The sequence below is a fragment of the Borostomias antarcticus genome (assembly GCF_949987555.1).
Source record: "Borostomias antarcticus genome assembly, contig: scaffold_159, whole genome shotgun sequence".
Classification (NCBI taxonomy): domain Eukaryota; kingdom Metazoa; phylum Chordata; class Actinopteri; order Stomiiformes; family Stomiidae; genus Borostomias; species Borostomias antarcticus.
In genome coordinates, this window is record NW_028176352.1 from 91,587 (window position 1) to 235,765 (window position 144,179).

Consider the following 144,179-nt stretch of genomic DNA (forward strand, 5'->3'; position numbering starts at 1 on the left):
ACAACGTTGTTAAATTACGTCATCCAGCCAAGAATACGAGAGCGTATGCCAGTGTAGAAAGAGAGGCTGATGCCGTGATAAAAGAAGCTTTCTAGGAAGCGCTCAGGCTAGATACGGAGCAGGAACTGCAGTTAGTCATTGTTATTGATGGGCACCATCATCAGCGGAAACTGAATACCGTGATTATGAAAAAGAAGGTAGTTAAGGCAACCATTCATCATGGACTATATCCATGTACTTGAATATCTGTAGAAAGCCGGTCCCTGCTTACACGACAATGGGTATGAGGCTATTCGAAGCTTGGTGGCAGAACGGTTCCTGAAGATACTCAGGGGATAGTCTGACAAGGTGGACAGTGGAATCCAGCAAAGTGCAAACAAGATAGGTCTGACAAAACGAGAGGCCATTGATAAGTGTGCAGACTATCTTCAAAAAAACCGTCCCAAGCTCTGCTACGACAAGGTGCTGGATGCTGGCTATCCGATTGCCAGTGGAGTCATTGAGGGAGCTTGCCGCCATTGGATCAATGATCGTATGGATCTAGCTTGGGCAAAGTGGAGTTTTCAAGTGGCATATGCTGTGTCGAAGATACGCTCACTGGATTCAAGTGGAGATTGGCAGGTGTATTAGAACTCACATAAGGAATGCTCTTGCCTTCGTAATCATGTAGAACTAATGACTAATGAATGTAGCTTCGCATCAAAAGAACCACCCACGTAGGATAACAGCCGTCCTCTGCTGTGGCATGTGCAGATGGATGATTCCTACTGGGGTGATGAGAACATGTAGGCAAACTGGGAAGAGGTTCTGGAAACAAAGACCTATTTATTGCCGGCGTGCAAACCAGCGAGGAAAGCCAACCATTGTATATTCGTTTCAGCATGGTCACCAGTTTCCTAGAAAAGTAGCTGGACCTATGCTCGCAAAAGCATCTAGGTGATCATACTTGCTGTGTTGTCAGTGATGGCCTCGGTGTATTCACATGAATAGCCGACGCCGGACAACAACATACAGCAATGGTGACAGGTGGTGGTTACGAATCGATGGCCTATGAGTTGTTTACGTTGGTCAATACCATGATCTGGAACTTCAAAGATTCTATGCAAGGCAGTTACCACAATATTAACCAGAAGCATCTGCCAAGATATAACTTGCTGGATATTGTTATCGATTTAACCGGCGCTTTAATTTGACAGCAATGGTATCAAGGCTGAGTTACATTGCTGCGCAACTTGGCACATTACAGTAAGGCTTCTCAAGCTAACTGAGCTACGATGGTAATAATGAAAGACCATGTCACGACCGAGGTCCATACTCCCACACCTGAATCAATGGTTCCTGAAAACACACGAGCAGGTTAACCAGCAAAAACATGAAATGGCTAATGATGTTGAGGATAATCGCAAGTTAGTTAGCCAGACTGCCCAACAAGCTGTTCGACCAAAACCTAGGCCTCGTAAGCATAACCTGAAATTTGAACTGTCTGACCGTTAGTTTGCCTAGTTCATACTGGAGCTCATCGAAGTAGTCAACTGGTAGCAGAAGAAAACCAATCTGGATCAATAGGCAAACGATATTCGCCTTATGCGCTAGCAGGGAGGACACACTCTGAATGGGATTGCTGCGCTTTTTCAATTTGCTAACACCCCTATGTTCAATACAGCAGCACCGGTCGTGCGTTTTCTTGGTCAATAGTCATCCGGTCACCCACCAAGTTCCTAGAGAAATGATCTGACTTCACCACTAAATATTGCTTACAGCAACGTGTTCAGGCAGGAAACTATCATGTAAACTTATCTCAAAACCACCGCACAACTGGTCAGTATGGTTCTGGACAATACGACTCACTCATGGACTTCAGCTGGATGGACTAATCAGACTGCGGCCGTTGTTAATATGGCACAGGCTAGCAGAACAGGTACAGCGGTTGTTTTTCCCGACCTGAGTCGTGAAGAGCATGTAGTGCTGATCAATATGGTGTTTGAAGAACTACATGTGACATTTCCCTGACAGTACCTAAAGTACAACGCGCAGATTCTTGCTGGGAAAATCACTAACATAAACGACTGATCAGCGATGAAGAGTAGAAAGGTACTGACCACTGCCAGCAAAGGTGAGCTTCTCCCGGCAATCGGTCGCCTAATAAAATGCTTTCAGCCTGACATGAATTATTTTGGTCTGCTAGGTACTTAACAGGCATGGCAGGAAGCCTGCGATCATCCCCTCGTGATTGATCAGCATCAATGGAGTCATGATACTGTTTTACTGGCTGGTGTTGGTTGTGATGCCATTCGAACAGCATCTGGTAATTTTTAAGTTTAGCTGGTGAAGAAAACATTTACCGACGCCTATCAGCATCTGGGGGATGACACCATTCGCGGTGCGGCTAGACATGGTGAAGCCATTGCAGCTATGACGGATATGCGTCGATAGTCCGCTGAAAAGAAAGCAAAACGCTATGGTCAGTTTCTGATTTTGCAGGAGATGGACAAGCATTGAATTCCCCAGCACATGAGAGGAGCCGATGTACTGGCTCGTATGAAGGCCGGATTATAAACCTCTGTTAGCAAACCGAAACGGTTAACCGGTTATACATGATGCTCAGCATACTAGGCATTGTCTTTATCTGTATGGGAAGAGAGTAATGAATTTTGGAACCTTTAATGAATGGCTTGCGATCCGAATGGTGGATTGAGATTGATGACGTGCTTCGTTCCTGCTGTTGGTTTTTTGTGCAGGAGCCGTGAAGACTAACCAGAAGGACCTTTTAATGTGTTTAGCGATATCAATTATAGACATTGACCTAGTAGAAGGTATATGGCTTAACCATGGATCTTACAAAATGGTAACCACATGCAGGCAGCAATGGCACAGGCAAGACTGAAACCACAAAACGTCAGCTTTGATACCTGTATTGGAGGTATCCCCTATTTGACTGAAGCAGACATTACTGCCAGTGTTAAGCTATGTCCTTATTACCTAGGCCTTTATTAAGTCCTCCAGTGAGTACAAGTCATTATGGTGCGTCTCTTTTGATACTACAATGCAGCCGCTAAAACATCATGGTTTTCGATATATCAGGTAACAAAAAATAGACAGTGTTATGTCGATATAACGTCGTAAAACCAATAACTACATGACACCGACTATTGTGGCCGCGTCTTACGCCAATACTATCGATGATTCATTATTCTCACCAGCTCGTGATGATGTGTACGCTATCATTCAGCACCTTGGATCAGCTCTCCAATAAGAGCATGGTACCATAAGATAGCTATATTCAGGCTGAAGGCAATGGATGTGGTTCTTTTGATACGACAATGCAGCCGCTAAAACATCATAGTTTTTGATATATCAGGTAACGAAAAATAGACGGTGTTATGGTGATATAACGTTGTCAAACCAATAACTACATACCACCAACTATTGTTACCGCATCTTACGCCAATACCATCGATGATTCATTATGCTCTCCAGCTCGTGATGATGTGTACGCTATCATCCAGCACCTTGAATACACTCTCCAATAAAAGCATGGCGCCATAGAGAGCTATATCCAGACTGAAGGCAGCGAAGTGTTGCGCCTTCTCATCCAAGGGTATCTGGATAAGCAGGCTAACGATGAGCCGCAGCAATCGTCGGTAAGCAGATAAATCACGTGAGAAAAAATACCTCCAGACAACTGACCAGTTTGTTTGGTTCTGCCGTAGTCAGGCGTCACAGTTACCGCCAGCGGAAGCAATCCAGCGTGTTTCCTCTGGATGCTCAGTTAACCATCAACACTTACCAGTACTCTGATGGCATGAGGAAAACAATTATCAGCGATGTGATGGATCGCTCTTATGATCAAACGATTAAACGACATCATGAGAGTTGCCAAGGTATGGTTGGACAACGACAAGCGATACACCTAGTAGCTGATACGGCTCAAAACTTTGAGGCTTTTTACGAACAGCGCAAGGTTGTTATTAAGCAACCAGAATACTTGCAGATCCTCAGTTTTGACGGTAAGGGCCTAGTGATGCGCAGGAATGGTTGAGGGAACCAACACGTAAGAACGCGCAAAAGAGTAAGCAGAAGCTGCAAACTAGGCTTAGTCTGGGAGAGAAGAAAGATCGCAACAGAATGGCACAGGTAGCCACCGTTTATACGGTAAAACTCAATCCTCGAGCAGCAGAATCGGTCATGGATATGGATATGGATATGGATATGGATATGGATATGGATATGGATATGGATATGGATATAGATCGGAAGAGCTACAAAGTTGTAAAATGACGTTCGCCAGCCATGAATAAGAGAGTGTTGGCTTGTGTAGAGTTAGAGGCGGAAGCTGTGATAGAAGGAGCTTGCGAGAAAACTCTCAGGAGATCAGGAGCAGAAACGCTAGGTGGTCATTGTTATTGATGGGCACTCGCATCAAAGGAAACTGAGTACCTTGATTATGAAAAAGAAGGTAGTTAAAGAAACCATCATCATGGATTTTATCCATGTACTTGAATATCTGTGTGAAACCGGTCACTGCTTACACGGCAATGGTGATGAGGCTATTGAAAACTGGGTGGCATAACGGTCCCTGAAGATACTCATGGGAGAGTCTGCCAAAGTGGCCATGGGAATCAGGCAGAGTGCGAGCAAGAGATATCTGACAAAACGTAAGGCTATTGATAAGTGTGCAGAATATCTTCAAAAAAATCGTCCTAGGCTCTGCTATGACAAGGTGCTGGATGCTAGCTATCTGATTGCCAGTGGAGTCATTGAGGGAGCTTGCCGGCATTTGATCAATGACCGTATGGATCTAACCGTGGCAAAGTATAGTTTGCAAGTGGCATAGGCTGTGTTAAAGCTACGCTCACTGGATTTAAGTGGAGATTGCAGGAGTATTGGCACTTCCATAAGGAATGCTCTAGCCTTCGTAGTCATGGAGAACTAATGAATGTGGCGTGTGTAGCAAGGGAACCACACCAAATTGCTGCGCTGGCTGTAACTGCGACGCCTGACTACGATAGAATCAAACAAGCTGGTCAGTTGTCTGTAGGTATTTTTTCTGACGTGATTGCTCTGCTCACCGTCGCTACCAGTTGCCGACTATTGCTGTGGCTCATCATTGGCCTGCTTACTCAGATACTCTTGGAGGAGAAGGAGCAACACTTTGCAGTCTGGATATAGTTATCTATGGTGCCATGCTCTTGTTGGAGAGTTGGTTCAAGGTGCTAAATAATAGCATCCAAATTATCACTAGCTGGTGAGAATAATGAATAATAGATGGTATTGGCGTAGGAGGCGTTCACGAGAGACGGTGTTATGTAATTATTGGTTTGACGACATTATATCACCATCAAACCGTCTCTTTTTTGTTACCGGATATATCGAAAACCATGATGTTTTAGCGGCTGCCTTGTCGTATCAAAAGAGCCACACCAAATGCATTAGAAACAGCCACGGTAGCTCTTGACTTGGTCTCACTCTGGCAGTATTACGGAATACTAAACCGGCACGGTAACACTCACCGGCTAGCATGGTGAAATCACTTGAAAAATACGGGGTAACTTCCACCTTATGGTTTCGGCCATGATACATGGTGGACTGAAAAAAATAACCCAAACAGTTGATAAGCCTATCAGCATAGGCACTGAGGTTCTCCACATGCGGTTATCATTATTAAGTCTCAAGACAGCTCTGCTTCTCCACGCGCTGCTTAACGGCATAACGCTATTAGCCATTTCAGCATCAACCATGGCTGAAACGATTAAGTTACACCACGCCATTAGCCTTTATGGTCAGCCAAAATATACCGAGGACTTCCCGTTTTTCAATTACGTAAACCCAAAGGCTCCAAAAGGGGGCGAATTGAAACAAGCCGTTATCGGCCATTTCGACAGTCTAACTCCTTATATAGATCGCGGTACGGCAGCAGCCGGCAGCCACCTGATGTACGATACTTTGCTGGCCAGATCTTGGGATGAACCACTCACAAAGTATGGGCTGATTGCTGAGATGATAGAGCTGGACCAGAAAAATGAGTGGGTGGCCTTTTACATCAACCCCATGGCCAAATTCCATGATGGCCAGCCAGTTACAGCACAGGACGTTAAGTTTAGTTTTGATTTGCTTCGGGAAAAAGGCTCAACGTTCTACAAGCACTTTTATCAAGACATTGACAAGGTTGAGGTTACCAGTAACAACAGGGCCATCTTCACTTTTAGACATAGCAATAATAAGGAACTTCCCCTGATACTTGGTCAAATGCCTATCCTTCCCAAACATTACTGGGAAAAAAGGGATTTCTCTTCACCTGGTACGGAAATACCCGTAACTAGCGGCCCATACAAACCGGTTCGTGTTGAGCCGGGACGTTCGATTACCTTTGTGCGCGTTAACAATTACTGGGCGAAAGACTTGCCAGTAAATGTTGGCAGGCACAACTTTGACCGTATTCATTATGAATATTATCGAAATAACAATGTTCTGCTAGAAGCATTACAAAAAGGTGAATATGATCTTAAAACAGTGAGCGATCCACGCGTATGGCATGACCAGCTGAGAAATAAATCACTGGAAAAATATCAACTGATACGATCCTCGCTGACCAACCATAATCCACAGACTTTAACGATCACCTATAACTCTCGAAGACCGCTTCTTTCTGATCCAAACGTTAGGGAAGCATTGGGTTACGCCATAGAGTTCGAATGGATTAATCAACATTTATTCCACGGTATGTATACAAGAGCGGACAGTGTGTTTGCGGGGACTGAGCTGGGAGCCCACGGAAAACCTTCTGAACAGGAAACAGAGCTGCTCTCAGCTTGGCAATCAGAAATTCCACAAGAAGCTCTTAATCAGGTATGGGTGCCTCCAGGTAGTGAAGCAGGAATTACCAGACGTGAGCGCAAAAGGAGAGCTCTGTCACTGTTGAAACAAAGTGGATGGAGAATCAAAAAGAACCAATTGGTCAATGGTGATGGAAAACCGCTTGAACTTGAGATTTTATTATCTTCTCCGGAAGATGAGCGTATCTTTATTCCGGTACAAAAGACACTGCAGAGTATGGGTGGCAGACTCAATATACGGACCGTAGATGTAGCCCAATACGTTGAAAGGGTAAGAAGTCATGACTTCGATATAGTAATGTACTCGTTTCCCCATACCCCTTCACCCGGTACAGAGCAAGCAAGCCTCTGGGGCTCAAGTACTGTGGACCAACACGGCTCAAGAAATATTGCTGGCATAAAACTTCAATCCATCGACACACTGACAGAAAAAATACCACAAGCAAATTCCCGCGAAGAGCTACTAACACTGATCAAGTCAATTGATCGAATTATTCTATGGAATCACTATGTCCTTCCATTATGGTATCAACCAGACTGGTTGGTCATTCATAAAAAGCAATTGAAATACCCTGAGAACCCAGCCCCCTATGCGCTGGATTTGAGTACTTGGTGGTATCAATCTGAAAAATAAATGGGCGTGGCTCTTTTGATACGACAATGCAGCCGTTAAAACATAATGGTTTTCGATATATACGGTAACGAAAAAGAGACGGTTGGATGGTGATCTAACGTCGTCAAACCAATCACTCCATAACACAGTCTCTTTTTCGCACCTGATATATCGAAAACCATATGTTTTAACGGCTGCATTGTCGTATTACAAGAGCTACACCATATGTAGTTATTGGTTTGACAACGTTATATCACCATAAAACCGTCTCTTTTTCGTTACCGTATATATCGAAAACCATTATGTTTTAGCAGCTGCATTGTCGTATCAAAAAAACCACACCAAAATCCAGAACTTCCCAATGATGACAGAGTCAATAGTGTACGTTAGCTCAGCATAAGTATGCTTAATCTGCCGGTATCGACGTGTAAGTTTGGTGGTATTCTCTATTCCCCATAGTTTGTTCATATGGTCATATTAGCTAAACCCATTTAACATAATGTGCTGTTCTACTTTTCTGGGAAGTAATAAAACCGAACATCGAGTGTCGTATAAATATTGTAATGTAATCACCTCTTTGCCATGTAGGTGGTAGATGGCTCAAGTTCAGTACCGACTACCAAATTCGTTGTATACGAGATGTTCGACTTTTTGAGAGGCCATGAAAGTTTAAAATCCTTGACCTCCAAATTGTTACAGCGCAAATAGTGTACGTAGCTAAACATAATTATGCTTACTCTGGAGGCTATCGACGTGACTCAAAAAACTACGGCTAAAAAAGTTAAGGAACATCGACTCCAACAGCTATCCAGCCAATGACAAGTAACTATTAAGCCATCCCTTGGGACATGGGCATAAAGGTTATCGATCTGTTATGCCTGATTAACGGCTGTGAACCATTTTGCATCAAGTGCTTTTAGCATCTTACCTTTGTCGTCTTGTGTATCAACCAGCCACCCAGATGGGCAGTCGATGGATCGATAACAGCGAATCACCGTACGATGGTGGCTTTTCTGGACCGGGTAGAAGTGGGTGGTGACCAGATCTCCGGATTCAAATGGTTTTTTCATAGCTGACTACTGATATTTACCTGAATTCGTAATCGACTTCACATTTTAATGTATTGCCTGAATCTAACATTTCTTAGAATGTAATAGTTACAAATGAAACCGCTTACAGAAAGCAGTTTCATAAAGAATGGGACATTCTATAACATTTTCAGGGAACTCTTCATTTTTAGACTATCCAGCCTGTTTGCGCTGAGCAGTTTGGCTATGGTGACATCAGTTTTGCATTAGCCTACGATTGCCCACCTATCAGTTAATGGGAGTCGACTGACAGATATAACGGCAGTGATCGTGTTCAGCATAATAGCAAAGCCTATCAGGCTAACTGGTGGACATAGGGAAATAATTCAGAACAGCCTTCATCGGCCTATCAGGAGTTGACTTTACTTGGTAGCTGTACTGGTACTGGTACTGAACCTCCTCATGAAGAAAATCAGGCACCAAAAATGAGTCTCACAGCGCCAGTAGATGGTTCAACTGATAATGGATGGTGGTACTGTTGTAGTACGGGCTTATGCTTCTGATAAAGATGCCGGTATCAGTACAGTTGAGTTTTACATTAATAATGCCCTAGTTAAGTAGCAATACTGTTGCACCTTACTCTATGAGCTGGAATTCCGCTATTGGTTCTCATACTGTTGCTGCAAAAGAGTATGACGATCAGGGATCGACTACTGACTCTTCAACTTCTGTTATTGAAGTCAGTCCTGTCGAGGAAAACTTGTTGCCTCAAATCACTCGGGAATGGTTCCCTTGCTACGACGCCGCATTCATTAGTTATAAATTATTACGAAGGAGAGAGCATGTCTTATGAAAATTCCAATACGCCTGCCAATCTCCACTGAAATCCAGTGAGTGTAGCTTCAACACAGCCTCTGCTCCTTGCATACTACACTTTGCCTCGGTTAGATCCATACGGTCATTTATCAAATGCAGGCAAGCTCCCTCAATGACTTCACTGACAATCGGATAGCTAGCACCTTGTGGCAGCAGAGCTTGGGACGATTTTTTTGAAGATAGTCTGTACACTTATCTATGACCTCACGTTTTGTCAGACCTATCTTATTCGCACTTTGCCTGATTCCCATGGCCATCTTGTCAGACTATCCCATGAATATCTTCATGAACCGTTCTGTCACCCATCTTTCAATAGCCTTATTGCCATTGTCGTGTAAGCAGTGATCTGCTTTATACAGATATCCAAGTACATGGATAAAGTCTATGATGATGGTTGCCTTAACTCCCTTCTTTTTCATAACTTGGTAATCAGTTTGCGCTGATGAAGGTGTTCATCAATAACAATGACCAACTGCCGTTTCTGCTCTGGATCTAGCCTGAGCGCTTCCTCAAAAGCTTCTTTTATCACGGCTTCCGCCTCTATTTCTACACTGGCCAACACTATCTTATTCCTATCTGAAGTCGTAATTTACCGTGAGTTAGACGCTCAGAAAGCTATTTGGTGCGGTTCTTTGGATACGACAATGCAGCCGCTATAACATCATGGTTTTCGATATATCCGGTACGAAAAAGAGAAGGTGTTATGGAATTATCGGTGTGAAGACGTTATATCACCATAAAACCGTCTATTTTTCGTTACCTGATATATCGGAAACCCTTATGTTTGGGCGGCTGCATTGTCGTATCCAAAGAGCCACACCAAAAGGCGTTAGAATATTTTGGTGAATCAAGCAGGTACAGGGCATGTTGCCACTAGTTTCCTTTGTTTTATGTAAATACTGCAACAAGCAGGCAGGGACTGGATAATAACAGAAAGAGGAAACAGGCTTGTTGTATTTGAACGATCAAATATCTGTTCCCTCTAGTAGCATAGCTCTCAGGATAGCAGCTGGCGGAAGGTGAAGCCGAGTTACTGACTTCACACAGGGAAGGTACAATTAGAAATTGCTGGTTACATTCACAAACAATGTTACCTGCTGCCCAGGGTGAATGTATTTGCCATTCATATCGGTATTCCAATCACGGATTTGATCGATATTGACATTAAACTTGGATGCTATTTTAGCCAGAGAGTCACCGAAGCGAACTTTGTAGTTCACTTTTCGGACAACGGCATTGTTGGTACTCAGTTTCTTCCAGACAGCCAGCTTCTGGTCGATTCGCAGTGTGTCTCTTGGCGACATATTGTTCCAGCGGGCAAGCTCATTAACGCCAACATCGTATTTTTGTGCAATGGCCCAGAAACTGTCGCCTGACTGCACCAGATACTCTACCTTATTACGACCATTCACCGCGCGATTCTGCTGTGTTGCAAGACGCTGGCTGGAACTTAGTGTATAAGATTCAGAGGCTTGTGCTGGCACTGGTATCATCAGTCCCTGACCAACACGGATGATAGTACTGTCTAACTTGTTAACATCGATTATGACATTCACGCTGGTACGGTACTCCATTGCAATGGTACCAATAGTATCACCAGCTTTGACCATGTAACGATGCCAAGTTAACCGTTCTTCCGGAGGCATGGTTGCCAGCTGCGCACGAAAGTGTTCAGCATATGTTACTGGAACCACCAGCTGGTGAGGACCTTCAGGTGGTGTTAACCATCGATTAAGCCCAGGATTGAGTCGATAGAGTTCCTCAAGATCAACACCAGACAATTTTGATGCTTTTGCCATGTCCAACTGACCACTGATCTGTACATTGGCGAAATATGGTTTGTTTGGGATATGGTGGATCTTGACTCCGTGCTTCTCCGGGTTTCTGACCACTTTCCCAAGGGCGATCAACTTGGATACATAGGCAGTGGTTTCACTGGGAAGGTCCAGAGCCCAGAAGCGTGTGGATTTACCCAGCTTTTTGTTCTTTCGTATGGCTCTCTGAACCCGACCTGGTCCGGAGTTAAAGGCGGCCAGTGCCAGCTCCCAGTCTCCAAACATATTGTACAGGCTCTGCATGTAATCTAATGCCGCGAGTGTTGAATGAACAACATCCCGGCGGCCGTCATACCACCAATTCTGGTCGAGACCGTAATGCTCGCCGGTTTCCGGCATAAACTGCCAGAGACCAGAAGCCCCAGCATGGGAATAGGCAAAAGGATCAAAGCTGCTTTCAACAATAGGCATCAGTGCCAGTTCCAATGGAACATTTCTGGCCTCTGCTTCTTTAACAATGAAATAGAGGTATGGCTCTGACCGTTTGAAAATCTGGCTGAAGTATGACTTGTGTCGTTTGTACCTCTCCAGTTCTGTTTGAATCTGCCTGTTGTTCTGGTTGAGATCCATGGCAAAGCCTGATTGAATCCGAACCCAGAGATTATCAACCACTACGGCCGCTTTAACAGGAGCCACCTTCACCGGTTTTCTGGCTTCAACCTTTTCTACAGCTGGCTTTGACGCTTTTTTCTCTGAAGAGATGGTTGACGAAGTGGATGATGTGCTAACCAATTGACAACCCGTCAGAAATAGGGAAAAGGCCAGCGTTGGCAGTGCGCGTTTTGGAGTGATATGGCCAAGTTGAAAATTCTGCTGGCCTTTGGAGTAGGTGATTTTGGTCATATATCTGTTTCTGAGAGTTATCAGCTCACTATTTTACCACTATAAAAAATTATCCTTCCATGCTCGGATGACCATTAGAATCTCAGCTGGTTCGGCATGTGCTGGTGCTCCTCTTTCACAGGCAGCCTTAATAACATCAGGCTGATTTGATCTTAAAAATGGGTTTGTTGCCAGTTCCTTCTGAAGTGTGGAAGGTACTGTTGCCTTGTTGGCAGACCGTAGTTCAGTTACTTCTTCCACATGCTCCTTCAGGGCCTGATTTTCAGGCTCGACAGCCTGAGCAAATTTCAGGTTGGCCTGAGTGTACTCATGGCCACAGTATACGCGGGTATCGCCAGGAAGTATTGCCAGACGAGACAGGCTGGCATACATTTGCTCTGCAGTCCCTTCAAACAGCCGTCCACAGCCACCTACGAAGAGTGTGTCCCCACAGAAAAGTGCAGGATGGCCACCTTCACCAGTTTCCGTAAAGTACACAATATGGTCAAGCGTGTGCCCCGGTGTTGCAGTAATGTTGAACAGGTTTCCATTAAAATCGATGGTGTCACCATCCTGCAGTGTATCGGTTATGCCATAAATATTCGGATTATCGGGCCCATATACTGGAATAGTTTTGCTTGCGGTGAGTGCTCTGATCCCCCCGGTATGGTCGAAATGGTGATGGGTGATTAAGATGCCGGAAAGGTTTAGCTGAAGCTTGACCAGTACTTGGTGAACAGATGTTGCATCACCGGGATCAACGACGTAAACATTCCGGCTATCAGGTGAATGGAACATCCAGATATAGTTGTCATCAAATGCAGGTATCTGGGATATGATCAGCATTACCTTAACATCCTTACTTTCATCCCTGTGACCATCATTGCATAGGGAAAGTCATTGAATGAGTCACATACTATAAGAATGTCTGTACCATGTGTAGTTATTGTTAACTCGTCATTGATGACATTGATGACATTGATGACATTGATGACATTGATGACATTGATGACATTGATGACATTGATGACATTGATGACATTGATGACATTGATGGCATTGATTACATTGATGACATTGATGGCATTGATTACATTGATGTATTTTTTCAGTGTAAACTGGAAGGCAGTGAGGTTAACATGCAGAAACATGGTTATGAAAAGTAGCCTGTTTTACCACTGTTAATGAGAGAAGATTGCTTGAATACTGCAATCACTCTGCTGGCCATGATAGACATTAGGTTTGAAAAAAAACTCTGGCTTCTTCTTATTGGTACAATAATTTGCATGATTCGATGTTTTGGGAAAAGAACCAAAAGCAGTCTCTCTGATCGTATTGGGGACTTGAGGCATTGGCTGGAGACCGACTCCGGGAAAATTCTGGTGCGTTATGAGCAGAGTCTTCTGGAGAAAGAACTCAGCACGATATTTGGCTTCCATGCAGGGCAATTTTCTGCATCCTGGCACGCTGATCTTATGTCCAGTAGTCCGGTTCGTCGGCAGTTTATATTGAGTTCAAGTCACCTAGCTGATTGTCCAAGACCTCAAATTATTGCAGACCCCATCTATTGGCCAGTGTCTCCAGGTAGCCTTGATCTAGTTTTGTTGCAACATACGCTGGAAATTGCGGATAGTCCTCATAGCCTGTTGAGCGAAGTAGCCAATACAATCATACCGGATGGGAAACTGGTCATTATTGGTTTTAATCCCTACAGCCTAAGCAATATGACTAGATGGTGTGTACCCAGGCAGCGCAGTTTGTTGAGGGATGCTCATTTTATATCACCATCAAGGCTCAGAGATTGGCTGGCGCTGTTGAATTTCAATGTTGAAAAAGTAGTTTATGGCGGTTATGTGCATCCTCTGAAAAAGTTTTTCCCGGGACTGCATGGGGACTTGATTGAAGAGCGTCTTGAGCAATGTCAGTTACCGTTTGGTGGTTTTTATATGATGATTGCAACTCGTAAAACGCCAAGGTTAACACCGGTTAGAAAGGTCTGGTCAGATGTGAGAAGACGGTTTGTTGGTCAACCACTACACGGTCCAGTGCGAGTAGACACAGGTTCTGTTGATATTAAAGGCTGGAATTCTTCTTGAATCAGAAAGTTGAAATTTTTACCGATGGTGCCTGCAAGGGAAATCCAGGTCCTGGTGGATGGGGAGTTTTGCTACGTTATGGCAACGTTGAGAAAGAGCTCTACGGTGGTGAGCCAGAAACCACAAATAACCGCATGGAACTGATGGCTGCCATTGAAGGCCTGCAGGCATTAAAACGTTCGTGTACCGTTATCCTTGCCACAGACTCCCAGTATGTACGTAAGGGGATTACGGAATGGCTTGCAGGCTGGAAAAGTAAAAACTGGAAAACAGCATCAAGACAGCCAGTGAAGAATCAGGATCTCTGGCAATTGCTTGATGAACAGAGTCAACGACATGAAATAGACTGGCGCTGGATTAAAGGCCATGCAGGGCACCGTGAAAATGAAATTGCAGATCAGCTGGCCAGTAAAGGTGCGGAATCATTCCGGAAGTGAGCCCTTGTTTTTTATTGAGCGCTGAAATTTGAGATTATTGAACCAATGCGACAGATCATTCTGGATACAGAAACCACAGGAATAGACCCTAAGCAGGGGCACAGGATTATTGAAATAGGTTGTGTGGAAATGATTGATCGTAAGCTGACGAGAAATCATTACCATGTCTATATCAACCCGCAACGGATTGTTGAACAGGAAGCTATTGAAGTTCACGGTATTACCAATGAATTTCTGGCAGATAAGCCGGTATTCAGAGTAATTGCGGATGAATTTCTTGAATTTATTCGTGGCGCAGAGTTGGTCATTCATAATGCCATGTTTGATTCCGGCTTTATTAATCATGAATTTTCGTTACTTCGCCGTGGTTTTCCCAATGTCGAAGACTGCTGTGGCGTGGTGGATACCATGGCACTTGCCAGAAAAAAACACCAAGGACAGAAGAACAACCTAGATGCTTTATGCAAACGCTACTTTATCGATAACTCCTCCCGAACACTGCACGGGGCGCTGTTAGACGCCGAGATTCTGGCGGAAGTGTACCTTGCCATGACTGGTGGACAAACGGCACTACTACTGGGTAGCAGTGACAATGGTGCTAGTGATTCGGGAGATGGCGGTAGTGCTATTCGACGACTGGCCGCTGGCAGGCCGGCACTTCTGGTTATAACTGCCAGTGACGTTGAGTTGAAAAACCATCAAACCAAGCTGGAACAGATCCAGAAACAGTCTGGGAACTGCCTCTGGCTTTCCAAAGAATAGTCTGTTGGCGTATTTTCATCCCGTGATATTTCGCCAAACAGTTATGAGTGGAAAGTGTAGCTTTCCCATGAACCTGAGATGCCATATGGCCTGAACTAGCAGTACTTAAACAGTAAAAAGTAATTTGGGGTGGTTCCCTTGCTACGACGTCACATTCATTAGTCTCCATGATTACGAAGGCGAGAGCATTCCGTATGGAAATCCCAATACGCCTGCCAATCTCCACTTGAATCAAGTGAGCGTAGCTTCAAAACAACCTCTGCCCCTTGCAAACTCAATTTTGCCGCAGTTAGATCCATACGGTCATTGATCAAATGGTGGTAAGCTCCATCTATGACTAAACTGGCAATCGGATAGCCAACATTCAGCACCTTGTAATAGCAGAGGCTGGAGTGGTTTTTTTAAGATAGTCTGCACACGTACCAATGGCCGCACGTTTTGTCAGACCTCTCTTGCTCACACTTTTCAGGATCCCTATGGCCACCTTGTCAGACTCTCCCATTAGTATCTTCAGGGACCGTTATGCCACCCAGCTTTCAATAGCCTCATTCCTCGTGTAGTGTAAGCAGTGTCCGGCTTTCCACAGATATTCACGTACATGGGTACAGTCCATGATGATGGTTGCCTTAACTCCCTTCTTTTCCATAACCTACGGTAACCAGTTTCCGCTGATGATGGTGCCCGTCAATAACAATGACCAACTGCCGTTTCTGCTCCTGATCTCACCTGAGCACTTCATCTAAGCTTCTTCTAGCACAGCTTCCGTCTCTCTTTCTACAATGGCCACACTCTCTTATTCTTGGCTGGAGGACGTAATTTAACAACGTGGGCGCTCTTCAGATCAAGATCCATGACCGATTCTGCCGTTCGAGAATTTGGTTTTACCGTATAAACGTAGGCTACCTGTGCCATTCGTTTGCGATCTTTCTTCTCTCCCGGACTAAGCTTGGTTTGCAGCTTCTGCTGACTCTTTTGCGCGTTCTTTATGGTTACTTCCATCAACCCTTACGGGCGCATTACCGTCAAAACTTAGGATCTGCATGGCTTCTGTTTGCTCAATCCCAACCTTGAGCTATTCGTAAAAAGCCTCAAAGTCTTGGGCCGTATCCGCTACCAGTGGTATAGCCTGTCGGTTTCCAACCATACTTTGGCAACTCTCACGATGTGGTGTCATCGTGCTATCATAAGAGCGATCCATCACATCGCTGACAATTTTGTCCCTCATGCCATCATAGTACTTGTCAGTATTGAGGTTTAACTGAGCATCCAGTGAAAACATGCTTGATTGCTTCCGCTGGCTGTAACTGCGACGCCTGACTACGACAGAACCAAACAAGCTGGTCAGTTGTCGGGAGGTATTTTTCCTAACGTGATTTCTCTGCTCACCGTCGCTACTAGTTACCGACGATTGCTGCCCTCATCATTAACTTGCTTATCCAGATACCCTTGGAGGAGAAGGTGCAAAACTTAGTTGTCTTCAATCTGGATATAGCTCTCTATGGTGCCATACTCTTGTTGAATAGTGGATTCAAGGTGCTGAATGATAGGGTCTAAATGATAAAGAGCTGGTGAGAAGAATGAATAATCGAGGGTATTGGCGTAGGATGCGTTCACAAGAGAAGGTGTTATGTAATTATGGGTTTGACAACGTTATAATACTATAAAACCGTCTCTTTTTCGTTACCTGATATATCGAAAACCCTGATGTTTTAGCGGCTGCATTGTCGTATCAAAAGAACCACACACTTCTCAGTTTTAACGGTAAGGGCTTAGTGATGCGCTAGGAATGGTTGAGGGAAGAAACTAGGAAGAACGCGCAAAAGAGTCAACAGAAGCTGCAAACAAGACTCAGCCAGTAGAGAAGAAAGATCGCAAACAAATGGCACAGGTAGCCACGTTTATACGGTAAAACCAAATCATCGAACGACATAATCGGTCATGGATATGGATCGTAAGAGCGACAACGTTGTTATATTCCGTCCTCTAGCTAGGAATAAGAGAGTGTGGTCAGTGTAGAAAGAGAGGCGGAAGCTGTGATAGAAGAAGCTTCCGAGGAAGAGCTCAGGCTAGATCAGGAGCAGAAACGGCAGTTGATCATTGTTATTGATGGGCACTTGCATCAGCAGAACCTGATTACCGAGATTATGGAAAAGAAGGGAGTTAAGGCAACCATCATCATGGACTTTATCCATATACTTGAATATCTGTGGAAAGTCGGTCACTGCTTACACAACAAGTGGTAATGGGAGGTGGGTAGAGGCTATTGAAAGCTGGGTGGCAGAACGGTCCCTGAAGATACCCAAAGGAAGTCCTCTAAGGTGGACATGAGAATCCGGCAAAGTGCGAGCAATAGAGATCTGACAAAACATTAGGACATTGATAAGTATGCAGACTATCTTCAAAAACACCGGCCCAAGCTCTGCTATGACAAGGCGCTGGATGCTGGCTACCCTATTGCCAGTGGAGTCATTGAGGTAGCTTGCCGCCATTTTATCAATGACCATATGGATCTCTAACCTAAGCAAAATCAATTTTGCAATGGGCAGAGATTGTTTTGAAGCTACGCTCACTGGATTCAAGTGGATATTTGCAGGTGTATGGGAACTTCCATAAGGAATGCTCTCGCCTTCGTAATATGGAGAACTAATGAATGTGGTGTCGTAGCAAGGTAACCACACCCAATGGGTTTGAATGTCCTCTGTGTAGTTGCCTAGAGTATTGCACCATAAAAACCCGTGAGCTCTACCAGTGCAACCGCTGCTGCTGCCAAACATCATTGACCAGTGACACCATTCTGGAAGCTGGCAAACTGGCCTTTACCACTTGGTTTATAGGCATATTGTTAATGGCTCAGACCAATACTGGCATATCTGCCATGGCGCTTTTGAGACAGCTGGGAATCTCCTATAATACTGCTTGGCGTTTGAAGCACAAACTTATGCAGGTAATAAAAGAACGGGATGATAGCTGTCCCCTGTAAGGACATGTGCATATGGATTATGCCTACTGGGATGGTAAAAACATGGAAGAGGTTCTGAAAACAAACACCACTTTGTTGCCGCCGTGCAAACCAACGTGGAAAACCACTAGCTGTATATGCGTTTCAGCATGGTCACCAGTTTCCGGAAAAAGAGGCTGGAACTCTGGGAGCAAAAGCATCTCGGTGATCATACTTGCTATGTTGTCAGTGATAGCATAGGTGCATTCACAGGAATAGCCGACACAGGATCTTCACATACAGCAGTGGTGACGGTGGTGGTCAAGAATCGATGGTTAATGAGTTATTAACGTGAGTCAACACCATGATCGGGGATGTCAAAAATTCTCTGAAAGGCAGTTACCACAATATTAACTAGAAGCATCTGCCAAGATACCCTGCCTATATTGTTATCGATTCAACCGGGCTTTGATTTAAAAGCAATGGTATCAAGGTTTGGTTATATGGCTGCACAAACTTGCCGATGTCAGCAAGGCTCCTAAATATGGCGAAGCACAGCGATAATTAGAAACTTTTTTGTAGAAATTTTAGTTTATAAATTATACAGCAACTAAAATGAACGATTGGATAATATCATCTAAAAATATCCATTAGCTTTCTAACTATCGTAAATTCTTGGGCAGGTCATGGGATTTTCTCAATGAAACCAACCACCAAAGCAAAGTTCTTCTTCCTCCAGAACAAGATCCGAGCTTTTATATCCCGCATGAAAACCCATCATCAGTGAACGGAGAAATGGCCAGCTCTGGCTGAAACAGTGATGGCGTTTGCCCAGTGTAAGGCCAGTTTCTTCAAAGACCTCTAGGTGAACGTCATCCTCAGCACTTTCCCCAAACCCAACAAAGCCAGCCACCAGCGTGTGCATGGTTGGTTGGTTGCCTATAATAACGATGGTTACTCACCAGTCGCATCACATCACCTCTTGTCATCAGAACAATGGCACACTGTCTTTTACCACCCATATCAGGAATATACCAGCTAGTAAAAAAACTTAAACTTTGCATGATTATCCATTGTCTTTACTTCAAGGCAACAACATATCGCTATTGATTATTGATTATTGATTATTGATTATTGATTATTGATTATTGATTATTGATTATTGATTATTGATTATTGATTATTGATTATTGATTATTGATTATTGATTATTGATTATTGATTATTGATTATTGATTATTGATTATTGATTATTGATTATTGATTATTGATTATTGATTATTGATTATTGATTATTGATTATTGATTATTGATTATTGATTATTGATTATTGATTATTGATTATTGATTATTGATTATTGATTATTGATTATTGATTATTGATTATTGATTATTGATTATTGATTATTGATTATTGATTATTGATTATTGATTATTGATTATTGATTATTGATCGTTACCTCATTTATTCCCTGAAAACAGAATAATACCCATCTGATTGTATGGTTCTGACATGGCTTTTCTTCTGATTTGGAACGAATCGACTTTCTCTTTTCATCGCACGTCTTATTCTTTGCTGTAAAGTAGCATGGACCATCAAACAGAGTGTCATTACCATCAGCAGCGCTTAAATGAGTTCAGGCTTTTTGATGTAAAAGGCCGACACTTGGAAATCACAGCTCTTAAGAAATAGAAATCCTCTTTCAACATGTTGCTTTGCTGCGACTTATAGGTAGACAACAATTCATCTGCATTCAGATCGTCATGATTTAGGTCATTCGTACCTAGGATAAAGCAACCAAGTGAAGCCTGTCATCCTAGTATTTCGCATGCTATGAAGCGGCTGCTTGTACATGGGATTCCATATGGTCAGGCTCACTATCCGTCGATGGAAGGACTGTTTCCCCATAGCATGGCTTGCTGATAACATCTGGCTCTGAGCTTTGACAGTCTTCACATTGCTTTTGCTAGAGAGAAAATTCCTTCAAAGCATCATACAGTCAGCTAAATGCCTGTGTCTGAGGTTCTTTTGATACGACAATGTAGCCACTACAACATACGGTTTTAGATATATCAGGTAACGAAAAAGAGATGGTTTATGGTGATATAACGTTGTCAACCCAATAACCCAATAACTCAATAACTCAATAACTCAATAACTCAATAACTCAATAACTCAATAACTCAATAACTCAATAACTCAATAACTCAATAACTCAATAACTCAATAACTCAATAACTCAATAACTCAATAACTCAATAACTCAATAACTCAATAACTCAATAACTCAATAACTCAATAACTCAATAACTCAATAACTCAATAACTCAATAACTCAATAACACCGTCTCTTGTGAACTCATCCTACGCTAATACCATCGATTATTCATTCTTCTCACCAGCTTGTGATCATTTTGGCGCAATCATTCAGTACCTTAATCCACTTTCTAACAAGAGCATGGCACATAGAGAGCTATATCCAGACTAAAGGCAACGAAGTGTTGCGCCTTCTCCTCCAAGGGTATCTGGATAAGCAGGCCCACTATGAGCCGCAGAAATCGTCGGTAACTGGTAGCACGGTAAGCAGAGCAATCACGTCAGGAAAAATACCTTCCTACAACCTACCAGTTACCAGTTACCAGTTACCAGTTACCAGTTACCAGTTACCAGTTACCAGTTACCAGTTACCAGTTACCAGTTACCAGTTACCAGTTACCAGCTTGGTTGGTTCTGTCGTAGTCAGGCGGTGCAGTTACAGCCAGCGGAAACAATCCAGCGTGGTTCCTCTGGATGCTCATTTAAACCTCAATACTGACAAGTACTCTGGTAGCATGAGGCAAAAAATTGTCAGCGATGTGATGGATTGCTCTGATGATCAAACGATTAAACTAATCGTTAGAGTTGTCACTGTATGGTTGGAAAACTAAAGGCTTTGCAACTGGTAGCTGATACGGCTCAAGACTTTGATGATTTTTACGAACAGCTCAAGGTTGGTATTGCACAAACAGAAGACCTGCAGATCCTCAGTTTTGACGGTAAGGGACTAGTGATGCGCCTTGTATTGTTAAGGGAAGAAACCAAGAAAAACACGCAAAAGAGTCAGCAGCAGCTGCAAACTGGCTCAGTCCGGTAGAGAAGGAAGATCGCAAACGAATGGCACAAGTACCCACCAATATACGGTAAAATCCAATCATCGAACGGCAGAATCGGTCATGGATATAGATCGAAAGAGCGACAACGTTGTTAAATTCCGTCCTATCTCGAGGAATAAGAAAGTGTTGCCCAGTGGAGAAAGAGAGGTGTAAGCCGTGATAAAAATGGCTTTCGAGGAAGCGCTCAGGCGAAATATGGAGCAGAAACGGCTTGGTCATTGTTATTGAATGGCTCCCTCATAAGTGGAAACTGATTACCGGTATTATGAAAAAGAAGGGAGTTAAGGCAACCATCGTCATGGGCTTTAGCCATGTATTTGAATATCTGTGGAAAGCAGGTCACTGCTTACACGGCAAGGTAGATGAGGATATTTAAAGCTGAGTGGCAGAACGGTTCCCATGAAAATACTCAAGGGAGAGTCTGACAAGGTGGTTTGGTAAGCCGGCAAAGTGCGATCAAGATAAGTCTGACAAAACGGGAGGCCATTGATAAGTGTGCAGACTATCTTCAAAACAACAGTCCTAGGCGCGGCTATGACAAGGTGCTGAATGATGGCTATTAGATTTCTAGTTAAGCCATTGATGGAGCTGGCCGCCATTTGATCAATAACCGTATGGATCTAACCGTGGCAAGGTGGAGTTTGCAAGTGGTATAGGCTGTGTTGAAGCTACACTAACTGGATTTAAGTGAAAATTGGCAGGCGTATTGGAACTTCCATAAGGTATGCTCTCGCCTCCATAATCGTGGAGAACTAATGCATGGATGTCATAGCAAGGGAACCACACCCATCGTTTTTGACTTGTCCTAGTCGTTTTTTATTGGTTCAAGTGGCTGATCACAAGGTGGATAGATGGGCAGCAAACAGGTATAAGGCCTCTTGTGGCTAATACCTTTCGCAAGCCATAGTTGACGATGCCATGGCTAATTTTGGTTTTGTATTCAGCGCATTTGAGACTAAGGCTTGAGAATTCAGAGAGACATTACTCATTAATACTGATACAAAAAATTCTTCTAGTTGCCTATGCCTCCTAACTTATCTGGACAGGCAGTTTTAATATTACGGAGCTTCTAAATAATGTGTATTGGCAATTGGCAGAGCAATTATCATATTCTGTTATCGCTCGGTCAATTCAACTATTAATAGTTATCACCACCTTGCTGAGCATTGCTCACGTCTTTGGATACAGTCTTTCTACACTTCTGGCTTTTGGTGGTGTCGGTGGCATTGTGCTTGGTTTTGCGGCCCAAAGTTGGCTTGCTAATTTTTTTGGTGGGTTAATGCTGATGTTGGATAGCCAGTTTACTGAAGGTGACTGAATTCGTTCACCAGATCACGCTATTGAATGGCATATTGAAGAAGTATGGTGGAGGTTGATAAAGATTCTGACTTTTGACTGTAGGACAATATAGGTTCCTAACTTAATTTTTACTGATATTGTCGTTGAAAATGATACTCGTATGTATAATCGTAGAATGGTTGAAAATTTTTATCTCCGATATAAAGATATTGATAAAATATCTGTAATTCTCAGTTCTATAGATGAGCTTATTCAACTGATTTCTGATGTTTATAATATGTAACCTAGCTATGCGGTGTTCATCCGTTATGAAGAATCTGCTTTGTTATGTCAGGTCATGGCTTATATCACGAGAACAGACCTAGTGGCTTTCTCAAAGTTCAGGAGTCTATTCTTCTATTAACAGCACAGGCTGTCAGTATAGCTGGTGCATCATTTGCCTATCCAGAGCAAGTATTTTTCAGATGGGCCGATAGCAAACTAGCTATAGTCAATATAAAGCAGATTGATAAGAATACTGATGGATATATTGATTGTTGAGGATGCGCGTGATCAGAGAATGATGCTGACTGTTGTTTTGAAAAAACATGGGCACCGAATCTTTGAAGCATCTGATGGATATGAAGCAATCAGACTACTGGAAAGCCATCCAAATATCCGGATTGTTATCAGCGACTGGATGATGCCAAATATGGATGGTGTTGAATTGTGTGAAGCCATACGTAAAAGTCATATTGGTTGTTATGTCTATTTCATGCTGCTCACCGGGAAATCAGATCGTGAGGATATGCTTGAAGGGATCAATCGTGGAGCAGATGACTTTATTAATAAGCCGGTTGATTTTGATGAGCTTAATGCGCGCCTGAATGCAGGTATTCGCATTATTGAACTGAAAGCCGCTCTGGAAAATAAAATAGATACTATCGAGAAGGATCTCGAATCAGCTGCAGAGACTCAGGCCAGCCTCCTTTCAGAACCAGCAAAAATTCAGTATGTAGACTTTAACTGGTATTTCAAACCAAGCCGTTTTCTCGGTGGAGATATGTTTGGTTACCAAGCTCTGGATGATGAAATTCTGAGTTTCTATCAATTAGATGTAGCCGGTCATGGGATTCCCTCAGCATTATTTTCTTTTTCGCTGAATAATATATTCAGAGAGGATGGTAGCGGTTCAGTTGTAAAGGAGTCATTTAATGAGCCTCCATTCTATAAGGTGCGTCCCCCTGATGAGGTATTGGTAAGCCTGAATGAACAATTTCAGGCTAAGCCTGAGGCAATGCACTACTTCACCATAGCCTATGGGATTATAAACAGCCGCACTGGCTCTGTGACCATTTCTCAGGCAGGTCACCCGTCACCCCTGTGGCTAAAAAGTGGTTCAAAAATAGTAGCTAAGGTTTCCTGTGGAGGAGTTCCGATTGGCATGATGCCAGGAATGACTTATGATAATGTCACTATCCAGCTTCAGCCAGGTGACAGGCTTTTTCTTTATTCAGATGGTATCACAGAGTGTGAAAACGATTCTGGTGAAATGTTTGGAGAGGATCGTCTTGAGTATTTATTGGAGAATACTTTTGATAGCTCTCTGCAAACCATGATCAACCGAGTTGAGCAGGAGATAATAAGCTGGACTGGAGCAGATGTTTTTGAGGACGATGTAACTTATTTGGTTCTGGAGTGGCAGCCATAGGGCTATGTGGCGGCAAACTATGTAACTAACAACTTATTCAACAACAGGATAATGACGCAAGGAGAGCGACATGCCATTTGAATCAAAAACTGAAGTTGGGTATACCATTATAGTTATCGATGAAACTAGGCTTGATGCATCTATTTCTGAATCTTTCATGGTCTACCTGTTCGACCAGATTGATAGTGGAACAGATAATCTGATCATTGACTTATCTCTGGTTCGATTTATGGATAGTAGTGGTTTAGGAACGCTGGTAGCCGCGCTGAAAAAAATGGGTGGCCAAGGTTCTCTCAAGTTAGCTGGAGCGCAGCCAGCGGTCATGGATCTGTTTAATCTTACTTCAATGGATAAGCTGTTTAGCATTCACCAGACTGTGACAGAGGCCACTGGGAGAAAGTAATCATGACAGCTGAACAAAGCCAGACAGTCAGGTTGGAAATTGACAGTGCGCTGGTAAATACGACATTGGTTGCGATGGCTGTTCGAGGCCTTTGTGTAATGACTACGTTGTCACCGGTTGAGGTAAACCGTGTTGAATTATGTGTTGTTGAAATCGTGAATAATGCTATTGAGCATGCTTATGATAGTGAGAAGGGGCACAAGGTTGAAGTTGATGTAAGGCTTATGAAATCTTCCTTTTCCATTACTATCAGTGACTGGGGAAAGCCAATGGATGAAAGTAAACTGGGCGCCAAAGATTTTCCAGTAGATTACGATGCCGGAGCTACATGGTCATGCAGTGGCAGAGGACTACCAATTGTTCGAAGCTTGATGGATAAAGTTGAATATCAAAGTGATGGGAATAAAAACAGTTTTATCATGAGTAGGCAGATCAGAAGCTAACTGGCTAGTTTCCATTATCTGCTTTCACCAGAAATGGTAATGCCGGTTTCAACCATGGTATTTGGTCGCTCATACGGTGTCAGCTTAAGTAGTACGCCAATAACCGGGCTGTCAATGTATTGAGTTTCCTTCGTATTTTTAATCCTTCTTCTTTGCTCTATCTGGAAGTTCTCTGTTATCTGCAGAGGGACAGATCCTCCATGCAATCTGATCAAATTGTCATAGCCCCTATCGTAAGCAAGAACATCAGATGAGCTAAACACATCACTGTGTGATTGACCATATATGTCGTAGTACAGTGACTCATGGCTCAATTTATTCAGCCAGAGGTCAATATCTACATGAAGGAAGCGTTCTTCACTGACGCTAACAGTGCCATCAAGCACAAAGGTATCCTGCCCATCGACTGCTGCCATGATTTGCACAGGACGTTGGTATGACTCTGTGCTAACAAGCATTCGCCAAGCCTTTTGGGCAATAACCTGATAGCTCTGGTTTTTGTTTAAGGCAGCTACCTGCTTGTTTAGCATCATTTCACTAACAGGAAGTGCAATATATGCATCACGCAAGATGTCATGATGGCTTGATGAATGGTCAGCTTCCTTTAAAATGTTAAAAATAGGATTACCATCATCTCTGCCACCAGTATTGTCTTGAAGTCTAATGGCATTGCTTGGTGCCTTATAGCTTGCAACTGCTGGCCATGCTTCACCACTGTCATTGTTAATGTAGCGAAAGACCACAAGGTCAACCTGATACCACTGCTCATCTGACGGTTGAACATTCTGTTTTGCTGAAGCGGATAATGTGAAGTGAAAAAATAAAGTTACAGACAGTACAATAAGCTGAGCTTTTCTCATAAAAAGATCCTGAAGTGTATCAATACATTAAACAGACATGGGAGTATACTGGCATTTTACATCTGGTTTCGTTTTAACGGCACTATCACCGCCTTTGGAGTTACTGCTTTGTTGGCTGCACTGGAGCGCTAGCTAGGCCCAGTAACTTAGTTTTTCTAACCTCCAAGTCCCAGAGGACACTTAGGCTTCGCTCCCGTGCCACCGTACAGCAACTCTAAATCCACTGAGTCTATAAACAAGTGCTGTCAGAACGCGGCTCAGTATTTCTGACCACCTGCAAGTGTTAGCCGGACAGCTCCGTGAGAAGAGCCTCTGTAGCCGTAAATCGTTGCTCTGGTGTTTCCATTGTGCCAATGTACTTTAAGATAATGCTTCCTTCCAGTCTGAACTGTTTTGGCTTTGTCTGGATCAGCTTGATAATCACCATAGGATCAACACTCGGCTGCTCTTCAAACTCTATGCGGGCCTCTTTACTACCAGCATCAAGCTTTTTGATACCCAGCTTTTGAGCCTGTAGTTTCAGTTTCATTTGCCGGAACAGGTTCTTTGCAGGATCAGGCAGCAGTCCGAATCTATCAATCAGTTCGACCTGAAGTGTTTTAAGATCATCGTCATTAGCAGCGGCTGCAATCCGCTTGTACAAGATAAGTCGGTTGTGGACGTCATGAATATAGTCTTCAGGTAACAGGGCAGGAAGTCGTAGGTTTACTTCTGTACCGTGATTCAGCGGTTGATCAAGGTTCGTAGTTTCACCATTGCGAATGGCTGAAACGGCTCGTTCAAGCATCTCGGTGTAAAGCGTAAAGCCTACACTCTGAATCTGCCCACTTTGCCATTCACCAAGTAGCTCACCAGCACCTCGTATTTCCAAATCATTGGAAGCCAGCATGAAACCATCCCCAAGTGTTTGGGCATCCGTAATGGCCTCAAGCCTCTTTACCGCATCAGCAGTCATAGCTTTGGGAGAAGGGGTCAGCAAGTAGGCATAAGCCTGATGATGAGAGCGACCTACCCGACCACGAAGCTGATGTAATTGTGCCAGACCAAATTTATCAGCGCGATGAATAATGATAGTGTTGGCATTGGGAATGTCGATGCCGGTTTCAATAATGGTGGTGCAGACCAGAACATTATAACGTTTGTGATAAAAGTCCAACATCACCTGTTCCAGCTGGCGCTCTCGCATCTGGCCATGTCCAGTGATTACCCGAGCTTCTGGAATCAGCTCCTGCAGTTCACTGGCAACCTTCTCAATGGTTTCAACTTGGTTATGCAGATAGTAAACCTGTCCTCCACGCAGGAGCTCCCTGAGAATTGCTTCCTTGACCAATGGCTGGTCATATTCGCGAACAAAGGTGTTAACGGAAAGGCGTCTTGCAGGAGGTGTTGCGATAATGGAAAGATCTCTAATACCAGACATCGCCATGTTCAACGTTCTTGGGATAGGGGTTGCTGTCATGGTTAGTATGTCCACTTCCGATCTAAGGGACTTGAACTTTTCTTTGTGCCGGACACCAAACCGGTGTTCTTCATCAATAATTAGCAGTCCAAGGTCTTTAAAGTTGAGATCACCTTGAAGCATTTTATGGGTGCCAATGATGATATCCAGCTTTCCTATAGGCAGGAGTTCTTTAATTTGATCAATGGCCTTTTGAGATTTAAAGCGGGAAATGACTTCAATTTTCACTGGCCAGTCAGCAAACCTGTCTCGAAAACTTTCATAGTGTTGCTGTGCCAACAGTGTCGTTGGTACCAGAATAGCAACTTGCTTACCACTTTGAACCGCGAGGAAGGCTGCGCGCATAGCTACTTCTGTTTTACCAAAGCCAACATCGCCACAGACCAGTCGATCCATTGGTTTGGGAGCGCACATATCGCGAATAACGGCTGCGATCGTCTGTTGCTGGTCAGGCGTTTCCTCAAAAGGAAAGGTAGCGGCAAAAGCCAGATAATGCTGCTCCGGTTTCTCAAACGGGAAACCTTTTCTGGCTTCACGACGGGCATAAATGTCGAGCAGTTCTACTGCAACATCCCTAGCCTTTTCAGCTGCTTTGCGTCGAACTTTACTCCACTTCTCACTGCCCAGACGATGCAGTGGGGCAAACTCATCATCAGCTCCGGTGTAGCGGGAAATAAGATGGAGCGAGGCAACCGGGACATACAGTCTGGCTTCGTTGGCGTATTCCAGCGAAAGAAACTCAGTGGTCTGGCCATCTACGGCCAGTGTGTCAAGGCCTAAGTAACGGCCAACCCCATGGTCAATATGAACCACAGGCGCACCAATACTAAGTTCTGTCAGATTGCGGATAACCAAGTTGGCACTTTGCTCTTCATCGTCCTTGCGACGTCTAGTTTGTTGTACCAGTTTACCAAGCAGGAGTGCTTCGGGAATGATCACTAGACGATCTGTAGGAAGATAAAGACCGTCTTCCAATAGCCCGATGCTGATGGCCAGCGTTGGCTTTTCAGCCATCTTTTCGGTTACAAAAGTTGACCAGTTTTCACACAGTTCCGGGAAAATATCATTTTTAGCAAATAGTTCCAGAAGGACTTCTCGCCGACCAGGATTCTCTGCCACCAGCAAGACATTGTTGACATCATCAATAAATGACCTGAGGTGGCTCAAAGGCTGTTCAAGCTTGGCATTGACGGTGAGTTCCGGTAGGTCTGCTCTGCTCAGGTTAAATCGTCCGACCTTGGATGGAACCGGTTGCTCAAACAGTGTCACTCTTGGGAAATCATTGAGTCTACTGTATAGCTCCTCAGGTGGCATTAACACTTGCGATGGCGGTAGAATGGGCCTGAGATAGTCGACCCTCCGGTTTTCATAGCGAGCCTTTACATCAGTATAGAAATGATCCAATGCTGAATTCATCTTGTCATAGACCAGTACACGGGTGTTTTCTGGCAGATAGTCAAAAAGGGTGGCTGTTTCCTTGAAAAAGAGAGGAAGGTAATACTCAATTCCGGGGCTAACAATTCCCTCTCCCATATCTTGGTAGATAGGACAATCCCGGTGGTTAACGTCGAAGGTTTCTCTAAAGTTGCTGCGGAATAGCTCCTGTCCATGTTTGTTCATTGGAAACTCATGGCCTGGCAATAGCTGTATTTTCGGAACCGTTGTGACTGAACACTGTGTTTTTGGATCAAATGTTCTTAATGACTCGATTTCATCATCAAACAGGTCAATTCGATAGGGGATATCAGCCCCCATAGGGAATATGTCTACAATAGAGCCACGGATGGCAAATTCACCGTGCTCCATAACTGAATCAACACAATGATAACCGGCTTGCTCAAACTGGATACGGCTATCATCAATGATAAACTTGGTTCTGGGGTGTAACGAGAGGCAACTGCCTAATAGGAAGCTCTGTGGGCAGAGGCGGTTCAGTAAAGTACTAACCGAGACAATCAGAACCATTTTTATCGATGAATTGCCCGATGTGGGTAGCTGGTAAAGCGTGGACAGTCTTCGAGAAATAATATCCTGATGAGGGGAAAACGTATCATAAGGGAGAATTTCCCAGTCAGGCATTTGTTGAACCTTTACTGACTCATCACCAGCAAGAAAAAACGCAAGCTCTTCTTCAAGACGGTTTGCCGAGGCACTGTCTGGAGTGATGATCATAAGAGGGTTATTGTCAGCTTGTGCTGCACTGGCAATAACAAATGCTGGGCCTGCTTGCGAGAGATTTCCCCACTCCAGTTTATCGCCTGGGTGGTTAGGCAGAGGGATGGTGTGTTGAAGCATGAATATCCTGAACGTCCTCCTGAGTACCACAAAGACAATGAGATAACCTGTTAATGTCGCGCTTGATGCTGAGATTTATGGCAACAATGGTTACAGGAAGAGAATTGTAGCGTTTGTAGCCCATTTGTCACAGCATTAGTCTCTTTCAATATTAAATTAGCCTGAAGGTAAGCCTTATGGGCAACATTAAATGAGCCTGTCATTCCTGATCTTTCGTCTATGACTACTGGATGAAAATCATAAGCCCGTGGTTCACTTGCTACGACGCTCATTCATTAGTTCTCCATGATTGCGAACGCAGAGCGCTTCTTATGGAAGTTCCAATGCGTCTGCCAATTTCTACTTGAATCCAGTGAGAGTAGCTTCAACACAACCTCAGCCCCTTGCAAACTACACTTTGCCTAGGCTAGATCCATACGGTCATTGATTAAATAGCGGCAAGCTCTATCAATGACTCACTAGCAATCGGATAGTCAGCATCCAGCGTCTTGTTATAGCAAAGCATGGGACGGTTTTTTAAAGATAGTCTGCGCACTTATAAATGGCCTCCAGTTTTGTCAGGCCTCTCTTGCGCGCACTTTTCCAGATGCCCTTGGCCACCTTGTCAGACTCTCCCCTGAGTATCTTCATGGACCGTTCTACCACCCAGCTTTCAATAGCCTCATACCACTTGTCGTGTAAGCAGTAACTGGCTTGCCACGGATATTCAAGTACACTAATAAAGTCCATGGTGAAGGTTGCCTTAACTACCTTCTTTTTCATAATCACGGTAATCAGTTTCCGCTGATGATAGTGTCCATCAATAACAATGACCAACTGCCGTTCTGTTCCTGATCTCGCCTGAGCGCTTCCTCGAAAGCTTCTTCTATCACTGTTGACGCTTCTCTTACTACACTGGCCCACACTCTCCTATTCTTGGCGGGAGGACGGAATTTAACAACGTTGTCACTCTTCCGATCCATATCCATGACCGAGTCTGCAGTTAGATGATTGGGTTTACCGTATCAACGGCAGCTACCTATGCAATTCGTTTGCGATCTTTCTTCTCTCTCGGACTTAGCCGGGTTTGCAGCTTTTGCTGACTCTTTTGCACGTTCTACCTAGTGGCTTCCCTCAACCATGCCTAGCGCATCTAGGCCATTACCGTCAAAACTGAGTATCTGCAGGTCTTCTGTTGGCTCAATCACAGCCTTGAGCTGTTCGTAAAAAACCTCAAAGTCTTGAGCCGTACCAGATACCGGTGCATAACCTGTCGTTTTCCAACCATACTTGGCAACATCTCACGATGTCGTTTAATCGTTCTATCATAAGAGCGATCCATCACATTTCTGACAATTTTTCTCTCATGCCATCATAGTACTTGTCAGTATTGAGGTTTAACTGAGCATCCAGCTGGAACACTCTTGATTGCCTCAGCTGTCTGCAACTTCTACGCCTGACTACGACAAAACCAACCAAGCTGGTCAGTTGTCGTGGGGTATTTTTCCTGCCGTTATTTCTCTTCTCCACGTTGCTACTCGTTACCGACGATTGCTGCGGCTCATCATTGTCCTGTTTATCAAGATACCCTTGGAGGGTAAGGCGCAACACTTCGTTGCCTTCAGTCAGGATATAGCTCTCTATGGTGCCATGCTCTTGTTGGATAGTGGATTCAAGGTGCTAAATTATCACGAGCTGGAAAGAAGAATACATAAGCGAGAGTATTGGCGTAGGATGCGTTCATAATAGACGGCTTATGTAGTTGTTTTTCTGACGATGTTATAACATCATACAACCGTCCAGTTTTCGTTACCGGATATATCGAAAACCATGATATTTTAGCGGCTGCATTATCGTATCAAAGGACCACCCCCATTGCACTTACACGTTTAATCCTCGTGGTTAATCATTCTCCACGAACGGAGAGGTTGGCTGCCACACTAATATAGGGCAAGTGCTATACGCATTGGTTTGACTGGCTAAGTAGCCAGATACCTTGGTACAATGGGCCGCTATCTTGTTGATCGGAATAGGGTTGTGATTGCATATCCTGAGATAGATCCAGTTGCCTTTAGTTTTGGTCCACTCAGTGTTTACTGGTATGGCCTGATGTACTTGTCAGGTTTTGCTCTGGCTCTCTGGCTTGGTGCTGTTCGTGCACGACAGTCTGGTGGCTTATGGCGCTCCGAGCAGGTCAGTGATTTTGTGTTCTACGGTGCAGTTGGAGTGATTCTGGGGGGGCGGCTAGGCTACGTGCTCTTTTATCATTTTGACTATTTTGTCAGAGACCCTCTCTGGTTATTTAAAGTCTGGAATGGCGGAATGTCATTCCATGGCGGGCTTCTTGGTGTTCTTGTGGCCATGTGGCTCTATGGTCGATCGCAAGACAAAAACTTCTTTCAAGTGACCGATTTTGTTGCACCTATTGTACCATTGGGTCTTGGGCTTGGAAGAGTTGGCAATTTTATCGGTGGGGAGCTATGGGGGAGAGCTACCGATGTTTCTTGGGCAATGGTTTTTCCTACTGACTCTGCTCAATTGGCCAGACACCCGTCACAGCTATACCAGTTTTTCTTGGAAGGGCTGGTTCTGTTTTGTATCATTTGGTGGTTCTCATCAAAGTCAAGGCCAAGAATGTCGATTTCAGGCCTGTTTTTGTTGATCTATGGAATGGCAAGATTCTCGGTGGAATTCGTACGTGAGCCAGATTCCCAACTTGGATTTATTGCTTTTGACTGGCTTACCATGGGGCAACTGTTATCTTTGCCTATGATTGTTATTGGTATACTGTTTATGGTTTATGGATATCGTTATTACACATTGGTCAATGGTATGAATAGTGATGACGCCTCTTGGCTGAAGAAGGCCGGTATGAATAACCGTGGATTGAAACAACGATGAAAGAATATTTGGACCTGCTACGCCATGTCAAAGATCCTGTCACCCTTAAAGCGGATGGGTGTGGTTTCCTTGCTACGACGCACATTCATTGGTTCTCCATGATTACGAAGGCAAGAGCATTCCTTATGGCAGTTCCCATGCGCCTGCCACTCTCCACTTGAATCCAGTGAAAGTAGCCTCAACACAGCCTCTGCCCCCTGCAAACTCCACTTTGCCACGGTTATAGATCCATACAGTCATTGATCAAATGACGGCGGCAAGCTCTCTCAATGCTCCACTGGCAATCTGATAGTCAGCATACAGCGCCTTGCCATAGCGGAGCCGTGTGGCGGTTTTTTTGAAGATGTCTGCACACCTAGCCATAGCCTCCAATTTTGCCAGATCTCTCTTGCTCGCACTTTACTGGATTCCCATGACCACCTTTCCAAACTCTCCCTGAGTATCTTCAGGGACCGTTTTGCCACCAAACTTTCAATAGCCACATCCCCTTGTCGTGTAAGCAGTGACCGGCTTTTCACAGATATTCAGGTACATGGATAAAGTCCATGATGATGGTTGTCTCAACTCCCTTCTTTGTCATAATCTTGGTAATCAGTTTCCGCTGATGATGGTAGCCACCAATAACAATGAGCCTCTGCCGTTTCTGCTCCGAATCTAGCCTGAGCGCTTCCTTGAAAGCTTCTCCTATCATGGCTTCCTCCTCTCTTTCCACACTGGCCCACACTCTCTTATTCTTGGCCGGAGGCCGGAATTTAACAACGTTGTCGCTCTTACACTCTATATAGCATGACCGATTCAGCCATTCGAGGATTGGGGTTTATCGTATAAACGGTGGCCACCTGTGCCATTAGTTTGCCATCTTTCTTCTCTCCCGGACTGAGCCTAGTTTACAGCTTCTGCTGACTCTTTTGCACGTTCTTCCTAATTGCTTCCCTCAACCATTCCGGGCGTATCACCAAGCCATTACCGTCAAAACTTAGGATCTGCAGGTCTTCTGTTTGCTCAATCCAAACCTTGAGCTGTTCGTAAAAAGCCGCAAAGTCTGGAGCCATATCTGCTGCCAATTGCATAGCTTGTTGTTTACCAACTATGCTTTGGCAACTCTCACGATGTCGTTTAATCGTTCGATCATAAGAGCGATCCATCACATCACTGACAATTTTTTCCTCATGCCATCAGAGTACTGGTCAGTATTGAAGTTAAACTGAGCATCCAGCGAAAACACGCTTGATTGCTTCCGCTGGTTGTAACTGCAACGCCTGACTACGACAGAACCAAACAAGCTAGTCAGTTGTCTGGTGGTGTGGTTCTCTTGATACGACAATGCAGCCTCTAAAACATCATAGTGTGCGATATAGCAGGTAACGAAAAAGAGACGATTTTATAATGATATAACGTCGTCAAACCAGTAACTACATCTATTGTGAACGCATCCTACGCAATATCATCGGTTGTTCATTATTCTCACCAACTCGTGATCATTTGGACACTATCATTCGGTACTTGAAATCAGCTATCAAACAAGAGAATGGCACCATATAGGGCTATATCAGGACGGAAGGCAACGAAGTGTTGCACCTTCTCCTCCAAGGGTATCTGGATAAACAGGCCAATGAGGAGCCGCAGCAATCGTCGGTAACGAGTAGCGACAGTGAGCATAGGAATTACGCCATAGAAAATACCTACAGACAACTGGCGAGGTTCTTTTGATACGAGAATGCAGCCGCTAAAACATCATTGTGTTCGATATATCCGTTAACGAAAAAGAGACGGTTTTATGGTGATATAACGTCGTCAAACCAATAATTCCATAATACCGTCCCTTGTGAACGCATCCTGCGCCAATACCATAGATTATTCATTCTCCTCACCAGCTTGTGATCATTTTGATGCTATCGTTCAGCACCTTGAACCAACTCTCAACAAGAGCATGCCACCATAGATCGCTATATACATATTGAAGGCAACGAAGTATTGCCCCTTCTCCTCCAATGGTATCTGGATAAGCAGGCCAATGATGAGCCGCAGCAATCGTTGGTAACGGGTAGTGACGGTGAGCAGAGAAATCGCGTAAGAAAAAATACCTCCAGACAACTGACCAGCTTGTTTGGTTCAGTAATAGTCAGGCGTCTCAGTACAGCCAGCGTAAGCAATCCACGTGTTTCCGTTGAATGCTTAGTTAAACCTCAATACTGACCAGTACTCTGATGGCATGAGGGAAAAAATTGTCAGGGATGTGATGTATAGCCATTATGTTTCAACGACATTGAGAGAGTTGCCTGTATGGTTGGAAAACGACAGACTACGCAACTGGTAGCGGATACGGCTCAAGACTTTTAGGCTTTTTACGAACAGCGCAAGGTTGTGATTGAGCAAACATAAGACCTGCAAATCATAAGTTTTGACGGTAAATGCTTGGTGATGCGCCCGGAAGGATTGAGGTAAGCAACACGGTAGAACGAGCAAAAGAGTCAGCAGAAACTGCAAACCAGACTAAGTCTGGGAGAGGAAAAAGATCGCAAACGAAATGGAACAGGTAGCCACCGTTTATACGTATATGGTAAAACCCAATCCTCGAATGCAGAATCGGTCATGGATATGGACCGGAAGATCGACAACGTTGTTAAATTACGTCCTCCTGCCAAGAATAAGAGAGTGTGGGCCAGTGTGGAAAGAGAGGAGGAAGCCATGATAGGAGAAGCTTTCAAGGAAGCGCTCAGGCTAGATTCGGAGCAGAAACGGCAGAGGCTCATTGTTATTGGTGGCTACCATCAGCAGCGGAAACTAATTGCCTAGATTATGAAAAATAAGGGAGTTAAGACAACCATCATCATAGACTTTACCAATGTGCTTGAATATCTGTGGAAAGCCGGTACTGCTTACCAAATAAGTGTGATGAGGCTATTGAAAGATGGGTGACAGAACGATCCCTGAAAATACTCATGGGAGACTCTAGCAAGGTGCTAGGAGAATACAGCAAAGTGCTAGCAAGAGGGTCTGACAAAATGGGAGGCCATTGATAAGTGTGCCTACTATCTTCAAAAAAACGTCAGCCATGCTATGATAAGGAGCTGTATGCTGGCTATCCGATTGCCAGTGGAGTCATTGAGGGAGCTTACTGCCATTTGATCAATGACCGTACGGGTCTAACACAAGTAAATTGGAGTTTTCAAGTGGCAGAGGCTGTGTTTAAGCTACGTACGCTACTGATTCAAGTGGAGATTGGCAGGGCACTGTAACCTCTTATAAGGGATGCTCTCTCCTACGTAATCATGGAGAACTAATGAATGAGGCGTCGTGGCAAGGGAACTGCACCAAAATACTTTATGGTAGGAAATAATTCTGATAATATGGGGGTATTAAAAATGCTGTACGAGGGTCTGACATACAGCATCATTATGCGTAAACACCGGTGATCCCAGTGCAGGGTTGGAGTTATTCTAGGCTCCTAGAATTCGGTCGTGTTGGCTTAAGCCATGGAGAATCATGGGAATGTTAGACCTCCTGAAAAGTAGCATGCGGCTAACATAGCGTTCATAAACTGGTGTTTATCATGATAGCAGACCGTTTTCAGGACTGGAAAGAACTTGAAACATTGGCTGAGTCAATGATCCCCATAATTGGCCAGTTATATCGGAATCACAATGTTGTCACGTCAGTTTTTGGACGTACAGTTGTTAGCCGCTCAGTTATTAATATCCTCAAAGCGCATAAAGTTGTTTGCCATATCGATGGCAATGGCCTTTCTGTTCGTGAGACTTTCCCAGTTCTGGAAATTCTGATCGACTTGGATCTGGGACCGTCTCGTGTTGATATTGGTAAGCTGGCTGTTGGTTACCGAAGCGAAGGTACAGGCCAGTCACTTAAAGAGTACGTTACTCAGAAAATGACATCGGTGACCAACCGCCACAAACAGAAACTAGGCCTTGGTCAGGATGTCGTGCTTTACGGCTTTGGGCGCATTGGTCGTCTGATAGCCAGGATCTTGGTTGAACGTGCTGGTAGTGGCTCAGGTTTAAATCTTAGGGCTGTTGTTGTTAGACCAAGTGGTGCAGAAAATGACCTACAAAAACGTGCCAACCTGCTTCGTCGTGACTCTGTCCATGGCTCATTCCATGGCACGATTTCCGTGGATGAAGAGAATGAAGTTATTTACGCCAATGGCGTTGCTATACAGGTTATTTACTCCAATTCCACGGATTCTATCGATTACACGCAGTACAGTATTAAAAATGCTGTTGTTGTCGACAATACCGGTAAGTGGCGTGATAAAGAGGGCTTGGGTCTTCACTTGCAATCAAATGGAGTATCCAGAGTCCTGTTAACAGCACCTGGGAAAGGGGATATCAAGAATATTGTTTATGGCGTTAACCATAAAGATATTAAGAAGGAAGATCTAATTCTATCAGCAGCCTCCTGTACTACCAATGCAATCACCCCAATTCTTAAGGCAATTAATGATGAGTTTGGTGTGGAATATGGTCATGTTGAGACTGTCCACTCTTACACCAATGATCAGAACCTGATTGATAATTACCACAAAGGTGAGCGTCGTGGACGCAGTGCCGCCCTGAATATGGTTATTACCGAGACTGGGGCTGCCCAAGCGGTTGCCAAGGCTCTGCCTGAGCTTGAAGGCAAGTTAACAGGGAATGCAATTAGGGTTCCTACCCCAAATGTTTCTCTGGCAATCCTTAATATTTCTCTGGCAAAGGCTACAACGGTTGAAGATCTCAATAACTTTATTCGAGAGACATCACTGTCATCTAGCCTTCAGAAACAGGTGGATTACGTGACTTCTGCTGAAGCGGTATCAAGTGACTTTGTTGGTAGCCATCGAGCAGGTGTTGTTGATGGTCAGGCTACGATTGTTGATGGCAAACGCTGCGTTATCTATGTCTGGTATGACAATGAGTTTGGTTATAGCTGCCAAGTAAACCGGATTCTGCAGTTTATGTCTGGTGCGATGTATCCATCGGTTCCATAAAAGCATTAGTTAGCAAGTGGTTAAACACTTCACATAATCTGACTGATTAGTTGTCCTTATAATCGTCCTAGCTGCACTGACTAACGTTGGTTCGATGGTGAAAGGCAGTTGAGCCACATCCACTTACTTATCTTTCTGGATACCACACCACAGCTACCGCACTGGAGGCTAAAGTGTCTGTTGGTAGTGTATTCTGTGATGTGGATGATTTCTACATACATTGTGAATCACTACGTCATAGACAACTCATCTGCCATTCAAAAAAGTCCACAGGGACGTCCAAGCTATCGCTCAGTGAAATAATTCCTATCATCTTTTATTTCCATCAGAGTGCCTTTTGCAATTCCAAGCACTCTTACTAGCGACTGATCACATAACATAATTTAGACTATTTCCAGAATTTAGTATCCTGCAATCGCTTTGTAGAACTTATGAAACAGGCTTTGATACCACTGACGGTTTATCTAAAGTCTCAGTGCATGGAGCAACCAACTGGCCTGTCATTCATTGAATCGACGCCTATGGTTGTCTGTAACAATCATAGGGTCAACAGCCACCAAGTCTTCAGTAAAGAGGCTAAACTGGGACAACGTCTACAGGTTGGAAGTTTGGTTTAAAATTACACCCTATCATTAACCATCTTGGAGGAATTATATCATTGTTCCTAACCACGGCTAACACCGATGACCGTCAACCAGTACCAGATCCCATCGAAAAGTTAACTAGTTGAATTTATGGAGATAAGGGCTACGTTTCTGAGAAGTTAGTAGCCTAGTTGCAGGAGAAAGGCCTGAACTTGGTCACTAAGGGCAGGAAAATATGAAGCCAAAAGAGCTGAAGGCCTTTGAGAAAATGATGTTCAGGACACTGCAGTAATAGGAAGCGTAAATGATCAGTTGACGAATATTTCGCAGATAGAACATACTCGACACCGTCACCATTTAACTTTGCTACAACCATGATGATATGACTGATTGCCTATGCACGGCAGCCCAGAAAGCCACATATTGATGTTTCGGTACTAACAACAGGTGTATCAATGGCTTTCTGAGTGTCTAACTCACGATGATTACGCAGGCGAGAGCATTCCTTATGGAAGTTCCAATACGCCTGCCAATCTACACTTGAATTCAGTGCACGTAGTTTCAAGAGCCTCTGCCCCTTGCAAACTATACTTTGTACGGTCAGATTCATACGATCATTGATCAACTGGCGACAAACTTACCCAATGACTCCACTGGCAATCGGATAGCCAGCATCCAGCTCCTTGTCATAGCAGAGCTTGGGCCGGTTTTTTTGAAGATATTTGGCATACTTATCAATGGCCTCCAGTTTTGGCAGACCTAACTTGCTCGCACTTTGCCAGATTCCACTAGCCACCTTATTAGACTCTTCTCTGAGTATCTGCAGGGACCGTTATGCCACCCAGCTTTCAATAGCCTCATCACCCATTGTCGTGTAAGCAGTACTGGCTTTCCACAGATATTCAAGTACATGGATACATGCCTACGGTGATGGTTGCTGAACTCTATTCTTTTTCATAATCCAACGTTAGTTCTACGAGATAATCCCTTACGAGCATAAGCTTCAACCTTTTTATACATACTTATGTTACAGAAAAAGAGTAATTTTAGTACTTTAATTGTCTGGCAAAGGCTCATAATTAACTATTGAGCACTTTCCAAAAAACACCACTATGCCTAAAGCCCTTAAAATCCAATGGATGTAGCCAAAATTGAAGCGTCTAACTACCGTTAATCCAAGTAATCAATTTCAGCTAATGAGGGAGCCCACCAATAACAATTCCCCACTGCAATTTCTGCTCATGATCTCGCCTGAGCGCTTCCTAGAAAGCTGATTCTATCACGGCTTATACCTCTCTTTCTCACTGGCCCACACTCTCTTATTCATGCTTAGAGGACGGTAGTTCACAACATTGTCGCCCTTCCGACCCATATCCATGACCAATTATGCCGTTCGAGGATTTGGTTTTACCGTATATTACCGTATAGACGGTGGCTACCTGTGCCATTCGGTTGTGATTTTTCTTCTCTCCCAGACTGAGTTTGGTTTGCAGCTTCTGCTGACTATATTTGCGCGTTTTGACGGGTTGCTTCCCGTAACCCTTCCTAGCGCATCACCAAGCCCGTACAGTCAAAACTTAGGATCTGCAGGTTTTCTGTTTGCTTAATCACAACCTTACGCTGTTCGTAAAAAGCCGCTAAGTCTTGAGACGTATCCGCTACAAGTTACATAGCCTATCATTTTCCAACCATCCTGTGGCAACTACCACTATGTCGTTTAATCATAAGAGCAATTCACCACATCGCTGACAATTTTTTCCTCATGCCATCAGAGTACTAGTGTCAGTATTGATGTTTAACTTAGCATCCAGCGGAAACACGCTTGATTGCTTCCGCTGGATATAACTGCGACGCATGACTACAACAGAACCAAACAAGCTGGTCAGTTGTCTGTAGGTATGTTGTCTGACGTGATTTCTCTGCTCCCCATCACTACCAGTTACCGACGATTGCGGCGGCTCATCATTGGCCTGCTTATCCAGATGCCCTTGGAGGAGCAAGTGCAACACTCGTTGCCTTCAGTCTGCGTATAGCTCTCTATGGTGCCATGCTATTGTTGGAGAGTGGATTCAAGGTGCTGAATGATAGCGTCAAAATGATCACGACCTAGTGAGAATAATGAATAATCGATGGTATTAGCGCAAGATGCGTTCACAAGAGAAGGTGTTATGGAGTTATTAATTTGGCGACGTTATATCACTATAAACCCGTCTCTTTTTAGTTACCGGATATATCGAAAACCATGATGTTTTAGCAGCTGCATTGTCGTATCAAAAGATCCGCCCACATAACATTTTAATCACAATGGCATAGACAACTCTTCTGTCATTAAAAAACCTCCAGCGATATCCAAGCATTGCTCAGTGAAATAATGACAATATCATCTACAATGTAACTGTTAAAACATCATGGTTTTCGATATATCCGGTAACTAAAAAGAGACGGTTTTATGGTGACATAACGTCGTTAAATTAATAACTCCATAACACCTTCTCTTGTGAACGCATCTTGCGCTAATACCATCGATTATTAATTATTCTCATCCGGTCGTGATCATTTTGACGCTATCATTCAGCACCTTGAATCCACTCTCCAACAATAGCATGGCACCATATAAAGCTATACGCAGACTGAAGGCAACGAGTGTTGCACTTGCTCCTCCAAGGGCATCTGGATAAGCAGGCCAATGATGAGCCGCCGCAATCGTCGGTAACTGGTAGTGATGGGGAGCAGAGAAATCACGTCAGACAACATACCTACAGACAACTGACCAGCTTGTTTGGTTCTGTTGTAGTCAGGCGTCGCAGTTATATCCAGCGGAAGCAATCAAGCGTGTTTCCGCTGGATGCTCAGTTAAACCTAAATACTTGCAAGTCTCTGATGGCATGAAGAAAAAATTGTTAGCGATGAGATGGATTGCTCTTATGATCGAACGATTAAACGACATCTCGAGAGTTGCCCAAGTATGGTTGGAAAACGACAGGCTATGTAACTTGTAGCGGATACTGCTGAAGACTTTGAGGCTTTTTACGAACAGCCAAGGTTGTTATTGAGCAAACAGAAGACCTGCAGATCCTTAGTTTTGACGGTAAGGACTTGGTGATGAGCTAGGAATGGTTGAGGTAAGCAACTAGGGAAAACGCTCAAAAGAGTCAGCAGAAGCTGCAAACAGGCTCAGTCAGGGAGAGAAGAAAGATCGCAAACGAATGGCACAAGTAGCCACCGTTTATACGATAAAACCAAATACTCGAACGGCATAATCGATCATAGATATAGGTCGGAAGAGCGACAGCGTTGCTAAATTCCGTCCTACAGTTAGGAATAAGAGAGTGTTGGCCAGTGTAGAACGAGAGGCGTAAGCCGTGATAAAAGAAGCTTTCTAGGGAGAGCTCAGGCTAGATCCGGAGCAGAAACGACAGTGTGTCATTGTTATTGATAGGCGCCATCATCAGCGGAAACTGATTACTTGGATTATGAAAAAGAAGGGAGTTAAGGCAACCATCATCATGAACTTTATCCATGTACTTGGATATCTGTGGAAAGCCAGTCACTACTCACACGGTAAGGGGTATGACGCTATTGAAAGCTTGGTGGCATAACGGTACATGAAGATACTCAGGGAAGAGTCTGACAAGGTGGTCCTAGGGATCCGGCAAAGTGCGAGCAAGTGATGTCTGACAAAACGTGAGGCCATTGATAAGTGTGCAGACTATCTACAAAAAAACCATCCTAGGCTCCGCTATGACAAGGAGCTGGATGCAGGCTGTTCGATTGCTAATGGAGTCATTTAGAGAGCTGGCCGCCATTTGATCAATGACCGTATGGATCTAACCGTGGCAAAGTTTAGTTTACAAGGGGCAGAGGCTGTGTTGAAGCTACGCTCACTGGATTCAAGTGGAGATTGGCAGGCGTATTGGAACTTTCATAAGAAATGCCTCGCCTTCGTAATCATGGAGAACTAATGAATGCTGCGTCGCAGCAAGAGAACCACACCGAATGGCCTTTGACCACTCGAATGGCTCCCAAGCTGCTGACATACAATATCGGTTCATATCTGAATATCATGCTAGGGCGTCCATCAATACAGTTTTAGGCTTAATCACTGCTGGTTAAAAACAAACAGTAAAAAGGCTGGGTCTGCTTTTTGGTGACTATATTGGACTTAAGATCGTTCAATAAAAATGACTGATAAATAAACTAAATCGAACTTGGCGTATTGACGTAAATTGACACTGGTTAATGGCGTTGGTAGTTGGCAATCCGCTAAATTGTAACCATTCTCATTTGCGTATATATCTATATGAGTTGGGAATTTTCTAGTTCCAACAATTTCATACTAAAAACCATACCAAACAATAGGATGTTCGTTTTTGGCATATTGTGTTGATCTAAATTGTTTAGGTCGTTATTAGAGAGTTAATACCTGAAGAGCAGGTAACTAGCTTCTGAGACTAACCTCTGATGCCGGCGGAGAGAAGTGGATGAAGATGACATTGGGTGGGCTGAAAACCGGCGAATGTGGTCTGGTAACGGCTTTTCTGGATGCAGGCAGCTCCTATAGGCGTAAACTGTTGCCTATGGGGCTGACGCTTGGAACCAAGTTCACAGTTTGCCGTGTTCCTACAATTTGAGGTTAGAGGTTTCTAATTAACTATTCGTTGAGATGAAGCTGCTGTCGTTGAGGTTTCCATAGTATAAAACAAGATATTCTTGCAATCGTAGGAAACCATAATTGCGGTCAGACAACACTGTTTAATGCGTTAACCGGTGCCAGACCGCGTATTAGTAACTGGTCTGGTGTGACGGTTGAAAAACGCAGTGACTTTTATTCATTTGAAGACAATTCTGTAGCAGTTGTAAATCTCCTAGGTACTTATTGCTTGGATGTTGTTGACAGTGATGTTTCTCTGGATGAGAAAGTTGCCCGTGACTATATCATGAAGCGTGAGACAGATATGATCATCAATATTCTTGATGCTTCCAATATTGAAAGAAATATCTACCTGACGAATCAATTACTGGATATGGTGGATCAGGTTATTGTGGTACTCAATATGATTGGCGTTGCCAAAGAAAAGGGCATGGACATTGATAAGCTTCAGAGGATCTCGGTTGTCCAGTATTGCCACTGGTGGCCAGTAAATTAGGAAACATCAAGAGCTTTATGTAGGATGTTAATACTTTTCTTAATGATGGTATTTCCGTAGCCTAGCCTTTAAATTTGGGTGATCAGCTGGAACAAGATATTACAGTTATTGAGTCGGCCCTTGAATGGGCGACTTCTATGGATAACCAACTATCTCAGCTATGGTACGCATTAAAATTGCTTGAAGGTGACAACATTCCACTTCCTGATTTGACATGACATGTAGTGAATGTAGCCACCCAGCAGCTGCATATTATCGAAGCAGTGCTGGAAGAAGATATGGATATTATTTTGGCCAGCCAACGTTATGATGTGGTCGAACATATTATGGAATCAGTAATTCGTGATATAGGTGTAGCTGTCATCACCTTACTGAATCCATTGACCGTGTGGTGCTGAACCGGATTCTTGGTTTCCCAATTTTCTTGTGGGTCATGTACTTGATGTTTATGGTTACCATTAATTTTGGTAGTGCCTTTATCGACTTTTTCTATATCTTTACGGGCACATTGCTGGTGGATGTGGTTGGCCATTGGTTAAACTCTCTTGGTGCTCCTGCATGGGTCATTGCTGTTCTGACTGATGGTGTGGGTGGTGGTATCCATATGGTATCAGCGTTTATTCCAGTCATTGCTTTCCTGTCTTTGTTCCTTTCAATACTGGAAGACTCAGGATATATGACGAGAGCTGCTTTTGTCATAGTCCGGCTGATGCGTTTTCTGGGGCTTCCGGGGAAAGCTTTTGTTCCTATGTTGGTCTGGTTTGGCTGTAACGTACCAACAATTATGGCAGCAAGAACACTGGATAATGAGAAAGATCGGCTGTTAACCATTTCCATGGCTCCGTTGATATCTTGTGGTGCTCGTCTGCCTGTTTATGCACTGTTTGCTGCCGCCTTATTCCCTTAATCTGGTGATAATGTGGTGTTTGTTCTGTATCTGATTGGTGTTCTAGCTGCTATTTTTACTGGTCTTATTCTGAATCAAAGTATTCTCCGCGGTAACAGTTAGCCATTTATTATGGAGTTTCCCAATTATTACCTGCCATCTGTGACTCAAGTGATGTTACGTACTTGGGATAGCCTGAAGTATTTTATCTTACGTGTGGTAAGACGATTGTGGTTGTTGTTGTGTTGAACACCATAAATGAGCTTGGTACTTATGGTTCATTTGGGTACAAAGATACTCAAAACTCAATGCTCAGTAAAATCTGTCAGACCATTACACCTATGTTTGCTCAAATGGGCATTACAGAAGAAAACTTGCCTGCGGCAGTTGGGCTGTTTACCGGTATTTTGACTAAAGATGCAGTAGTTGGAACCATTGATTTTATGGTATGGTGCCATAGCCGCGTCTGAAAACTTGGAAGTCGAGACTGATGGATCTTTTGATTTGGTGGCAGGTTTAAAAAAAGCAGTTATTACAATTCCTGCAAATTTGCGTGGTCTTAGTGGAACACTTACTAATCCTCCTGGTGTTCAGGTGGTGGACCTTACTGATCTTGATAATGTTGCAGAAGAGCAGGCTGTAACGGTAAGTACATTATACATTGTGGCTGGCCTATTCCCAAGCAATGCGGCTGTCATTGCCTACGATGATCCTTCTGTATACCACGTGTGTGCGGCGCTGGGTGCGATTTACCGTGAGACCAGTTTAGGATGGACTTTCTTTCTTGGGTATGCATTGGCAACGATTTACTACCAACTGCCACTACTATCCGTACAACCTAGCGAAACTCTGATGTGGGTTGTCTCTATAGCCCTAGTGATGTTTATCATGGTTACCATGATGAAACGGATGTGGGTAACGATCTTACAAGTACGAATGGACGTAAGTACTCAGTGATCTATCTGCAGGGGACTGGGGCCGAAGGCTGACTTTGAACCCTTTGGTTTTAACCTTAAGACTGATGTGACAGAAGCTGACGATGCTGATCAAGGTCCGTGATTATTTGAAACAGCAGAAAATCTGTTCTCTGGCAGCTCTCAGTGTACAGTTTTATACAACACCTGAAGCCATGAGGGGGATGCTCTCTAATTGGTTAAGGAAAGGGCAGTCAAGCTGTGAGTAGTTTGGTTGCTTTGTAACCTGCAGAAGTGGCTGTATTTCCTGTGACCACGCGTAGCTGGAAATTTACAGCTGGCAGGAGATGGTACAGCGCATTCCAGTGTTCAATCTTGCCTAACTCGTTACCACACAGCTTACTGCTTTACTACAAAGATAAACTGGTGTTTGGTGAAGGTCCTTTGCAATTAACTTTGTACCCTAGCCTAGGCAAACTCAATGTATGGGTTAGAATCCAGCATCCTGTCGGTAGCGATGTATAATTTTTATTCGATGGCTCTCATAATTCTAGGAAACAAATAGCATACAATTAGCTCCGCTTTCCCAAGATCTGCTTTAAAGAAATCTTTTCCCCTTACTTCAATACCGAAAAAACATTTAGTTTACATGGCTAGCAATGGAGAGAGTTCATAGGCCAGAAGATTCAGACTAGGATATTTCTCCTTAAGAACAGGTATCAGATGTCCCCAACCACTGCCAAATACAACCACTTTGCCGGTTACATTGTCTGGCAAGCACTCCTTGGTGGTCCCTCTTACTTTTCTAGTAGTCAGTGTTGGACCTATACCAAACCGTATGGTCCAGAAGATGATAGAGCCGGTAATCAGACCAACTAAAGTCAGAGTAATTATTGTTATTAATTCAGAAAACAGTGAATTAGGCTTTAATCTTCAACACGTTCCTAGGTCGTGAACGGCCAATCAGTGAGAATCCTATATAACCACAAACTTCCAGTTTTTTTGCCATCTTCAGGAACTTACATATTTGCGCTATAGACTTTCCAGTACGCTGCCCGACGATTTTACCAGCGTCGTATTTGTTGCCTCGTTCTTCCATATTCCATAGAATCGTCGTACCATGAATTTTCTGATCATTCAGATGCCATTTGCACTGGCCACATATGCTGTCCTGTTTGGCATGGTCAAGAATATGAGTAACTTTGCCAGACACTTTGACATTTTCTTAAAAGATTGTGACATAACTTTTGGCTTCACCGAAACTGTTGTCAACTGTTTTCCAGATAGCTAGAGGAGAGGTACAAGGGTGACAAACGACAGACACGCAGCAAACAAGGCAACTGCAATGGCGCTTTTCTTCCAGAACATGCGAGTAGCCTCCAATACCCCTAGTTGATCTTGGGGTACATAATTTAACGTGAGCTCAACGCTTCAATTCTGGCTATAGCCCTTGGATTTTAATGGTTTGAGGCATAGAGATGTTTTTTGTTAAGTGCCCAATGGCTACCTCGTAGCCTTTTCTAGGCAATGAAGTACTCAAATCACTCTTTTCCTGCAACATGAATACGTACAAAAAGGCTGAAGCATATGTAGCGCAATGGGCCATCCCTTCGAACTCATGTTAATTTATTGACTCATATTGCCAAGTCAAGACTATAGCTGGCGGCTATTGTTCTAATCCATTACAGAATAACCTTGGTTATACAATCAGAGCAGTTCATGGCAGTTTATTCCATAAACTTCCATGAACCTCGCGCTTGGCTTTGTCGTTCTTAGAAGTTTTGTGAATGCGAGCCGTGCATATTCTACATAAGTAGTGAGCCACATGCTCTGCGTCACACGTCTTACATAGATGTGTGTGTGAAGAACTGGTCTCGTGTTACTTGAGAACATCACCTAATCATTAAGGTAAAACAATTTGCCTCGAACACTTCTGCGAAATTCAGAAGGTGAGAGTTGGTATTGACGTTTAAACAGTCTGGAAAAATAATCTGCGTCAGCATAACCAACCTGCATGGCAATCTCGGCAATACCCAAGTTCGTATTCTTTAATAGATCTCTCGCCTGATCAAGCCTAATTTTGCGAACATACTCCATTGGGGCTGAGCTTGTGGCTTGCTGGAAACGGCGATTGAGTGTTCGAGTGTTCAGGCCGGATAGTTTGCACAGGTCTTCAATAGAAATATCATTGGCAAACTGGTGGTGAATGAAGTCCTGAAGAGAAACGATAATTTCATCATGATGAGCAGTGGTATGGTCATCTGCATAATGGGTGTCTTTAAAGGGCTTTCTAATTTCATGGGAAAACTGTTGTTCAACCCTCTGGGCAAAAGATTCACCGAGCGCAACACCAATCAGATGCACCATCAAATCAGCAACAGAATTAACACTTCCTGCGCAATAAATGCGATCGGCCCGAGTGATCAGGTGATTTGGCTTGAAGTCCACTTCTGGAAAAAAGCGCTGCAACTTCTCCATATAAAACCAGTGGGTTGTCGCAGGTTTGTGTTCCAGCAAGCCGGCAGCTGCCATGAATGATACCCCGGTTCCTGCAGCAGCAAATACAGCACCTGAATCGTATTGCTGTTTTATCCATTCAGTAATATCCGGGTTTTTCCGAACTATCGGGATAGGATTCCGCCAGAGTGCCGGTATCAGGATCAAATCACCAATACCACTTTGTTTAAAGGTTCGGTCTGGTGTGAGTCGCAAGCCACCAGTTGTGGTAACTGGCTCTGGTTTCATTGCGCAGAAATTAACCTCAATACTTTTCTGTATTGAAGACAGGCGTGTATAAGTCATTGCAGCTTCAAGCATTTCCAGCGGTAACGTTACACTGGTGCTGATCATATGCTCGACCATGGGGATCAATACCCGGTTCAGCTGTAATGTAGGTGGTTGTCGGAACATTATTTAAACGTCTGTCTGATTAATCCGGTTTTATGTCTTTTTCATCTGGTTAAGATTACCACGAAAACATTACACTGTGCCAACTTCTTTTTGATTCTTAATTTGCATTCATAACGATCTACCAGTACTCATAATTTGAGTAGCAGGTGCTGTTATTATACAGGAGTGTGGTTTGTCCAGATTACCCGTTATTGTTGCTCAAGGTGGGGTCAGCTCGGCCGGAAGAACCTCTGGTTTTCATGGCTATCGTCGCTTGGTGCTTGAATGCCTAGATGACCAATCACAGCGTGATACGCTTTCAGCGCTTCGAACACTGAGAAACTTGCCGGTCGACAGCAGCCGGGATGAGATTCTATCTGGTACACTTATTCGGCAGCTGGAAAAAAATCTCTTTGACAATCAGGCAATTCCTATTCATCAGATGATTCAAGCAGAACGTGGTACTGAAATCATTCTTCGATGGCGCCGTCTACCAGACCCATTACCACTAGGCTGGCAGCTGGAAAAGTTGGAAGATGGTCGTGTAAAAGTTCGCATCAAGCGTAGTCAGAAGCTGATGATACCAGCAACCAGACAATCCATGGTAAGTTCAGCAGGTCAGCTACCGACAGGGTTTGCACCGGAGAAACTTTATCAGTCACGAAATCATCCACGATCTCTGGCAATGACAGTCTTTGGTGCATCAGATGCCATTTTTTCTTTAGGTATGGACTGGAAGGCTATCAAGCAGAAGCTAAGTCCTGAGGATATTGCAGTTTACGCGGGCAGCGCAATGAGCCAGATGGATTACAACGGGAATGGCGGTATGCTGCAGGCCCGTTTGCTCGGTACGCGGGTTACTTCCAAGCAGTGTCCATTAGGCTTTGCGGAAATGTCTGCAGATTTTATTAATGCCTATGTAATTGGTTCCATGGGTGGTACCGGTACAGGCATGGGAGCCTGTGCCACTATGCTCTATAACCTTGAACAGGCAGTATCTGAGATTCGTAGTGGTCGGAGACGGCTGGTAATAGTGGGTAATAGTGAAGCCCCAATAACAGCTGAAATCATGGAAGGCTATTCCACCATGGGTGCGTTAACCACGGATGCTGCGCTGCGAAATTTGGATGGTCTGTCTGATTCTGATAATCCTGACTGGAGAAGAGCTTGCCGTCCATTTGGTAATAATGCCGGTTTCACCATTGCTGAATCTAGCCAGTTTCTGGTATTGATGGATGATGAGCTTGCGCTTGAGTGTGGCGCAGAGATTTTGGGAGCAGTAGCTGATGTATTCATTAATGCGGATGGCTTCAAAAAATCCATTTCAGCTCCTGGTGCTGGTAATCACCTGACTGTAGCTCGAGCAGCTGCACTTGGCAGAGCCATTGCTGGTGATGATGCCATTCGTTACCGTAGTTTTGTCCAAGCCCATGGCACAGGAACCCCACAGAACCGGGTTACCGAATCACAGATCCTCAATGAAACAGCCAAAATATTTGGAATGAAAAACTGGCCTGTTGCTGCAGTAAAAAGTTATGTTGGTCACTCCATTGGTGCTGCTGGTGGTGATCAGATTATGGCGACACTTGGTGTCTGGAAGCATGGTGTTATTCCTGGAATCAAAACAATTAAAGGTCTGGCAGAAGATGTTTACTCAGAGCATCTGAATATTCTTATGAGCCACTTGGAAACTAGGAACGGTAAGATGGATCTGGCTTTGGTTAATGCCAAGGGTTTTGGTGGCAATAATGCTACAGCACTGTTGTTGAGCCCTGAGATAACGGTAAGGATGTTAAAGGCCAACCATGGTGAGAAAGCCATGACACAGTGGCAGCACAGAAACGAGTCAGTTACTCAGCACCAAGCTGATTATGAGGGACATTGCCAGTCTGGTGAGGCCAAGCCGATTTACCAGTTTGGTGAAGGTGTTCTGGATGGTAATGATCTTGAGTTTGATGATTCTCAGATCAAAGTACCAGGCTATGGTAAGGTATTGAATTTAGAGTTAGAAAACCCTTTCTGGGATTTTTGATTCCACCGCTGCTAACTACCTGCTTTAACAGGTGGTTGGGGCTATTGTCATAAAGAGCATACCATACGCGATGTTCTACTTTTCGAATTGTCCAGAAAAGTAAAACATTCCCTAATGTTCCATGGCTTCAGCCAATACGGCCATATGACCAAACTTTATGGACCAGAGAATAACGCGCACTTTACACGGTTAAGGTAGGCAGATTGGACATGACTATATTGCACTACGTGCGTCATTAGTTCTGTAACCCTTGCTAAATCAGGTATTTAAAACTTTCATGGCTCTAAGAAAAACAGAACATCACGTTACCATTTTATTATGTTCCACCTATATTACTCTAGTTCATCCATTGTTACCGCGATGTACGACTTTTGAGTCGATCTAACCAAGCATGACTGAACCTACTTCCTGTTATTAAAATCAGGCCATCATAAAGATAGCTGATTAAATCAGGGTGTGGTTTCCTTACTACGACGCCACATTCATTAGTTCTCCATGATTACGCAGGCGAGAGCATTCCTTATTAAAGTTCCAATACGCCTGCCAATCTCCACTTGAATCCAGTGAGCATAGCTTCAACACAGCCTCTGCCCCTCTGCAAACTCCACTTTGCCCAAGTTAGATCCATACGATCATTGATCAAATGGCGGCAATCCCCTCAATTACTCCGGTGATAATTTGATAGCCAGCATCTAGGCCTTGTCATAGCAGAGCTTGGTACGGTTTTTTTGAAAATAGTGGCACACTTATCTCAATGCCTCCAGTTTTGTCAGACATCTCTTGCTCGCACTTTACCGATTCCCATGGCCACCTTGTCAGACTCACCCATGAGTATCTTCATAGACCGTTCTGCACCAAGCTTTCAATAGCCTCATCCCATTGTCGTGTAAACAGTGACCAGCTTTCCACAAATATTAAAGTAGATGATGACAGTTGCCTTAACTCCCTTATTTTTCATAATCACGGTAATCAGTTTCCGCTGATGATTGGGCCCATCAATAACAATGGCCAACTACCGTTTCTTCTTTGGATCTCGCCTGAGCGATTCCTCGAAAGCTTCTTCATATCACAGCTTCCGCCTCTCTTTCTACACTGGCCCACACTCTCTGATTCTTGGCTGGAGGACGTAATTTAACAACGTTGTCGCTCTTCCGATCCATATCAATCACCGATTATGCCGGGCGTAGATTTTGTTTTACCGTATAAACTGTGGTTACCTGTGCTATTCGTTTGCGATCTGTCTTCCCTCCCAGAATGAGTTTGGTTTGCAGCTCTGCTGACTCTTTTGCGCGTTCTTCCTAGTTGCTTCCCTAAACCATGCTACGCGCATCACTAGGCCTTACCATCAAAACTGAGGATCTGAAGGTTTTCTGTTTGCTCAATCCCAACCTTGCGCTGTTAGTAAAAAGCCTCAAAGTCTAGAGCCGTACCAGACACCAGTTGCATAGCCTTAGTTGTCCAAACATACTTGGACAACTATCATAATGTCGTTTCATCGTTCGATCATAAGAGCTATCCATCACATCGCTGACAATTTTTCCCCTCATGCCATCAGTGTACTTGCTAGTATTGAGGTTTACCTGAGCAACCAGCGGGAACACGCTTGATCGCTTCCGGTGGCTGTAACTGCAACGCCTGACTACGACAGAACCAAACAAGCTGGTCAGTTATCTGGAGGTATTTTTTCTGACGTAATTTCTCTGCTCACCGTCACTATTTGTTACCACGATTATTGCGGTTCATCATTGGCCTGTTTATCCAAATACCCTTGGAGGAGAAGGCACAATACTTCGTTGGCTTCAGTCTGGATATAGCTATCTATGGTGTCATGCTCTTGTGTGATCGTGTATTCAAGGTACTGAATGATAGCGTCCAAATTATCACGAGCCGGTGAGAAGAATGAATAATCGAGGACATTGACATAGGATGCGTTCACAATAGGCAGTGTTATTTAGCTATTAGCTTGACAACATTATATAGCCATAAAACCGCCTCTTTTTCGTTACCTGATATATCGAAAACCATGATGTTTTAGTAGCTGCACGTCGTATCAAAAGCACCACCACTAACGTGAGTTCGACGCTTTAATTTTGGCTACATCAATTGTATTTTAAGGTCTTTAGTCATAGTTATGTTTTTTTTAAAAAAGTGCCAAATGGCTCCTCCCTAGCCTTTGCCAGCCAATAAAGTACTAAAATCACTCTTCTCCTGTAACATGAATATGTACAAGAAAGCTGAAACCTATATAGCGTAAGGAATTATCTAGTCGAACTCACGTTGAATATCATGTCATGGCGTCTACCCATATAGTTTGAGAACTTAATCGCTGCCACTTTAAAAACCGGTAGAAAACGCGATGTGCGACTGTTCTGGTAAGTAAGAAAAATTGAACATCACGTATACTAAATATTTAGCAACCACCCTAAGTCCATGCATATATAAAGCGTATAACTAGCTCTACCGCTGGAGGCAACGGTCTATAGAACCATTCAGGCAGCGCCTTCCTGAGACTTGGGTTCAAACATGGGAGGCAATAACGGCATTTCCATCGACTGATGAATAAGTGCCATAATATCCATTTCACAAAGACGATGGATAACCGGCAAATCATCAATCACATAATATAAAGGCTGGAGAATGTCGATTCGATATGGTGTTCTCAGTGCTACCAGAGGCTCAAATGCAGTTCTGACAGGAATATCGCTATCCAACGCGTAGCCTGTTTCTCCATAACTGGAAAGTATTCCTCCACCATAAATTCTCAGGCCTTCTACTGTATTGACCAAGCCAAACTCAACCGTCAACCAGTAAAGTCTGGCAAGATAGACTCTCTCCTCTTTACTGGCAGTCAAGCCTAACCTACCATAAGTTTCAGTAAAATCAGCAAAATCCTGATTGGTCAATAATGGGCAGTGACCAAATATCTCATGAAAAATATCTGGTTCCTGCAGATAGTCCAGCTCTTCGCGTACTCGAATAAACATCGCTACCGGAAATTGTTTATTCGCCAAAAGCGTAAAAAACCTGTCAAATGAAATCAGCGCCGGGACTCTGGCAACACCCCAGCCAGTTTTGTCTTTAAGTACATGATTAATTTCATCCAGCTGAGGAATACGCTCGGAAGGCATAGCTAACTCTTCAATACCGTTCATGTATTCATCACATGCCCGACCTTTCAATAACTCAATCTGTCGGTGATACAGGATACTCCAAGTTTCATGCTCCTCTTCCGTATATTCAATAAAGCCCGACTCATCAGGCTTTCTGTCCTGATATTTGGTTGACTTCATAAATACTCTACCCGACCTTTGTGACGAGATAATGAAAGGTTACCATTATCCCGTCTGATTGAAGGTTCGTTCCCTGAAAAGCCATCTAGTCAAGCTATAGGCCACCAGCAGTCACACCACTTCCACATAATGGTAAAATCACTTTTAAATAAGTAAGTTAACCATGAAAACAATTAAATTACAGAACGCCCCTTCGTATTTGATCACGTTCAATGCTTTCAAATAGAGCAGTGAAGTTACCTTCACCAAACCCTTCATCCCCATTGCGTTGTATAATTTCAAAGAAAATGGGGCCGATAACAGTTTCTGTAAATATTTGCAGAAGCAACCCACCATCTTCAGTCTGTGCTCCATCCATAAGAATGGCGTTTTTCTTTAGCACTTCTAAATCCTCATGGTGCCAAGGTAGCCGTTCTAGAAGCATCTCATAATAAGTATCAGTGGGAGGTTTCATAAAAGCAGTTCCATTAGCACGCATTGCCGGAACACTATGGTAGATATCCTTAGAATTCAGAGCAATGTGTTGAATTCCCTCCCCATTGTATTGCTTCAGGTACTCTTCAATCTGGCTCTTATCATCGGATGATTCGTTAATCGGTATTTTAACTTTACCACAAGGGCTGGTCATGGCCCGGGATTTCAACCCGGTCAGCTTACCCCCAATATCAAAGTAACGAATCTCACGAAAATTAAATATATCTTCATAAAAAGAGGCCCACTTATCCATATTGCCCTGATGCACATTGTGGGTGAGGTGATCAATAAATGTGAGACCAACGCCTTCAGGATCTTTATCAATACCTTCAATGGGGACAAAGTCTACATCATAGATGGAGCCTTTATCACCATACCTATCAACCAAGTAAATCAGGCTGCCACCGATACCAACAATGGATGGAATATTCAACTCCATTGGCCCACTCTGGGTCTGGCCTGGTTCACAGCCCAGCTGGAGAGCCCTCTCATAGGCAAACCCGGCATCTTCAACCAAGATAGCAAAAGCACAGGCACAAGGTCCATGTTCACGGGCAAATTGCTGAGCAAAAGAGTCAGGTTCCCCATTCACAATAAAATTGATTCCACCCTGACGGTATAAGGTCACCTCCTTTGAGCGATGGCGAGCCACCGGAACGAATCCAAACTGTTTAAAAAGGCTATCCAGAGCCACTGGATCAGCCGCCGCATATTCAACAAATTCAAACCCGTCAGTTCCCATTGGGTTCGTGCTGGTAATCTTTGACATTTTGTTCGTTGCCATGCTTCGTCCTCGTTTACATTCCAACCACAGTATAGAAAAAATATACGTTTGGCCTGATGCAAAAGTCTTGCAATCTGCAGCCTAGTTACGCCAGATTATACAAAAAGTTTGCATCAGTGAATTGGCTGAGCCAACGATCTTAGCTTAGACTTCCTAGCACAAGCGGTTGTGCCTGAAGTGCTGTATAGCTCCTGTAAATAAATTCGTTAGGACCTCTGATAGTGGTATGTCGCTGTTTTTGAGGAAAGTATTTCTGCCTGTTTACGTTTCGTTGCGTGTCCAGAATTGCAACGAAACGCCGACAGCCACTCAATGCATCCAGCAGCAAAGATAACCGTGGTCAATGTCTCTATGTGCAACCACAACACAGATATAAAACAGCAAAGGACCGGATTATGAGCAGGAATGCACGGACAATGACGACATACGGCTTTTAACTGCATTACAACATGATGACGCCCTGTCTTTGCAATGTCTTTCCTCACTAGTCAGGCTGTCAGCGTCACGATGCTCCAAGCTTATTAGTCGTTTGGAAGCAAAAGGTTATGTACAAAAGCAAGTTGTACTGCTGAATCCACAAGCAGTTGGCTTGGGTGTAGAGGCATTTGTTACAGTATCATTGGATAATCACACGGCAGATTCTGCGACATACTTTAAAGAGGCCATCCTGAAGATGTCACCAGTTATGGAGTGTCATACCATCACTGGAAGCGACGCTGATTATCTATTAAAAGTTGTTGCCAAGAACCAATAGGCTCTCTCCTTTTTCCTTATGGAAGAGCTAATGAAGATTGCAGGCATTAGCCAGATCAAAACAGCCTTGGCACTCTCAGCCATTAAATCAACCACTGCACTGCCTCTCAGTTTATGGTTTTATGGAGTTTCCGATGAAATTTACTCTGACTGGCACTGGTAGCGTAAAGGGATGCCCAGTTTATAGCTGTGACTGTCCATGCTGTATAAAAGCTATTATGGATCCATTTCTGTACTTACGTACAGCTTCTGCGATCATGCAGTCGGAAGGTGAGCAAACGTTGATTGATGATGGTCTTACAGACTTGAAAGAGCGTTTCCCATCTGGTTCTCTAAAACAAATACTGCTAACCAATTACCATATGGATCATATTGCAGGTCTATACAGCCTCCGTTGGGGCTGCTCACTCAAAATTCTAGTGATTGGTCCAAACACGCCAGATGCGCCAACAGACCTGCTGGAACATCTAGGTATTCTTGATTTTTCTCAAGCAGTTACCAATTTTGCTTCTTTTGTGCTAGGTGTGGTTGAGATCACACCAATTTATTTTAGTCATTCTCGTCCAACCGTGGCTATGTTTTCCATAGCAATAGTAGCAGGCTCGCCTACCTGACAGGTACATTATGGCTGACAGAGGAAACTCTATCGTTCTTCGCAGACATCACACTCAATATCATGATCATTGACTACAGTTATTCACCCGCGATGACTTATCCTCACGGATCCCATAAGAGCCTGAAAGATGTCATTGAACTGCACAACAAAATACAGCCATCAAGAACGATTCTTACCCATATAGGTTATAAGCTGGATAACTGGATAACTGGATAACTGGATAACTGGATAACTGGATAACTGGATGAATAGCAATCCGCTGCCAAAAAATATTGAAGCATGGCACGATGGCCTAGTGATCACTCTTTAAGCTAGTTCCACAAAAATGCAGCGCCTCTAGCCCAACTAGAATCACCGTGCATGGCTTTTAATACAGGAGTACAACATTACCCGGCAAATACCCACTCAGGCAACAGTGCAGGAAGCTTACTGTAAAGTCGGTCTATATTGGACATACCACCACCAAGTACAATCACATATTGGTCAAACGTATTGACGATCTGTGCCAGTGCCCTTGCTAAACGACGCTCGTACTGTTGCAACACATCCATGACTTCAGCACTGCCTCTCTGTGCTTTCTCAACAATATGTACTGTAGACAAAGTCTCGCCAGTCATACGTTGATAAGAATGAGAAAATCCAAGGCCGAAAACCCAAGTCTCTACACAATTGAATCGACCACAGTAGCACTCAAGTGGCAGCTGCTCATCTTATTCCAGCCATGTAAGATGGTTGTGACCCCACTCATCAGCCACACCATTCCTACCGGTATAAGCCTTGCCATTTATTGCAACTCCTGCCCCACATCATGTTCCGAGAATAGCCGCAAAAACTATCTCATATCCCTTTGCATAACTGTCAACGGCTTCTGATGCTGCCAAGCAGTTAGCATCATTTGCAACACTCACCTCTTGGCTCAGACAATCTCTGAGGTCCTGATACAAGGACCGGCCATTCATCCACGTAGAATTCGCATTTTTTACTGTATCAGAAACCGATGAAATAGTTCCTAGAATACCAACCCCTATCGTACCTCGCTGCCCGGCATACACTTCAGTATCCGACACCAATTGAACGATCAGGTGAATTGTCTGATGATAATAACCATTTGGAGTGGCAACCATTTTTCAAAACAATTCATTATTTGTTTTATCAATGGCAATAACCTCAATTTTCGTCCCCCCAAGATCAACCCATATCTTCACCTTAACACTCCTGAAGCGTAAAGCTTCCATAATATGGATCTCTATTCAAAATAGCATAATTTAGCTCTAGGTTCTGTTGACAGTCTCTTACAACAGGATGCGGCTTTTTTGATACGACAATGTAGCCGCTAAAACATCATGGTTTTCGATATATCAGGTAACGAACACGAGGTGGTTGTATGGTGATATAACGTAGTCAAAGCAATAACTACGTAACACCGTCTCTTGTGAACGCATCCTACACCCATACCATCGGTTATTCATTATTCTCCTCAGCTCGTGATCATTGGGACGCTATTATTCAGCACCTTGAATCCACTCTCTAACAAGAGCATGGCACCATAGATAGCTATATCCATATAGAAGGCAACTAAGTGTTGCGCCTTTTCCTCCAGAGGTATCTGAATAAGCAGGCCAATGATGAGCCGCAGCAATAGTCGGTAACTGGTAGCGAAGGGGAGCAGAGAAATACGTAAGAAGAAATACCTCACGATAACTAAACAGCTTATTTGGTTCTGTCGTAGTCAGGCGTCGCAGTTACAGCCAGCGGAAGCAATCCAGCGTGTTTCCGCTGAATGCTCAGTTAAACCTAATGGGTACGGTTATTTTAATACGACAATGCAGCCGCTAAAACATCATAGTTTTAGATATATTAGGTAACGAAAAAGAGACGGTTTTATGGTGATATAACTTAGTCAAACCAATAACTTCATAACACCGGCTCTTGTGAACGTATCCTGTGCCAATATCATCTATTATTCATTCTTCTCATCAGCTCGTGATCATTTTACGCTATCATTCAGCACCTTGAATTCACTCTCCAACAAGAGCATGGCACCATAGAGAGCTATATCCATACTGAAGGCAACGCAGTGTTGCTCCTTAATCCTCCAAGGGTATCTGGATAAGCAGGTCAATGATTAACCGCAGCAATAGTCGGTAACTGGTAGCGGCGGTGCGCCGAGGTATTACGTTAGAAAAAATACCTCCAGACAACTGACCTGCTTGTTTGGTTCTGTCACAGTCAGGGGTCGCAGTTACATACAGAGTAAGCAATCCAACGTTTTTTCGCTGGATGCTCAGTTAAACCTCAATACTGACCAGTACTATGATGGCATGAGGAAAAAAATTGTAAGTGATGTGATGGATCGCTCTTATCATCGAACGATTAAACGACATAGAGACAGTTTACCAAGTATGGTTAGCAACCGACAGGCTATCCAACTGGTAGAGGATACGGCTCAAAACTTTGAGGCTTTTGACGCACAGCGCAAGGTTGTTATTGAGCAAACAGAAAACCTGCAGATCCTTAGTTTTGACGGTAATGGCTTGGTGATACGCCAAGAATGGTTGATGGTAGAAACCAAGAAGAACGCGCAAAAGAGTAGCAGAAGCTGTAAACTAGGCTCGGTCCGGGAGATAAGAAAGATCGCAAACGAATGGCACTGGTAGCCACCGGTTATACGGTAAAACTAAATCCTCGAATGGCAGAATCGGTCATGGATATGGATCGTACGAGCAACAACGATGTAAAATTACGTGCCCTAGCTAAGAATAAGAGAGTGTTTGGCAGTGCAGAAATAGAGCCGGAAACTAGGGTAGAAAAAGCTTTCTAGTAAGCGCTCAGGAGAGATCATTAGCAAAAACGGCAGTGGATCATTGTCATTTATGGGCACCCACATCAGCGGAAACTGATTACCTAGATTAACGTGAGCTCGATGGTGAAAGACAGGTGAGACCTAGGCACCTAGCTATCTTTCGGATACCAAACTATAGATAACGAACTGGAGGCTCCCGTGTCTATTGCCAGTGTATTCTGTGATGTGGATGATTTCTGCATAACCTTTTAATCACAATGGCATAGACAACTCATATTACATTCCAAAAAGCCTCCAGTGATATCCAAGCTATCGCTCAGTGAAATAATGACCATCGTCTATTCCCAACAGAATGCCTTTCGCCATTTTAAGCACTATTATCAGCGACTGATCACACAACATAAATCAGACTATTTCCAGAACTTGGTATCCTAAAATCGCTTCGTAAAACTCATGAACCAGGCTTTTATATCACTGACGGTTTATCTAAAGTCTCATTGCATGGGGCACCCAACTGGCCTGTCATTCATTCATTCTACGACCATAGTTGTCTGTGACAACCATAGGATCAACAGCCTCAAGGTCTTCAGTGAAGAAGCTAAACTGTGGGAAACGTCTTCATGTTGTAAGTTTGATTTTAAGTTATACCTTATCATTTACCATCTTGGAGAAATTCTATCATTGTGCCTGACAACGGCTAACACCGATGACCGTAAACCACCAGTACCAAGTCTCATCGAAGAGTGACTGGTTTGATTTATGGGGATAATGGCTATGTCTCTGAGAAGTTGGTAGCATGGTTGCAGGAGAAATGCCTGAACTTGGTAACTACAGTCGGGAAAAATATGAAGCCAAAAGAGCCGCAGCCGGAGTTTTTTTTAACGAGCAGCGCAAGGTTGTGATTGAGAAAAAAGAAGACCTGCAGATCCTCAGTTTTGACGGTTAAGGCCTAGTTATGCGCCCGTAATTGTTGAAGGAAGCAACCAAAAAAAACGCGCAAAAGAATCAGCAGAAGCTGCAACCCAAGCTCAGTCCTAGAGAAAAGAAAAATCGCAAACAAATGGCACAGGTAGCCACAGGTTATACGGTAAAACTCAATCTTCGAACGGCAGAATCGGTCATGTATATGGATCGGAAGAACGACAACGTTGTTTAAATTACGACCTACAGACAAGAATAAGAAAGTGTGGCCAGTGTATAAAGAGAGGTGAAAGCCGTGATAGAAGAAGCTTTCGAGGAAGCGCTCAGGCTAGATCAGGAGCAGAAACGACAGTAGGTCATTGTTATTGATGGGCACCATCATCAGCGGAAACTGATTACCGGGATTATGAAAAAGAATGGAGTTAAGGCCACCATCATCATGGACTGTATCCATATACTTGAATATCTATGGAAAGCTTGGTCACTGCTTACACGACAATGGGGATGAGGCTATTGAAAGCTGGGTAACAGAACGTTCCATGAAGATACCTAGGTGAGAGTCTGACAAGGTGGCTAGGGGAATCAGGCAAAGTGCGAGCAAGAGAAGTCTGACAAAACGTGTGGCCATTGATAAGTGTGCAGACTATCTTCAAAAAAACCGTAACAAGCTCTGCTATGACAAGTAGCTGGATGCTGGCTATCAGATAGGCAGTGGAGTCATTGGGGAGCTTGCTGCCATTTGGCCAATGACCGTATGGATCTATCTTGGCAAAGTGTAGTCTGCAAGTGGTAGAGGATGTGCTGGAGATACGCGCACTGGATTCAAGTGGAGATTGGCAAGCGTATTGGAACTTCCATAAGGAATTCTCTCACCGTCGTAATCATGGAGAACTAATAAATGTGGCGTCGTAGCAAGGGAACCACACCCAAATGCGATTGGTATTACTTATTCCCTACTATCATCTTACCTCAACAAGTTTGAGGAGCCTTGTTTACATATGGCAAGTTCGCGCAGCCATGTAACCAGCCTTGATGCCATTGTTTTCAAATCAAAGCGCCGGTTTAATTGATAACAATATTCAGCACGGTATCTTGGTAGATACTTGTGGTTAATATTGTGGTCATTGGCTTTCAGAGAATTGGTGACGTTCCCGATCATGGTGTTGACCCACGTAACCCACTCATTAACCATTGATTAGTAACCACCACCTATCCACTGCTGTATGTGGGTGTCCGGAGAAGGCTATTCCTGTGAATGCACCGAGGCCATCACCGACAACACAGCAGGTATGATCACCGCGATGCTTTTGCGCCAAGAGTTACAGCTTATTTTTCAGAAAACTAGTGACCCTGTTGAACCGCATGTACAGGCGTGGTTTCCTCGTTGGTTTGCACGGTGGCGACAAAGTGGTGTTTGTTTTCACAATCTCTTCCCAGTTTGCTTCCATGTTTTTCGTCACCACAGTAGTAATCATCCATGTGTACATGTCTCTGCAGGGGACGGCTGTCATCCAGTTCTTTCATTACCTGCATAGCATGTGCTTCAAGCGCCAAGCAGTATTATGAAATGTTCCCAGCTGTCTTGAGAGCTATATGGCCGATATGCCATTCTCGGTCTGAGTCATTAAAAACATGCCTAGAAATCAAATGATCATTGGCAGTTTGCCAGCTTCCAGAATGGTGCCACTGGTCAATGATGTCTGGTGTCGACAGCGGTTGCATTGATAGAGCTCACGGTTTTTTATGGTGCAATACTTTAGGCAACAACACAGATGACATTCAATCCCATTCTGGCACCGGCATTTGAAAAACTAATCAAAGCATTGTTGTTCCTGGCCATATTGCCGAAATGACTACACAAGGCTCATGCCTTTCTGAAACTGAATTTTGTTCTTGCTATGACGCGCCTCCTTCTTCTCGTAAAACCGGTATCGGAAGTTTAGACGAGAAGGAGGCTCAGGTCAGATGGTAATCAACGTGAGTTAGACGAAATAATCCACGCACTACATAGGCTTCAGCCTTTTTGTACATATTCATATGACAGGGAAATAGTGATTGGAGTACTTTATTGGCTGGTCAAGGCTAAGAAGTAGCCATTAGACACTTTCCAAAAAAACATTTCTATGCCTAAAGCCATTAGAAGCCAATAGCTGTAGTCAAAATTGAAGCGTTGAACTCACGTTAATCAACGTATTTCTTTAACTTCCGCCTGTGCAGCATAACAGAAAAGATAATCTGCTATCGCAAAAGCGAGCGCTTTTGGTGGGGAAATACCCATCACCAAAAAAAAACTAAACATCCAGACAATTAATTTGTAAACTGATATTTTATGAAATGTGATTATTTTTCACGTTTGATCGAGACAATGATCATTGCTTTTGTTTGAAAAAACGGCAGAAACAAAAAAGGCCGATATCAGCAGATTACTCAGCAACACCAGCATGGTTTGAAATCTAAAACAGGATTAGTTCCGTGCTAAATCTCTACCACGTTGAGCAACACCTGGGTAATCCTGCTCGGGCAAAAATGCTGCAAGAGAAATCAGTTTTTCACCCAGTAACTGTTCCGTTTCTGCCACCACATTTATATGACCCATTTTGCGACCATGTCGCTGTTTTTTTCCATACCAGTGACTGGTGACATTTGAAATAGACAGCACCCCGACAGGAATCTCTGCTTGGCCCAGAACATTGATCATGGCACTTGGCCCGATCGCTTCAGTAGTACCCAGAGGTAACCCGGCAACAGCCCGAAGGTGGTTTTCAAACTGGCTACATAAAGTGCCTTGCTGTGTCCAATGACCAGAGTTATGAACACGGGGTGCAATTTCATTAACCATAAGCTTGCCATTAACATCAAAAAACTCGATGGCCAACACCCCAACATAGTCCATTTCCGAAGCCAGCTTATGAAAGGCATCAACGGCCTGTCGATGAGTATCGTTATCTATGGCCTTAACAACAGATACAGTAAGCACCCCTCCGGTATGCTCATTCTCAGTGATCGGGTAAATAGCCATATTGCCAAGCATATCCCGGGCACCGATAACGGAGACCTCTCTCTGAAAGTGGATCATTTTTTCAGCGATGATGGAATGAGGTGCGTCAGTACTGCCAGCTACCAAGAAATCTGCCATTTCCGACCAGACCTGCTCAACATTACTATCAGCCTTGATCCGCCACTGGCCCTTGCCATCGTAACCAGACTGACAGGTTTTAATCACAAGAGGCAGACCAAGCTCACCAATCGCAGTGTCCAAGTGAGATTGTTCAGTAATCAACTGATAGGGAGCACAAGACACGCCAGTTTTATCCAGCAAAGTTTTTCCCAGACTTCGGTCACCACCAATTTTAATAGCCTGCCTGCTAGGATAAAACTTCCCGGAGACAGAGCATTCAGTCAGTACATCATCAGAAATATGTTCAAACTCAGCAGTAATGGCATCGCATTCAGCAATGGCTTCAGCTAGGCTCTTGTTAATAACATGGAGGGTTAATGGATGCATTAACTGTTTTGAGCCAACATCATAGGAAATGATATTGAGGTTGAGTGGCGCACCAGCAAGACTCATCATGCGCGCAAGCTGTCCGGCACCTAGCACTAAAATGTTCATACTCTCTCATATCACTCGGCAGGGTCTGGGTTCGCTAATACGGTTTCGGTTTGCTGTTTTCTGAATTCGTCAATTTTACCCTGCAATGCAGGCTGCTGGCAGCCCAGTATCTGCGCTGCCAGCAACCCGGCATTGGCAGCACCGGCTTCCCCGATGGCCAACGTACCAACAGCAACCCCTTTGGGCATCTGGCAGATAGACAATAATGAGTCGATACCGTTCAGAGTTTTTGATTTAACGGGAACCCCCAGTACCGGCAGACTGGTAAAAGCAGCGGCCATTCCTGGCAAATGTGCAGCGCCCCCTGCCCCGGCGATAATCACTTTGATACCACGAGAAGCGGCCTGTGAGGCGTAATCGGCAAGTAATTGTGGCGTACGGTGAGCCGAAACAACCTTTGTTTCGTAGTCGATACCAAACCGGTCTAACATTTCAGCTGCATGCTGCATCGTAGCCCAGTCGGCCTTGGAACCCATTATTATGCCAACAGTCATAACCACTCCTTCATTCTACGCGATGTTTGACTTTTTTAGAGACCATGGAAGTTAAAAATCCCTGACTAACCATGAGTTACAGCGTAAATAGTGTACGTTAGCGAAACATAATTAACATCTGATAAACCACCGGCTATGCTATGGTACTCGCATAGGTTTACCGTGGCGACGGTAGCTAATCTTCATGTTACGACAAAAAAACGTGAAGGAAATGGAATCCGAGATGACAAGAGTTTGGCCCATATGCGATAGTATTGTAAGTATCACCTTGTCTTTATTCCGAAGAGATGGCGTAAGGTTATTTACGGAATACTCTGGAAGTATCGCGGAGGAATTTTCCATAAACTTGCCAGAAGGCAAGAATGCAAGATTCTTGAGGAGCATTTGATGCCAGATCATGTACATAAGTGCATTAGTATCCATAAGAAATATCCAGTTCCACAAGTAGTTAGTATCTGAAGGGAAAGTGTGCAATTGAGATGGGTGTGGCTGCACTACGTATAAAAATCACCATGCTCAAAAAGCATGGAGTTAAGGCACCAATAATCATGGACTTTATTTATGTACTTTAATATCTGTGGAAAGCTGGTCACGGCTTACACTACAAGGTAATGTGGCTATTAAAAGCTTGGTGTCAGAACGGTTCATGAAGATACTCAGGGAGAGTATGACAAGGTGGTCAGAGGAATCCGACAAAATGCTAGCAAGAGATATCTGACCAAACGTAAGGTAATTGATAAGTGTGCAGACTAACTTCAAAAAAACCGTCCTAGGCTCTGCTATGACAAGGCGCTAGATGCTGACTATCAGATTGCCAGTGGAGTCATAGATGGAGCTTGCCGCCATTTGATCAATGACCATATGGATCTAACTTGGGCAAAGTGGAGTTTGCAAGGCATAGGCTGTGTTGAAGCTACACTCACTGGATTCAAGTGGAGATTGGAAGGCGTATTGGAACTTCCATAAGGAATGCTCTTGCCTTCGTAATCATGGAGAACTAAAGAATGTGCCGAGTAGCAAGGGATCCACCACCATTTAGCTTCCTTATTACTATCTAACCTAAGAATCATTCTCGTCTAAACTTACGATACTTGGTTCCTGCAAAGTATGATGTACGTCATGGCAAAGAACAAAAGTCAGTGTCAGAAAGACATGAGCCTTGTGGAGCTCTTTCAGCAATATAGCCAGCCACAACGATGGAGGGGCCAGTTTTTCAAATGACTGTGGCCTAATTAGTTTAAATATCCTCTGTGTTGTTGCCAGTAGTATTACACCATAAAAACCCGTGAGCTCTACCAGAGCAACCACTGCCGTCGCCAGACATATTAACCAGTGGCACCATTCTGGAAGCTGGCCTTGACCACTTTGTTTCTAGATATGTTTTTAATGACTAAGACCAATAATGGATATAGGCCATAGAGCTCTAGAGACAACTTGAAATCTCTTATCATACTGCTTGCCGCTTGAAGCACAAACTTATGCAGGTAATGAAAAAACAGGATTACAGCAATCCCATGCATGGACATGTGCAGATGGATGATTCCTGCTGTGGTGGTGAAAAACATGGAGGCAAACTGGGAAGAGGTTCTGAAAACAAACACCTATTCTTATTGCCGGAATGCAAACCAGCGAGGAAAACCACCTGCTGTATATGCGTTTCAGCATGGTCACCAGTTTCCGGAGAAAGGAGCTTTAACTCTGGGTGCAAAAGTATCTCAGTAATCATACCTGTTGCGTTGTCAGTGATGGCCTTTGGCATTCACAGAAATAGCCAACGCAGGACACCTACATGCAGCAGTGGTGACAGTTGTTGGTCACGAATCGATGGCTAATGAGTTGTTTACGTTGGTCAATACCATGATCAGGAGCGTCAAAAATTCTCTGAAAGGCAGTTACCACCGCATTAACTAGAAGCACTGCCAAGATACCTTGCTGAATTATTGTTATCGATTCAACTGGGGCTTTGATTTGAAAACAATGGTATCAAGGCTGGGTTACATGGCTGCGCGAATTTGCTCCATGCCAGCAAGGCTCCTCAAGTCGGATGAAGCACAGTGGTAATCAGATTTAACTTTGCTGTAAACATCATGGCAGGTTTGATGGCCTATGCACAACAGCCCAGAAAGCCACATATTGATGTTTCAGTACTAACAGTAGGTGTACCAATGGCTTTCTTGGCGTCTAACTCTCGATATATACCACTGTAGTGGTAAATATCGTTACCTATTCTGCAGACTGGCTCAGGCGCTATTACCTACTAGATTTATTCTTTCCAGTCATCGATTAACCAATCTCCAGTCATCCAGTATTGGTCAATGTCCATACTTCTGACTTGGTCATCACCTAGATCAAACATCGCTTTGCCTTCTTCTAAGGCTTCACGGCACTCATCTGCCAGTATTTGTTCATGGCTACTGAGATTTTTTCTTAAATCATCGGGATCACGCTTGAGATTTTCATCCAAACCATGGTTGAGATCTTGAGTCCAGACTTTTTTCAGACCAACTCTTAAAATGCCATCAATGATTTCGTCGATGTGAATCCCCTGACAGAGTGCCCAGAAGATTGCCATTAAGTTGAAGTCATCAGGCTCAGAGGTCGTTATCATGGTGATTTGCTATTTTAAATGGCAATCAAACTCACTGAGAGTAGATGCAGAGCAGCACTGCAGCGGTGTATAGATGGCTGATATGACAGGCGCTGGGGGCAGTCACCAGTATTGGATCAGAGGCATTAAGTATACAAGCAGTAACTGGGAATGCAGGATTAGCATTGATTTCCAGTTCCAGCAATTAATCCATCAGCTCGGTATAATCAGACATAGCGATGACGCCAAACCACCATGAATCTGACAGGTAGTCCATGACTCACAGTGAACATCATTGAGTACTTGTTAACAACGACACGCGATATTCGACTTTTTAAGAGACCATGCAAGCTTAAAATCCATGAATCACCATGAATTATAACGTAAATGGTGTACGTTAGCACAACATAATTTTGCTTAATCTGACGTCTATCAACGTGTAAGTTGAGTGTTATTCTCGATTTCCCAGAGTTTGGCCATATGTAGTATTGGCTGAAGCCATTAAAAATCAGGGAATGTTCGACTTTACGGGAAAGTAAGAAGAGTCGTACATCACGTAACGATATTTCCACGTAGTTGAAGGTTAGTAATTTGTCCAAGACCGTAATAGTCTCTTGCAATATGAAACATTGTTCTACTTTTAGAGGCCATGAAAGATTTGAAATCTCTTACTTATCGAAGGTTACAGCGTAAATAGTGTACGCTAGCGCAACATACTTATCACTTATCTGACTGCTATCGGCGTGTAAGTTGGGCGCTATTTTCGGTTTCCCAGAGTTTGGTCATATGGCCGTATTGGCTGAAGCCCTTGAAAATCAGGTAATGTTCTACTTTTCTGGAAAGTAAGAAGAGTCGAATATGCAGAATATGAAATTAGTGGCCTATTTTGATACTACAATGCAGCAGCTAAAACATCATGGTTTTCGATATATCCGGTAACAAAACAGATACGGTTTTATGGTGATATAACATCGTCAAACCAATAACTCCATAACACCGTCTCTTGTGAACGCAGCCTGCGCCAATACTCCCAATTATTCATTCTTCTCACCAGCTCGTGATCATTTGTACGCTATCATTCAGCACCTTGAATCCACTCTACAACAGGAGCATATGGTGCCATAGATAGCCATATCCAAACTGAAGGCAACGAAGTGTTGCGCCTTATGCTCCAAGGGTATCTGGATCAGCAGACCAATGATTAACCGCGGCAATGGTAGGTAACTGGTAGCTACGGTGAGCAGAGAAATAGCGTCAGGGAAAATACCTCCAGACAACTGACCAGCTTGTTTGGTTCTGTCGTAGTAGGCGTAGTAGTTACAGCCAGCGTAAGCAATCCATAGTGTTTCCGCTGGATGCTCAGTTAGCCCTAAATATTGACAAGTACTTAGATGGTATAAGGGAAAAAATTGTCAGTAATGTGATGGATCTCTCTTATGATCGAACGATTAAACGACATCGGGAGAATTGCCAAGGTATGGTTGGAAAACGACAGGCTATGCAACTGGTAACGGATACAGCTCACAACTTGTAGGTTTTGTACGAACAGCGCAATGGTTGGATTGAGAAAACAGAAAACCTGCAGATCCTCAGTTTTTACGGTAATGCCTAGTGCTACGCCCTGAAGGAATCGGTCATGGATATGGATCGGAAGAGCGACAATGTTGTTAAATGCCATCCTCCAACCAAGAATAAGAGAGTGTGGGCCACTGTAGAAAGAGAGGCTACAACAGTGACAGAATAAGCTCTCTAGGAAGTGCTCAGGCAGATCCTGAGCAAAAACTGCAGTGGGTCATTGTTATTGATGGGCACCCCCATCAGCGGTAACTGATTACTTGGATTATGAAAAAGAAAGTAGTTAAGGCAACCATCATCATGTACTTTATCCATGTACTTGAATATCTATGTAAGGCCTGTCACTGCTTACACGACAAGGGGGATGAGGCTAGTGAAAGCAGGGTGGCAGAACGGTCCTTGAAGATACTCTGGAGAGAGTCTGAGAAGGTTACATGGTAATCCGGCAAAGTGCGAGCAAGAGAGGTCTGACAAAACGGAAGGCCATTGATAAGTATGCATACTATCTTCAAAAAAACCGTCCCAAGCTCTGCTATGACAAGGCGCTGGATGCTGGCTATCCGATTGCTAGTGGAGTCATTGAAAGAGCTTGCCACCATTTGATCAATGCCCGTATGGATCTAACCGTAGCAAAGTGTAGTTTGCAAGAGCAGAGGCGGTGTTGAAGCTACGCTCACTGAATTCAAGTGGAGATTGGCAAGCGTATTGGAACTTCCATAGGAATGCTTAGCCTTCGTAATCATGGAGAACTAATAAATGGGGAGTATTAGCAAGATAACCACACCATAGTACATAATTATGGTTGCCTTAACTCCCTTCTTTTTCATGGTACCGGTAATCGGTTTCCGCTGATGAGGTGCCCATCAATAACAATGACCCACTGCCGTTTCTGCTCCTGATCTCGCCTGAGCATTTCCTCGACAGCTTCTTCTATCAAGGCTTACGCCTTTCTGTCTACACTGGCACACACTCTCTTATTCTTGGATGGAGGACGTAATTGAACAACATTGTCGCTCTTCCGATCCATATCCATGGCCAATACTGCCGTTCGAGAATTGGGTTTTATCATATAACCGGTGGCTACCTATGCCATTCGTTTGCGAGCTTTCTTCTCTACCAGACTGAGTCTGGTTTGCGGCTTCTGCTAACTATTTTCTGCGTTCTCTTGGGTGGCATCACCAAGCACTTACCGTCAAAACTGAGGATCTGCAGGCCTTCTGTTTGCTCAACCACAACCGTGCGCTGTTCGTAAAAAAGCCTCAAAGTCTTGAGCCGTATCAGCTACCAATTGCATGCCTGTCGTTTTCCAACCACATATGAAAAAATATCAGATATAGTTTAATCGCTCGATCATAAGAGCGATCCATCACATCGGTGACAATTTTTTCCTCATGCCATTCGAGTACTTGTCAGTATTGAGTTTTAACTGAGCATTCAGCGACAACACGCTGGATTGCTTCCGCTGGCTGTAACTGCTACGCCTGACTACGACAGAACCAAACAAGCTGGTAAGTTGTCATGAGGTATTTTCCCTGACGTGATTTCTCAGCCCCCCGTCGCTACCAGTTACCGACAATTGCTACAGCTTATAATTGGCCTTCTTATCCAGATACCTGTGGAGCAGAAGGCGCAACACTTCGTTACCTTCAGTTTGGATATGGCTATCTATGGCACCATATGCTCTTGTTGCAAAGTTGATTCAAGCTGCTGAATGATAGCGTACAAATGATCACGAACTGCAGAGAATAATGAATCATTTGTGGTATTGCCGCAGGCTGCGTTCACAAGAGACGGTGTTATGGAGTTATTGGTTTGACCACGTTATATCACCATCCAACCGTCTCTTTTTTGTTACCGGATATATCGAAAACCATGATGTTTTAGCGGCTACATTGTAGTATCAACATAGTCGCACCCATAGACAATTGCACTTGCAAGTTGAATCAGCTCATCATAATAATAAGGATCACTGATAGAACTAAGAACTCGGTATTTGAGATAGTCTCGTATTTCGTCTTTGCGTTGATTCTTCTGGAATTTCCATTTCGGTGAGCATTTGTTTTGTCGTGATCATAGATCGAGTCAAAACATCTTTCAAATCTGCTCCATTTTCATATAACACTTTAAAACATTCTTTCTTGCTATTAAAAAAAGTGTAGTACAATGCGCTCCTGCCAGCATCACCAGGATTATCTACATTGGCTCCACAATAGATGAGCCCTTTCATCATTTCCAGATTCCCAAACAACGCTGACAGATGCAAAGCTGATTGTCCACGACGGTTCTTCTGATTAACATCTATCAATGGGATTAATTGCATCACTATATCTAGGTAACCAGATTTTACTGCAAGTAAAAATGGAGACCACCCTAGGGAAGTAGTTTGATCTGGATCGGCGTTCTTACCGAGTAATGCTATTACATTTGTTAGGTCTCCACACTCAGCAGCTATACTCAGTGGAGACCTATTCAGCCAATCTTGCATATTTACATTTGGTTCCATGGAAAGTAGAAAATCAAAAACACGCTGCTGTTTATAGTCCATTGCCTCATGCATGGCAGTACTTTTCCTATCATCAACGGCATTGATATGTGCTCCCCCATTAAGAAGTATTTTTACTACACCTAAGTTCCCAGCTTTTGATGCTATCAAAAGAGCTGTCTTCCCATCATAACCTCTGCTATCAGGGTGAAACCCAGAATCCAAGATATTTTTAACTGTTTTCTCTTCACCAGTAAGGGCTGCTTTTAAAAAAAGTCTACTCAGTTGATTTATATTTGCTCCAGAGTTGATGAGCACGGCCATCATTTCCATGTTTCCAGACAATGCTGAGAGGCATAATGCCGAGTGACCATGTAGATCTATATGGTTAATATCTTTAGTATGTTGGATTAAGCGCTTTACTATGTCTAGATTACCAAGTTTTACAGCCATTAAAAGCGGAGACCAACCGTCGCGATCTGCGATATCAACATTTGGATTTTTAGAAAGAAGGAAGTCTACAACAGGTTGGTGTTGATTTTTTATTGCTTCATTAAGCGCAGTCCTGCTCTTAATATCAAAGGCATTGATATTTGCCCCACTGCTAAGCAGTAAACTGACTACATTCAAATGCCCTGCTTTTGAGGCTGTCAAAAGAGCTGTACGTCCCTTACGACCTCTTTCATCAGGATGGAACTCGGTATTCACTAACTCTCTAACCGTATTTTCTTTACCTGTTCTAGCTGCTTTCATGAAATTTGTAAGCTTGAGTTGATTAATTGTCGGCCTTAGAGGAAATACCATACAAACAGGACGACATGATTTATCTATGGTTAATCTGGGTGTAACAATATCAACAAGCAGGCCTGCAAAATGCGATGTTTTTTGAGTACCGCATTGTGCTGCAGATGTGCTTGGAAAGGTAACAGATGAGCTAGAAGGAACTTGTCCGGGTATCATCAACTATGAACTCTTCATGTTATTAAGGCATTTAGAAGACGAGATGTTCGACTTTATTTAGGTACCATGAACATTTAAAATCCCTTACTTACCAAGTGCTACAGCATAAATAGGGCACGTTAGCGGCACATAACTATGCTGCATCTGTTTCTTATCGCCGTGTAAGTTGTACGATATTCCAAATTTCCCATAATTTGGTGATATGCCCGTATTGGGTGAAACACTTGAAAATAAGGAAATATTCGACTTTTCGGAAAGTAAGAAAAAGCGAACACCGCGTTTAAGCAGACACTTATCTATTAACCGTAGTTCCCAACATCAAGCTTCCCATAGATATTATTTTTCAACAAAGTACTTAACAAGCGACGAGAAGTTAGACATAGTCTATCATTCTGGCACTCTTTATGGATCGATTGCAGGTCCGATATGTAGAACCAAAAAACAGCCCAACATGTCTACTGTTTTTAACCTGCAGCGATTAAATTAGCAAATTGTATCATGATTACCACTGTACCTCAACCAACTTGAGGAGCATTGCTGGCATGTGGCAAGTTCGCGCAACCATGTAACCCAGTTGTGATACCAGTGCTTACAAATCAAAGCACCGGTTAAATTGATAACAATATTCAGCAAGGTACCTTGGCCTGCTTTTCACCACTCCAATTGATATGTTCCTGCATCTCACTACCCAACCTGTAAAAGACATCATGATTACCATCTACCTTAGCCTCCTTCTCGTCTACTCGCGATACCGTTTTCCCTCGAAGTGGAAGGTGCATCATGGCCAAGAACAAAATTCAGTGTCAGAAAGGCATGAGTATTGTGGAATTCTTTCAGCAAGATGGCCAGTAACAACAATGGCGTGACCAGTTTTTCAAATACCTGTGGCCAAATTAGTTTGAATATCCTCTGTGTTGTTGTCTGGAATATTGCGCCATCAAAACCAGTGAGCTATACCAGTGCATCGCTGCCGTCACCAGACATTATTGACCAGTGGCACCATTCTGGAAGCTAGTAGACTCCCCTTTACCACTTGGTTTCTAGGCATGTTTTTAATTACTCAAACCAAGAATGGCATATCAGCCATGGAGCTCTCGAGGCAACTGAGAATCTCTTATAATGCTGCTTGGCGCTTGAAGCACAATCTTATGCAGGTAATTAAAGAACGTGATGACAGCCGTCCTCGGCAGGGACATGTTCAGATTGATGATTCCTACTGTAGTGGTGAACAACATAGAGGCAAACGTGGAAGAGGTTCTGAAAACAAACACCCATTTGTTGCCGCCGTGCAAACCAACGAGGAAAACTACCAGCTGTATATGCGTTCCAGCATGGTCACCAGTTTCCGGAAAAAGGGACTGGAACTCTGGGAGCAAAAGCATCTCGGTGATCATACCTGCTGTGTTGTCATGGATGGCCTTGGTGCATTCACAGGAATAGCCGACGCCGGACACCCACATACAGCAATGGTGACAGGTGGAGGTCACGAATCGATGGCTAATGAGTTGTTTACGTTGGTCAACTCCATAATCTGGTACGTCAAAAATTCTTTGACGGGTAGTTACTACAATATTACCCAGAAGCATCTGCCAAGATACCTTACTGAATATTGCTATCGATTCAACCGGAGCTTTGATTTGAAAGTAATGGTATCACGGCTTGGTTACATGGCTGAGAGAACTTGCTCCATGCCAGCAAGGCTCCTTAAGCTGGATAATGAACAGTGCTAATCAGGAAAGACATTGGGTGCAGCTCTTTTGATACGACAATGCAACCGCTAAAATATCATGGCTTTCGATATATCCGGTAACGAAACAGAGATGGTTTTATGGTTATATAACGTTACCAACCCAATAACTTCATGACACAGTCTCTTGTGAACGCATCCTGCGCCAATAGCTTGGATGATTGATTCTGCTCACCAGCTAGTGATCATGTTGGCACTATCCTTCAGCACCTTGAATCCACTATACCACAGGAGCATGGCACCATAGAGAGGTATATTCGGACTGAAGGCACTGAAGTGTTGCGCCTTCTACTCCAATGGTATCGTGATAAGCAGGACAATGATGAGCCGCAGTCATCGTCGGTAAGTGACGGTGAGCAGAGAAATTACGTCAGGAAAAATACCTCCCGACAACTGACCAGCTTGTTTGATTCTGACGTAGTAAGGCATTGCAATTCCAGCCAAAGGAAGCAATCCAGTGTGTTGCCGATGGATGCTCAGTTAAACCTCAATATTGACCAGTACTCTGATGGCATGAGGGAAAAATTGTCAGTGATGTGATGGATCTCTCTTATGATCGAGCGATTAAACGACATAGTTATAGTTGCCACGGTTTGGTTGGAAAACGACAGGCTATGCACCTAGCAGCTGGTACGGCTCAAGACTTTGAGGTTTTTAACGAACAGTACAAGGTTGGGATTTAGCACACAGAAGACCTGCAGATCCTCAGTTTTGATAGTAAGGACCTCGTGATGCGCCCGGAATGATTGATGGAAGCAACTAGGAAGAACCCGCAAAAGAGTCAGCAGGAGCTGCAACCTAGGCTCAGTTCGGGAGAGAAGAAAGATCGCAAACGAATGGCACAGGTAGCCACCGTTTATATGGTAAAACTCAATCCTCGAACGGCATAATCGGTCATGGATATAGATCGGAATAGCGACAACGTTGTTAAATTCCGTCCTCCCTGCAAGAATAAGCAAGTGTGGGCCAGTCTAGAAAGAGAGGTGGAAGCCGTAATAGAAAAAGCTTTCTAAGAAACACCCAGAAGTGGTTCGGAGCAGAAACGGCAGAGGGTCATTGTTATTGATGGCAACACTCATCAGCGGAAACTGATTACCTAGATTATGAAAAAGAAAGTAGTTAAGGCAACCATCATAATGGACTTTATACATGTACTTGAATATCTGTGTAGAGCCGGTCACTGCCTACACGACAATGGGGATGAGGCTATTGAAAGCTGGGTGGCAGAACTGGCCCTGAGGATACTCAGAGGAAAGTCTGATAAGGTGGCCATGGGAATCAGGCAAAGTGCGAGCAAGAGAGGTCCTCCACAACTGGAGGCCATTGATAAGTGTGCAGACTATATTCAAAAAAAACCGTCCAGCATCTGCTATAACAAGGCGCTGTATGCTGGCTATCCAATTGCCAGTGGAGTCATTGAGGGAGCTTGCGCCATTTGATCAATGACTGTATGGATCTAGCCAAGGCAAAATGGAGTTTGCAAGGGCCAGAGGCTGTGTTGAAGCTACGTTCACTGGATTCAAGTTAAGATTGACAGGCGTATTGGAACTCCCATAAGGAATGTTATCGCCTTCGTAATCATGGAGAACTAATGAATGTGGCGTCGCAGCAAGGGAACCACACCAAAAGCATTCAGGAAAATTATGATACAGCACTTCCAGTACCAGATTAAGAGTCTGGATCACCTTGGCTTGGTTGCCGTAACATGCCGGGAGCTAAAGATAGCTGAATAACGTGCGTTCGACGCTTCAATGTTGGCTACATCCCGTGGATTTTACTGGCTTGAGTCATAGTGATGTTTTTTGCAAAGTGCCAAATGGCTCCTTCTAGCCTTTGCGAGACAATAAAGTATTCAAATCACTATTTCCCTGTAACATGAATATGCACACAAAGGCTGAAGCCTATGTAGCACAATGGATTATCTCGTCTAACTTACGTTAAATTACGTCCTACAACCAAGAATAAGAGAGTGCTGGGTAGTGTAGAAAGAGAGGCGGAAGCCGTGATAGAAAAAGCTTCCGAGAAAGCCTCAGGATAGATCCTGAGCAAACCCGGCAGTTGGTCATTGTTATGGGGTGCGGCTCCCTTGCTACGATGCCAATGCATTAGTTCTTCATAAGTACGAAGGCAGAGCATTCCTTATGTGAAGTTACAATACGCCTGCCTATATTCACTAGAATCCAGTGAGCGTAGTTCCAACACAGCCTCAACCCATTGCAAACTCTACTTTGCCTCGGTTAGATCCATACAGTTATTAGTCAAATGACACCAAGCTCCCTCAATGACTCCACTAGCAATCGGATAGCTAGCATTCTGCGCCTTGTCATAACATAACATAACATGGGACAGTTGTTTTTAAGATAATCTGCACACTTATCAATAGCCTCCCGTTTTGTCAGACCTCTCTTGCCCGCACTTTGCAGGATTCTCCTAGCCACCTTGTCAGACTCTCCCTGAGTATCTTCAGGGGCCGTTCTGCCACCCAGCTTTCAACAGCCTCATCCACTTGTCGTGTCAGCAGTTACTGGCCTTCCACATATATTCAAGTACACGGATAAAGTATAATGATGGTTACCTTAACTACCTTCTTTTTCATAATCCATGTGAGTTAGACGCTCAGAAAGCCATTTGGTACGGTTACATTGTTGTATCAAAAGAGCCGGCCAAAGGGTATACCAGTCAACTGATAGAAGTTAATGACTGACAGCAGCTTTTCGGCCTGTGGTTTAACGCTGAACAAGTGTCTGGTCAGCGTGAGAATCATACCCAAGTGGAACAACATACTGGCAATAAGTGTGAAGAAGGGAAGCCATTGTGGTGATAGAGAAACTCTGCAAAGCCTCTTAGTATAACAATGGCGATACCAGTTATTTGCAGCTATAGACGTATTTTCGTACTGTTTCCCATAAGGGCTCCAATGGTTAATACAAGACTGGCAATCACAGGCACGAGAATAGTGTGCCTGCAAGTGACTGGTAGCCAATAATCAGCGGCAAGAAAACAATACTACTACTGCGAATGATAAGTAGCAGTCCAAGGGAAAAATTTTGACTACGACTGACTGTTTGAGAAAAAGGGAAAAATGATCTTTGAAGCATTCATACTAGCCATGTATTTGCCTGTTGAGTATAAACAGCCATGAGCTGTAAGTGTCGCTCACTCCGAACCATGAAAATACCTGCATAGTCTGAAGGCACAGTATTATCATGGTAAAAAGCAGAGATAGCTGTGACAAGCTGTCTAAAAAACAATAGCGCTCCAAAATACCATGCTGTGCAAATGCTAAGCGATAGAGCACTATCAAAACCTGTCCATGTCTGTTGGCATTGGCCGATATTGAGCAGGTAGTTGAAATGTACGTCAGTATTGTTGGCAGTTCATGCCTCGTGTTATCTTCTCACATTAAACTACTGTGTTTATAGTAAGTTATCTCAGGGAGCCGAATGGCAGAGTCGGTTAGTAGGAAAAACAGTCAATCGGATAGTGACCATTCAGCAGAGTCGGTTCCTATCCTCCGTCGCAAGCGTTCAACTAAAAGAGAAGCGGTGACAGAGACCATTGCATCACGGGTTCGCGAAGGTATCATGTTTGGCTGGCTGCTACTGGCAGCGTATTTATTTCTGGCGCTCTTCAGCTACGACACAGTTGATCCTGGGTGGTCGCATGTGGGATCAGTGAACTCCATTGCCAACAATGCTGGAAGAATTGGTGCGTGGTCTGCTGATTTGTTACTAACTCTTTTTGGCTTTCTGGCGTGGATGGTTCCCGTAATTCTGGTGATAAAGGCCATCAAGGTTTTTTGTTACCGGCATGAGCTCAGTGAGTGGAACTCATGGCTACTGCTGGTACGCAGTATGGGCTTTATTCTGACCGGTGCCTCTGGGGCTGCGCTGGTGTCACTGCATTATCACGCTTTTAATGACATGTTACCTCAATCCAGCGGGGGAATGATTGGCAGGGCAGTGATAGCACAGTTCCTGCCTGCGTTTAATGTCACTGGCAGCACCTTGTTATTGATGGCGATGTTCTTTCTCGGCCTGACCCTTTATACCGATCTTTCTTGGTTTCGCTTGATGGACAGAGTTGGTTATTGGAGCCTGCGGTTGATAACGTTTTGTAAAGATCGATGTACAACGCTATTCTTCTCATTGAAAGAGCGGCTGGAAGCCAGAGCAAAACGTCAGGTAAAAAAGGATACGCTTACAGAGAGGAACCAAGAACTGACATTAAAACTGCCGGAAAAGACAGCTCCTTACGTGCCAATAAAAATTTCAGGAAACCGTTCGGATAAGCCAAAGTCACTTGTTATTGTTCCGCCTCCGCTAAAAGAAAAGACTTTGCCTCTAGTGGAAAATACGCATCTTGGGACCCTGCCAACAGTTTCCCTACTTGATGAAGCTCGTCATGCAGGCAAGGCCATGAGCCACGAGTCTTTGGATGAAATATCCAGATTGCTGGAACTGAAGCTGAAAGACTTCAATGTCGATGTGGAAGTTGTCGCTGTTCATCCTGGCCCTGTGATTACTAGGTTTGAAATTCAACCAGCCCCAGGCACCAAAGCCAGCAAAATTACCAATCTGGCCAATGACCTTGCTCGTTCACTAGCGGTGGTGAGTGTTCGGGTGGTGGAAGTGATTCCCGGCAAGTCGGTAATGGGTATAGAGATCCCTAATGATGACCGTGAAACAGTATTTTTTAGTGAGATAATCGCTTCTAAAACATTTGATAACGCCGAGTCACCGATCAGCCTTGCACTTGGTCATGATATTTCCGGACAGCCTGTTATTGTTGATCTGGCAAGAATGCCACACCTTCTGGTAGCAGGTACGACAGGCTCTGGTAAGTCGGTGGGCATCAATGCCATGATTTTATCCATGCTGTTTAAATCCAGCCATGAAGACGTACGGTTGATTATGATTGACCCGAAAATGCTTGAGCTTTCCATATACGATGGCATCCCGCATCTGCTGGCTCCGGTTGTAACGGATATGAAAGAAGCTGCCAATGCTCTGCGCTGGTGTGTTGCGGAGATGGAGCGCCGTTACAAGCTGATGTCACACCTTGGCGTTCGTAATATCGCCGGCTATAACCGTAAGATTAAGGAAGGCATAGAAAAAGGCGAGCCATTGATAGACCCATTTAATCAAACAGTATCAACAGAAGGTATTGCGTCAGAACTAAACACTTTGCCATTTATTGTGGTTGTGGTGGATGAGTTCGCTGACATGATGATGATTGTCGGTAAGAGGGTTGAGGAACTAATCGCCAGAATTGCCCAGAAGGCGCGTGCGGCAGGCATTCATTTGATTCTGGCGACTCAGCGTCCATCTGTCGATGTGATTACTGGCCTGATCAAAGCTAACGTTCCCACAAGAATCAGTTTTCAGGTGTCTAGTAAGATTGACTCAAGAACCATTATCGATCAGGGTGGAGCAGAGCAGCTTCTGGGACATGGTGATATGCTTTATCTTCCGCCAGGTACCAGCGTACCTATCAGGATTCATGGTGCCTTCGTTTCCGATGATGAGGTTCATCGGGTTGTGGCCGACTGGCAACAACGGGGAACACCTGATTTCGTTGAAGAGATTCTCAACGGCATCAATGAAGGCTCAGAAGGAAGTGCTTTCTCAGGTGGGCTGTATAACAGTGAGCAGGACCATCTTTATGATGAGGCTGTTGCTTTTGTTACAGAGTCCAGACGAGCTTCTATCTCTTCGGTTCAGAGACAATTGAAAGTAGGCTATAACCGGGCTGCCAGAATGATTGAGGCTATGGAGGCAGCAGGTGTCATCAGCCCAGCATCCAATAATGGTAACCGAGAAGTTATTGCTCCACCACCTCCCAAACACTAACATTTACCATTGGATAAGTTTATTGTCATGATGAAGAAAACGCGGTTACTTACTGTTTTACCATTGATTTTTTCTGTCATCATACCTGTATGGTCTGTAGAGCAGACGTCAGTGCAGGTATCCCCACTCGCACAATCTGAGAGTCGTACGCCTATCAATGTTAAGCACGATATAAAAGCTGCTGGTGAACTGGCAAAACAACTACAGTCAATGATTACTGTTAGTGCTAATTTTTCGCAAAGTACCATTGATAATAGCGGTCGTCCAAAGGTGGAGAAGGGAAGTATGCAGCTTAAACGGCCAAATCAGTTCCGCTGGAATATCACATCACCATTTAAGCAGGAAATTATTGCCCAAGGTGGAAAGCTCTGGATGCTGGATCAGGATTTCAAGCAGGTGGTGATTCAAAACCAAGATGCCTACTCTGGCCCTACTGCGGTGCAGTTGCTCAGCGGTGATGCCATTGAGTTTCTGAAAGATTACGGTGTGACCAGAATGCATTATGGCCCTGAGGTGGTTTATACCCTTCGGCCTCGCAAAGTATCAGACCTGTTTGGAATGCTTGAGCTCCATTTTTCCAGAGATCAGATTTCTGCTATCAGCATTATAGACTCTCTCGGGGGCAAGCGCAGAATTGATTTTACTATGGTTGAATTAAATCAACCGGTAGCCAACAATCTATTTGAGCCTGATCTAAAAAAATTAAAGAAGGCAGGTTTTGATGTAATCGATGATAGCGGGGTATGACCTAATTTTTTGATGTTTCTGCTTCTAACCGCTATGAGCCCCTAGCGGGAATAATGCGTCCACGAACCCTCGATGAATACTTGTGGCATGGGCATATTCTTACCAGAGGCAGTCCTCTTAGAGAAGCCCTAGAGCATGGTCTGCTCCATTACATGATTTTCTGGTGACCTCTAAGTGTTGGCAAGACAACACTAGCGAGACTGATTGCTACCAAAACTAATGCTCATTTTGAAACCCTTTCAACTGTGTGTTCAGGTGTCAAAAACATACGCGAAGCGGTTGCAAGAGCAAGGGATGAGCAGCGTTTCCATCAGATAAAAACGGTAATGTTTGTTGGCGAGGTTCATCTGTTTAATAAATTCAAGCAGGATGTTTTCCTGCCTCATATTAAAGATGGTACGGTTATTTTTATTAGTGCACCACTGCAAGCCCATCTTTCGAACTGAATAATACCTTGCTCTCAAAGGCCAGAGTTTATGTTCTGAAAACGCTTGGGAATGATGCCATTGGTAAGCTCATTGATCAGGCGGTATCCAATGAGGAAAGAGGGCTTGGGGAAAAGGTGACCAAACTTGAACCATACGCCAAGGAAATCTTAATTCGTTATTTCGATGGTGATGGCCGAAAAGCACTGAATACACTGTAGGTGCTTCGGACATTTCTGAAGATGGCGTGATTTCTGCTGATACTGGTAGACCTTTTGATAAAGGTAGTAATGCATTTTACGACACTATTTCTGCTTTTCATAAGTTGGTTCGTGGTTCCAACCATGAGGCCGCTCTCTATTGGGCGGCACGTATTGTTGATGTGGGTAGGAGTCCGCTGTATGTAATACGCTGGGTGGTGGCCATTGCCAGTGAGGACATTGGTAATGCATACCCAAGGGCGCTTAAAATTACCATTAATGTTTGGCAGACGTTTGAGCGGTTGGTGGCTCCGGAAGGACTTAAGACTCTTGCCCATGCAATTGTTTATTGTGCCTGTGCCCCTAAAAGTAATGCCATATATCAAGCATGGAAAGCGGCGGTGCCGGATGTGAAAAGCACCTCATCCTATGAGGACCATAACCACCTTCGAAAGGCTCCAACCAAGTTGATGGATCGTCTTGGTTATGGCTATCGTTATGCCCATGATAAGCCTAATGCCTACGCGGCAAGTGAACGCTATGTCCCTGAAGATATGAACGTTCGAAGTTATTATCAGCCTAATGACCGTGAACTGGAAATAAAAATAAAAGAGACACTGGCTGGGTTAAACAAGCTTGATACTGAGAACACACAAAAGAGAAAAAATTAGTGATATTAACTAATCATATACTCTTAACTAATCTCAATCCAACAATCCTCTGAACTTAGAGGCTGTCCGTAAGTTACCTGACCTACGGCATAGCTGAAGGCTTATTTGATTGCGCCTACAGGCGCTCCTACCAATCAAGATGATGTTGATTTCTGTTGAAGTCATTCTTTTCTTGAACTCTGATGTATACTACTATAATTAAGGCATTCAGCCAAACAGTCGAGACAAAGTAGCCTCCTTAAACAGAAGTACTCACCGTTGCAGTTTCTTTGCTTATCTTTGAAGTTTTTCGCAATCCCAATTGGGGTGGTCCTTGTGATACAACAACGCAGTCGCTAAAACATCATGGTTGTCGATATATTCGGTAACGAAAAAGAAACGTTTTATGGCTATATAACGTCGTCCAACCAATAACTACATAACACCAGCTATTGTGAACTCATCCTACGCCAACACCAGCGATTATTTATTCTTCCCACCAACTAGTGATCATTAGACAGCTATCATTCAGCACCTTGATCCACTATTGGGGTGGTCTTTTGATACGACAATAAAACCGCTAAAGTATCTAGGTTTGCGATATATCCGGTAACGAAAAAGATACGGTTTTAACGTTAGTTAGACAAGATAATCCCTTGCGCTACATAGGATTCAGCCTTTTTGCATATATTTATTTTACAGAAAAAGAGTGATTCCAGTACTTTATTGGCTGGAAAATGCTCCGAAGGAACCATTGAGCATTTTAAAAAAACATAACTATACTCAAGCTATTAAAAGCCAATGGCTATAGCCAAAACTGAAACGTCTAACTCATGTTAGTTATTGGTTTGACAGCACTATATCATCATAGAACCGTCCCTTTTTCGTTACCTGATATATCGAAAACCATGATGTTTTAGTGGCTGTATTTTCATATCAAAAGAATCGCACTCTTAAGATACTTGTTCTGGAGAACCTCTATCTTTGGCTTTACGGCTTCTTTCAGCTCACTATTAAGTAAATTCATGGCTACGGTATTGGCACCTATTTTGGCGATAGAGCCAGTGGTAGTAACTCCATTTTGGCCAATGGTTTTATTAAAAAATCTCTTTGCAGCCTTTTGATCTAGCTGCTTTGCTAGCATGAACTCGATGGTTTCTTCCGTACGGCTATCAACAGCCAGACACAGGTAAACCAACTGGCCAGCCTCTTTGGTATAAGTCTCGTCCATATGCCACGAACGACCTACACTGGACGCTGTTCCGATGAACCACTTCCAGTTGAGGAGCTCAGCGTATGGCCCATAGATTGATGGTTAAGTGATCAACGTTAGCTCTTAGTTCTGCCAGTATTGCTTTCAGGTTTCGATAACTGATGGCAGAGGCAAGATACAGCAGCCGCTTGAATAATGACATTTTTATGGGAATGACGTTTTTAACACTCAACAAGAGACTTCACTGGATGGTTGGATAATGGCAGATACATTAAAGCAAAACCAACGTCGCTGGAATTGTAACAGAGCCACCGAGAGTACCATGCTGCTGGAACAAGGTCTGTTTAATCACCTGAAATCACTCCCAGAATCTATGTCCTACTGCATGGCCCGTAGCTACTGCACGTGGGTTATACGATGATCAGCGATCTCATCGCAGCATCTGTCCCGGCGCAGCCCAGATCCACGAAACCAGCTACCCAATCCACGTTTATCACCCCAAATATTTACAGTTAAACAACTTGCAATATTAAAGTTGCGCAGTGCCTTCACTACTTACCTGCGAACTGAGATGATGTACAGTAAAGAGCGTGCTGCTGGAGAACTCCATGGACGGTTTTGAAGAGAACGGCAAGCTACACAATCAGATCCTGACGTTTGTTATTTAACGTTCGTTAGATGGTGAAAGACAGGTTAAGCCACAGCCATTTAGCTATCTTACTGATACCAATCAAGAGATGACGAACTGGAGGCTCTCGTGTCTATTGTCAGTGTATACTGCGATATGGATGATTTCTGCACAACGTTTGAATCACAATAGCATAGACAACTCATCTGTCATTCAAAAAACCTCAAGTGATCTCCAAGCTATCGCTCAGTGCAATAATGGCCATCATCTATATCCATGAGTGGCTTTCTCAATTTCAAGCACTACTACCTCCAAGAGACTGATCACACAACATAAATCAGACTATTCCACAAACTTGGTATCCTGCAATCGCTTTGTAGAACTCATGAAACAGGTTACTATAACGCTGGCGATTTATCTAAAGTCGCAGTGCATGGGACAATCAACTAGCCCGTCATTGATTCAACGCCAATCGTTGCCTGTAACAACCATATGATCAACAGACACACGCTCTTCAGTGGATAGGCTAAACGTGGGAAAACACCTACAGGTTGGAAGTTCGGTTTAAAGTTATACTTTACCATTAGCCATCGTGTTGGAGAGATTCTATCATTTTGCCTGACAACGGCTAACATCGATGACCGTAAATCAGTACCAGATCTCATCAAATAGTTAACTGATTGTATTTATGGAGATAAGAGCAATGTCTCTGGGCAGTTGTAGCATGCTTGCAAGAGAAAGTCCTGAATTTAGTAACAAAGGTCATGGAAAAATGAAGCCAAAAGAGCTCAAGGATCTTGAAAGGTATGTTGCGAAAACGGGCAGTGATAGAAAGCGTCAATGATCAGTTGGAGAATATTTTGCAGATCGAACATACTCGACATCGTTCACGATTTGACTTTGCTGTAAACCTGATGTCAGAATTTATTGCCTATACACGGCAGCCCAGAAAGCCACATATTGATGTTTCAATACTAACAGCAGGTGTATCAATGGCTTTCTTAGCGTTGAACTCACATTATTGTCCATAATGGGGAACCGGAATGACCGAGGCGAATACCTTGTCGGCGTACCCTTAACCTATCCGGCAATGAAGACGTGAATGCCATCAAACAGCTGGTCGCTGAATTCAGCAACCTGATTGCCACCGCCGGCCTTGACGAACGTGGCACCTAGCTGGTACTAACTGCCTTCGGTGACGGGGCCATATGGGCGGTGAAGTTTGTGACTAGGCAGCAGCGCAAAAAATAGAAAAATAAAGGAATGGTTAGGAGTGTGGTTCCCTTGCTACGACGCCACATGTAGTAGTTTTCCATGATTACGAAGGCGAGAGTATACCCTATGGAAGTTCCAATACGTCTGCCAAGCTCCACTCGAATCCAGTGAGCGTAGCCTCAACATAGCATTTGGTCCTTACAAACGCCACATTGCCCAAGCTAGATCCATAGGTCATTGATCAAATGGAGGAAAGCTACCTCAATGACTCCACTGTCAATCGGATCGCCATCATCCAGTACCTTGTACGGCAGAGCCTAGGACGGGTTTTTGAAGATAATCTGCACACTTCTCAATGGCCTCCAGTTTTGCCAGACCTTTCTTGTTCGCACTTTGCTGGATTCCCCGGACCACCTTGTCAGACTCTCCCATGAGTATCTTTAAGGACTGTTCTGCCACCCAGCTTTCAATAGCCTCATCATCCTTGTCATGTAAGCAGTAACCGGCTTTACACAGATATTCAAGCACATGGATAAAGTCTATGATGATGATTGCCTTAACTCTCTTCTTTTGCATAATCACGGTAATCAGGTTACGCTGATTTGCTTGCCCATCAATAACAATTACTCACTTCCATTTTTGCTCTGCATCTCACCTGACTGCTTCCTAGAAAGCTCTTGCTATAACGGCTTCCGCCTCTCTTTCTACACTGTCCACACTTGCTTATTCTTGCAGGGAGGACGAAATTTAACAACGTTGTTGCTCTTCCGATCCCTATCCATGACCGATTCTGCCGTTCAAGGACTAGATTTTACCATATAAACGGTGGCTACCGGTGCCATTCGTTTGCGATCTTTCTTCTCTCCCGAGCTGATCATGGTTTGCAGCTTCCGCTGACTTTTTTTGCGCGGTCTTCTTGGTTGCTTCCCTCAATCATTCCGGGCGCATCACTCAGCCATTACCGTCAAAACTGATGATCTGCAGGTCTGCTATCTGCTCAATCACAACCTTGCGCTGTTCGTAACAAGCCTCAAAGTGTTGAGCCGTATCCGCTACCAGTTGCATAACCTGTTATTTTCCAACCATCCGGGGCAACTCTAACAATGTCGTTTAATCTCTCTATCATAATAGCGATCCACCACATAGCTGACAATTGTTTCCCTCATGCCATAGGAGTACTTGTCAGTATTTAGGTTTAACTGAACATTCAGCGGAAACACGTTTGATTGCTTCCGCTGGTTGTAACTGCAACGTCTGACTACGACATAACCAAACAAGCAGGTAAGTTGTCTGTAGGTATTTTTTCTGATGTGATTTCTCTGCTCACCGTAACTACCCGTTACCGACGATTACTGAGGCTCATCATTGGCCTGCTTATCCCGATACCATTGGAGGAGAAGGCGCAACACTTTATTGCCATCAGTCTGAATATAGCTCTCTATGGTGCCATGCTCTTGTTGGAGAGTGGATTAAAGGTGCTGAATGATAGCGTCTAAATGACTCCTAGCTTGAGAGAAGAATGAATATTCTATGGTCTTGGCGCAATATGCGTTCACAATAGACGGTGTTATGTAGTTATTGGTGTTACTACGTTATATCACCATAAAACCGTCTCTTGTTTGTTGCCGGATATATCGAAAACCATGGTGTTTTAACGGCCGCATTGTCGTATCAAAAGAGCCGCACCCATATGCTGAACTATTTGGCTGTAGCATCAGAGTGGTGGCTCTTGGAGCATTGGCTCGCTCGCTTGTTTATAAATGGTATGTAAGGTCAGGTAATCACCAACTATTCCCACTACTCACCTTCAACGTGAAGGTCGTTGGCTCTTTTATTATTGCCATTGACTGGCATTGTCTGATTAAAAAAACCTGTTTCCACCAATCTGGAAAGATTTTGCTACTGTGGGCTTTCTTGGCGCATTTACTTCATTGTCAACATTCCCACTGGATATTCCCCGGATTTTTAGGTCCTACCGCTTTGTTGAGACTATTGCCTATATGCTGGCCAGTACCATTTGGTGCCTTGCAGGAACATGGTTTGGTTACCATGAAATCCGTGGGATCAGGCACTGATAAATATCACTTCTTTATCCACTATCTTTATCGAATGTCTCTGGCTCATGGTGTATTATCAGCAGATTACCATAGACAGAGGTTGTACGCTGGTCAGGGTAAAAAACTATCATCAATCAGTTAATTTGGCAAGAATATGCTAGACCCAAAGATCGTTCGCAGCGCCCCTGAAGCTGTGGCGGAACAGCTGTTAAAGAAACACTACAACTTGGATGTTAAGCGCCTAGTTTCTCTGGAAGAGCGTCGTAAATCGTTACAGGTTAAAACTGAGCAGCTGCAAAGCGGACGTAAGTCTGGTTCTAAGGAATTTGGTAAGATCAAGGCGCAGGGTGGTGATGTCACTGAACTCAAGCAACACATGGATCAGCTGAATGTTGAGGTTAAGGAAAATGAACAGGCGCTGGCCAAACTCCAAGAAGAGTTAAACAACTTGCTTCTGGAAGTTCCTAATCTGCCAGATAGCTCCGTTCCTGAAGGTAAGGATGAGAATGATAATGTTCTGGTTCGTACTTGGGGAAAGCCACGCAAGTTTGAGTTTGAGGTTAAAGACCATATTGATCTTGGCGAAAACTTAGGTCTTGATTTTGAATCAGCAGCAAACATCTCTGGGGCGCGCTTTGCCATGCTTCGTGGTAAGATTGCGCGGCTGCATCGTGCTCTGGCTCAGTTCATGCTGGATGTGCAGACTACTGAGCACGGTTACGAAGAAGTAATTACACCTCTGCTGGTTCATGACAAGGCTCTTTATGGTACAGGCCAGCTTCCCAAGTTTGGTAAAGACCTGTTCAAGACTGCCTGTGACGATGATACTGGTACGGAACAAAAGCAGTTTTTCCTGATTCCTACTGCTGAAGTGACTCTGACTAACCTAGTACGTGATCAGATTGTTGATGCAAGCCAGTTGCCGATTCGCCTGACTGCACATACTTCCTGCTTCAGAAGTGAGGCTGGAAGCTATGGTTGTGATACTCGCGGCTTGATTCGTCAGCACCAGTTTGAAAAAGTCGAGATGGTGCAGATTGTGCATCCAGAAAAATCCTTCGAAGTACTGGAAGAAATGACCTTGCATGCAGAAGCCATTCTGCAGAAGCTTGGCCTGCCGTATCGTGTCGTAGCACTCTGTGGCGGTGACATGGGTTTTGGTGCTGCAAAAACCTACGACCTTGAAGTCTGGTTACCAGCCCAGAACCAGTATCGTGAAATTTCATCAATCAGTAACTGTGTCGACTTCCAAGCTCGACGTATGATGGCACGCTTCCGTAATGAGTCAGGCAAGCCTGAACTAGTACATACCTTAAATGGTTCAGGGTTGGCGGTAGGTCGTACTCTGGTGGCTTTACTTGAGAATTACCAAGATGGATCAGGGCGCATTCATGTACCGGAAGCACTACAGCCTTATATGGCCGGCTTGAAGATTATTGAGTAATCATTAATACGCGATGTTCAACTTTTTTCGAACCCATGAAGTTTAAATCATGACTTTCCAATGACTACAGCGAAAGGAGAGTACGTTAGAATAACATAATTATACCTAATCTGTCGTCTATTAAGTGAAAGTTTGACTCTCCCCTTTGTACCCTGAATTTAGTCATATGGTCATATTGGCTTAAGCCCTTGAAAATCAGGTAATGTTCAACTTCTTGGAAAGTAAGAAAAGGCGAACATTGCGTTATTAATGTAAAAATCCGGTTCCAAGAATGGCAGCCGGCGTCTTGATTGTTTCCTATCCTGCTTCTGCTTCAACGGTCATGTTCTTTAACCAATAACGTGCAAGTACACGGTAAAACACAAGTACAGCGTTGATCACTTCTTCCATCAGTGTGCAAATAAACACCATATAGAGTGGCCAGTTACAGATATTAACTGCAGCTCAGGTCAGTGACACACCGACAAACAACATTCAGATTATATTAATAGCTGCTGTATCCTTAACATCGCCACCACTTCTCAGTACACCTACAATACCGCTGTGGTTAATTCCCAAGATGCAAAGAGCAAAACCGGCAATGATCAGCACTACTCTGGCTATCTTCAGTGTTTCGCTCTGTAACTTGCCAAACATTCTGACCATATGCCCATTGAAAATTATAGTAATAAAACCAATGAACCGCACGATCAATGGTGCTGCCAGCATAAAGTAACCGCTTTGCTTACAGCCCAGTTAAGACTTACCAGCACCCAGCTATTTACCTAAAATAACGTGAGTGCTGCGCTTCAATTTTGTCTACATCCATTGGATTTTTAGGGCTTCGAGCATAATATGTTTTTTGAAAAGTGCCCAATGCCTCTTCTGAACCTTTGCCGCCAAAAAAGTACTAGAATCCCTATTTGTCTGTAACATGAATATGTACAAAAAGGCTGCAGCCTTTGTAGCGCAAGGTATTATCTTGTCTAACTCACGTTAGAATATATAGAAGTGCAATAGCAAAACCGATTGGTACGGTTCTTTTGGTACGACATGCAGCTGCTAAAACATCATGGTTTTGATATATCAGGTAATTTAAAAGAAACATTTTGATGGTGATATAACGTCGTCAAACCAATAACTCCATAACACCGTCTCTTGTGCACGCATCATGCACCAATACCATCGATTATTCATTCTTCTCACCAGCTCATGACCATTTGGACGCTATCATTCAGCACCTTGAATCAACTATCCAACAAGAACATGGTCCTATAGGGAGCTATATCCTGACTGGAAGAAACGACGTATTGCACCTTCTCCTCCGAGGGTATCTGGATAAACAGGCCAATGATGAGCCACAGTAATCATCGGTAACGAGTAGCAACAGTGAGTAGAGCAATCACGTTAGGAACAATACCTCCTAACAACTAACCAACTTGTTTGGTTTTATCATAGTCAGGCGTTGCAGTTACACCCAGCGGGAACAATCAAGCGTGTTTCCCTGATGCTCAGTTAAGCCTCAACACTGACAAGTACTCTGATGGCATGAGAAAAAAATTGTCAGTGATATGATGGATCGCTCTTATGATCTAACGGTTAAACAACATCGTGATAGTTACCTAAGTACGGTTGTAAAACGACAGGCATGCAACTGATATCGGATACGGCTCAAGACTTTGAAGATTTTTGCGAAAGCGTAAGGTTGGGATTGAGCAAACAGAAGACCTCAGATCCTCAGTTTTGACGGTAAGGCCTAGAGATACGCCAAGAATGGTTGTGGGAAGCAACTAGGAAGAACGCACAAAAGAGTCAGCAGAAGCTGCAAACTGGGCTCAGTCCGGGAGAGAAGAAAGATCGCTAACGAATGGCACCGGTAGCCGCCGGTTATACGTAAAAACCCATACTCGAACGGCAAAATCCGTCATGGATATGGATAGGAAGAGCGACAACGTTGTTAAATTACGTCTTCCACCCGAGAATAAGAGAGTGTGTGTGACAGTGTAGAAAGAGAGGCGGAAACCGTGATAGAAGAAGCTTACGAGTAAGCGCTAAGCTAGATCCGGAACAGGAACGCCAGAGGTCATTGTTATTGATGGGCACCCTAATCAGCGGAAACTACTTGCCGGGATTATGAAAAATAAGGTAGTTAAGGCTACCATCATCATGGACTTTATCCATATACTTGAGTATCAGTGGAAAGCCGGTCCCTGCTTACACGACAAGGTTGATTAGGCTATTGAAAGCTGTGTGGCAGAACAGTCCCGGAAGATACTCATGGAAGAGTCTGACAAGGTGCCTTGGGAATCCGGCAAAGTGCGAGCAAGAGAGGTATGACAAAACGTTAGGCCATTGATAAGTGTGCAGACTATCTTCAAAAAAACCGTCCTAGGCTCTGCTATGACAAGGCGCTGTACGCTGGCTATAATATTGCCAGTGGAGTCATTGATGGAGCTGACTTCCATTTGATCAATAACCGTATGGATCTAGCCAAGGCAAAGTTTAGTTTGCAAGGGGCAGCGGTTATATAAAAGCTAAGCTCACTGGATTCAAGTGGAAATTGGCAGGCGTATTGGAACTTCCATAAGGAATGCTCCCACCTTCGTAATCATTGAGAACTAATGCATGTGGCGTCGTAGCAATGGAACCACACCCAAGTCCTTCGATAAAGTGATGTTGCGGAAACTGGCAGTAATAGAAAGCGTAAATGATTAGTTGCAGAATATTTCGCAGATTGAACATACGCGACATCGTTCACCATTTAACTTTGCTGTAAACCTGATGGCAGGAGTGATTGCTATGCACGAAAGCCAAGAAAGCAGCATATTTAACGTGAGTTCGGCGCTTCAATGTTGGCTACGACCAGTGTATTTTAAAGGATTTAGTCATAGATATGTTTTTTGGAAAGTGCACAATGTCTCCTTAGGAACCTTGGCCAGCCAATAAAGTACCAAAATCACTATGTTTCTGTAACATGAATATTAACAAAAAGGCTTAAGCCTACATAGCAAAAGTGATTATCTCGTCAAACTATCGTTATTTACGTTTTAGTACTAACAGAAAGTGTGCAATGACTTTCTGAGCATCGAACTCACGTTAGCTATATTTTTATGTATACTGGCTAATGCAACTGTTTTATCCAACTACGTTGTAGCTAGATACACCTATGGAAAGTATTACTTTAATCTCCTGTCTAATTTTGCCTGATCCATAATCCGTGTTGCAATCTCTTCGACAGAAAACTCCGTTGTATCGATATAACTGATCTTCTCCTGTCTATAAATCTGTTCTACAGCATGTACCTCATACTGACACTGTTTTGCTGATGAATATAGGCTGTTAGGACGACGCTCATTTCGGATTCCAACCAGTCGAACATGGTTAATGGTAAGCCCAAACAGTCGCTCTTTATAAGGCTTTAGCACACGAGGCAGACTTATCCCTTTATCTAAATCATCCTCTGTAATGGGGTAGTTCGCAGCAAAAATACCAAACTGTAATCCTAAGTAAATGCAGGTTGGTGTTTTTCCAGAGCGTGAGGCTCCCAGCAAAATAATATCTGCCTTTTCATAATGCTTGAATCGTGCTCCATCATCGTTATCCAAGGCAAACTGAACCGCCTCGATACGTCGGTGATAACGGTCACTGCTTGTTGTAGCGCGTTTCTTACCAATAGTGTAAAGAGGATGAGACCCCAACTCAATCTCCAAACTAGGCAGAAAAGTAGAAAAAAGGTCTATGATATAAGCACCACTGGTATGTATTAACTTACTGACTTCTTCATTCAACACGGTCATGAAAATAATTGGCTTAACCTTCTCATCATGATGGGCTGCAGTGATCTGCATGAGTGCTTTTACTGCCTTTTCCCGTGTATCTACATATGGCAGCGTGTGATGACAAAACGTCGGGCTAGGAAATTGGGCGAGTAGGCTCTGCCCGAATGACTCAGCCGTTATACCGGTTCCAGCTGAGATGAAAAATACCGATCTTTCCACAAAATGGCTCCCTGATGAAAACTGTTGTTAAAAAGGACTTACAATTAATAACAATACATAACAAACTATACCGTCATCTTTCCAGTATAGTAACTATTGTCGTATGCTTCTGCTGTGCAACCTCCAATGATTCAATTGCATATGCATAAACTGGAATTGGCAGTGATTAATCAGAACAACGTTGGGAGAATGGCTTGAACAGTTCACCTTTACCAGAGTTTGTGGTCCGTATGGATGCCGTGGGCAGTAGCGATATGTATAGGGTTGGAGGTAAAAATGCCTCTCTGGGTGAGATGCTAAGCCATCTTGGCGAGGCAGGCGTTAGCGTGCCTAGTGGTTTTGCTACAACAGCTGCAGCCTATCGGGACTTTTTGGGAAGTTCAGGCCTTTATGAGCAAATCCATAATCTTTTGGATGAATTAAATATTGATGACCTACAGCAGTTGACTAAGACTGGAGCCAATATTCGTCAATGGATTATAGAGAAACCATTCCGGCCAGAGTTTGAGGAAGCCATAGTTGACAACTATCGAGAGCTTTGTGGTGATCAGAAAGATATTGCGGTTGCAGTACGCTCTTCGGCAACGGCAGAAGATTTACCAAACGCTTCATTTGCTGGTCAGCAAGAGACTTTCCTGAACATTCGCGGTGAGCAAAATGTTCTCATGGCGGTTCGAGAAGTCTTTGCATCACTGTTTACTGATCGAGCTATTTCATACCGTGAACATCATGGTTTTGACCATCGCGATGTGGCGCTTTCTGCTGGCATTCAGCGAATGGTTCGAAGTGAAACAGGTTCAGCAGGTGTGATGTTCACTATGGACACCGAGTCTGGCTTTCGTGATGTAGTGTTTATCACGTCTTCCTATGGTCTGGGAGAAACGGTGGTTCAGGGGGCCGTGAACCCGGATGAGTTTTATGTCTACAAGCCTGCACTGAAAGCTGGTCGCTCTGCCATTTTGAGACGGAATATGGGCAGCAAGGCGATTCAAATGGTATACGGCGATGCTGGAGAAACCGGCAAATCGGTTCAAACGGTTGATGTGGATCTGGCTGAGCAGAGTAAGTTCTCCATTAATGACCAAGATGTCCTCGAACTTGCCCGACAAGCAATGACCATTGAGGCGCACTATGGGTGCCCTATGGATATTGAATGGGCAAAAGATGGTGATGATCAGCAGCTTTACATTGTCCAGGCTAGGCCGGAAACTGTACAGAGTGGAACTGAGTCGAAAACACTAGAACGCTATCGTTTACTTGGACAGGGTCACGTTCTGGCGGAGGGTCGCAGCATTGGTCAGCGCATTGGGCAGGGTAGAGTTTGTCTGGTGGATGACCTAGGAGATATGGATCGAGTCAAAGTAGGTGATGTCCTAGTCACCGATATGACAGACCCGGACTGGGAACCCGTAATGAAACGAGCCTCAGCGATTGTTACCAACCGGGGAGGGCGTACCTGCCACGCAGCCATTATTGCCCGGGAACTTGGTATTCCTGCCGTTGTAGGCTGTGGTGATGTAACAGATTCCCTAAAAGATGGTCAAACTGTGACAGTCTCTTGTGCAGAGGGTGACACTGGATTTATTTATGAAGGTGCACTATCGTTCGAACATAAAAAGAAAGACCTAAATCAAATGCCTGAGTTGCCTCTTAAAATCATGATGAATGTTGGTAACCCGGATCGTGCCTTTAGTTTTTCCCGCTTGCCAAATTATGGTGTAGGTCTGGCTCGACTGGAATTCATCATCAATAAGATGATTGGCGTTCATCCCAAGGCACTTCTCAATTATAACAGCATGCCTGATTCCGTAAAGCAGCAAATAGATGAACGAATGGCCGGTTACGACAACCCTGTAGACTTCTACATTGAAAAGCTGGTTGAAGGGGTCGCCTCCATTGCTGCTGCTTTTGCTCCGAAAAAGGTGATTGTCCGTCTTTCTGATTTTAAATCCAATGAGTATTCCAACCTGATTGGGGGAACGATTTACGAGCCCCATGAAGAAAATCCAATGCTGGGTTTCCGCGGAGCATCCCGCTACATCTCAGAGTCTTTCCGTGATTGTTTTGAGCTTGAATGTCGAGCCATGAAACTGGTTAGGGAAGAGTTTGGCCTGATCAATGTTGAATTGATGGTGCCATTTGTTCGAACACCGGATGAAGCCCATCAAGTCATCAAAATAATGTCCGATTTTGGGCTTCGGCGTGGTGAAAATGATCTCAGGATTATCATGATGTGTGAGCTGCCATCCAATGCTCTTCTGGCTGATGAGTTTCTTAACTATTTTGATGGTTTTTCCATTGGCTCTAACGACATGACGCAGTTGACGCTGGGATTGGATCGTGATTCTGGACTAATCGCCCATCTGTTCGATGAACGTAACCCAGCCGTTAAACAGTTACTGTCTATGGCCATTCAAGCTTGTCGCCGACAGGGTAAATACATTGGCATCTGTGGCCAAGGACCAAGTGACCATCCGGATCTTGCCCGCTGGCTGATGGAGGAGGGAATTGACACAGTTTCCTTAAATCCTGACTCAGTACTGGAAACGTGGCTATCCCTAGCTGAATGATGACTTAACCACGAAGATCACAAAGCAAGAGCTATTATTTGTATTTTTCCCCTGATCATTGTGGTTACTAGTCTAATCTTAATTGGCATTGGAGAAGAATAATAACTTTTACCACCGCCTGATCTCTGAGATGATTTTTCCGACCGTATACAAGTGGTTGGACCTTATTTTACAAGCCTTGGTGGGAATGCTGTTTTCAGTGGCGAAATCATCACCATAAAGTGTAATAAAGATAACTTCATGGTGAGTGAACAGGTTTTCGGTGATGGTTACGGTAAGGTATTGGTCGTTGATGGAGGAAGCTACCTGAGAATTGCGTTACTGGGTGATATGCTGGCAGAGCAGGCAGGCAGTCATGGCTGGCATAGCATCATCGTTTACGGCTGTATTAGAAATGTGCAATAATCTTACAATTGATACTAGGTGTTCAGGCGTTAGCGGCTAATACTATGAAAACCGATAACAATCGGTTTGGTGAAGTTAATCTTTCGGTTAAGTTCCATGGTGCTAACTTTGGTCTCGAGTATTCCCTTTTTGCTGATTAAATGGCACAGCGGTCTCTTCTGAGCGCCTTTATTAATTTTCACTTGCCTTGTTTCAGGCTATAGCTAGAAGGGCATGAAACATGGCAATTTTCAGCCTGCCGTAAATAACAATACTTTCTATAATAACGTACATTCAACGATATAATCCCTTGCACTACATAAGCTTCATCCTTTTTGTACATATTCATGTTACAGAAAAGGAGTAATTTGAGTACCTTATTGGCTAGCAAAGGCTCAGAATGAGCCGTTGGGCACTACTTGTAAAAAAACATCACTATGCTTCAAGCACTTAAATCCAACGGATGTAGCCAAAATTGAAGCGTCAAATGCACGTTTTAATAAGTCATTGTTTCACAAACATTTTCATAAGTTAACGTTAGTTCTACTAGATAATCCCTTGCGTACATAAACTTCAGCCTTTTTGTGCATGTTCATGTTCATGTTACATAAAAAGAGTAATTTGAGTACTTTATTGGCTGGCAAAGGCTCAGAATGATCTATTGGGAACTTTTAAAAAAACATAACTATGCCTAAAGCCCTTAAAATCCAAGGGATGTAGCCAAAATTGAAGCGTCGAACTAACGTTAAGTTATTATCTTTGACGATTAATTAAACACGTTTTCGGAAAGTACTGATCTAAAACGACGAATTCCTTGTAAAAAGACAAAGGTTTGCTTTCGTTTTTGCGGTAATACCAGCCACCATTGAAGCGTAGGGAACTATTTGTACCTGACTGCCAACTATCTCAGCCACCCCACACACATCCCCTAACGGATATAGTTCCAGTGAGAAAGACCAAGATCGTCTGTACCATAGGCCATAAGTATGAATCCCATGAAATGCTGACAAAACTGGTCGACAATGCCATGAATGTGATGAGACCGAACCTCTCCCATGGTAACTTTGATGAGCATGGTGCCAGCATTGCTAGAATGCATGAAGTAATAGCTGCAACTGGTAAGCGTATCGCCATTATTTTGGACACAAAAGACTAGGAGATACGTACCGTTAAGCTGCAGAATGGCAAGGATGCCATGCAACTGCTGGCAGGAATTTACTCGGATGCGGCTCTTTTGATACAACAATGCAGCCGCACCCAATTTACTCTGACTACTGACACCTCAGTCATTGGTGACAATAACAGTGTTTCCGTACCTATGCTGGCCTGACTGATGACCTGAAACTAGGCAATACAGTTCTGTTAGATGACGGTCTGATTGAACTGACCGTGAAAAAAGTCATGGCTCAGGAAATAGTCTCCGGAGTAAAAAAACAATGCCTAGCTTGGTGACAACAAAGGCGTAAGCCTGCTTGGTGTTTAGGTTAACCTGTTAGCACTGTCTGAAAAAGATAAGGCTGACCTAGTATTTGGTTATGGCAGGGCGTTGATTTTGTAGCGTCTTTCTTCGTCCGTAAAGCCAGCGATGTTAAGGAAATTACGATTATTCCCAAAATCGAAAATAAGGAAGGTATTGATAACTTTGATGAAATCATGGCTGTTTCTAACGCTATTATGGTTGGCAGTGGTGACTTGGGTGTAGAAATTTCGGTTAATCAAGTAATCTTTTCCTAGGAGATGATGATCAATAAGTGTAACCACGCTCGTCAGCCGGTAAGCACCACTACCAATATGATGGATTCCATTATCAAGAATCCTCGTCCAACTCGCGCAGAAGCTGGAGACGTGGCGAACGCCATTCTGGACTGCACCGGTGCAGTTATGCTTTCCTGTGAGAATGCCAAGGGTAAGTATCCTGCAGAATTTATCTCGGTAATGGCTACAATCTGTGATAGCACCGATGACAGCATGGAACTAAGTGTTGAATAGTTTGATGCCGAGATCGATAACTACCTCAGTATCACTCAGGCAGTTTGCCATGGTGCCGTGAAGACTGCTGATATTCTGGCAGCAAAGCTGATCACTGCTGCCACTGAACATGGTAAATATGCACGTTCACTGCGCAAGTTCTTCCCTAAAGCGCAGATCTTGGAGCTTACTTCTTCAGAGAAGACCGCTAACCATCTGAGCCTTAGCAAAGGTATTACTACCAGCTTGGTACCTCCGCAGGAAAATACCGATGCGTTCTACAAGATTGGTAAATAGCTCGCTGTTGGGCACACGGATTAGTTAAGTCTAGTGATGTTGTCGTAATGGTTTCTGGCGCTTTGGTTTAATCTGGAACAACTAACTCTTTTTCTGTTCAGGTGATCGATTAATCTTCTAAATTCTAAGATTACCTTGCTCTCTCTGGCTACTTACCATCAACTAACAAGAGATTTCCATAATTCCACAACCTAATCTCTTTTCTATTTTCTATTTTCTATTTTCTATTTTCTATTTTCTATTTTCTATTTTCTATTTTCTTATCTCAGGCCTATTTTCTGACTTTTAACTGGAAATGGTGTAAATAACGTGAGTTCGATGCTTCAATTTTGGCTATAACACTTGGATTTTAATGGATTTAGGCATAGTTATGTTTTTTTAAAAGTGGCCAATGCTCATTCTGAGCCTTTGCCAGACAATAAAGTACTCAACTCACTCTTTTTCTGTAACATGAATATGTACAACAAAGCTGAAGCCTGTGTAGCGCAATGGATTATCTCGTCGAACTCACGTTAAATACTGCGATTTCATCTGCCGACAACAAAAAGCACAGTTCATTTTGTGACTACGTGAGATGCAAGGAATAATTTTGGTTTTGGTCCCCTTGCTACGACGCCACATTCATTAGTTTTCCATTATTACGAAAACGAGAATATCCCTTATGGAAGTTCCAATACGCCTACCAATCTTCACTTGAATACAGTGAGTGTAGCTGCAACACAGACTCTGCATCTTGCAAACTCCACTTTGCCTAGGCTAAACTCCTACGTTCATTGATCAAAGGGAGGCAAGCTCCCTAAATGACTACACTGGCAATCTGATAACAACATCCAGCGCCTTGTCATAGCAGAGCTAGGGCGGTTTTTTTGAAGATCTTCTGCACACTTATCAATGGCCTCACGTTTTGTCAGACCTATCTTACTCGCACTTTACCGGATTCCCCTAGCCTCCTTGTCATACTCTCCCCTGAGGATCTTCAGAGACCGTTCTGCCACCAAGCTTAATAGACTTATCACCATTGCCGTGTAACCAGTGATCGGTTTTCCACATATATTCAAGTACATGGATAAAGTCCATAATGATGGTTGCCTTAACTCCCCTCTTTTTCATAATCCCGGTAATCAGTTTCCGCTAATGATGGTGCCCATCAATAACAATGACCAACTGCCGTTTCTGTTCCTGATCTAGCCTGAGCGCTTCCTCGAAAGCTGCTTCTATCACGGCTTACGTCTCTCTTTCTACACTGGCCCACACTCTCTTATTCCTAGTTAGAGGACGTAATTTAACACCGTTGTCGCTCTTCCGATCCATATCCATGACTGATTCTGCCGTTTGATGATTTGGTTTACTGTATAAACGGTGGCTACCTGTGCCATTAGTTTGTGATCTTCCTTCTCTCACGGACTGGGCCTAGTTTGCAGCTTCTGCTGACTCTTTTGCGCGTTCTGCCGTGTTGCTTCACTCAACCATTCTTGGCGCATCACCACGCCATTACCATCAAAACCTAGGATCTGCAGGTCTTCTGTTTGCTAAATCTCAACCTTGCTCTGTTCGTACAAAGCCTCAAAGTATTGAGCTGTATCCGCTACCAGTTGCATATCCTGTCGTTTTCCAACTATACCTAGGCAACTCTCACGATGTCGCTTAATCGTTAGATCATAAGAGCGATCCATCACATCACTTACAATTTTCCCCCTCATGCCATCAGATACTTGTCAGTATTGAGGTTTAACTGAGCATCCAGCGGAAACACGCTTGATTGCTTCCACTAGCTGTAACTGCGACGCTGACTACAACAGAATCAAACAAGCTGGGGGGAGGTATTTTTTCTGACGTAATTTCTCTGCTTACCGTCGCTACTCGTTACCGACGATTGCTGCGGCTCGTCATTGTCCTATTGATCCATATACCCTTGGTTAAGAAGACTCAACACTTAGTTGCCTTCAGTCCGGATATAGCTCTCTATGGTGCCATGCTCTTGTTGTATAGTAGATTCAAGGTGCTAAATGATAACGAGCTGGTAGAATAATGAATAATCGATGGTATTGGCGTAGAATGCGTTCACAATAGACGGTATTATATAATTATTGGTTTGATGACGTTATATCATAATTAAACAGTCTCTTTTTCGTTACCGGATATATCGAAAACCATAATGTTTTAGCGGCTGCATTGTCGTATCAAAAGAACCACCAGAGAATCATTTTCACCGAATTTATAGAGATAGTTGAATCGCGATTTTCCGTTGGGGTTGCAGAACAGATTATTGCAGCAGCCAACCTCCCATCAGGTGCTAGTACACATCACTGGGAACCTATTCGCATCACGGAATTATAAAGTTATAAAGTTATAAAGTTATAAAGTTATAAAGTTATAAAGTTATAAAGTTATAAAGTTATAAAGTTATAAAGTTATAAAGTTATGAAGTTATGAAGTTATGAAGTTATGAAGTTATGAAGTTATGAAGTTATGAAGTTATGAAGTTATGAAGTTATGAAGTTATGAAGTTAGTTACTAAGCTTTCTTCTATCAGCGGTGTTAATCCAGCACACCTTCAGGAGGTCTCCGTAGAATACTTGTTTTCCCAGTTTAACTAGGTGCATCCTGAGCTCTTTGATGGTGTGTACGGGGCCTTTGAGTTTCTGAGTAAAGTTCAGGATTACATTCATATACGTGATGTTCGACTTTTCTTACTTTCCAGAAATTCGAACATTTCCTGATTCTCAATGGCTTCAGCCAATACGACCAAACTATGGAAAATCTAAAATAACGCCTAACTTACACGTCGATAGCCTCAAGATTAAGCATAATTAACGTGAGTTCGATAGTGAAAGACATGAGCGGCCCAAACACTTAGCTATCTTTAAGATACCACCCAAGGATAACAAACTTGAGGCTCACGTGTCTATTGTCAGTGTATTCTGTGATGTGGATGATTGCTGCATAACATTATAAATCACAATGGCATAGACAACTAATCTATCATTCAAAAAAACCTCCAGTAATATCTAGGCTATCGCTAAGTGACATAATTACCATCATAATCTATTTCCATCAGAGTGTCTTTCGCAATTTCAAACACTATAACCAGCGATTGGTCACACAACATAAATCAGACTATTCCCCGGACCTTGTATCCTACAATCGTTTTGTAAGACTCATGAAACAAGCTTTTATATCACTGACGGTTTATCTAAAGTCTCAGTGCATGTGGCAACCAACTGGCCTGTCATTCATTGATTCGGCGCTCATCGTTGTCCGTGCCAACCATAGGATTCACAGCCACAAGGTCTTCAGTGAAGAGGCTAAACGTGGGAAACGTCTACAGGTTGGAAGTTTGGTTTTAAGTTACACCTTGTCATTAACCATCCTAGAGAAATTCTATCGTGTTGCCTAACAACGGCTAACATCGATGACCGTAACCAGTAACAGATCTCATCGAAAAATTAATGTACTGGATTTATGGAGATAAGGACTATATCTCTGGGAAATTGGTAGACTGGTTGCGGGAGAAAGGCCTGAACATGGGAACTAAAGTCAGGAAAAACATGAAGTCAAAAGAGCTGAAGGCCTTTGATAAAGTGATGTTGAGGAACTGGTAGTAATAGAAAGCGTAAATAATCAATTGAAGAATATTCCGCAGATCGAACATACTTGACACCGTTCACCATTTAACTTTGCTGTAAACCTGATGGCAGGATTGATTGCCTATGCACGCCAGCCCAGAGAACCACATATTGATGTTTCGGCACTAACAGAAGGTGTACCACTGGTTTTCTGCACGTCAAACTCATGTTAATTATGTTGCGCTAATATACACTATTTGCGCTGTAGCCATTGGGACGTCATGGATTTTAAACTTTTATGCCTCTAAAAAAGTCGAACAGCTCGTATTTATATGGAAGTACATAAGCTCTATTAAAAGGCCAACCAACCAAAACTGGTTTGCAAACGAATAGGGTGTGGTTCCATTGCTACGACGCACCATTAATTAGTTCTTCATGATTACTAAGGCAAGAACATTCCTTATGGAAGTGCCAATACAACTGCCAAACTCACTTAAATCCAGTGATCGTAGCTTCAACACAGCCTCTGCCCCTTGCAAACTCCACTTTGCCCCGGTTAGATCATACGTCATTGATCAAATGGCGGTAAGCTCCAATAACTACAGTGGCAATCGGATAAGCCTCATCCAGCACCTTGTCATAGCAGAGCTTAGGATGGTGTTTTTGAAGATAGCCTGCACACTTATCAATGACCTCACGTTTTGTCAGACCTATATTGCTCGCACTTTGCCTGATTCCTCGAGTCACCTTGTAATACTATCCCCTGAGTATCTTCAGGGACCGTTCTGCCACCCAGCTTTAAATAGCCCATCTACCTTGCAGTGTAAGCAGTGACAGGCTTTCCACAGATATTCAAGTACATGGATAAAGTCCATGATGATGGTTGCCTTAACTCCCTTCTTTTTCATAATCTCGGTAATCAGTTTCCGCTGATGAAGGTGCCTATTAATAACAATGACCAACTACCGTTTCTGCTCAGGATCTAGCCTGAGTGCTTCCTCTAAAGCTTCTTCTATCACTGTTTCAGACTCTATTTCTACACTGGCCCACAGTTCCTATTCCTGATGATAGAAAGGAATTTCAAAACGTTGTCGCTCTTCCAATCCATATCCATGACTGATTCTATCGCTCGCAGATTGGGTTTTACCGTATAAACGGTGGCTACCTGTGCTATTCGTTTGCGATCTTTCCTCTCTACTGAACTAAGCTTGGTGTGCAGCTTCTGCTGACTCTTTTGCACGTTCTTCCGTGTTGCTTCCCTAAACCATTACGCTCACATCACCAAGCCCTTACCGTCAAAACTGAGGATCTGCAGGTCTTCTGTTTGCTCAATCACAACCTTGAGTTGTTCGTAAAAAGCCCCAAAGTCTTTAGCCGTATCCGCTACCAGTTGCGTAGCCTGTCATTTCCCAACCGCAACATGCAACTATCACAATGTCGTTTAATCGTTCAATTATAAGAGCGATCCATCACATCATTGACAACTTTTGCGTTCATACCATCAGAGTACTGGTCAGTATTGAGGTTTAACTGAGCATCCAGCGGAAACACGCTGGATTGCTTCCGCTGGATGTAGCTGCGACGCCTGACTACTACAAAACCAAACAATCTGGTCAGTTGCCTAGAGGTATTTTTTCTTACATACTTTCTCTGCTCACCGTTACCGACGATTGCTACTGCTCATCATTGGCCTGCTTATTCAGATACCCTTGAAGGATAAGGCGCAACACTGAGCTGCCCTCAATCTGGATATAGCTTCTATGGTGCCATGCTCTTGTTGGATAGTGGATTCAAGGTGCCTAATGATAGCATCCAGATGATCACGAGCTAGTGAAAAGAATGAATAATCTACGGTATGGGCGCAGGATGCATTCACAATAGACGGTGTTATGTTGTTATTGGTTTGACAACATTATACCACCATAACCCCGTCTTTTTTTGTTACCAGATATCGAAAACCATGACGTTTTAGCGGTTGCATTGTCGTATCAAAAGAGCCGCACCAAAACCTTTTCCTTAATAAAAGTCATAAAGGAAAATGGTTTCTGAGTGAAGTTAGTAATCTAACAATACATCAGTCGTCCAGAACAACATCCCACTGCTGTTCAGTAATCAGCAAATAGTAGGATTCTGCCATAAACTCCTTGCACTCTTCAGCAACATCATACAGTGCGTGCTCTGCGTCCAAATCATTCAGCCAATCCATCTTCCTCTCCTGTTATCCAACTGATTTTTATACTTCTGCTTAGGATGACACCTAAACACCTCTGGCTTCGCATTAATCAGCGAAAGCAGTCAGATTATAACATAACAATAAATAACAGCATCACGCACCTTTAGCCGCCAAAAAATATTATGCACGTAAAATGCGAACAATAAGATCAGTCTATCACCTCTGATTTAATGATATTTCTCAACCACTGATGCGCGGAATCATGATGTAATAAAGGGCTCCAAGCCATAGACAAGTCAAAGGGAGGAATCTCAAAAGGAGGTCTAACAACAGCCAGAGAGCTATTGAAACGCTCTATGTCTGCAAGACGGTTGGGTAGCGTCGAGATCAGGTCATCTGCGCAGAAAGGAGCATAGCGAATTGATAATGGCGAGTAAAAACACTGATTTTACGCTTTTTCCCAACCGCAGACAATGCTTCATCAACCCACCCTAACCGCTGCACATCTTCTGGATTCACCACAACGTCAACACCCATTCCAGTCTTGCTCGCCCAGATATGCTGAGCTTCCAGATAACTATCCAAGGTAAAGCTTTTCAGTATCTGGTTTTCTTTGCTAACAACACAGGAGAAATCATCCTGCCATACGCGAAATTGATAAAATGACTGTGGCAAGCTGTCAAACCGGTTTATTGCCATATCAACTAGGCTCTGTTCAACATCATGAACACTGACATCACTGGGTGTTAATACATCAAGTGTGACGTCCGGAGCAAGCAAACGCATTTGTTTCAAAACCAGTGGGATCAGAGTTGACTCAGCGTAATCTGATGCCATAATACGAAATACTCGCTGGCTGGTTTTTGGTTCAAACGGCTCCTTAGGCTGTATTGCCTTTTCCATTGCCTGCAAAGCTTCTCTGATCAACGGCTGTAGCTCCAGAGCTCGCTCGGTCGGAGTCATCCCTTCACTGGTTCTTATTAATAAAGGGTCGCCAAACAATTCGCGAAGCCTGCGAAGTCCATTGCTCATGCAGGCTGGGTGATACCCAGTTGTTCTGCTGCGCGGGTGACATTTAACTCTCTCAGCAGGACATCCAGATAAACCATCAGATTCAGATCAACGCGTGCAATATTCATTCTATAAATACCCTAGATAACGCTTATAAATTACCAGAATCTTTCTCTGGTGTTTAGGATGTATATCGTAAATAAAACGATTGTTTTAATTATTCCATTTTTTATGAAAAAATAGTCGTATAACTACACCTCGCTTCCCGAAGTAGGCAAATAGATGGCTAGCTACAACCGCTCTGAAGAAATCGCCCGCATCGAAAAAGACTGGGCAGAGAACCCTCGATGGAAAAATGTAACTAGAACCTATACGGCAAAGGACGTGGTTCGCCTTAGAGGCTCCATTAATATTGAGAATACCATCGCCAGACAGGGTGCAGAAAAGCTTTGGAACCTGATATATGGGAATCAGGCAAAAAAAGGTTATGTTAACTGTCTGGGCGCGTTGACTGGTGGTCAGGCGGTTCAGCAGGTAAAAGCAGGTATTGAAGCAATCTATCTTTCTGGCTGGCAGGTTGCGGCAGATAATAACAGCGGCAGCACCATGTACCCGGATCAGTCGCTCTACCCGGTTGATTCTGTACCAGTAGTGGTAAAGTGTATTAATAACAGTTTCCGTCGCGCAGACCAAGTTCAATGGCAAACAGGCAAAACATCGGATGATGAAGGCTATGTGGATATGTTTGCGCCTATCGTAGCCGATGCTGAAGCTGGTTTTGGCGGTGTACTCAATGCCTATGAACTAATGAAAGCCATGATTGAGGCAGGTGCTGCTGGCGTTCACTTTGAAGACCAGCTGGCCTCTATGAAGAAGTGTGGCCATATGGGTGGTAAGGTGCTTGTTCCAACTAAGGAAGCCGTACAAAAATTGGTCGCAGCACGTCTAGCAGCTGACGTTGCCGACGTGCCAACTATTGTTCTGGCTCGTACCGATGCCAATGCTGCAGACCTAATCACTTCAGATTGTGATCCATACGATGCACCTTTCATGACGGGCGAAAGAACGGCTGAAGGATTCTTTCGTACAAAAGCCGGTATTGATCAGGCGATCGCCCGCGGTCTGGCCTACGCTCCTTATGCTGATCTGTTGTGGTGTGAAACTGCAACCCCTGATTTGGATGAAGCACGCAAGTTTGCTGAAGCCATCAAAACTGAATACCATGACCAGTTGCTGGCTTACAACTGCTCTCCTTCTTTCAACTGGAAGAAGAATCTTGACGATGTCACCATCGCCAAATTCCAGCAGACACTGAGCAATATGGGCTACAAGTACCAGTTCATTACCCTCGCCGGTATCCATAACATGTGGTACAACATGTTCGAATTGGCTCATAACTACGCCCAAGGCGAAGGGATGAAACACTACGTGGAAATGGTTCAGGAGCCAGAGTTTGCAGCCGCTGAGAAAGGCTACACGTTTGTAGCACACCAGCAGGAAGTAGGTACCGGTTACTTTGATGATATGACCACGGTTATCCATGGAGGTCAGTCTTCAGTAACAGCGCTGACTGGATCTACTGAAGAAGAGCAATTCTTACGTTAACTAGGATCTATGAAGAAGCCAGCAAAAGTCTCTTCAAATATGAAATGAGCCTGAAGGAAAGTCTTATTTCCAACATGAAATTAGCATTTTACTTATGATCTGTCGTACATAATTACTGGATAAAAATCATAATATGAGGCTCTTTTTATACGATAATGCAGCCGCTAAACCAGCATGGATTTCGATATATCAGATAACGAACAAGAAACAGTTTTATGGTGATATAACATCGTCAAACCAATAACTAAAGAACACCTACCATTGTGAACGCATCCTACGCCAATACCATAGATTGTTCATTCTGCTCACCTGCACGTGATCATTTGGATGCTATCATTCATCACCTTGAATCAACTCTACAACAAGAGCGTGGCACCATATATAGCTATATCCAGACTGAAGGCAACGAAGTGTTGCGCTTTCTCCTACAAAGGTATCTGGATAAGCAGACTAATGGTGAGCCGCAGCAATAGTCGGTAACTGGTAGTGACGGTGAGCAGAGAAATCACGTAAGAAAAAATACCTCCAGACAACTGACCAGTTTGTTTGGTCCTGTCGTAATCAGGCGTCACAGTTACATCCATAGGAAACAAGCCAGCGTGTTTCCTATGGAGGCTCAGTTAAACCTAAATACTGACAAGTACTCTGATGGCATAGAGAAAAATTTGTCAGCGATGTAATGGATCGCTCTTATGATCGAACAATATAAACGACATTGTATTAGTTACCACGGCACGGTACGGTTGGAAAACGACAGGCTGTGCAACTGGTAGCTGATACGGCTCAAGACTTTGAGGCTTTTTACAAACAGTACCAAGTTGTGATTGAGCAAACAAAAGACCTGCAGATTCTCGGTTTTGACGGTAATGGCTTGGTGATGCGCCCGGAAGGATTGAGGGAAGCAACACGGAAGCACGCGAAAAAGAATCAGCAGAAGCTGCAAACTAAGCTCAGTCAGGAAGAGAAGAAAGATCGCACACGAATGGCACAGGTAGCCACCATTTATACGGTAAAACCCAATCTTCGAACGGTAGCATCGGTCATGGATATAAATCGGAAGAGCAACAATGTTGTTAAATTCCGTCCTCCCGCCAAGAATAAGCCAGTGTGGCCAGTGTAGCAAGAGAGAGGTAAGACGTGATAGAAGCAGCTTTCTAGCAGAGCTAAGGCGAGATCCGGAGCAGCAACGGCAGTTAGTCATTGTTATTGATGGACACCATAATCAACGGAAACTGATTACTTGGATTATGAAAAAGAATGGAGTTAAGGCAACCATCATCATGGACTTTATCCATGTACTTCAATATATGTGGAAAGCCGGCCACTGCTTACACGACAAGGGGATTAGGCCATTGAAAATTGGGTGGCAGAACGGTCCATGAAGATGCTCATGGGAGAGTCTGACAAGGTGGCCACGGAAATCCGGCAAAGTTTGAGCAATGTAGGTCTGACAAAACTTGAGGACATTGATAAATGTGCAGACTATCTTCAAAACAACTGTCCTAGGCGCTGCGATGACAAGGCGCTTGATGCTGACTAGCCGATTGTCAGTGGAGTCATTGAGAGAGCTTGCCGACATTTCATTAATAACCCTATTGATCTAACCTGAGCAAAGTGGAGTTTGCAAGGGACAGAGGATGTGTTGAAGCTACGCATCACTGAATGCAAGTGGAGATTGGCAGACTTATTGTGACTTCCGTAAGGCATGTTCTCGCCTTCGTAATCATGGAGAACTAATAAATGTGGCGTCGTAGCACGGGGACCACATCCAATGTTATTGATGCCCTCACGCTGATACTGTAGAGTGTAGCCATGCTATGCTACTGCAGGTGCGCCAAATACTGATATTACTACATATCTGGGCCATCACACAATTGGCATGTCAGTCATATTACTCATGTGATTTGCTGGTTTTATTAATAGCCTGATCCAGTGTGAAGAGGTCCTCCACAAAGACGGTATTAATAGCAAATTACACCAGCTACTTAAGCGGTTGTTGCAAATATGTATTTTTCAACCAGTTAGAAGCCAAATATCCAGTTAGAAGCCAAATATCCAGTCTTTCTGTAGGACGTGGTTGGTAAATCTTATCTTTAGTGCATCCATTCATTGCTGACGATGCAAGCTCTATTGTTGCTAATGTTATCTCTTACTTTGGTGATTCACGTAGGCCCGTAGTACAAAAAACTGTTAATTAGCCTGACCTCTATTCGCTTATCTCAGCCTGTACATCAGTTTTCCATTATATTAACAGCAAAGTACAATATGTTCGATGTTAGACTTTTTTAGAGACCATGAAAGTTTACAATCCGTGACTTACCAATGGTTACATCGTAAATAGTGTACGTTAGCACAACATAATTATGCTTAATCTGTGCCTATCTACTTGTAAGCTGGGCGTTATTCTCTGGTTTCCATAGTTTGGTCATATGGTTGTATTGACTGAAGCCCTTGAAAATCAGAGAACTTTCACCTTCCTAGAAAGTAAGGAAAGTAAACCATCTCGTGTAGAGCTGTTAAGCTTGCCGTACCTCAAGCACATGCCTTAATGCATGATTACTCCGTCCACGTGGTATTATGCTACAGTTTTTATCTGAAATTATAAATATTATTAGCTCCGTGATTGGTCATCATTGACTATCTTGTATGTTGGCTGGAAGGTTCTCTGATAAAAATATCATAACTGACAGCTCTTATTTTGAACGAATATTTGGATTATTAATAACCAGCGTTATGTCGGCATTACCAACTTTTAAAGCACTTTCTGACAGTAGTGAAATAAATAGGGCTTTCCAACAGATCAGGAACTATATCCGGCACACACCACTCATCAAATCAGACTATTTGAGTAAGCTAATTGAAGGTGAAGTACTGGTTAAAGCTGAGTCACTTCAGATTACGGGGGCGTTTAAATTCCGTGGTGCAATTTATCGGCTTTTGAATTTAAGTAAAAGTCAGAGTAAAAAAGGCATTGTAGCATACTCTTCAGGTAACTTTGCTGCAGGGTTGGCTGCAGCTGGTCAACTTTTGGGTATTCCAGTCAGGCTGGTTATGCCACATGATGCACCAATCTCAAAATTAAATAATGCCCTGCATTATGGTGCTATGGTAATACTATGTAATTCTAACAAGCCTTCAAGAGAAGAAGCCGCCAGTGATATGGCCAGAGAACTGGCCAAGCAACACGATGCAACTCTTCTGCATCCATTTGATGACTATGAAATCATTATTGGTCAGGCTTCTGTAGCTCTGGAGCTTCAGGAACAGCTTGATCAACTGCAGATTACCTGCCATCATCTACTCTGCCCTGTTGGTGGTGGAAGCCTTGTTGCGGGCTCAAGCCTTGCAAGTCCCTCAGAGACTCAAGTATGGGCTGTTGAGACTGAAGGTTACCAAGGAATGAACCTCTCCCTTGAGAGTGGTAAACGTTGCCGGGCTCAGGGCAATATTCCCAGTGACTGCGATGCCTTAATGGCACTTGAACCTGGGGTTGCCAATTTGGATATTGTTCTGTACACCGGGGTAAAAGGCTTGTCTGTGTGCTCAGATCAGGTTCACAAGGCCGTTAAGTTAGGGTGCGAGGAGATGAATCTAATATTGGAGCCCAGTGGAGCTGTTGCGATTGCAGCCATTCTGCAACAACCTGAACTTTTTACAAATAAAACGGTAGTAGCTATTGCTTCCGGTGGTAATGTAGATATAGAAAGATATATTTCAATCTTACAAGGTTAAGCGGCCAGACTAAGCAGTAAGCCAGCTGCTGATATGATCAATCAACACTCTGACTTATACAGACTACCGCGAATAATCGTCTGCACGACTGCTGACAGCGAGTTTCATCATCCTTGAGCATACTGGCAGTGAGGATGATACAGGGCATCAACCTAAACTCAATTGAGGTGGTTCCATTGCTACGCCGCAGCATTAATTAGTTCTCCATGATTACGAAGTCGAGGCACTCCTTATGGAAATTCCAATGCTCCTTACAATCGTCAATTTAATCCAGTGAGCGGCGCTTCAACACAGCCACTGCCACTTGCAAACGCCACTTTGCCCCGGGTAGATCCATACGATCATTGATCAAATGGCGGTATGCTCCCTAAATGACTCCCCTAGCAATCGGATAGCCAGTATCCAGAGCCTTGTCATAGCAGAGCTAGGGACGGTTTTTTTGAAGATAGTCTGCACACTTATCAATAACCTCACGTTTTATCAGACCTCTCTAGCTTGCACTTTGCCAGATTCCCATGGCCACCTTGTCAGACTCTCCCTGAGTATCTTCAGGAACCGTTCTGCCACCCAGCTGTCAATAGCCTCATACCCATTGTCGTGTAATCAGCGCCCTGCTTTCCACAGTTATTCAAATACATGGATAAAGTCCATGATGATGGTTGCCTTGACTCCCTTCTTTGTCATAATCTAGGTAATCAGTTTCCGCTGATGATAGTTCCCATCAATAACAATGACCAACTGCCGTTTCTGCTCCGGATCACTCCTGAGCGTTTACTAGAAAGCTTCTTCTATCACGGCTTCCTCCTCTCTTTCTACACTGGCCAACACTCTCTTATTACTGGGGGTAGGACGAAATTGCACAACGTTGTCGCTCTTACGATCCATATCCATGACTGATTCTTCCGTTGAGGATTTGGTTTTACCGTATAAACGGTAGCTACCAGTGCTATTCGTTTGTGATCTTTCTTCTCTCTAGGACTGAGCATGGTTTGCAGCTTCTGCTGACTCTTTTGCACGATCTTCCTAATTGCTTCCATCAACCATTCATGACACATCACCAAGACATTACCGTCCAACCTGAGGATCTGTAGGTCTTCTGTTTGCTAAATCCTAACCTTGCGCTATTCGTAAAAAGCTTCAAAGTCTTGAGCCTTATCAGCTACCAGTTACGTATCCTGTCGTTTTCCAACCATACTTGGGCAACTCTCACGATATCGTTTAATCGTTCGATTATCAGAACGATCCATCACATCACTTACAATTTTTCCCCCTCATGCCATAAGAGTACTTGTCAGTATTGAGGTTTAACTGATAATCCAGCGGAAACACGCTGGATTGCTTCCGCTGGCTGTAACTGCGACGCCTGACTACGACAAAACCAAACAAGTTGATCAGTTGTCTGGAGGTATTTTCCCTGCCGTGATTTCTCTGCTCACCGTCGCTACTCGTTACCAACGATTGCTGCGGCTCATCATTGGCCTGTTTATACAAATACCATCGTAGAAGAAGGTGCAACACTTCGTTGCCTTCAGTCATGATATAGCTCTCTATGGGCCATGCTCTTGTTGGATAGTTGATTCAAGGTGCTGAATGATAGCGTCCAAATAATCACGAGCTGGTGAGAAGAATGAATAATCGAGAGTATTGACGTAGGATGCATTCACAATAACCGGTGTTATGTAATTATTGGTTTGACGACGTTATATCACCATAAAACCGTCTAGTTTTCGTTACCGTATATATCGAACACCATGATGTTTTAGCAGCGGCATGGTCGTACCAAAAGAACCACGCCCAAAGGATTTGTAATTGCTACGCGCCGGTAAGTGAGTTAAGCCTTTAGGCCCTCTGGTCCCGTTAGCTTAGATAAGCTAAGTGACAGTGGTGAGCGAGCGCAGCCAACAAAGTAGCAACTTCAAAGGCTTTGGGTATATTAGATCGCCAGAGCCTGCTCAACAGCATTACCAATATAGGTAGCAGGGGTAAGTGCTTTGAGTTCCTCTTTAACGTTGGCTGGAAGCTCCAAACCATCAATAAAGGTTGCAATGGAAGCCTTTGTTATACCATCATGGCCACGGGTCAGTGCCTTAAGTTTCTCGTAAGGCTGCTCAATACCATAGCGACGCATGACGGTTTGAATCGGCTCTGCGAGCACTTCCCAAGCATTATCAAGGTCTTGTTCAATGCGGGCAGGGGAAGCTTCAAGTTTGCCAATACCTTTCAGGGTGGCAGCATAAGCAATAAGGCTCTGGCCTAGGCCTACGCCCATGTTACGCAGTACTGTTGAATCAGTTAGATCACGCTGCCAGCGGGAAACTGGAAGTTTTGCCGCTAGGTGCTGCATGATGGCATTGGCGATACCAAGATTGCCTTCAGAGTTTTCAAAATCAATGGGGTTAACTTTATGAGGCATGGTTGAGGAACCAACCTCTCCAGCCAAGGTCTTCTGCTTTAAGTATCCCATGGAGATATAGCCCCAGACATCACGGTCGAAATCTATCAGAATAGTATTGAAACGGCAAATGGCGTCATACAATTCTGCTATGTAATCATGTGGCTCAATCTGAGTGGTATAGGGATTCCACTCAAGACCAAGACCGGTCACAAACTGTTCTGCATGCTCTACCCAGTTAACTTCCGGGTAAGCTGAGAAGTGAGCGTTGTAGTTGCCAACTGCACCGTTGATTTTACCCATCGGTACTATGCTTTCGATCTGCTTAAGCTGTCGCTTAAGGCGGTAGGCAACATTGGCCATTTCCTTACCCAGCGTTGTCGGAGATGCTGTCTGACCATGGGTCCTTGATAACATTGGCTGGCTGGCATGAGTTTTAGCTAGGTTTTCAATGGCTTCTATAATCTTGCGCATTTCAGGCAGGACTGCTTCGTACATACCGGTTTTCAGCATTAACCCATGGGAAAGGTTATTAATATCTTCCGAAGTGCAGGCAAAATGGACAAATTCACTGATAGACGCCAGTTCCTCATTACCCTGAAAACACTCTTTGATAAGATATTCAACCGCTTTCACATCATGGTTCGTAGTCCGTTCAATTTCTTTTACCAGTTCAGCTTCAACCATGGAAAAATCAGTCACCAGATTATCCAATAGCTTATTAGCCTTTTCTGAAAACGCCGGAACCTCAGTAATATCAGGATGTTTAGCAAGGGTTTGTAGCCAGCGAACCTCAACAGCTACTCGGAATCTGATCAACCCATATTCACTGAAAATGGTTCTTAGGGATTGAGTCTTGTCACCATAACGTCCATCAATGGGAGAAACGGCAGTCAGTGCATTCAGCTCCATATTTTATGCCTTAAGATAGGTGGAAAATGGTGCATCATAACTGATACCTATGACAGTTCCTAATGATTGCCTGCTGCCATGAATGAGACCATTTTCTAAAGTGTGATGAATCTGGTACCAAATACCTGTGCAAACTGTTAAAGGCTATTCAGGCCATCATGCAGTTTTTTACGGCTGACGAACAAGTGACAGAATGCCACCGCATTGACGCCAAATGGTAGCAGAGCTGATACCGGCCAAAAGGATCGCTCGGATCAGGCTGGCATTAACATGATTCGGCAAATAACGCATATCTCCGACGACCTGCACTCGTTTTCTGAAGGTGCTAATGGTAGCTAGGTAGATACTGGCAAGACTGGAAATCACATTTTCATGAAGCATCCCGAAATACTCCACCTGCTTTTTGGTTCTACCAAGACGCTGATCAATGATATTGGGCATGTTCTGGTTCCTACTGAGTTTTTTCTCTATGTGGATCAGAGCCAGAACATAACAAATAACATACACAGAATTGCTGTGCTATCTCTGCTCAAAACTGAGCCCATAGTTTTTCGCCCCATCATCAATTTGTCAAAACCGCCGTACACCTCTGACACATCATTTGGTGAAGTGACAAAAATGCTATGGATTGAAAGTGGCAGATCCTCTTCACTCAATTGCCAAGTTCTGGCCAATTTGTCTACCAGCTCTGCTGCCTAGAATACGCCAGATAATGCAACCAGATGATCCCATGATCCTTTATAGACTATCGCACCAAACTTCTTCTATGAGAGTTTTCGTTATGGTTATAACGCTTTCTATGTGCCCAGATGGGCATATAGATGCCAGAAGCCTGTCGGTGGTCAGCGCGACACACTTTTCAAGCTTAAGTCCGTGTTTCAATAACACCACCACCAAGACAGACTTGGCCGTCATAGAAAACCACTGATTGGCCTGGAGTTACTGCTCTTTGTGAATGGTCAAATGTAACCAGATAATCGCCATCGGCTTCTCTGGTCAGGACACAGCTCTGATCCTGCTGGCGATAACGTACTTTCGCCTTGAGTTTACAGGGCATCACGGGTGCTTCGCCTGAGACCCAGTCAATATGTGAGCATGTCAGGCTCTGCGAGAAGAGCAATGGGTGATCATTGCCCTGACCGACTATAAGGACATTTCTTTCTAGGTCTTTATCAAGAACATACCAAGGTTCTGCATTTGCATTTTTCAACCCACCGATTCCCAGTCCATGACGTTGGCCAATGGTGTGATACATCGGCCCGAAATGTTCACCGATTACTTCACCTTCAACGGTCTCAATATTACCAAACTGAGCAGGCAGGTACTGCTGAAGAAAATCCTTCAACCGGCGTTCACCGATAAAGCAGATGCCTGTACTGTCTTTTTTGTTATGTGTGATCAACCCTTGTTCTTCTGCTATACGCCGTACTTCCTGTTTTTCAAGCTCTCCTACGGGAAACATAGTTCTGGCAATTTGTGCCTCATTGACGGCATGCAAGAAATAGGTTTGATCCTTGTTATTATCAACCCCTTTGACCAGATGGCTGTGCCCATCCAAGTCCATCCTGCGACAATAATGCCCCATAGCAATTAAATCACTGCCCAGAGTCAGAGCGTAGTCCAAGAATGCCTTGAATTTAATTTCTTTGTTACACAGGATGTCAGGGTTAGGCGTTCTACCATTGCGATACTCATGAAGGAAGTGCTCAAAAACGTTATCCCAGTATTCCGCGGAAAAATTAGCTTTATGCAACGCAATGCCAAGTTTGTTACATACAGCCTGTGCATCAGCCAAGTCAGACATGGCGGTACAATATTCAGAACCATCATCCTCTTCCCAGTTCTTCATGAAGAGACCTTCAACTTGGTAGCCCTGCTGCTGCAGAAGCAAAGCGGATACGGATGAATCAACACCGCCTGACATGCCAACAATGACCAAGCCTTTCTGTGAAGAAGCCTGTGAAAAGCGTTGTGGTGGAAGGGAAGGTTGTTTTATCACTGAGGAGTACTGCACCTGTCAAAAAATAGCTTAACATTTTACCTTTACCAGCACATAAGCGCCAGAACGCTTGAAATTTATAGTGGTAAATACAGATGACAGTGTCGCTTTTGTAACAAATCTTCATTTATTCCTGATTAATGATGGTATATGGTATAAGCGCTATTTCAGGAGCCTCGGCGTTGTCTAGGAAATGTCTCTATTGCCGGTTATAAGTTTTCCTTGCTATGGCTACCGGATTCAATTGCTGTTTATGTAATGGCTTTGATATTAAACGCAATGTTCGGTTTTTTTAGAAACCATGCAAGTTTAACATCCATGACTTACCAAGGGTTATAGCGTAAATGATGTACGTTAGCACGCATATTTGTGCTTATCTTCCGGCTATCGGCGTGTAAGTTGGGTGTTATTCTCGGTTTTCCATAGCTTGAGCATATGACCGTATTGTCTTAATCTATTGAAAATCATGAAATATTCTACTCTCAGGAAAGTAAGAAAAGTCAAACATCACGTATATTAAGAAACAAGCAGAGTTGAACCAGTCTTTCATCTGGCCAAACCGATGATTAGAGAACGGAGTTGATAATGGGATACCAAAAAATCAAGGTGCCTGCCAACGGTGACAAAATAACTGTCAACGAGGACCTCTCCCTGAATGTTCCAGACACCCCAGTTATTCCTTACATTGAAGGCGATGGCATTGGTGCTGATGTATCGCCAGCCATGCTTAAAGTAGTTGATTCAGCTGTTGAAAAAGCTTACGAAGGTAAGCGTAAAGTTAAGTGGATGGAAGTCTTCTGTGGCGCAAAAGCGACTCAGGTATACGATGAAAATACTTGGATGCCGGAAGAAACGCTGGATGCTCTTAAAGAATATGTTGTCAGCATTAAGGGGCCTCTTACCACCCCTGTGGGTGGTGGCATTAGCTCGCTAAATGTAGCGCTTCGACAGGAACTTGATTTGTTTGCCTGTATCCGTCCGGTTCGTTGGTTCCATGGTGTACCAAGTCCTGTTAAAGAGCCAGAAAAGACCGATATGGTCATCTTCCGTGAAAACTCGGAAGACATCTATGCCGGTATCGAGTGGAAAGCTGGCAGTGCAGAAGCAGATAAACTAATTACCTTCCTCCGAGATGAAATGGGTGTTACCAAAATCCGTTTTGAAAAAAATTGCGGTATAGGTGTTAAGCCTGTTTCTAAAGAAGGTACTGAGCGACTGGTTAAAAAAGCAATTCAGTTTGCCATCGATAATAATCGTGAGTCTGTTACCCTAGTTCACAAGGGTAATATCATGAAGTTTACTGAAGGCGCTTTCAAAGACTGGGGCTATGAGACTGCCGTAAAATATTTTGGTGGTCAGCCTTTGGATGGTGGTCCATGGCACGCTGTCAAAAACCAGAACACCGGTGAAGATATTGTCATTAAGGATGCCATTGCTGACGCTTTCCTGCAGCAGATTCTCCTTCGCCCTGAAGAATATGATGTTATTGCTACGTTAAACCTTAATGGCGACTACATCTCTGACGCACTTGCTGCACAGGTGGGTGGTATTGGTATTGCTCCAGGTGCAAATATTGGAGCCACAACGGCAGTATTTGAAGCGACTCACGGCACTGCCCCAAAGTACGCAGGTCAGGACAAGGTTAACCCTAGTTCTGTTATTCTTTCAGCTGAAATGATGTTACGCCACATTGGCTGGAATGAAGCTGCAGATCTCATTATCAAGGGTATGGATGGAGCCATTGGAGCCAAAACCGTCACTTACGATTTTGAGCGACTGATGGACGGTGCAAAACTGGTTAAGTGCTCTGAGTTTGCAGATGAAATCATCAAACATATGTAATCAACCATAACTGGGTTTCAATCTTAAAAAGCCGGGAAATTGTTTCCGGCTTTGATTTAATTCAACAGTTCCTTGTAGAATAAACCCTGCTAATTGTCCTCTTTCAGAATATTTTTGTCTGGCCATTTTTGCTGGCTCATCGTTGTGATTTCCTACAGTATCTTTAGAATGAGAACTGAAGGCATAACGGCACTGTCAATTTTTTAATAAATGCATACTAATATATTTTGCTGTCAAATCTCCTTATACGGTGCCGATCAGTTATTAGTGCTTGTTGTTTTGTGATTGGCAGTAGTGATTGCTTCCCGTGCCTTAATTGAAGTATGAGTTACCAGACAGTAATGTTGGATATTGAAGGTTAGCAGTCATAAAACCATGAGTAATCTCGAACTGTTTCGTCTAAGCTTGGAAAGAGAGGAAGAGGAACAGGATGAAGGTCTGGACGTAGCAGTCGCTCCGAAAAAAGATAGACTGGCTCCCCCACCAATGTATCAGGTCTTGCTCCTGAATGATGATTTTACCCCGATGGATTTTGTTGTTGAGGTACTGGGGAAATTTTTCAGTATGCCAGAAGGGAAGGCTACTCAAATTATGCTGATGGTACATACCCAAGGAAAGGCAGTTTGTGGTGTATATAGCAAGGATGTTGCGGAAACCAAGGCTCAGCAGGTTAATGAATATTCCAGAGAAAACGACCATCCCCTGCTGTGCAAAACAGAAAAGGCCGGTTAGCGTTTTCAAGGTTACGCCATATGCTCAATAAAGACCTCGAAGCAACACTGAACAATGCATTTAAAGATGCTCGCGATAACCGTCATGAGTTTATGACTATAGAGCACCTTTTACTTGCTCTACTTGATAATGAATCAGCCGCAAGGGTCTTGGTCTCCTGCGTCATTGATCTCAATAAACTCCGTCATGATCTCACTGAGTTTGTCAGTTCAACGACCCCATTAATTCCCAGTGGTAATAAGGAGCGTGAGACTCAACCAACGCTCGGTTTTCAGCGGGTGCTTCAGCGCGCAGTTTTTCATGTTCAAAGCTCAGGTAAAAAAGAGGTTACCGGAGCGAATGTTCTGGTGGCTATATTCAGTGAGCAGGAAAGCCAAGCCGTTTACTTTCTGAAGCAGCAAGATGTTGCGCGGATTGATGTGGTTAATTTTATCGCTCACGGTATTGCCAAAACACCGGGACAGGAACTCGAAGAGCTGGATCATGGCCTTACTGATGATAGCGAGCCGGAAACATCGAATGCCGACAGCAAAAACCCTCTCATGCTTTATGCGACAGATCTGAATGATCAAGCTCGTCTAGGTAGGATCGACCCATTGGTTGGCCGGACTGAAGAAGTTGAGCGCGTCTGTCAGATTCTCACTCGCCGTCGTAAAAACAACCCTTTACTGGTTGGTGAAGCAGGTGTTGGGAAGACGGCAATTGCTGAAGGTCTTTCTAGACGCATCGTTGATGGTGATGTTCCAGAAGTATTATCCAAGGCTGTTGTTTACTCTCTGGATCTAGGCTCTTTACTGGCAGGCACTAAATATCGCGGTGATTTTGAGAAGAGATTCAAACAATTACTTGGTGAACTTAAGAAGCATGATCACGCAATTTTGTTTATTGATGAGATTCATACCATTATTGGTGCAGGGGCAGCATCTGGCGGTGTAATGGACGCATCTAACCTTCTTAAGCCAATGCTCACATCCGGAGAGCTACGCTGTATCGGCTCAACAACTTTTCAGGAATTCCGCGGCATTTTTGAGAAAGATCGAGCTCTTGCGCGAAGGTTCCAGAAAGTCGATATTACTGAGCCCAGTGTTGAAGATACTGTACAGATTCTCTTTGGCCTTAAGAAGAAATTTGAAGAACATCATGAAATTCAATATCTTGATGAAGCGTTAAAGGCTGCTGCTGAGTTAGCTGGGCGCTATATCAATGACCGCCATATGCCGGATAAGGCTATTGACGTTATTGATGAAGCTGGAGCCTATCAGCGTCTACAGCCAGAAGAAAACAGAAAGAAAATAATTGATGTTAATGATGTAGAAAGCATCGTGGCAAAGATGGCAAGAATTCCGTCTAAGTCAGTTTCTTCTTCTGATAAAGAATTGCTTAGTAAGCTTGAGCGCAACCTGAAAATGGTGGTCTTTGGTCAGGATGAGGCAATTGCCTACTTAGCAACTGCCATTAAATTATCTAGGGCAGGGCTCAAGGCACCTGAAAAGCCTGTTGGCACTTTCTTATTCTCTGGCCCAACAGGGGTTGGTAAAACAGAGGTTTGTCGTCAATTGGCTAAAGCCTTGGGCATTGAGCTAGTCCGCTTTGACATGTCTGAGTATATGGAGGCACACACCGTATCAAGGCTAATTGGCGCACCTCCAGGTTATGTTGGTTTTGATCAGGGTGGCCTGCTAACTGAAGCTATTAATAAAACGCCGCACTGTGTTTTATTACTGGATGAGATTGAAAAGGGTCACTCAGATGTCTTTAACCTGTTATTACAGGTTATGGATCATGGTACTCTGACGGATAACAATGGTCGTAAAGCAGATTTTAGGAACGTCATTCTTATCATGACCACCAATGCTGGTGCGGAGAATATGACCAGAAGCTCCATTGGCTTCCTTGAGCAGGACCATACGACTGATGGCAATGAGGCTATCAAGAAGACATTCACGCCTGAATTCAGGAATCGATTGGATGCAATTATACCTTTTGCCTCACTCAATGACGATATTATCAAACATGTTGTCGATAAGTTTCTGACTGAGCTACAAGCGCAGTTGGATGAAAAGCGGGTTCAGTCAGATGTTGATGACAAGGCTAGGGTCTGGTTAGCTGAGAAAGGGTTTGATCGTCAAATGGGTGCAAGACCCATGGGACGCATCATTCAAGAGCATTTGAAGAAACCAATGGCTGAACAGATTCTCTTCGGTAAACTCGCTGAGAATGGTGGCAACGTTAAAGTTACAGTTCGAAAAGGGGAGCTTTACCTTAAGTTTGAGGCAACCAAAAGCAGGGCTTCAGATCTTGAGGCTATCGATGGTGGTACAGGGTAGAAGTAAAAACTCAGGGGCTGGGTGCCCCTGTTTTAGCGAGAACGGTAAGTGATGCGACCTTTGGTCAGATCATATGGAGTGAGTTCTACCTTTACTCGGTCACCGGTCAGAATTCGGATATAGTTTTTGCGCATTTTTCCAGAAATGTGTGCAGTAACAACATGACCATTTTCCAGTTCTACACGAAACATAGTATTTGGAAGGGTGTCGATAACAACCCCCTCCATTTCCAGACTCTCTTCTTTTGCCATTTAGTAACTACCTCAAATGGATTGGTACGGATTGATTAAATTTGCTGGGCATTCTGCCTGAAAATAATGTGTAAAGCAAAGCGCCCTTGATCTGCAAGAGAATTATTTCACTGTATCCACTCCTAGCTGATATAGAGATCAACAGTATGGTACTCAATTTTGTAATTCATTTTTTGATTGTTCTTGATCCAATAATCCCAGTGGAGATAGGATAATATCAGTTGTCTCGCTTCATGGATGAACCATAAAATACAGTATTCCCCAAGACTTGGCTTTGAAACATCTGGGTCATATAAAGATATAAATAGCTGAAATGCTGGTTTGTAAGAGGTCTACAACAGATGTTGCCCTAAGATGTCATTTAAACCAAACTTCATAGAATGAAGTAAATTTGGTACTTTTCAACAGTAAGGATCTGTACTGCTCAACAGATACACGGTACATGTCACCATATTGATGACATTGGTTGATATAGTGCTCATAAAGCTGGTAATGCTCATCCTGATAACTTACAGGCACACGATCCACGCTCAATGGCACATACCTGTTCCAAGTCTTTTGCTAAGTCCTTCTAACCTCAAAGGACTCAACCGGTATTCTTGCCGGTATACATGCTTTGTAACGACTGCAATGTGCTAGGTATATATGTTGTCCACTGCTTCGAAACCCTAATTCAGTAAGATCACTGCATAACTGTTACTGATTACCATCAGACCTAAGCATCCTCATCGTCTAAACTTACGACACTGTTTTCCCTTGAAGTAGAAGGTGCATATGGCCAAGGACAAAATTAAGTTTCAGAAAGGCATGAGCCTTGTGGAGTTATTTCAGCAGTATTGCCAAGCACAACAATGCCGTGCCCAGTTTTTCAAATGACGGCGACCGAATGGGTTGGAATGTCTCTGTGTTGTTGTCGGAAGTATTGCACCCTAAAAGCCCGTTAGCTGTACCAGTGCAATCACTGCCGTCACCAGACATCATTGACCAGTGCACCATTCAGGAAGCTAGCAAACTGCCCTTTACCGCTTGGTTTCTAGGCATGCTTTTCTATGACTCAGACCAAGAATGACATATCGGCCATAGAGCTCTAGAGACAGCTGTGAATCTCTTATAATGCTGCTTGGCGCTTGAAGCACAAGCTTATGCAGGTAATGAAGAACGTGATGACAGCCGTACTCTGCGGGAACATGTTCAAATGGATGATTCCTACTGGGGTGGTGAAAAACATGGAGGCGAACGTGGAAGAGCTTCTGAAAACAAACACCAATTTGTTGCCGCCGTGCAAACCAACTAGGAAAACTACCAGCTGTATATGCGTTTCAGCATAGTAATCAGTTTCCGGGAAAAGGAGCTGGAACTATGGGCGCAAAAGCATCTAGGTGATCATGCCTGCTGTATTGTAAGTTATGGCCTCGGTGCATTCACAGGAATAGCCGTCACCGGACACCCACATACAGCAGTGGTGACAGGTGGTGGTCACGAATCGATGTCTAACGAGTTGTTTACGTAGGTCAATACCATGATAGGGAACGTCAAAAATTCTCTGAAAGGCAGTTACCACAATATAACCTGAAGCATCTGCCAAGATACCTTGCTGAATATTACTATCGATTCAACCGGCGCTTTGATTTAAAAGCAATGGTATCAAGGCTTGGTTACATGGCTGCGCGCACATGCCACATGCCAGCAAGGCTACTGAAGCTAGCTGATGAACAGTAATCATCAGGTAACTCTTTATCCAGTACAATCCCTAGTCCATGAATAATGTGGTTGCCTGCTCCTCTGGCATATAACTGCATTCATTAGGTTGTGTGGCATAAAACTTCAAATGCTTGTACTGGCTCATTATTGATTGTCATTACATTGCCATTCCTGTTTCCAGTTTGCACAGAAAGACGCCTCTGAGCAATACCGTTTAAGGTAATCGGTAAATTGATCTCTGGGCATCATCCAAGCCCCCATTGATTCAAGATGAGCCGAATAAATCTGGCAATCTATCAGCTCAAACTGCCACTTGGAAAGCTGGTCTGAAAGGGCGGTCATGGCAATCTTTGAGGTGTTGTTTTCGATACTGAACATGGACTCAGCATAAAAAACCTTGCCCATGGCCACGCCGTAAAGCCCTCCTACCAATTCGCCAGTACGCCAGATCTCAACAGAGTGAGCATATCCAGCACTATGCAATGCTAAATAGGCATTAATCATATCTTTGGTGATCCAGGTACCTTCGGAGGCTCGGCGAATACCAGCACAACAATGAATTACTGCAGTGAAAGCATAATCAATGGTAACCTGATAAATGTTCTTGCGAAGCAGTTTTCTAAGGGATCTGGATATATGCAGCTCTCCTGGAGTAAAAACCATTCTTGGTGATGGAGACCACCATAGGATCGGATCACCATCGTTGAACCAAGGAAAAATGCCACGCTGATAGGCCATTACCAATGTACTAACTTGCAGGTTACCTCCAACAGCCAGTAACCCATCTGGCTGCTCAAGAGCATAATCCAAAGGAGGAAACCAAGTAACCTTTTCAGGCAATAAAGTAATTGTATCTCGCATCATTCCAAGTACTTGTTTAGAACGTTATTTACATATATTATGCTGTGTTCGACTTTTCAGTCGGTCTAACAAGGCATGACTGAACCTGATTTCTGCTATTGAAAGCAGTCCAAAATAAAGATGGTTTCAGCCATGCCAATTGAAAATTGTATCATCACTTTTAACTGCCTATCGATGATTTGTTTAAATAACTTTTCCCGGTGGCCTTGTGCAATCGTGCCTTTCCACCCCAACTCTCATACAGTGAATACATCACAATGAAGGTGGTTGATGAATTGCGTGGGAATCACAAAGATAAACATATCTGGGAATACTTTGCTCAACACTGACAAAGCCTATTTCCTGACCTTACATCCAGATCCTTATTTATAAAATAAGGTGCCATGTGATGGTATACAAAGCAGTGCCTTCAAAAACGGCTGGTTCGGCCTATAGCTACCTGTTTGATGGCTCACCTACTGATTTTGCTGTACGGACACTAGCGAGGAACCACACAGTATTCAAGGGCGAAACTGATCACGTTCCTGAGCGTCCAAAAAAAAACACCCCTACTGGTTCAGGGCACTTGGTCGTTAAGGCTAGAGGCCTTCCGGTAGGTTTTACTATGCCCGCAGCAAATGTTGCTGAACGCGATACTCCTATGACATGATGAAGTCATTGCCAACCTGTTATTGGGTGTGACAAGGGATACATATGGCCTGCGTTCAAAGATAATTGCTAAGCTCTAGGCATCGATTTACATACACCTCTGAGGACAAACATGAAAGACAGCAGACCTAAGTCATTCACCAAGCTGATTATGCGAGTACTGCGAAGAATTGAGACCATAATTGGTAGCTTGCCAAGCAATTTGAAATTGAAAAGTGCCGCTGTTGGGATAAATACCATCTAGTGCGTCTCTTTTGAGACCACAATACAGCCGCTAAATCATCATGGTTTAGCACATACATTGTCATATCAAAAGAGCCGCACACACTAAAGAATGGCTGTTCAATACACTAAGACGAACTTCGCGTATCGCGTATTTAAAGTACGATACATCATTAACTCATACCTACAATGAAGTTATCCTATAGCACTGTCTGGTCATACTTCTTTACGAGCAACTTATATTGCTATCTGGCAACATGTGATGTGAAATTTTGCGATTATACCTGCAATAATTTGAATAATTTTCTAACAGCGCTTTTCATATCCTATTTTATGTATTAGAATCCGCCACCTAGTCTACTGATATTCTGCTTTTTACCAGCCGCTTAATGAAGAATAACTCATATCTTCTTAATATTTCTCTCGCTTCAGTGCGTACACCTTGCGCTGGTGGAAGCTTTTTATTCTTTCCTATCAAATAATACTCTCCTGAGGTAATCGGATCTATGGGTACCCTGAGCATGGGCGGAAGCATTGATACAAGCAATGAAATGGAAATCATTGAACAGCAACGCTTGGCGGCTCTGATTGAAATTACAGAGCAGCACAGCAGGGAAGTAAGCCAGCTCAAATTTCGACTGGAAACTTCAGAGAAAAAAACCGAGAAGGTTGTTGCCCAGCTGAAAAATATGGAAAATGAGCTAAAAGAACTGAGAGCCAGCAATCCTGACCGGATGAGAAAGCAAATAAAGCGTCTTCAGGAACATAATCGCACTCTGACAGGTGAAAATAGCGGCCTAAAAAGTAAGCATAAGCATCTGACTCAGCAATTGAATACAGCAACACTAGAGCTTGAACAGCTAAAGTCTGAAGAAACTGAAGCCGACGCAGAAACGGAGAAAGCGTAATTTTATAAATCTGGAATAGCAATATCTCATAAAAGTTGCTCATAACAGTTCAGGAGGCATCCGGTGACCTCTCGCCCCATGCATTTGGTTGGTGCCGGGAAATTGGCTGCCATGCATTTTTAACCATGGAAGCCATACGATATGGTGCTAATTTCAACTTACGTTACTTACATGGCAGACATACTATATACTTGCCTTTCAGTATTTTCCAATCCTAAAAGGAGCTTGGAAATAGCGTAAGCCAGTGATTTCAGACTTTCGTTCAAAAATGGTTTTACATAGCAGTCTCTGGCGGACTGGGCTATTCAGCCGCCTCGGTATCACTCGATGATTACGCCTTTTGCTCAAGTGCATGCTGCGGAGTTCCTTCCTGCGAATATTGTTGTCAATCTAACATGGATTTCAGCTTTTCATGAAGCATCGTCATATTTTCATAATGGGATTTTCCCCTCTCCTTGCCTTTTGCATCAATAATGATTTTAGGAAAGAAGCATGGGCTGTGAAAGTTGATGTAAGATGTCAGATAGTTTTTATTACACTTGTTAATTTTTTCAGTATGATGTTTCGGTATATGGGCATAGCCCAACATCTTCCTGATAATTGCACTATTTTTTGATTCAACCAGTGCATTGTCGTTTGTCCTGTATGATCTTGATTTTGTGAACTCTACGTAAATGCTGTCCAATATATCAAATACACGATAGTTTATTGGTGAGGCTCTTTTAATACGGCAATGTAGCCGCTAAAACATCATGGTTTTCGATATATCCGGTAACGAAAAAGAAACGGTTTTATGGTGATATAACCTCGTCAAACTAATAACTCCATAACACCGTTTCTTGTGAACGCATCCTGCGCCAATACCATCAGTTATTCATTCTTCTCACCAGCTCGTGATCATTTGGACGCTATCATTCAGCACCTTGAATCAACTCTCCAACAGGAGCATGGCACCATAGACAGCTACATCCAGACTGAAGGCAACCAAGTGTTGCGCCTTCTCCTACAATGTTATCTGGATAAGCAGGCAAATGATGATCCTCAGCAATCGTCAGCAACGTGTCAGCAAAAAAATAACGTCAGACAAAATACCTCCAGACAACTGATCAACTGGTTTGGTTATATCATCGTCAGGCGTCGCAGTTACAGCCAGCGGAAGCAATCCAACGTGTTTCATCTGGATGCTCAGTTAAACCTCAATACTGACCAGTACTCTGATGGTATGGGTAAAAAAACTTGTCAGTAATGTGATGGATAGCTCTTATGATCGAACGATGAAACGACATCGTGAGAGTTACCACGGTATGGTTGGAAAACTACAGACTATGCAACTGGTAGCGTATACGGCTCAAGACTTTTAGGCTGTTTACAAACAGCTCAAGGTTCAGATTGAGCAAACAGAAGACCTACAGATCCTCAGTTTTGACGATAGGGCTTGGTGATACGCTAGGAAGTATTGAGGAAAGCAACCATGCAGACGCGAAAAAAAGTCAGCAAAAGATGCAAACCAAGCTCAGTCTGGGAGAGAAGAAAGATCGCAAACGAATGGCTCAGGTAGCCACCGTCTATACGGTAAAACCAAATTATCGAACTGCATAATCGGTCATAGATATAGATATAGATATAGATATAGATATAGATATAGATATAGATATAGATATAGATATAGATATAGATATGGATATGGATATGGATATGGATATGGATATGGATATGGATATGGATCGGAAGATGGACAACGTTGTTAAATTCCGGCCTCCAGACAATAATAAGATAGTATTGGCCAGTGTAAAGAGAAAGGCGTAAGCCATGGTAGAAGAAGCTTTCTAGGAAGCGATCAGGCGAGATCCGGAGCAGAAACAGCAGGTGGTCATTGTTATTGATAGGCGCCGTCATCAGCGGAAACGGATTACGGAATTATGAAAAAGAAGTGAGTTAAGGCAACCATCATCATGGACTTTATCCATATACTTAAATATCAGTGGAAAGCCAGTCACTGCTTACACGACAAGGGTGATGAGGCTATTGAAAGCTGGGTGGCAGAACGGTCCCTGAAGATATTCAGGGAGAGTCTGACAAGGTGGCCTGTGGAATAAGGCAAAGTGCGAGCAAGAAAGGTCTGACAAAATGGGATACCATTTATAAGTGTGCAGACTATCTTCAAAAAAACCGGCCCAAGCTCTGCTATGGCAAGGCGCTGGATTCTGGCTATCCTATTGCCAGTGGAGCTATTGGTAGCTTGTCGCCATTTGATCAATGACCGTATGGATCTAACCGTGGCCAAGTGTAGTTTGCACGTGGCAGAGACTGTGTTGAAGCTACGCTCACTGGATTCAAGTGGAGATTCGCAGCCATATTAGAACTTCCATAAGGAATGCTCTTGTCTTCGTAATCATGGAGAACTAATGAATCTGGTGTCGTAGCTAGGGAATTACACCCATAGTTGATGTACTCAGACCCATCGTCTGAGAGTAGACCATGTAATTTGGAGTGAAAAGCCGCCAGCAACTCTTCAAGTACACGTATCAGAAAAGCTTCATTGATTTGTTCTACTGAACAGACCGCCTATAACTTGGTTACCTCATTCACTGCATGTATATGGTACAACCATTTGACCTTATCATGATCCCCATGATGAGCAGTATCACTCCTTATGAAACTAGACTACCCATCAAGCTGTGGTTTCCATCTAGTTCCTATGGCGCGCTTTACAGAACGAGTGACGTTTTAATGCTGCCAAACTATTTGATATGTCTTTGTCTGGTGCAAGTTGTAGAGATGTGAAACTGAGATGTTGGACAGTCGCTCATAACGATGATAACCACGCTGATCAGCCAGATCGCATATCCTCTTTACCGCATGGCCATTCAGCCCATTATGGAGCCGATACGTCTCCACCAGCAGGCGAATATCCGTCTTGGTATATCGATATTTAGATCCATTGACTGTCCGCTGTTTACGTTTCAGGCAGCCTTGGTCAAGGTACTCCTTGATAAAGCTGGTAATCTGGGCTAATAAATAGCCTGAAGCAATAATTAAATATTTCCTGATTATCTCCTTCTGCGGCTAGATTGAGGTATCGAAAATGTCTGATGCGGTCTAAATCCATGGATAACACTCATCCTTTGATTCCAGCTGGCTAGATATTCGTCGTTATTCGAAGTAGTTCCTCTACTTGGTAGAGCGTTTTTATGAGTAGTGTGGTCATTATGATTTCCATCCAGTAATCATGAACGAAAGATCAAAAGTAACCTACTCATTTCATATTGGAAATAAGGTTGCAATTCAGGCTTATTTCATATCGAAAGAGACTATTTCTAGTGTTATCTCTTAAAATTAAATTAGACTGGTCTATGTTCTTTTCAACGTTAGGAGTGTAAGTATGAGTGAATGGGTTTCCTGTCAATATGAGAATATTGATCATATTGAGAAGATATTCGTATTCAAAAAATACTCTCGAGCCTTAGCTTTTTGCAATTCAATCGCATGCCTAGCTGAGGCACATATTCATCATCCGCGGATTGTTCTTGAATGGGGCAAAGTTTCTGTGGCATGGGGAACGCATCAATCGACTGCAGGTAGCGGAGTGCTTGCTATTGACTTAGCCTTGGCACAACGGTGCGATGCTCTTTATGAGCAGATAAGACAACCTCTTTCCTGATTGCTCCGACGCCAGATATTCTGGCGCTGTGTAGCGACAACAGCAGCCACCGTCCAGACCTACTTAACAGTGTAAAATGATTGTTTTAGAGCCGCATTGCTACCTTGATTCTCAGACCGAAACAAGAGTTATGTAAATATCTAACATCAGTTCGACACTCAGCAAACCATTTGGTATGGTTCTTTTGATACGACAATACGGACGCTAAAACATCATGGATTGCGATATATCCGGTAACGAAAAAGAGGCTATTTTATGGTAATAGAACGTCTGCAAACCAGTAACTACATAACACCGTCTATTGTGAACGAATCCTACGCCAATACCATAGATTATTCATTCTTCTCTCCAGATCGTCATCATTTTAACGCTACCATTCAGCACCTTGAATCCACTATTTCACAAGAGCATGGTACCATAGAGAGCTATATCCGGACTGAAGGCAACGAAGTGTTGCGCCTTATCCTCCAAGAGTATCTGAATAACAGGGCAATGATGAGCCGCAGCACTCGTCGGTAACGAGTAGCGATGGTGAGCATAGAAATCACGTCAGAAAAAATACCTCCAGACAACTCACCAGTTGTTTGGTTCTGTCGTAGTCAGGCGTCGCAGTTACAGTCAGGGGACGCAATCTAGCTGGTTCCAGCTGTATGCTCAGTTAAACCCCCATACTGACAAGTACTCTGATGGCATGAGGAAAAAAATTGCCCTCGATGTGATGGTCGCCCTTATGATCGAACGATTAAACGACATCGTGATAATTGCCACGTAATGGTTGGAAAACGACAGGCTGCGCACTTGGTAGCCGATACGGATCAAAACTTCCTGATTACCATCTGAGCTAAACCTCCTTATAGTCTAAACTTACGACACTTATTTTCCTCAAAATAGAATGTGCATCATGGCCAAGAACAAAATTCAGTTTCAGAAAGGCATGCGCTTTGTGGAGTTCTTTCAGCAATATGGACAAGAACAACAATGCCGTGCCAGTTTTTCAAATGGCGGTAGACGAATGGGTTTGAATGTCCTCTGTGTTGCTGCGTGAGTATTGCACCATAACAACCCGTTAGCTAGACCATTACAACAGCTGCCGTCACTAGATATTATTGAACAGTGGCACCATTCGGGAAGCTGCAAACTGCCATTTACCACTTGGTTTCTAGGCATGTTTTTAATGACTCAGACTAGGAATGGCATATCGGCCATGGAGCTCTTGAGACAACTGGAAATCTCTTATCATGCTACTTGGCGCTTGAAGCACAAACTGATGCAGGGAATAAAAGAACTGTATGACAGCCGTCCCCTGCAGGGACATGTGCAGATGGAGGATTTCTACTGTGGTGTGAAAAACATGGAGGCAACCGTGGAAGAGGTTCTGAAAATAAACACCAATTTGTTGCCGCCGTGCAAACCAATGAGGAAAACCACCAGCTGTATATGCGTTTTAGCATGGTCACCAATTTTCGGAAAAAGGAGCTGAAACTATGTATGCAAAAGTATCTCGGCGATCATACCTGCTGTGTTGTCAATGATGGCCTCGGTGCATTCACAAGAATAGCCGACTCCGGACATCCACATACAGCAGTGGTTACAGGTAGTGGTCACGAATCGATGGCTAATGAGTTGTTTACGTTGGTCAACACCATGATCTGGAACATCAAAAAATCTCTGAAAGGCAGTTACCACAATATTAACCAGAAGCATCTGACAAGATACCTTGCTGAATATTGTTATCGATTCAACCGGCGCTTTGATTTGAAAGCAATGGTATCAAGGCTGGGTTACATGGCTACGCGTACTTGCCACATGCCATCAAGGCTCCTTAAACTGGATGAGGCACAGTGGTAATCCGGTATATTAATGCACGCATAATCAATGCCTCTGATGAACGGAATGTCACTATCGGACAGGCAGTGTAGCAATGATTATCAATGGCCTTGGTTTTACCGGTTAAACGTTGTATATGTTTCTATAATTTTTAGAAAACAAGCCTGCTGATTGGCTGGTTAGAGAAGGCATTCAGCCAGAACATTTAAACGATAAGATTCTTGGATGGGCTCTTGATAACTTGTATGACGCTAGCGTCAGAGAATTGTATCTGAACCTTACCATCAAGGTCGTCAATCATCTGAAACTATCCTGCAGGGCATTGAATCTGGACGGTACCAGCCTGCATATGGATGGTCATTACTACAGTGATGAAAACCCAGATAACTTTACTTGCATCCATATCCGCTTGGCTATAGCGATGATCACCGCCCTGACTTAAATCAGGTGGCCTTGAAGTTAATGACAGAGAATCGGGCTAGCATTTCTCTATTTATAGCTCCATGCAGAGACAATATAAACGACAAAACTGTTTTAATTAGATCATCAAAAAACACTTGGCCTGCTTCAAGGAGGACTTGAATAATCGCTATCTGGTAGTTAATGTGGCACTGTATGTTGCCTAATCCATTCAGTCTCTAGATCAGCAACAACAGCTGTTTATCTCTATGACTCCACTGAATATCAAGGAGGCAAAGGAGTTAATAAAAAAGCGCCTTCGATGTCATTGCCCGCCTGTTTCAGTCCATGAGGATTATTACTCTGCTGAAGTAGCTTCCTGTTATGGAGAGGTTGAGCAACGTTGGGTTCTGTTCCAGAATGATAATCGCAGGCTCAATGACCAAAAAGCGCTTACCAAAAGGATACAGAAAAAGTCACTGAAGGAAGCCTGTATCTAGAAAAACTTGGCAAAAAGGTATTTCGCTGCCGGAATGATGCCTTGAAGGCATTTTCTCTCTGGCAGAAGCAATGTGCAGACTGTCAAAGCTCAGAGCCAGAGGTTATCAGCAAGCCATGCTGTAGAAAAAAAGGCCGCCCATCGACGGATAGTGACCCAGACCATATGGAATACCATGTACAAGCAGCCTGTTTCGTAGCATGCGAGAAGTACGAGGATGCACAGGCTTCACCTAGTTGCTTTATTCTGGGCACGAATGACATGAATCAGGACTATCTGAATGCAGGTTAATTGTTGTCTACCTATAAGTCGCAGCAACATGTTGAAAAAGGATTTTGATTGCTGAAGACCATCATTTCCTAGTGTCGTCCCTTGACCTTAAAAAGCCTGAACGCATTGCAACGCTGCTGATGGTAATGACACTCTGTCTGATGGTCTATGCTGCGTTACAGCACAGAATAAACATGAGCTGAAAAGACAAAGCCGATTCTTGCCACATAAGAATAAAAAGCCATGCCAGAACAAAACCGCCAGATCGGTGTTATTCTGTTTCTAGGAAATTAATGAGTTAACGATCAATAGTCAAGAGCGCCATATGGTTGGCTAGAAGGAAAAGCAATGTACGATAATTCAAATTTTAGGTGTTTTGTACAACTCGGTATATCCATGATATGGGTTGTGAAAGACAGATGTGAAACATTGAGTGTTTATCTCCAAAACACACAGAACTGGCAGAGTTATACGAACAGGCAGGCTGAAAGAATCGAGCTGATTGCTAGGATTTACAACGCTAGATTAATGCCAGTCGTTGCTGGTTTCAGGTAAGAGCTGCAGCAAGGCTTGCGTGGCTTGTCAGATTGCAGAGTGCTTACGTCCACTACTGTTGTATCTACGAGCTTCTGGTGGATGAAGACTACCATAATCAATGAGTAGGCACTGCATTAATGTAAGAAGCCATTGCTTGGTGTGATAAGAAACAAATCCAGATTATTCATCTATGGCCTACAACAGGCAGAATTACTTTCTTCAGGCGGTTTGGCTTTCAGCCTCTGAATGATAAGCACCATATTTATAATAAGAAATGGCTGTAATCCCATAGATTAACCTGATTATCACTGTTAATCAGCCAGTTTAAGGAGCCTTGCTGCCATGGCCCAAGTTCGCGCAGCCATGTCACTAAACCTTTAATACCACTACTTTCAAATCAAAGCATAGGTTGAATCAATAGCAATATTCAACAAGGTATCTTGGCAGATGCTTTGGGTTAATATTACAGTGACTACCTGACCAGAGAATTTTTGACGTTCACGATCATGATATTGACCCACGTAAACAACTCATTAGCCATCGATTCGTGACCACCACCCGTCACCACTGCTGTATGTTGGTGTCCGGCGTCGGCTATTCCTATGAATGCACCGAGGCCATCACTGACAACACAGCAGGTATGATCACCTAGATGCTTTTGCGCCCAGAGTTCTAGCTCCTTTTTCCAGAAACTGGTGACCATGCTGAAACGCACACACCGCTGGTAGTTTTCCGCGTTGGTTTGCACGCCGGCAACAAATGGATGTTTTTTTTCAGAACCTCTTTTCCGTTTTCCTCCATGTTTTTCACCACCAAGTAGGAATAATCCATCTAAACATGTCACTGCATAGTACGGCTATCATCACGTTCTTGCATTACCGACATAAGCTTGGGCCTCAAGCTCCAAGCAACATTATAAGAGATTCCCAGCTGTTCGAGAACTACATGGGCGATATGCCATTCTTGGTCTGAGTCACTAAAAACATGCCTAGAAACCAAGTGGTAAATGGCAGTTTACTAGCTCACAGAATGGTGCCACTGGTCAATGATATCAGGTGTCGGCAGCTATTGCACTGGTAGACTCACGGGTTTTTAGGATGCAATACTCACGACAACAACACAGAGGACAATCAAACCTATTCAGCATCTGGCATTTGAAAAACTGGTCAATACCTTGTTATTCCTAGCTATATTGCTGAAAGCAACTCCACAAGGCTGATGCCTTACTGAAACTGCATTTTGTTCTTGGCCATGATGCACCTTCTACTTAGAGGTAAAACGGTGTCGTAAGTTTAAACGAAAAGGAAGCATAGGTCAGATAGTAATCAGGCACTCTTTGAGGATTTTTACGAATAGCGAAAGGATGTGGCTGAGCAAACAGAAGACCTGCAGATTCTCAGTTTTGACGGTCATGGCTTGGTGATACGTCAGGAATGGTTGAGGGAAGCAACCAAGAAGAACGCGCAAAAGAGTCAGCAGACGCTGCAACCCAAGCTCAGTCCGGGAGAAAAGAAAGATAGCAAACGAATGGCTCAGGTAGCCACCGTTTATACGGTAAAACCACATCCTCGAACGGCAGAATAGGTCATGGATATAGATCGGAAGAGCGATAACATTGTGAAATTCCATCCTCCAGCCAAGAATAAGAGAGTGTTGGCCAGTGTAGAAAGAGAGCCGGAAACCGTGACAGAAGAAGCTCTAGAGGAAGCGCTCAGACAAGATCAGGAGCAGAAACGGCAATTGATCATTGTTATTGATGGGCCCCACCATCAGCATAAACTGATTACCAGTATAAGAAACAGAATGGAGTTAAGGTACCATATCATGGACTTTATCCATGTACTTGAATATCTATGGAAAGTAGATCACTGCTTACACGACAAGTGAGATGAGGCTATTGAAAGCTGGGTGGCAGAACGGTCCTTGAAGATACTCAGGGGAGAGCCTGACAAAGTGGCTAGGGGAATACGGCAAAGTGCAAGCAAGAGAGGTCTGACAAAACATTAGGCCATTGGATAAGTGTGCAGACTATCTTCAAAAAAACCGCCACAGCCTCTGCTATGACAAGGCACTGGATGCTGGCTATCAGATGACCAGTGGAGTTATTGAGGGAGCTTACCGCCATTTGATCAATGACCGTATGGATCTAGCCGTGGCCAAATGGAATGAGCAAGGGCCAGAGGCTGTGTTGAAGCTACGCTCACTGGATTCAAGTAGAGATTGGCAGGTGTATTGGAACTTCCATAAGGAATACTCTCGCCTGATAATCATGGAGAGCTAATGAATGTGGCGTCGTAGCAAGGGAACCACAACCAAATCCAATCCGGAACTGTAGAGTCGGTCATGGATATGGATCAGAAGAGCTACAGCGTTGTTACATTCCGTCCTCTAGCTAGTAATAAGAGAGTGTAGACCAGTGTAGAAATAGAGACTGAAACCGTGATAGAAGAAGCTTTCGGGGCATGGTTAGGCGAGATCATGAGCAGAAATGGCAGTTGGTCATTGTTATTGAGTGGCACCATCATCAGCAGAAACTTATTACCGTGATGATGAAAGATAAGGGAGTTACGGCAACCATAATCATGGACTTTAATACATGTACTTGAATATCTGTGGAAAGCCGGTACTGCTGACACTAACGTGAGTTCGACGCTTCAATTTTGGCTACAGCCATGGATTTGAATGGCTTGAGTCATAGTGATGTTTGTCTGAAAAGTGCACAATGTCCCTTTCTGAGCCTTTGCCAGCCAATAACGTACTTAAATCACTATTTTTCTGAAACATGAATATGTACAAAAAGGCTTAATCCTATGTAGCGCAAGGGGTTATCTCGCCGAGCTAACGTTACACTACAAGAATGAGGATCAGGCTATTGGAAGCTTGGTGGCAGAACGGTCCCTGAAGATCCTCAGAGGAAGTATGACACGGTGGCCATGGGAATCCGGAAAGTGCTAGCAAGAGAGGTCTGACAAAACTGGAGACAATTGATAAGTGTGCATACTATCTTTTAAAAAACAGTCCTTGGCTCCGCTATGACAAAGTGCTTAATACTGGCTATCAGATTGCCAGTGGCGTCATTGGGTAAGCTTGCCGCCATTGGATTAATGACCGTATGGATCTGACTTGGGTAAAGTGGAGCTTGCAGTGGGCAGAGGCTGTGTTGAAGCTACGCTAACTGGATTCAAGTGGAGATTGGCAGACGTATTGGAACTACCATAAGAAATGCTCTCGCTTTCGTAAGTAACCACACTCAACTATTTTTAGTACGCACTCACCGCAGTCATGTCAGTCAAGCAGGTCTCGAAGCTCAAACCAGCAATAATGATAAATGGCGATTCCCTGAAGGTTCTTTCTCTTATTCATGACCAATTTTTTTAGAGACACAATGTTCGACTTTTATTACTTTTGGTGCGGCTGAATTGTCGTATCAAAAGATACCGTGCCCTATTACTTTCTAGGAAAGTCAAACATTCCATGATTTTCAATGGAGGCAGTAATACGACCATATAACAAACTATGGAAAACCGAGAATAATGCTACCCTTACACGTCGACAGGCGTCGAATTAAGCATAATTAACGTTAGTGTGACGCTCAGAAAGCCATTGGTACACTTTCTGTTAGTACTGAAACATCCATATGTAGCTTTATGGGCTGCCGTACATAGACAATCAATCCTGCCATAAGGTTTACAGCAAAGTTAAATGGTGAACGGTGTAGAGTATGTTCGATCTGTAAGATATTATTCAACTGATCATTTACGCTTTCTATGACTGCCCGTTTTCGTAACATCACGTTATCAAAAGCATTAAGATCTTTTAGCTTCATATGTTTCCTGACTTTCGTTAGCAGATTCAGGCCTTTCTCTTCCAACTAGGCTACCAACTTCTCAGAACATAGGACTTATCTCCATAAATCCCTCCAGTTAACTATTAGACAAAATCTGGTACTGGTTGACGGTCATCGGAGTTAGTCGTTATCAGGAAAAATGATAGAATTTCCACAATGGTTAATGATAAAGTGTAACTTAAAATTAAACTTCCACCTGTAGACGTTTTTCCCCGTTTAGCCTCTTCACTGACGACCTTGTGGCTGTTGATCCTGTGGTTATCACAGACAACGATGGGCGTCGATTCAATGAATGACAGGCCCGTGGTTGCCACATACACTGAGGCTTTAGTAAACCTACAGTGGTATCAAATACTGTTTCATGAGTTCTACAAAGTAGATTGCAGGGTACTGGTTCTGGAAATAATCTGCTAAATATTGTGTGATCAGTGGCTGATAATAGAGCTTGAAATTGCGAAAGGCACTCTGATGGAAATAGATGATGATGGACACTATTTCACTGAGCGATAGCCTAGATATCACTGGAGGCTGTTTTGAATGACAGATTAGTTGTCTATGCTATTGTGATTCACAATGTTATGCAGAAAGCATCCACACCACAGGATACACTGCCAATAGACACTGAAGCCCTCAATTCCTTATATCTGGTTTGGTATCCGAAAGATAACTAAGTGGCTTATGCTTCCCTGTCTTTCACCATATAACTCACGTTAATTATGTTGCGCTACGTACACTATTTACGCTGTAACCATTGGGTAAGGCAGGGATTCTAAATTTTAATGGTCTATAAAAAAGTGCACAATGCATTTTATAGTGAATCAATGACACTATCCATAGTGTCATCATTGGTATGTAAGTATTACCGAATAGTTTCGACACTTTCATGCTCATCAAGTACATGACGGTTTCGAGATCTACCGGCTTTTAAGTAAGCCATGTAACGAACATATGTCTCAAGGTATAAGGTGTGACATAGTAAAGCCTGATCTATCCATCAAAGAATTCCATCCTTTACGCGATGTTCGACTTCGCTTACTTTCCCGAAAAGTCGAACATCCTCGGATTTTCAATGGCTTCAGCCAATACGACCATATGATCAAACTATGGAAAACCCAGAATAACACCCAACTTACACGTCAATAGCCGGCATATTAAGCATAATTATGTTGCGCTAACGAACACGTATTTAACGTTAGTTCGACGCTTCAATTTTGGCTGCAGCACTTGGATTTGAATGGCTTTAGCATAGTGATGTTTTTTGAAAAGTGCCAATTGCTCCTGCTGAGCCTTTGCCAGACCATAAAGTACTCAAATCACTCTGTTCCTGTAACATGAATATGTACAAAAAGACTGGAGCCTATGTGGCGCAATGAATTATTTTGTCTAACTAACGTTATTTACGCTGTAATCCTTGGGAAGTAAGGGATTTTACACTTCCATGGTCTATAACAAAGTCGAACATCGCGTATTCTTTCTTAATATTATTCGGCTCTGTAACAGGGGAGTGTGAAACACTTGATCGTTAAACGGGTTATCACGACGCTAGAGCAAGAGCCTCTTTTCTATTCCCATGCATGGGGATGATGCTGGTCTGAACAGTTTTCGTTCACTTCGTCAGGCCACTATCGACATACGCGGCACATCGGGCACGGTTAGGCACCAATTGTATGACTATCGCCTAATTATTTTAATGTCGCTGGTTATTATAAAAAGATCTTAAAATTAAATGGACGTATTCTGATTTTGGAGCATACTTACTATGCTGATTTGATCTACTTTCCCCGACGGATGAATCGGCTTGGTCGTGATTGGCCTTGGTACTGCGACTATGTACCTACGATTCACTCCTAATGGTCTTAGCCCGTGCCTTCTTCCCCCGGAAGCGCGGGTTTCTTTTTCCCCCCTATACCTTCTATGTAGCTTACTGGCAATAAGTGACATTAATGTCTTAGCTAAGGACCTATTTTTGGTTCCCAGCATGTGACGCTAATAACCGCTAAAAAACTTGACAGCCTTGGCAAAGGTTCGCAACGCCAAGTACCAAGCCTAAATTTTGAATCCATAAAAAAGCCTGGCTATCATTTGATCAGTCTTCAATGTTATTTACCTATTCCTTAGCCCAAGGGTATGGTTCTCTTGCTACAATGCCACATCCATTAGTTCCCCATGATTACGAAGGCTAGGGCATTCCCTATGGAAGTTCCAATACGCCCGCCAGTCTCCACTTGAATCCAGTGAGCGTAGCTTCAACACAACCTTTGCCACGATCTAATCCATACAGTCATTGATCAAATGGCGGCAATCTCCCTTAATAACTCCCTTGGCAATCAGATAGCCAGCATTCAGTGCCTTGTCATAACAAAGCCATGGCCGGTTTTGTTGGAGATAGCCTGCATACTCATCAATTGCCTTCCGTTTTGTCAGACCTCTCGTGCTCGCATTTTCCCGGATTACACTGGCCACCTTGTCAGAATCTCCCATGAGTATCTTCAGGACTGTTCTGCTACCCAGCTTTCAATAGCCTCATTACCCTTGCCGTGTAAGTAGTGACCAGCTTTCCACAGGTATTCAAATACATGGATAAAATCCATTATGTGGTTGCCTTAACTTCCTTCTTTTTCATAATATAGGAAATCAGTTTCCGCTAATGAGGGAGCCAATAAATAACAATGACCCACCGCAGTTTATACTAAGGATCTCGCCGAAGTGCTTCCTAGAGGACTTCTTCTATCACGGCTTCCACCTCTCTTTCTACACTGGACCACACTCTCTTATTCTTGGCTGGAGGACGTAATTTAATAACGTTGCTGCTCTTCCGATCCATATACATGGCCGATTCTGCCGCTCTAAGATTGAGTTTACCGTATAAACGGTGGCTACCTGTGCCATTCTCGTTTGCGATCTGTCTTTTCTCCGAACAGAGCTTGGTTTGCAGCTTCGCTGACTCTTTTGCGAGTTCTTCCTAGTTGCTTCCCTCAACCATTTCTAACGCATCACTAGTCCCTTACTATCACAACTGAGGATCTGCAGGTCTTATGTTTGCTTAATCCAAACCTCGCGCTCTTCGTAAAAAGTCTCAAAGACTTGAGCTGTATCTGCTACCAGTTGCATAGCAGTCGTTTTTCAACCACACCATGCCAACTCTCACGATGTCGTTTAGTCGTTAGATCATAAGAACGGTCAATCACATCGCTGACAATTGTGTCCCTAATTCCATCATAGTAATGGTCAGTATTGAAGTTTAACTTAGCATCCATCGGAAACACCATAGATTGCTTCCGCTGCTGTGACTGCGACACCTGATTACGACAGAACCAAACCAGCAGGTCAATTGTCTGAAGGTATTTTTCCTGACACGATTTCTCTGCTCATCGTCGATACCAGTTGCCGACGATGGCTGAGGCTCATCATTGGCCTGCTTATCCAGATACTCAATGGAGGAGAATGCGCAACACTTCGTTGCCTTCAGTCTGGATATAGCTCTCTATGGTGCCATGCTCTTGTTGGAGAGTAGATTCACGGTGCTTAATGATAGCGCCAAAATGATCACAAACTAGTGAGAAGAATGAATAATATAGGGTATTCCCATCGGATACGTTCACAAGAGACGGTGTTATGAAATTATTGGTTTGACAACATTATATCACCATAAAACGTCTCTTTTTCGTTACCCGATATATCGAAAACCATGATGTTTTAGCAGCTGCATTGTCGTATCAAAAGAGCCACACAAGTCCTTGATAAAGTGATGTTGCGGAAACTGACAGTAGTAGAAAGCGTAAATGATAAGTTGAAGAATATTTCGCTGCTCGAACATACTAGACACCGTTCACCATTTAATTTTACTGCACCTAGTGCCAAGATTAATCCTGATTATCACTATACATCAGCCAGCTTAAGGAGCCTTGCTGGCATGAGGCACGTTCGCGCTGCCATGTAACCAAGCCTTGACACCATTACTTTCAAATCAAAGCTTCGGTTGAATCGATAGCAATATTTAGCACATTATCTGGGCAGATTATTCTGGTTAATATTATGGTAGCTGCCTTTCAGAGAATGGTTGACGGTCCCTATAATGGTGTTGACCCACGTAAACAACTCATTAGCCATCAATTCGTGACCACCACCTGTCACCACTGCTGTATGTGGGTGTCCAGCGTCGGCTATTCCTGTAAATACACCGAGGCATCACTGACAACACAGCAGGTATGATCACCAAGATGCTTTTGCGTCCAGAGTTCCAGCTCCTTTTTCCAGAAACTGGTGACCATGCTGAAACGCATATATAGCTGGTAGCTTTCCTCGTTGGTTTGCACTGTGGCAACAAATTGGTGTTTGTGTTCATAACCTATTCCACGTTTACCTTCATGTTTTTCATAACTCCAGTAGGAATCATCCATCTGGACATGTTCCTGCAGAGGACGGCTGTCATCACGTTTTTCATTACCTATATAAGCTTGTGCTTCAAGCGCCAAGCAGCATTATAAGAGATTCCCAGCTGTCTCGAGAGCTCTAGGGCCGATATGCCATTCTTGGTCTGAGTCATTAACAACATGCCTATAAACCAAGTGGTAAAGGGCAGTTTGCTGGCTGCCAAAATGGTGCCACTGGTCAATGATGTCTGGTAACAGCAGAGATTGCGCTGGTAGAGATCACGGGGTTTTAGCGTGCAATACTCCCTACAACAACACAGAGGACATTCAAACCAATTCAGCCACCAGCATTTGAAAAACTGGGCACGTCATTGTTGTTCCTAGCCATATTGCTGGAAGAACTCCACAAGGCTCATGCCTTTCTGAAACTGAATTTTATTCTTGTCCATGATGCACCTTATACTTCGAGGAAAAACAGTGTCGTAAACTTAGACGAAAATGAGGCTTATGTCAGATGGAAATCAGGAGAATAAGTGCCTATGCACGGCAGCCCAGAAAGCCACATATTGATGTTTTAGTACTAACAGAAGGTGTACCAATGGTTTTCTGAGCGTCGAACTCACGTTTTTACAACAGCGCAAGGTTGGGATTGAGCAAACAGACGACCTCATATCTTCAGTTTTACGGTAAGGGCCTAGTGATGCGCCCGGAAGGGTTGGAGAAAACCAACTAGGAAGAACTCGCAAAATGGTCAGCAGAAGCTGTAACCACTGCCCAATCCTATAGAGAAGAGAGATCGCAAACTGATGGCACAGGTAGCCATAGTTTATACGGTAAAACCACATAATCAAACGGTAGAATCTGCAGTGTATATGGATCGTAAGAGCGACAACGTTGCTAAATTAACGTTAGTTAGACGCTTCAATTGTGCCTACATCCTTGAGCTTTTAAGAACTTGAGTCATAGTGATGTTTTGTTGAAAAGTGCAAATATCTCATTCGTGGCCTTTGCCAGCCAATAAAGTACTCCAATCACTATTTTCCTGTAACATGAATATGTATAAAAAGGCTTAAGCCTGTGTAGCGCATGGGATTATCTCGTAGAACTCATGTCTAATCAAGGCATCCAGCTAAGAATAAGAGAGTGTAGGCCAGTATAGAAAGAGAGGGGAAAGCCGTGATAGAAGAAGCTTTCGAAGAAGCTCTCAGGTGAGATCCTGAGCAAAAACGGCAGTCGGTCATTACTGTTTATGGGCAGTATCATCAGCGGAAACTGATTTCCTATATTATGAAAAAGAAGATAGTTAAGGCAACCATCATCATGTACTTGAATATCTGTGGAAAGCCAGTCACTGCTTACACGACAAGTAGGATTAGACTATTGAAAGCTGGGTGGCAAAACGGTCCATGCAGATACTCATAGGAGAGTCTGCCAAGGTGGCCATGAGAATACGCCAACGTGCGAGCAAGAGATGTCTGACAAAACGGGAGGACATTGATAAGTGTGCAGACTATCTTCAAAAAAACCTCCCCAGCTCTGCTACGACACAGCGCTTGACACTTGATATCCTATTGCAGTGGAGTTATTGTGGGAGATTGCCGCCATTTGATCAATGACCGCATGGATCTAGCCTAGGCAAAGTGGCGTTTACAATGAACAGAGGCTGTGTTGAAGCTACACTACTGGATTAAAGTGGAGATTGCTAGGCGTATTTGAACTTTCATAAGGAATGCACTCGCCTTCGTAAGCATGAAGAATTAATGAATGTGGCGTCGTAGCAAAGAAACCACACCATTGTAATTTTCATCCAGTAATCATGTACGAAAGATCATAAATCACAGGCACATTTCATGTTGCAAAGTAAGGATTCCATTCAGGCTATTTCATCTTGGAAGATACTTCGTTATGCATGCACCAATATATTCAGCTATCTTTAGCTCAAAATATGTAGCGGCAACCAAGTCAAGGTGGTCAGACTCTTAATATGGTATTGAAATGGCTGTGTCATGATTTTTATGAATGGCTCGTACCGTTTGTACAGTAGGATCCAAGAAAATATCAATTAGTGTGGTGAAAAATAGGTACGCAACTGCAATTATTAGAATCGGAGAATTGATACATGAATAGTATTACGACATCCTCAAACCCAATCACAAATCAGCCGATGTCTGATGCCAGACTACTTAATCCTAAAGCATTATATAAAGTTGGCGTGGGATGTACCTTAGCTGGTGCTATGACTCTTACTGCCTCTGGAAGTTTAACTGCCTCAAGGATAGTGACTTCAGTAGTGGGAGAGATATGTTTAGGCTCCGCAGGGCTTTCTGGAGTAGCTTGTTGCGCGGCAGGTTTTGGAGCACTTACATATCTAGCTTCAAAGAATATAGATGAAAGAGAAGTTGCACAGACTCCAGCCACCCGCCAAACTCAAACATCTAGTAGGGTCCTTTACAGTGCACTCACAGGACAAGCTGATATACAAATAACTCAAGGCGATGGATTTCGAGTAGGTGGGGAAGATTATATGGGTGCCTTACTTCCTAGAGGTCCAATACCCGGCATTGATCTAAGCAGATTCGACGAAGCTGGTTTAGATAGTACCGATGAATATGTTTTAATGAGACCAATGTATGACGACAGGCCACCACCATCTTACTCTGAAGCTACATCAAGTTCGTGAGTGCACTGACCTATGACATAGCCGTAGACTTGCTTGATTACGCACCCTAAGGGTTTTGATTGCACCCAAGGGCGCTCCTACCAATCAAGGTGATGCTGGTTCCTATTGGAGGAGGTTCCATTTTTACGACGGCCTATTCATTAGTTCTACATGATTACGAAGTGTTCTACTTTCTATCCAATGAAAGTTTAGAATCCATGACGTTACAATGGTTGCAGCGCAAATAGTAGACGTTAACGTAACATAAATGTGCTTAATCTGCCGGCTATTTACGTGTAAGTGTGGCGGTATTTTAAGTTTTGCATAGTTTGGGCGTATTGGCTTAAGCCCATGAAAATCAGAGGATGTTCGACTTTTCTGGAAAGTAAGAAAATCGAACATTGCGTTTATGAAATTTCCAACACCCAGACGTTCTCCACTTGATATGGAAAGGATTTTGGTACGACTCATTTGATACAACAATGCAGCCGCTAAAACATCATGGTTTTCGATATAGCCGGTAACGAAAAAGAGCCGGTTTTATGGTGATATAACGATGTCAAACCAATAACTCCATAACACCGTCTCTTGTAAACGCATCCTGCGCTAGTACCCTAGATTGTTCATTATTCTCAACAGTTCATGATCATTTGGACGCTTTTATTCAGCACCTTGAATCCACGCTCCAACAATAGCATAGCACCATAGTGGGCTATATCTGGATTGAAAGCAACGAAGTGTTGCACCTTCTTATCTGAGGGTATCTGGATAAGCAGGCCAAGGATTAGCCGCAGCAATCGTCGGTAACTGGTAGCTACGGTGAGCAGAGAAATAACATCATACAACTGACCAGCTTATTTGGTTCTGTCGTAGTCAGGCGTCGCAGTTACAGCCAGCGGAAGCAATCCAGCGTGTTTCCGCTGGATGCTCAGTTCAACCTCAATACTGACAAGTACTTTTATGGCATGAAGAAAACAATTGTCATCGATGTGATGGATCGCTCTTATGATAGGATGATTAAACAACATCGTGATAGTTCCCCAACTATGGTTGGAAAACGACAAACTATGCAACTGGTAGCGGATACGGCTCAAGACTTTAAGGTTTTTTGCGAACAGCGCAAGATTGGGATTGAGCAAACAGAAGACCTGCAGAGCATCAGTTTTGACGGTCATGGCTTGATGATACGCTAAAATCGTTTATGGAAGCAACACGGAAGAACGCGCAAAAGAGTATGCATAAGCTGCAAACTAGGCTCAGTACATGAGAAAAGAAAGGTCGCAACCGAATGGCACAAGTAGCCACTGTTTATACAATAAAATCCAATCCGCTAACAGCAGAATAGGTAATGGATATAGATCGGAAGAGCGAGAACGTTGTTAAATTACGTCCTGCCGCCAAGAATAAGAGAGTGTGTGGCAGTGTAGAAAAAGAGGCGTAAACCGTGATCAAAGAGGCTTTCGTGAAAGCGCTCAAGCGAGATCAGGAGCAGAAACGCTATTGGGTCATTGTTATTGATGAGTACCATAATCAGCGGAAACTGATGACCGTGATTATGAAAAAGAAAGGAGTCAAGGCAACCATCATCATGGACTTTATCCATATACGTTGAATAACGTGAGTGCGACGAGATAATCCATTGAGCTATATATGCTGAAGCCTTTTTGTACATATCCATGTTACAGAAAAAGAGTGATTTGAGTACTTTATTGGCTGGCAAAGCCTCCGAATGAAACATTGTACACTTTTCAAAAAATATCACTATGACTCAAGCCATTAAAATCCTAGTGCTTTAGCCAAAATTGAAGCATCTAACTCACGTTTAATATCTGTGGAAAGCTGGTCATGGCATCCACAACAAGTGGGATGAGGCTATTGAAAGCTGGGTGACAGAACGGTCCATAAAGATACTCATGGGAGAGTCTAACAAAGGTGACCAAGGGAATCCGGCAAAGTGCGAGCAATATAGGTTTGACAAAACTGGAGGATGTTGATAAGTGTGCAGACTATCTTCAAAAAAACCGTACCAAGCTCTGCTATGCTAAGGCGCTAGATGCTGGCTATACAATTGCCAGTGAAGTCAGTAGAGGAAGCTTGCCGCCATTTTATCAATGACCGTATGGATCTGACCGGGACAACGTGGCATTTGCAAGGGGCAGAGGCTGTGTTGAAGCTACACTCACTGGATTCAAGTATGGAATGGCAGGCGTATTTAAACTTCCATAAAGTATACTGTTGCCTGCGTAATCACGGAGAACTCATAAACGTGGCGTCGTAGCAAGGGAACCACGCCAAAATAAGGAGGATAATTAAAAAAGAAGGGAGAAGATACACTATT

The 144,179-nt window shown here is 43.6% G+C and overlaps 1 protein-coding gene across 1 annotated transcript; it reads left to right on the top strand.

The window, feature by feature from the left end:
• Positions 1-86,401: 86,401 nt before the first annotated feature.
• On the top strand, positions 86,402-87,691 carry LOC311328597 (serine--tRNA ligase-like; the record flags this gene model as incomplete). Its single annotated transcript, XM_084462543.1, has 1 exon — positions 86,402-87,691. The coding sequence occupies one exon, from the start codon at positions 86,402-86,404 to the stop codon at positions 87,689-87,691; it is 1,290 nt and encodes a 429-aa protein (XP_084318669.1).
• Between the last annotated feature and the right edge of the window lie 56,488 nt (positions 87,692-144,179).